General features: G+C 40.6%; 1 protein-coding gene and 1 pseudogene across 2 annotated transcripts; one reads left to right on the top strand and one right to left on the bottom strand.

The window, feature by feature from the left end:
- Nucleotides 1–63,564: 63,564 nt before the first annotated feature.
- Nucleotides 63,565–69,843, bottom strand: LOC124789050 (annotated as a pseudogene).
- A 1,505-nt stretch (nt 69,844–71,348) lies between these two features.
- Nucleotides 71,349–118,882, top strand: LOC124787879 (activating transcription factor of chaperone). 2 transcript variants are annotated; one of them, XM_047254855.1, is made up of 3 exons: nt 71,349–71,505; nt 86,648–86,998; nt 117,266–118,882. In XM_047254855.1, the coding sequence occupies exons 2-3, from the start codon at nt 86,758–86,760 to the stop codon at nt 118,285–118,287; spliced, it is 1,263 nt and encodes a 420-aa protein (XP_047110811.1). In that variant the 5' UTR covers nt 71,349–71,505; nt 86,648–86,757; the 3' UTR covers nt 118,288–118,882. The 2 variants fall into 2 exon arrangements, with proteins under 2 accessions (XP_047110811.1, XP_047110812.1); XM_047254856.1 differs by lacking the exons at nt 71,349–71,505; nt 86,648–86,998 and adding an exon at nt 115,980–116,310.
- The last annotated feature ends 25,297 nt before the right edge of the window (nt 118,883–144,179 follow it).

The following is a 144,179-nucleotide window of genomic DNA, read 5'->3' as shown; positions in this document are numbered from 1 at the left end:
CCACGTATACAGTCTTCTTTTATGTTAATTAAACCGAGTGTTAGTGATGATTAAATGATGCTGTTCTGGCGTAACTACAAGCGCCGGTACGAAGACGAGGAACGGAACACCAGAGAAGGCGGTGAGGAAACGTCAGACAACAGTCTGCTGACAAGGACCGAGCCACGCCAGGAGCCCCCCCCCCCCCCCCCCCTGCAAGAAGTGAATATGAGCGCCGCTCCTGCCAGCCTCGGCAGCTCAGATCGACTCCGTATACGGACAATAGTCAACAGGATTCGCCAAGCAGTATTAGTGACGGGTGTAAACTTCCAGGAACATTACACATAACCAAGGACTCTAAATGATATTGCATGGCGTCCCTCGTACTAAATTGGGCATCCCTTGATGTCTCAGAATGTGTCCTACCAACCGATCCCTTCCTCTAGTCAAGTTGTGCCACAAATTGCTCTTCTCCCCAATTCTATTCAATACCTCCTCATTAGTTATGTGATCTACCCATCTAATCTTCAGCATTCTTCTGTAGCACCTCATTTCGAAAGCTTTTATTCTCTTCTTGTCTAAACTATTTATCGTCCACGTTTCACTTTCATACATGGCTACACACAACACAAATGCTTTCAGAAACGACTTCCTGACACTTAAATCTATACTCGATATTAAGAAATTTGTCTTCTTCAGAAACGCTTTCCTTGCCGTAACTAGTCTACATTTTATATTCTCTACTTCGACCATCAACAGCAAATAGCAAAACTCATTTACTACTTTAAGCGTCTCATTTCATAATCTAATTCCCTCAGCATCATCCGATTTAATTCGACTACATTCCATTGTCCTCGTTTTGCTTTTGTTGACGTTCATCTTGTATCCTCCTTTCATGACACTGTCCATTCCGTTCCACTGCTCTTTCAAGTCCCTTGCTGTCTCTGACAGAATTACAATGTCATCGGCGAACCTCAAAGTTTTTATTTCTTCTCCATGGATTTTAATACCTACTCAGAATTTTTCTTTTGTTTCCTTACTGCTTGCTCAATATACAGATTGAATAACATCGGGGATAGGCTACAACCCTGTCTCACTCACTTCCCAACCACTGCTTCCCTTTCATGCCCCTCGACTCTTATAACTGCCATTTGGATTCTGTACAAATTGTAAATAGCATTTCGCTCCCTGTATTTTACCCATGGCACCTTCAGAATTTGAAAGAGAGTGTACCAGTCAACATTGTCAAAAGCTTTCTCTAAGTCTACAGATACTAGAAACGTAGGTTTGCCTTTCCGTAATCTACTTTCTAAGATAAGTCGTAGGATTAGTATTGGCTCACGTGTTGCAACGTTTCTACGGAATCCAAACTGATCTTCCCCGAGGCCGGCTTCTATTAGTTTTTCCAGTCGTCTGTAAAGAATTCGTGTTAGTATTTTGCAGCCGAGGCTTATTAAACTGGTAGTTGGGTAATTTTCAAACCTGTCAAGACCTGCTATTTTTGGGATTGGAATTATTATGTTCGTCTTGAAGTCTGAGTGTATTTCGCCTGTCTCATACATCTTGCTCACCAGATGGTAGAGTTTTGTCAGGGCTGGCTCTCCCAAGGCTGTCAGTAGTTCTAATGGAATGTTATCTACTCTCGGGGCCTTATTTCGACTTAGATCTTTCAGTGCTCTGTCAAACTCTTCACGCAGTATCATGTCTCCCATTTCATCTTCATCTACATCCTCTTCCATTTCCATAATATTGTCCTCAACAACATCGCCCGTGTATAGACCCTCTATATCCTCCTTCCACCTGTCTGCTTTCCCTTCTTTACTTCTTACTAATGTCATTTGTTTGAATTGTTGTATAGCATTCCGAGAACGCAGCATCCTTTAGTCATCCTATAAGCGACGAGTGGGCAAGATCCAACAGATGCTCTGTGCAAAATTCTACCAGGCAGCTTCCTGTTTCATTCCTTTCCCCCAGTCCATATTCAGCTACTATTTTTCCTACTCTTCCCTGTCCTACTATTGATTTCCATGCCCTCATCGCAATTAAATTTTCGTCTCCTTTAACAATCTGAGTAATTTCTTTCGCCCCATCATACATTTCTTTAGTCTCTTCATCGTCTGCGAAGCTAGTTGGCATTTAATCATGTACTTCTGTGGTAAGCGATGGTCTTCGTGTCTATCTTAGATGTGATAATGCTTTCACTTCCAAAAGTATACCAACGATCTCACAGTGATGGCATGGCATTGGCATCAGAACAACATCACACCAGCACCACAACAGCATCACACTGATACATATGGTGCATGCATGGTATTGTAAAAGGGTCATCATGTCATCATCACCAGTGTCCCTCAGGCGTCACTGGTGTCACGCCAGTGTGCTGTCAGCATTGTGTCAGCATCACGCTGGCACCAAGTTGGTGTCACACATGCGGCACCCGCCTGCGGAACATCCTGTCAATGGCCATAATTAATTTTGTGCTCAAAAAACTTTTAACCACTGAAACATGCACTGGGTGCTAAGATAACAATGAACACTATATTTAGTCTCAAAAACAATAACATTATTTACTGCACTGAAAAACATATATTTACAGTTATCGATAAACTGGTCAACCATTTATGTGAACATGTCAAGGTGTATGGTGGCAAGGCAGTCATCATGTAAGTATTAGTACCGATGATGAAAAAAAAATATGCTGACAGTAATATAGACATACATAATATGCCTAAACAATTTTTTCTTCTTTCAGACAAAGCGCCACCATCATAGCAGCAGCAGTTGCCCGACATAGAAATAATGTTGTATAACCATATCCGAATTTTAAATGAATAGGGTATTAAATGTATCAGTGTCGGTACGAAGTTAGATTGTGAGCTCTATCCAGTGGTAGTACTTGAAAAACTACGATTTAGTGATGTCAAAGTAACATTATTGCTAGATTTGCCCGTGGGTGCTTCAGTGCAGATCTTTGCTTTGTTCCACAGAAACGTGCTACTCCCCATGTGATACTGTGTGAACATACAATCTCTGCAGGGGACTTCCCATGGACAGATAAAATATTTGATGACAGAATGCACATATCTACAAAAGTACAACAAAAAATATAATGCTTACTAGCAAACGCAGTACAGTATGCTCTACCAGTTCTGTTATGAACTGGGAACCATTCTGCTTGATAATACATGCAAAACTTAACGACCATCAGAATAAAACACATACGACTCTATGATCCATGCTGCGCAGTAGTCGACATTCGTCTGCAATGTACCGGAAACCAGGGGAAAAAGAGAAATAGTTCACTGTTCCCTGATAAAGTACGTGCTTTGATTGTCAGGACAACTGATTGTGGGAAGACTAATCTTATTCTTTTACTTCCAACACAACCTGAAGTGATTCGTTTTGAACATATACATATATTTTCAAAAGCCACATTTCAACCTGAATATCAAGTATTATGGGAAATTTTGCGTGGCCTTGATAGAGGAAGTAAAACCAAACAGTGTACTCTTATGTGATGATGTAAGAGTGGAAAACCAGGATCCGATATTATGCAAATATTTTTATTTCGGTCATCATATGAAAGTCAATGTGTTTTATGTTTATTCAGCATCTGGAGGCTGTGGATCCTCACAAATACAAAATTCCGATGTGTTTTATTTGCATGAGACATACTCAAGGGCACAAAGGCCAGTGGTGGGGGCTAATGAAAACTTTATTATCGATTCAAACAGGACAATATAAATTTAAAACACATTTACCAAGTGCATGTAAGAACATGATGTTCAATGACTTTGTTAGCATAAGCACTGATTCTGGAATCACGCACAATATGGCTTTCTGGTGATTAATCAAAAGAGGAAACTGAATGGTGATCGATATAAATGAAACTTCCATGAGTTTCTGCATAAAAGTTAGTATACCAATATGCGACTGAATCAATATAGTGTAGACTATGGACAAATTTGCATGTGTGCTGACCACTCGTTCCAAGCATGTGGAGTACACATATGTATGTTGATAGAGGAATCGAGATTATCAGCGCAAAAATAATAGAACTGGAAAATCTTACTGAGGCGCTAGCTAAAAATGGTGAGATGGAGCGGTTGAATGCTAGAATATAGCAGTATGAAGTACATTTCAATCAGAAAATTGTAAAAGATAACACAAAGCTAAAAGTATGCATGGGTACATCAATGCAACAGCTAAGGTACTTGACTCCCATACCACCAGTATTATCAGAGTATATATAAGTTGTATACCAACACAAAACTGGCTTAATATACAACAGCACGTCGGCAACGAAGTGTAAAGTTACTGAATTGCGGAAGGCTATTTAACTGTAATTACGATTGATAAAATTAGGACAGCTGCAACGAGAATAGTCTCTCTCAGAAACGTTTAAACCTGTAACAGAAAATATGAAAAGGTTCTAGCGAACTATAGATGGAGGTAGAAGTGCAGAAGAGGAAGAAGAGGAAAGAAACACTATTACTGCTTACATTAACAAACATCATGATGGAGAATTATACAGCACATATGGGGACAGCAAGGATGAGCCATATAGGCTAGGTACTCATCCTATACATTTGATCAACGATGCTGTAGAGATTGGGAATACGAAATTTGAGAGAACACCTAGTTTTTTAGAGCTAATATTCTTCATAACTTCAAGTCCTGGCAAGTATCTACCGGAAGAGAAACAAGCATATGGCGAAATATTACTTACCACAAACGTTCATAGGCAAGGCTACAGCACAAAGGGGCGAATAAAAGCCCAAAAAAGTAATAAATACAATAATATTACTAAATCCACTCTAAATGGCATATATGGCACAAGCAAAGGCATTGACATTCAACATAAATAGAGCATGCTATGATGACATTATTTTTTGTACTGTCAATATATCCTTTTGTGGTGACAGTTTCTGACTACGCTTGTCCACATGTGAACAAAAAACAGTATTTCCAGTGTGCCCACCCTACTCTGTACTGGTCACCTCCATGTTGTACTGTAAATCATAACGCCGACTCCAGCAAAGATCGATAGAAGTAGAGGCAGCAGTCACGTCAGCACCTCAATAAATGATTAAAGAAAGTACTTTCATAAAATGCAAGTTTGTATCTTGCTACTAGTATCAGAATAGCTGGATAGGACATGGGAGAAATAAAAATATCGTTTTTATGGTAGGGAATGTATTTCTTTGGTTTGTTTACATGTATACATTTATTTACAATCATTACATATTAGCATAGTACTTCACCAAAAGCTGTGTTCTACGAGCCTTAAATTCATCCTGTATTGCATTGTGTCGAATGCATACGTTAGAATGCCGTTTGTGAACTCAGCTTCTACCGAATTGATAGGTTCGACACATGCACTTTCGTACAGGGGGTGTGAAGGCATTTATGCACTGCTACACTTCATCCATATTTATGCTGTTGTTGTGCAAATACTCAACATATTCGAAGTACGCCCTTCTTACATGTGGACACCAATGGCACAATACGTCCATTGCAATTGATAATCCACAACAAATATCTTTAAGTTTAACAGCAGTTCAGTGTTCTACATATACACTCCTGGAAATTGAAATAAGAACACCGTGAATTCATTGTCCCAGGAAGGGGAAACTTTATTGACACATTCCTGGGGTCAGATACATCACATGATCACACTGACAGAACCACAGGCACATAGACACAGGCAACAGAGCATGCACAATGTCGGCACTAGTACAGTGTATATCCACCTTTCGCAGCAATGCAGGCTGCTATTCTCCCATGGAGACGATCGTAGAGATGCTGGATGTAGTCCTGTGGAACGGCTTGCCATGCCATTTCCACCTGGCGCCTCAGTTGGACCAGCGTTCGTGCTGGACGTGCAGACCGCGTGAGACGACGCTTCATCCAGTCCCAAACATGCTCAATGGGGGACAGATCCGGAGATCTTGCTGGCCAGGGTAGTTGACTTACACCTTCTAGAGCACGGGATACATGCGGACGTGCATTGTCCTGTTGGAACAGCAAGTTCCCTTGTCGGTCTAGGAATAGTAGAACGATGGGTTCGATGACGGTTTGGATGTACCGTGCACTATTCAGTGTCCCCTCGACGATCACCAGTGGTGTACGGCCAGTGTAGGAGATCGCTCCCCACACCAGGATGCCGGGTGTTGGCCCTGTGTGCCTCGGTCGTATGCAGTCCTGATTGTGGCGCTCACCTGCACGGCGCCAAACACGCATACGACCATCATTGGCACCAAGGCAGAAGCGACTCTCATCGCTGAAGACGACACGTCTCCATTCGTCCCTCCATTCAGGCCTGTCGCGACACCACTGGAGGCGGGCTGCACGATGTTGAGGCGTGAGCGGAAGACGGCCTAACGGTGTGCGGGACCGTAGCCCAGCTTCATGGAGACGGTTGCGAATGGTCCTCGCCGATACCCCAGGAGCAACAGTGTCCCTAATTTGCTGGGAAGTGGCGGTGCGGTCCCCTACGGCACTGCGTAGGATCCTACGGTCTTGGCGTGCATCCGTGCGTCGCTGCGGTCCGGTCCCAGGTCGACGGGCACGTGCACCTTCCGCCGACCACTGGCGACAACATCGATGTACTGTGGAGACCTCACGCCCCACGTGTTGAGCAATTCGGCGGTACGTCCACCCGTCCTCCCGCATGCCCACTATATGCCCTCGCTCAAAGTCCGTCAACTGCACATACGGTTCACGTCCACGCTGTCGCGGCATGCTACCAGTGTTAAAGACTGCGATGGAGCTCCGTATGCCACGGCAAACTGGCTGACACTGACGGCGGCGGTGCACAAATGCTGCGCAGCTAGCGCCATTCGACGGCCAACACTGCGTTTCCTGGTGTGTCCGCTGTGCCGTGCGTGTGATCATTGCTTGTACAGCCCTCTCGCAGTGTCCGGAGCAAGTATGGTGGGTCTGACACACCGGTATCAATGTGTTCTTTTTTCCATTTCCAGGAGTGTATATTCATGAGCCATGAAGTTAATTCTAACATTGCCTAACCAAACATTTCTACTACACACATCTTACGACCAAGCATATGTATGTCAATTGGAGTCTGCAGTCATCGTCTCTACATCTTCTATCATACCACAAATGTAGTTCCACGTGTGCCATGAATACTGAACTTAAGCACCAACTCGTTGTGTGATTTCTACTACTATTACTATTTCGAAGTCACATCCTGGTGATACATTCACATGCTCAGGTCCACTTGCTGTCAGGTCTTTTAGAATACCGCTGCGCGATGTGGGATCCGTATGAGGTAGGACTGACGGAGTACATCGAAAAAGTTCAAAGAAAGGCATCACCTTTTGTATTATCGCGAAATATGGGAGAGAGTGTCACAGAAATGATACAGGATTTGGGTTGGAAATCATTAAAAGAAAGGCGTTTTTCGTTGCGCGGAATCTTGTCACGAAATTCTAGTCACCAACTTTCTCCTCCGAATGCGAAAATGTTTTGTTGACACCAACCTACATAGGGCGGAACGATCACTTCGATAAAATAAGGGAAATCAGAGGTCGCACGGAAAGATATAGGTGATCATTCTTTCCGTGTGCTATACGATATTGGAGTAATAGAGAATTGTGAATGTGGTTCGATGAACCCTCCGCCAGGCACTTAAATGTGATTTGCAGAGTAGCCATATAGATGTAGATGTAGATTTAGATAAGTGTTGGCAAAGAGCAGTATTCTTGTGCAGCTTGCCTGCAGCTCGAGTTCCGGCTGCGGCTGTGTTACGACATACGCAAACAAAAGCAGTTCTGCAGGCACCTTTTGTACAATGACCGCTGCTGCTGTGGTTCATGCAGGAACTTCCGCGCGTCCTCATCTCTAATAATAACAACAAAAGGCCTAAGTATGAACGTTACTAGTCTATGATAGCATCTGTGAAATACACACGCACTGGAACAATGTAACTCTATCGCCACAATGAAGTGACGTGATGCGTGCCTGCAAAACTGGTAATAACCCTGTATCCAAGGTTCTCGGGTGTCCAGCCGGATCGGATCATCGAAGTTCCACGATATTTAGGCGAATAACCGTTCCGCCATCATCAGGTGGTGCTGATAACCCTGTTTTTGTAGTAAAACGAGGGCTGACGAGTACTGAACGATAGACTTCTTCAGAAGTGTTATGGAATGCAAAGGGGTCGCCAACAAAAGGGTTGAACTAGCCGTGTTCATAGAGGGTAAGGGAGTCTGGACCACTCTCGTGAACGAAACCAAACTCCAGCCACACAGACAGCTACGCTTTCCAGACTATTGCGTCTACCAAACCGACCGACCGATCTGCGCGGCTGCGGCTGGAACAGCATACACCAAGACATAGAACACACAAACATCGAGCTCCCTGCACTTGAAAGATTAGAGGCCACGGCTGTCACGGTCAAGCTCAACGGAGCGAACACTACGCTGATATCGGAGTACAATCCTCCTGGCAACTTTGTAACACGCCATATCAGCACATTACTCAACACAGCACCGCGAGTAATAGGCGCTGGCTATCTCGACGCTAAACACCCTGGCTGGAACTCAGCATACGAAACGCGAGCGGCAGAGATCTATACGAACAAGCACTAAGCCGAAACTACATTAGACTAGGCCGCCCGGTTAGCCGAGCGGTCTAACGCACGGCTTTCCGGAGTGGGAAGGAGAGCGCCTGGTTCCCAGCACGAATCCGCCCGGCGGACTTGTGTCGAGGTCCGGTGAGCCGGCCAGTATGTGGATGGTTTTTAGGCGGTTTTTCATCTGCATTGGCGAATGCGGGCTGGTTCCCCTTATTCCGCCTCAGCTACACTATGTCGGCGATTGCTGCGCAACCAAGTTCTCCACGTACGCGTGCACCACCATTACTCTACCATGCAAACATAGGGGTTACATTTGTCTGGTGTCAACGTTCCCTAAGGTGGGGGGGGGGGGGGGGGGGACCGCACAATAACCCTGGGTTCGGTGTGGGGCGGCGGAGGGGTGAAGTGGACTGCGGTAGTCGTCGTGGGGTTGTGGACCACTGCAGCTGCGGCGGGGACGTAGCCTCTCCATCGTTTCTAGGTCCCCGGTTAACATACAACAACATTAGACTAGCGGCGGCCGAGCCTACGCTCATATTCAATCACAGGGATCACAGGCCAGGCGTTACAGACATAGCCCCCATCAAGGGCGTCATAGTCACACTCAACGATGAAGTTGTAAACGCGCTATCCTCAAACGTCACCCCTGTTGTACTTCACACGAAAGAGACATTGCAGTACAATGAACCACGCAGGATACTGAACTGCAATTGCGCGAACTGGGCACTGTTCAAGGAAACGCCTGATAGTCGTATCCCAGAGACTCACGAAATAACGCAGACCGCACAGACTGATGAAGCTGTCGAAGCCCTCACCGTCGCGGTTCAGGGCTCCATTGCCGACATCGTTCCAGCAATCACACCACAACACTCAGCAGCACTGCCCACTGAAATCCAGGGGCTGATCTCAATGAGAAAGCGTCTCAGGAGATTTTGGCAGCCCATCAGGCACCTGTTGTACAAAAAGCACATTAGCAGTTTCCAGGGTACCATACAGGGAAAGATACAAACATTTAAAACCACACAATGGGTCAATACACTCGGAGAGCTACATCCCACACAACCTGATGTGTCGAAACTAGCCCGTCACCTCACCAAGGAGAAAAACTACGTAAAAACTCTACAAGGGTCTGACGGACCAGCATATTCAGCTGAGGAGAAAGCTGAATTGATGGCCAGAACACTATCAACGTCTTTCACAGCGAACCTGGTTCCCTCCGACGCAGCTTTCGCACTTGAAACGGACCAGGAGATCACACGACTTCTTTCACAGCCCACACACGACGAAATAAGACGTACTAGCATACATGAAATCTCAAGGGTCATCAAGCATACGATAGCTGGAAAAGCTGCTGGTCCCGATGGCATTCAAAACCGTGTCCTCCAGGAGTTCACGGATAAAGCTATCGAGTACCTAACACACACTGCGAATGCCATCCTGCAGCACTAACGCTTCCCTCAATATTGGAAGGCATCCAAGGCCCCGATGTTCAGGAAGCCCGAGAAAGACCACTTCCTATCACAAAATTACCATCCCATCAGTCTGCTGTGCTCGCTCAGCAAGATTGTTGAGAAGGTAATTCTTAAACGTTCCACTAGGCACTACATTACCAATAACACCCCGAGGCCGAGGCAGTTCGGATTCAGGAATCAGCACTCAACAACACAACAACTCCTCGTGTAGCGTAACATATCACAGACGGCTAAAATCCAACAAAGCAGCTGGGGCTGAGTTCCTGGACATTGAAAAGGACTTCGATCGTCTATGGCACAACGGTCTCATTCGAAAATTCAGTGATGCTGGTTTCCCTGGTGGACTCATACGTCTCATACACACATATCTCACCAATAGATGCTTCTGTGCTGACGTTCAAGGCAAACAGTAAACACATCACGGTATTCAAGCGAGAGTACCCCAAGACATAATTCTGGGTCCTCTTGTTCAACCTGTACATCAATGACTTCCCAGCTGCAATAAACAGGACGGTAGCCATATAAGCGGATGACACGGCCATCCTAGTGCAAGACTGGAAAGCGTCAAACATTAATTCATGTGTACAGACAGCTCTCAGAACTGCGGAGCCTTGAGTGGAATCATGGTGTGTTGAAGTAAACAATCGACAAGTGCGAGGCTGTGCTGTTCACACGAAAACTGAAACACCTGCACAAACACCAAAACTGCAGAAAATAACACTACAAACAGGCCCTATATGTTTCTGTATGAAAGTGAGATATCTCGGTATCTGGCTGGAGCAGAAACCAGAGATGGGGAACCACAATGAATACGTCACCAAACGAGCAAACGCCAGGCTCAAACAGCTTTACACCATGCTCAACAGGCAAAACGCATCTAATAGGAGGGTGTCGAGGTCCATGTACACAGCACTAATTACACAAGTGATGTCGTATGCAGCTCCAGTTTGGGGATATGCAGTTCCAACGCATCTGCTCCGCCTGCAGAACAAAGTGATACGTATCGTAAGCAACACTCCACGGTACACACGGACCGCGGACCTTCACAGAGAATACCGCCTTGAGACTCTCACTGAGATATACAAAAATCTTGCCACGCAACTGAATAGCAAAACGAGACACTCAAACAATCCTGTCATCCTTAACCTGGGTTACTACGATCACAACCACAGGTGGAAACACAACTGCCCAAAAACACTACTACTTAGGGACAATTAACCACCTATGGATAACATCAAGACACAAATATGGCAAATTTTGGTGAACCCCTGCAGCACAGCTAAATTAGCTGGCACCGCGAGGTGTAAACTAGCCAATCAACCGGCAACGCAGCTAAGTCGTATTGCACACAAACAGCAAACAAACCCAACCAAAACTCTTAAACAGTGATCGATTTATGACCAATCGTGACCAACAGACCATTTATGTAACAATCTTGGCGGTACAGACGCTGCAGCTGGCCCAGGAGACTTCGCAGGTGCCCAGCCCAGCAGTACCCCTCCTCGATACGACTGAGACTCTTTATGACGACCTAAGCTATGACAACAATTGCACTATACCCAAGACTAATAACCACCCTACTCTTGCATGATATGTTGCAGACAGCAAGAAATCGCTGCTGTTCTTACTACTCGAACAGACTATCGCAGTTTTTTCCCTTGGCACTTGACTTATCACTTTTTTCCTCTGTCCTTGAAACTGCTACCCTTCGTTCGCTTTTCGTTCACTACCTATCTCCTCGATGCGACCATGTTAGTGGGTAATCCAATTCAAAATGGTTCAAATGGCTCTGAGCACTATGGGACTTAACTGCTGAGGTCATCAGTCCCCTAGAACTTAGAACTACTTAAACCTAACTAACCTAAGGACACCACACACATCGATGCCCGAGGCAGGATTCGAACCTGCGACCGTAACGGTCGCGCAGTTCCACACTGTAGCGCCTGGAACCGCTCGGCCACTCCGGCCGGCTAATCCAATTCAGACGCACGGATAACATAATGGCCCCACATCCCATGAAATCCTCGATTAGTAACTAACAATACGGAGGTGACAGTATATCTTTCGAGATGGTCACCACGTCGGTGTGGGCGTGGAGGGGCTCCACCCTTTAAAAAAATGTCCCAGCTGACAGCTGCTGTTGCTGCTACTGTTGTGTTAAAGGCAGTAACTTTTCTGTGTCCTCATCTGTAACGCTCACAGCAAAAAAACTAAGGACAAACGTTATTAATTTATTAAAATAGGTCCGAGTATCTGTAAAATAGAACTGCACGGAAGACGTGTAACTTTAGCGTCGCATTGGAGTGCGGCACACAGGTAGACACAAAAGTGGCGGATTTCTTACTAATAATAACCACACTGTTAAAGCAAAAAAAAAAATTGGCTAATACTTATTGGTAGGCTTCTGATTTCCAGTGCTGCGCTGCTGCTGTTGGTGGTGCGTCAACTGGATGGACTTACGTACGGTAAATTATGGTGCTTGTGCAATAAACCCGCAGAAGTTAAAATTGCTCAAGGAGTGGGGGGTGGAGCTTGCACGCCATTGGTTACTCAGTATTTTCGTAAAATGGGTGACGCCATTGGTTACAGGTGGAGGGAGAAGCGGGATGCCAGGAATAATGTCACTCTCCCAGCGCCGGATGCTGGCGTGGGAAAAAAGTTGATGTTGATGTCATCACTTTCGGGAATGCTGATGTTGACGTCAGCGATTTCGGCACAGAGCCTGCAGTGGCCCTCAACTTATGTTGTCATTGTAGCAGCGTGTGCATAAAATGGGGCTAAATGCAGAAATCCGGACGCTTGCTAGATTCTACAAGATCAGCACTTACGGCATGCCGGCAGTTCTGCAATCATAACCCAGGCACTGTGCCAATAACCGGCTTTTCGAGACATTTCGACAGGCCTTGTCTTGAACAAAAGAAGGCCAGCTGGGTTACAAATCGGCGTCCACTGTGTGTTGGCTTCTGCCAATGTCTCTCCACCATCTCATTGGGACCTCCTGCTGGGGTCCAGCTGTAGCCTGAGTGGGTTGGGGGTCACCAGTCTGCTGACACCTTGGACTCACCAGTCCCGATTCTGGCTCTAGGCCATGGCCGTCTGCTGCTAAGGCAGCATGCCAGCTATTTCCGACTGCACTTACGAGAGCGGTAGCATTCCCCCTGACAATGAACACGACAGAAATGTGTACTGCAAGCAAGGTCGCCATTCTGCAGTATTTACAGGAACGATGACACACTGGCGCCTCCATGTCTGTTACCCGATCAGAGTCGTTGACTTCTGCCGCCATCCACTTCCTGTGGACACTGTAATATGTCTATCCAGCCAGGAAGTCAGTAAATTATTTGTCTCCATCGGCTGCCTACATCTTCTGTGTCAATGCTCCTCATTCACCAGAGAAACACTTGTCAGAAAAACTGTTGGAGGGTTGGAATGATGACAGTGACATTGGAGATCCCGCAGTAGCATTCTACAAAGACGTACAAGTAAGTGCTGCCTTTCAGTTTATTTTTATATGGGCCTGCTCGTTAATTTCCTGTCTTTCTTTTGTATCCGTTTTGGAGTATATTTTACGCTTCTGGTGGTGATAGATGACTAAGATGGCAGTAAGTGAAAAATCATCAACTCGGGAAACGAATCAGAAACTGTTGAATCAGGTATCTTAAATTCGAGTTGCCAGTGAGGACTTGCTTAGGGAGGCAGACAGTCTAGAAGCCCCCATATTGACTACATTCTTGAGTAAATCTGGGGAGGCTCGTGATCCTTTTTATCAAAACTGCCATTATCAGACCTCATTAAATTGGTAAACCTAGATAATCTAAATTAATTTCCATCTAGAAATGGAAGTACAGGTATTGATAAAGTTAATGTCAGTTATTTCCATATCTAACTACTTAAATTCCACACTAATTTCTTCTCTTGGAGGGCTACTTAAATGAATAGGCGAGAGTCCTGTTGAATTCATGTTGAACGAGACCTCACAGAACGGATACAGGAGGGCCAATGTCGAACTATTAGTCCCACCAATGTCGAACTATTAGTCCCGAGCAGCTACTAATTCTTTTCAAAGTGCATGTAGCGCCGCCACCGAGGGAGGTGGGATGCCAGGTGGGAAGCTGCTAGACCCGCGGGACAGGCGTCTTCTGTGCTAACTCGAATGGCAATGGTGCGCGTGTCCTAAGCGACGGAAGACTATTCAGTAATAAAATACTGTTTTAATGTGGCATGTCCACCTGCGTCAGGGGTATCTTCTGACTTTACCCACAAGTTAACAGCGACAGGACATGCGTAATTTTAAATAACTGGATTCTGAAGGAGCTGTGCATTCTGGGAAACTCTGGGCAGGGGCCGGTTCAGAGATAGGCTGTAAGAGGTAGATTGAGAAAAGGTCAACCTGCACCTTTGTGCTTGGTAACATGGCACTAGCAACCAAGCTAATTAAGGTTATTGATTTTTGATAAGAAACTATAGGAGCAGCTACCATTGGTTAACATAAATAAATTTTGGAGTGGAAGAATGGATTTCGCCTTTGTGTGTATGGAGGAGTCCTCATTGGCTGGAAAATGGAAATAAGCGTACGGCATTGTGCTCCGGGAGCCCTCATTTGGGGAAGTTCGGCCGCCGAGGACAAGTACTTATTGCATACGACGCCACATTGGGTGACTTGCGCGTTGGAGATGGGGATGAAATGATGATGAGGACAACACAACAGCCGGTCACTGAGCGGTGAAAATCTCCTGCCCCAGCCGCGAATCGAACCTGGAACCCTTGGCGTGGCATTCCGCCGCGCTGACCACTTTTTTATCTTATTTTGTTTGTTATTGGTCGTTATATTTGTTCGGAGCGGACGTCTCATGGAGCTTGTTCAAGTTCACGCTTTATCCATTCACTCAGATTTTTATTACAGAGGGCAGCTAACCCTCTGACTGAACACGCTGAGCTACCGTGCCGGCTTACTCAGCTAACGGGGGCGGGCATTGGCTGGAACACGAAATAAGACAGATAGTGAGAGTCAGATGCTAATTGGTTCTGATACCCAGCACTAAAAACCCCAATAAAGGGTAATTATATTAAAATTGAGAATGGAAGGAAGACTGTTGACTTATTAGAATGTATCTGATTGGTTGGCACTCGGAAGAAACACACACTGTCATTGGCGATCGAAACCATGCACAATGTTCATACTCAAAAAGAGAGTAAAAGTTCACTTCTTGTTGGGAGTGCTCTGTAGAACGTTTCCATCTGAGACTTGACACGTGGCACTTCATCCGAGAGAGGAACTTCGATTGTGGGCTCTGATGCAGAGCAGCCTTTGATACAAGACGAATGACTTACGATTTTCAGCAGCCACAGCAGCCATTCACAGCCTCCGGTAACTGTAAGTACGATGAGCAACAGCAGAATAGGCAGACCAAGCTGTAGGATGTACGTGAAGATCACCAACCAACGTTAGGATTTTGACATTTCAGAAATGATGTATGCTTGTTAATAACCACAGGCTCCACATGTGCTCTATCGAGGCAGCAGGTGGTTGCATGGTCCTTTCTGTTGTTCTTTCCTTCCTCCTTGATTATCAATCAGCAGTCACTGTTTGCATTTTGTGAAATTAACTGCTTTCCTTAATGTGTGCTGATTTATTTATTCCAGATCCATTATCTGCACTTCGCCAAGATGCTGATTCCTTAATTCAGTTGTACCTTCTATTAATATTTCATGAACGTAGCTGTTCAATGTCATTTGTGCACTTTGTGTTTAATTTAAAGTTTGCAAGAACTTCTATTAAATAGGGCTTTATAGTCACCATTTTTTTCATTCGGTTTGATGACTCCCCCATTTTTATCATCTTTGAGAGTTACAGCAACTGTGTTTCATGAATCTAAGGGCCACATTTGTGTAATTAATTCATTTCGTTAAGTTACCCATTGCGAAACACCTGTAAATAAATTCACATGAGCCTAAGGGAAGCGATCTGTTTATCAGTACAGTCACACAATACAATTCATTCTGTCACTCACAGGGGTATGCCGATTGTTCAGCCACGATCTCTCAATAGCTTCCTTATGTAATCTTCTTACAGCTGCAAAATAAGGGAACTGGAATGACGAGCACTTATTAAGTACTTATTAAGTACGGTTCGACTGAAACTGGTAGTTGATGACAGACCATACATGATGTGTCACAAACAAAAGCGGAATGTCAATCCATCCAGGTTTTGCAGGAGTAGTGGAACGTTGTAGAAGAAAAAACCGATACTGATACTATCGAGAACACCTTAATCGGATAACTTAGAGACAGGGAGACCCTGCGATGAGTTATGTGGATCATAAGAAAGATAAACATTAATGAATACAACTGACAATAGATGACAACACCAGTAAGACTATTCCGCGGGAAGTAGAGCCAAGATCACCGTCTTTGTGTGCCTTTGTCTATGTTGCCTATTTAGATGTAGCATATATGGAGCATAAATGGAATTTCCTCAAACAGTAAATGATGCTGTAACGGCCACAGCAGCTTTAGCAGAGATTGATGCACTTACGAAGCTTAGGGAGAGGAAAGTGGTTTTTAACACTGAAGTCATGTGTTATGGACGTTTTCAGCCAGGATTCTGTGTTACTGTAGGAAGTCGCAAGCAAAAAGTGTAAACAGGCCGGACACTCTGTATGTAATAGTGAGCGCTGGGATACCCGAACACAGGGTTCGAGGCTGCAGGATAGATCTCGCACCCAAACATTAAACATAACAGAGAACGCTGCAGCCACATTGCTGCATTCCAATTGAAGGTTAGTCGAGGCACCCAATGCAGAAATAATGGCAGACTATTGGTTACTTGACTTTATACGAGGAAGAGTCTGCCAATTTGTACTGGGTTTAGGATCACAGTCTTGCAAGACCGTGCTTAATGTAAAGAAACTGAACCCACCTCAGTGCAGGTTGAGTGGTATGGGTGTAGGTATTATTCACCTAGTCAGATTGGTAGAGTCAGAATTATGTATGCGAGAAAAGACTTTCAGGCCTGCTTAGAGGTTCCCCCTGGCGTAGGCTACGTAGTCTGATTCAACATCATGTCAAAGTCAATCTGAAGAAACACCTAGTGGCGCTGGCTGGGGTGTTGTTCCTTCTCTGTTCTACTCCCGAAAGAACCAAAAAGAGGTAAGGCAAACCGCATGCACAGGGCAGGTCAGCTAAACTGTGTTCTATGTCTCTTAGACTCGACTCATAGGATAATAATGAGAGGTGCAGAAAAGATAGTCTGCGTTCATGCAGGAGCCGACGCGCCAGTTTATAATGCATGTCTAGTTGAGACGTTTCTGGAAAATGAAGAATTGGATAAGGCGCAGTGTTTTATTAACTGCACTCTATCCTATATATAAAGCACAGCCACAGCGAAGTAGTGCTCAACAGGTTGGACAATTTCAGTTCACCAGAAGTGGGGCTCCACGAACTCTACCGGTACCTAACTTGAAAGTTTTGGGAGAGGAAGAATTAGGTAGAGATTGTACGAAAGAATATTAGAAGTCTTTACACTCCGTCAGCTAAACCACATCGTCAGGACCAAGGCGTCGCATTTGGTATTGAGAATATGGATAGATCATTAGAAAAATATGCAGAGTTGTTCAACATTCTTGGACCACTGTAGTACACCGTTCATGCAATACAAGATCCCCAATGGGAATCAATCACCAGTGTAAAAGAAACCATATCGAATCCACATCATCTACCATTAAAAACTCCATTTGGTTATTATCAAAGAGAGTGCCAGTCCATGGTCAGTACCAACAATAACTGTACCGAAAACGAGCCCAGACAGGTGTGAGGCTCTGTTGAGAGTTGTTGTTGTTGTTGTGGTCTTCAGTCCTGAGACTGGTTTTATGCAGCTCTCCATGCTACTCTATCCTGTGCAAGCTTCTTCATCTCCCAGTACCTGCTGCAACCTACATCCTTCTGAATCTGTATAGTGTATTCATCTCGTGGTCTCCCTCTACGATTTTTACCCTCCACCCTGCCCTCCAATACTAAATTGGTGATCCCTTGATGCCTCAGAACATGTCCTACCAACCGATCCCTTCTTCTAGTCAAGTTGTGCCACAAACTTCTCTTCTCCCCAATTCTATTCAATACTTCCTCATTAGTTATGTGATCTACCCATCTAATCTTCAGCATTCTTCTTTAGCACCACATTTCGAAAGCTTCTATTCTCTTCTTGTCCAAACTATTTATCGTCCATGTTTCACTTCCATACATGCCTACACTCCATACAAATACTTTCAGAAATGACTTCCTGACACTTAAATCAATACTGGATGTTAACAAATTTCTCTTCTTCAGAAACGCTTTCCTTGCCATTGCCAGCCTACATTTTATATCCTCTCTACTTCGACCATCATCAGTTATTTTGCTCCCCAAATAGCAAAACTCCTTTACTACTTTAAGTGTCTCATTTCCTAATCTGCATCACCCGACTTAATTCGACTACATTCCTCGTTTTGCTTTTGTTGATGTTCGTCTTATATCCTCTTTTCAAGACACTATCCATTCCGTTCAACAGCTCTTCCAAGTCCTTTGCTGTCTCTGACAGAATTACAATGTCATCGGCGAACCTCAAAGTTTTTATTTCTTCTCCATGGATTTTAATACCTACTCCGAATTTTTCTTTTGTTTCCTCACTGCTTGCTCAATATAGAGATTGAATAACATCGGGGAGAGGCTACAACCCTGTCTCACTCGCTTCCCAACCACCGCTTCCCTTTGATGTCCCTCGACTCTTATAACTGCCATCCGGTTTCTGTACAAATTGTAAATAGCTTTTCGCTCCCTGTATTTTACCCCTGCCACCTTTAGAATTTGAAAGAGAGTATTCCAGTCAACATTGTCAAAATATTTCTCTAAGTCTACAAATGCTAGAAATGTAGGTTTGCCTTTCCTTAATCTAGCTTCTAAGATAAGTCATAGGGTCAGTATTGCCTCGCGTGTTCCGATATTTCTACGGAATCCAAACTGATCTCCCCGAGGTCGGCTTCTACCAGTTTTTCCATTCGTCTGTAAAGAATTCGCGTTATTATTTTGCAGCCGTGACTTATTAAACTGATAGTTCGGTAATTTTCACATCTGTGAACACCTGCTTTCTTTGGGATTGGAATTATTATATTCTTCTTGAAGTCTGAGGATATTTCGCCTGTCTCATACATCTAGCTTACCAGATGGTAGAGTTTTGTCAGGACTGGCTCTCCCAAGGCTGTCAGTAGTTCTAATGGAATGTTGTCTACTCCCGGGGCCTTGTTTCAACTCAGGTCTTTCAGTGCTCTGTCAAACTTCACGCACTATCATATCTCCCATTTCATCTTCATCTACATCCTCTTCCATTTCCATAATATTGTCCTCAACAACATCGCCCTTGTATAGACCCTCTATATACTCCTTCCACCTTTCTGCTTTCCCTTCTTTGGTTAGAACTGGGTTTCCATTTGAGCTCTTGATATTCATACAAGTGGTTCTCTTTTCTCCAAAGGTCTCTTTAATTTTCCTGTAGGCAGTATCTATCTTACCCCTAGTGAGATAAGCCTCTACATCCTTACATTTGTCCTCTAGCCATCCCTGCTTAGCCATTTTGCACTTTCTGTCGATCTCATTTTTGAGACGTTTGTATTCTATTTTCTGTTGAGAGTACAGGTATTAAAATCAAAACCTAATCACGTACATTTACCCAACACCTAACATCACAGAAACAGAAGATAACCTGGGGCAATACCATTACTTTATGACCACATATATGTGGAGTAGGTAGAATATGCTAGAGGTTGCCGCAAAGGATTGACCGAAGACAAACATTTACCCTCGTGTCTCGTCATTTTAAGTAACAGCGAATCCCATCGGCACTGAAGAATGTGTCGGCAACATTCCAGTGCCTATTGGACACTATACCACGTGGTTTGTAATGTGTTCTGCCCACTCGTCTAATATAGAGTGCCTAGGATGCTGTTTTCTAGGATCGCTAGACAACAATTCAAGCAAATCGTATTAATGCAGTTTATTATGGTAGATTAAACTATCAATACTTAACTTTGCGTATTAACAAAGGTATGTCGCAAGCCAATGGCGACATGCAAATAATCAATGTGCTTCGATATATACAATTTCATTGCAAGCAAAACAATACAATCCCTAAGTCACTCCTGTAGTATTTGTATAACGGCTCGTCTTCCACTCCGGCCTTGGCTAGGCGGCGTGGCGCTTATATTCTCTTTGCGTAGAGGCCGCTCCTGTCTTGGTGTCGTCTTAGAAAGGGATTCGTCAGCGTACTATTGGCTGATGTCATCTCACAGCCGTCTCTACTCTTCTGTTCTTAATCGTCGTGCCAGCGTTTGTCATTATGCCGGAACAGTTTGAAAGCAAAGCACTGCATGATGTACCCGGATGATACTGCAGTCTTCTGTACAGACATTCAGTGACTCATGGTATGTTTCCGTTCCTTTGCTGTACGACTAACGCTAATTTAACAAAGTGTCACTTTGTGCTAAAAGGGATTCACTATTTGGGCCGTATTATCAGCCAGCATGGTGCGTGAACTGATGCTCAGCTTGTGAAAGCCATGCTGGATTAACTACATCTAGAACAGTGAAACAGTGGAAGGTAACTCTGGTGGGACTATTTAATTGACTGAGATGTTGGCAAAATTTAGTGTACTAACAACATTTATTTTTTTCAAATAAGACATAAACTACACTAAACAAGTTTTAGATTGAATACCCTAAACAACTAACAGCTTATTTACAACTTCACTGGGTGGATCCTGATTGGCAAAGACAGTTTACCTAGGTCATCGGTGAGTCAAATACTCTGGCCCTACAAATGTGGATAATGCAAGCTGAATTGATCTGATGCTGAGCAGACTTTATTTGATCAAACCTACTAAGGTCCCATCCCACATGACAGCACAAACTCATGTCGAACCAGAGCAAGCGTTAACAACTCTGCGTCTCTGAAAAAAAAAGAAGCTGCCAATTACTGGCTTTTTAAAGTTTTCGCAGACGGGGAAGACATGATTTTTTTTAAAGTAATTTCTCTTCCGAAGGCAACAAGCAAACAGATACAATCTCAAAGATCTTTATGTAAATTTCCAGTGCCTTGGAGTTTGTTCCTAACTATCAGGTGTAATAAAGATTCTATCTCTAAACGTTTCTCAGATGCCAGAGTTTTATTATACAAATGAGGCAGCTGAGGGAAGTGGTTCACTGGCCTATTTGCACTATCAGCGAACACGAGAACATGTGAATTTTTATAACAAGTGGCTCTGCACGTTTACGGCTCTATGGTGTAGATGCATTCCTTTAGAGCATCGCCCCAGCCCAGGCTTCTGCTGGCGCTGTGGCAGGTATCATGGCACTGTTCTGCTGGAGGCCTGTCACGATGAGGGGCTGCCCTGTCTGCCCTGTACGGCTGCAGCCCTGTCCAGTAAGATTTACTAAGGGATGGGTTCGCCGCCAATTGCTTTCAACTCCCAACAAGCCGTTTCTACTAGCTAAGAATCATAAAAATACCTAATGCTTTTAGTGCCTTACCAGGTTCCATCAATGACTGCTCAGGCCGTTAACTTTCTAGAGTCTCACTCAAGGTGCATCAGGTTGTAATGAAATTATTAATAATTTCCCGTATGCAAAAAGTAGGTGAGAGAGTAACTTGTCCTCTCTCAACAGTTATGGCCCTATCTTAGGATAGTTAATTATTATAGAAAATTTGTGCTGAAATTTACAGAAATAGCAAGACCACCTGACACACTTGCTGAAGGAGGGTTACGTTTCAGTGGATACCAAAAAAGATTAAAGGTTTTATTGACCACTGGTCTCAACTTCACGTCCCTCATTTGTGAGAAAGAATTTATATCATCGTGTGATTCAAGCAACCATGCCTTGGGTGTTTTCTTGAGTCAATAAACTGATGGAGCAAAGCATCTGGTACTTTATTCCTCTAGCCAGTTAAATAAGCCAGAGGAAACCTACTCAGCCACTGCTTTTTCTGATTTATGGAATCACTTATTTCCATTACCATTTTAAAGATACAACACATCATGCAGCACTGAAATGACTTCTGGACATTAATGATCCGTCTACCTGCCTGACATGGTGGGCTTTACAGTTAAGTGAGTTCAACACTGAGGCCATAAACTGTCCTGGAAACAATCTAGTAATACAGAAAGTCTAAGTTGGAAGATACACTCTGTAGAATGTGTTGGTATATCTGTGGATGAGTGGTGAAAGACTCAGGTCATGGACAAATACTGTCAACAATTCATGATGCACATTCAGTTCAGAACTGATTATCAAGTATTATACAAACAAAGTGTGGTCGATGCACAGTCACGCTGACAATTTTATGTGACAAAGTATTAACGGAGGGTCATGACTCTATTTTAGTAAAATGTGGATGCTGACAAGCTATGAAATGATGTGTTTCACAGTATTTTTGGGGGAAATCGGGAAACAAGATGTGGTACACTTTGTAAGAAAATGCCTTCCATGTGCACAAAGAGCTTAACTTATCCGACAGCAGATTCCACTGGCAATGTTACCTGAGGCTAGTAGACGATTCCAAATGATCGTTACATTCTTGGCCCATTTGCACCAGCAGGGAATCTGTATGTGTTGACTACATTTGATCATTTTTCACATTTTATGTCCATAACTGCAGTATTGAATCAGAAAGTGGAAGCAGAAGTTTACACAATGGATAACCACTAATTATTAAAATCTGTGACACTGGAGACGTCATAATGGATCGGTACACTTCTGATGAAGCAATTTTGTCGAATTTAGCGAATTAGGAAGCTGCAGATATGTGCACTACATCCGTAAGCCAATGGGAGAGCAGAAAAAGATCATAGAATGACAGGGAAAATGTTAACTTATTATGTGTGAATAGTCATCATAGTGATTGGGATAATTTACGACAGTATATTGTAAGAGGTCCATGATTAAGGAATTTGTTGCTAGCGCACTCGAGCAGATGTAGTTTCGATGGATTGCTCACGCGCTGCCTGCGATATGTAAGCTGTAAGAGAATCCCAGACCAGAGAGCAGTGTTGTCAGCAGTAGGAACTGTGTAGCAGATGTAGTAGTAGTAGCGTGCAGTCTGTTGTATGGAGTTGGCTGAGCCGGTCGTGGGGAGCGATGGCGGAACCTAAGCGTTGTAGTATAAGGTAAAAGCAGCCTCGTGCATATATACTATTGTTATATCAAGTCCCATGTAAATGTTTTAAAAAATCTCTTAATAATAATCTTTCTTATAAAAATTAACTTTTGTCAATCATTCATCTCAATATAAAGATTTTAATAATTCCTCTAATCCATGGTCACCCCGATTATTGTAAAGAAAAATCAGTTGTTTCTTTTATACATGACAAATCTATCAGCCAGCATTGCACTGGGCTGTGCCAGAAAAAAATTCTTATAGGAGCAGATATATATGCGTTATCCGGTGACTTCATTGAGGTAAGATTTTTCAATTTATTCAGAATGAATTTTCAGGGCCATGACGCAGCACTGCTGACGTCCAAAATTTACCAGTTTCAATCCACAGTCAATTCTTGAAAGGTTATAAGTGAGCCACAATTTTACTGAGAGATTAGTCACATTTTTATTATTAGTAGGTTATGGAATTCATTTATCTGTTGGTAGGTTACGCATAATGTGAATGATATAATTATATTTTTAACTTTTGGGAGGTTGCAAAATATTGTAGTGACCTATAATTCGAAGGTACATGAGGGTAAGGGATTATCAACACATCAGGTTGTTTCTGGGCAAAGGATTCCATCCCATTTCAAGGTGTGTAAACCATCCTCTGGAGAACTTGTATTTTCCATACAGAATTCTGCTAAGAGACTGAAGGGTAAGTGCCAGATTCACAAGATGAATGTGAAGGCCTTGGTGGGTGATGCTGACAAACCCCTAACTACCAAAAGAGAAAACTAAGAAGTCTGTTATATGGTACCAGGAGCCTTATCAAGTAATTGAAATAATTTCTCCTGTTAGTGTAAAACTGCAACTACCAACTTGCATCACCGATGTTCATGCACGGAGAGACCATGTGTTTGAGGGTACCCCAGAAGCACTACCTCTTTTACCAGTAGTTCCTTCGCAAGAGGGAGGGAAAGATGGAAGGAGGGTAATATCAAGTGGAAGTAACAGGATACTCCTGTGGTTACTGTGACATATCCATATGCACTAACGCCACCCCACAAGGATGACCACTCCTTGACGTACAATGAAATTGTAACAGTAGCATATTATTTGTCTTTGGAAAAAGAAAACTCATGATGGCTAGCTAATTCAACATGATGGCTAGCTAATTCAACATTCAGTTAAACACAACATAGCTATTGTAGTCCACTCAGAAGAATACAACCACGCCATATTGTACATGTGTACATCCATACTCAATCCTGAATACCTCAGACAAAAAAATAAAACATCATGTTCTTCGCTAGAAGAGAAAGAAAATGTGCAAAAACATCAAAGTCTAAGAAATGTGCACTCCAGGATTGAGTCCTTCTCATAATCTACAGATGCAGCACATCCCCACATGGTCACAGAGCTACGGATTCCGAGTTCAGGTGCTGCGCTGCACTTTGCCTAATGAACTCAAAAAAATGTAGCTTTCAAAATACATTTTGTTCAGCTTCAGTTATGATAGTCAGTACCAAAAACAGAATCTTGAAAGTAATGTAATAAATCGATGACTATGAACAAATGTGAAGTTGTAAAACAAAGTATTACAGATATGATCAAAGTTGAATAAGAGATTTTTTTATTCTCTGCAGCTTTACTTCATAACTGTTTCGATGGCCTCGATTTAATGGTATGAGGATGTAATTTCAGATCGTCGAATCAAAAAAGGTGGCATCCATAGTCATGAAAGTAATATAAGAAGATGTACTTTGCATATACCGTTGAATTATATATACCATTTTGTACCAAAGTGATCTATTTTAATAATACAAAGTAGATAATTGTCAATACATCTACATCTACATTGATACTCCGCAAGCCACCCAACGGTGTGTGGCGGAGGGCACTTTACGTGCCACTGTCATTACCTCCCTTTCCTGTTCCAGTCGCGTATGGTTCGCGGGAAGAACGACTGTCTGAAAGCCTCCGTGCGCGCTCTAATCTCTCTAATTTTACATTCGTGATCTCCTCGGGAAGTATAAGTAGGGGGAAGCAATATATTCGATACCTCATCCAGAAACGCACCCTCTCGAAACCTGGCGAGCAATCTACACCGCGATGCAGAGCGCCTCTCTTGCAGAGTCTGCCACTTGAGTTTATTAAACATCTCCGTATAATGTGAGATACAGTAAGCTTTCTGTACATAACTGTCAAATTGGTTCTTCAGGCATGACACATTTTCAAATTTATGGAATCAGATACATCAAAACAGGCATTTTTGAATCATGTCCCTCCTGGGAAAATTCACACTGACGCTCATGATATCAGTGACTATGATAGTGCCCTCAACAGCAAAGAGATTGTTCCCCACGACTAATACAATTGGGAAAGTCACTCATGAATGAAGGTAAAAAATAGTACCTCTGAAATGTTTATGTGAAAACTCTTAAAGCTTTTAAAACGAAACAAACTTTATTAACATTCTCCATCTTTATTCTTTGTGTCTACAAACTTATTTCTCAATATAGTCACCCTGACGATGAACACATTTCTCTGAACGAGAGACCAGTTTCTGTTACCATTATTGTAGAGTGGCTGACTTTGTTGGCGGAGCCATAACCTCACCTCTGCTTGCACTACTTCATCACTATCAAAGGTGATCTCCTCAGGGGTGTTCTTCTGGTTTTGGAAAGTGATGGCAGTCGTGTTGGCCAAGTCTGGACTGTATGGAGAATGGCCAATGACAGTGAACCCAATATGGCGGATTGTTGCGGATGTTGCAGCACTTATGTGTGGTCTGGCATTGTTATGCTGAAAGAGAGGGTGCTCCTTAAGTGGACGAAGTTTTCTGTAGTTAGAAACTCGATTACAGCACGCTGTTTATCACGCACCAACGTAGTTATGTTACAAAACAATGATACATGCTACACTTCGGATCCCCCTGGTGGTAGAGGCTTACAACCTGCTTCATTGAAGTGAGAAAGTCGACTGAGTAATATGCATGACATGTAATATCTCAATTGATATTGAGAACAGAGTAACAGATACGGAGGCATTACTCTTCAGCACGCTCTCGTACATCAGGAACAATACTGGTCCTGATATGCTACCACAAGAAACTCCTGTACTGATGTATTGAGGTTCTCATAAGTGTTTCACTAAGAGCTTAATTTGGTGTTTGTGTTATAGATACTCTTTGGAACCTATCTGCTAAGTATGACCGAGAAACAGTAATTAGCTATAACACGAGTACCATACGAATATGGAATCGAAAGGTTCAGGTGGGCTGCACTCAATGCCATTCAGTATCCCAATTTACCATCATGACTAGTCCTGGGAAAACAGATATATTGTTCATTCAGCCATAAAGAATCATACAGTGATATATGTGTCCTGAATAGTAAAAGACGTATTTGCAGCTAGATAGCTATCCACACTGATGCCATCTGGAGCATCATGGGGACCTCTGTTGTAGCTTCCTTGACCCAGCTGCAGAGAGAAACGTACCAACAGTAGTGCACCCGATGACAACACAGGACTGGCATCATGTCATCTCTTCACTTCTGATTTGGCGTACAGCTCCACAATAGATGTGTCAATGTATGGAGACGCCAAGGACAGCGAATGTTGTTATGCAACATTCGTCATTGTTATACAGACCCAGCACCTGATATGATGCAGTGGGATGCCATTGAGTACACAACACGATCACCTCTGGTTCATATAGCTGGTAATTTGCACATTTACGTTTCTGAGTCGTCAAGGCAGGTGGTTATGCTCTATCTTCCTTGTGCCACCATACCTCGGTACAGAGGATGCTCCACTGTTGCCCTGGTCAATATATTCTCCAACTTAGTTCGACTCGTTGGACAGCCGGATTAGAGCCGTTGTTGATGCCAGAGGCGGTAGCTCTGTGTACTAAGTTTCACTCCTTGTGTACCCCCAACTCGCCTACGAATTTAATAATGTATTCTTCCCCGTGCTTTTTATGCCCAGTAACTAAAATTTCCTTATTTGCCCTTCTTCTGTGTTGCAAATTTCAATGTCAAGCTTTGGCCACAGGTTAAAACAGTCACATGTGCGATCAGCTTCTGTTTTCGTAACATCTCAGTACATTATTGATTACTGCTACTGCTGATGCACTAAATAAGTGATAAATAAAACAGCTATTATATCTTTAAATGTTTTGTTATAATCAAATAGAGCAATACCACAAGATGACCTCGTGTACCATTAGAACTGAAACTTAGGAAAAAGGCTCTGATTGATTTTGTGAGTGATTTTCAAGGGGAGAATTTTAACGTTTTAAATTGCGTACCAGCATACCATTTCAACATGCGATTTCTCGTTATCCAGAGTTACATCACTAAAAGATGTTAGTGATATAAACTGTCTCTGTTATTACAATGATTTTCTTGCAAATTATCTTATTATTACAAGTGACCATATCAAAAGAAAGGGCATTAATTTTTTAAGTGAATTAATGCAGCGCTAATTTAACGTTGATTGTAAACCATTCTGGGTGACAAATGTTTTATCTTCGTTGGATCTTTAGTTTATTCACAGACCATACCGCTGAGAAAAAATTATTATTTATCAAGACAATATGTAACGATGCAATGGAAAAGTGTATCGAAAGTACAGTCGCACTAATGTTTGAAATACTCATGGCTGTATGGGTTCCATACTAGGAATATTAGAGAATGGCATTGACTTTTCTGTTACAGCACAAATACTGTGAAGTTTTCCATTGAAATTGTACTCTTAAGTTATTTCTCATTACATATGGCGTATTTCAATGACCTATTTGCAGTTTAAAAAATAATTCTCACCTAGTGGGACTTATGGATTAGTAAGAGAGTAGTGCAAGTAAGCAGCTAGAAGCACAGAGGTAATTTAGCCAGGCAACCCACACTATAAGTTACGGAATAACTGTATTATAGGGGAAACTACTAAATATAGAATGGCTGGAAATTCAAACAGTAGTGTGGCTGGCAAACTGTTCTCATTATGTAAACAAACCAGCCACATGGCCTAGCCTGATTTATGTCCATTATGTAAACAAACTGATCATTTCTACTCTAAATAAGTGTTGGCTCTGAGCACTATGGGACTTAACATCTGTGGTCATCAGTCCCCTAGAACTTAGAACTACTTAAACCTAACTAACCAAAGGACGTCACACACATCCATGCCCGAGGCAGGATTCGAACCTGCAACCGTAGCGGTCACACGGTTCCAGACTGAAGCGCCTAGAACCGCACGGCCACACCGGCTGGCTAAATAAGTGTTAATTCAAGTCAAATGTATTACCTTAATTATTATAATTTATGACCCACTTTATCTTAATAACTATTACATATAGCCCAAGATAGCCAGCCCCCTTTCACCATCCTCAGTCACTTTCAATGTCAACCCCTCATCCCTCCCTCTTCCCTCCTTCCACTAGGTCAACTAGGTGGTGGGTAATTGAAAGGGGCATTGTACTCTTGGTTGGAGGAGCCAATTAACTTAATTACTGTAATTTATAAGCTAAAAGTGACATCACAGTCAAACATGATTGCCCAGACACTTTGGAAGTACAGTGAAAGTCTTTAAAAAGTCACATTAAAAAACCAGCACTGGGCTATTGCACAATTATAACTTTTTAAAGAAAATACAGAACTTGTTCTTGCATATATCAGTGTGTTAAAATACACTGTACTGCACTCATACCATGTGTAGTATGGTAGGACTGGAAGGTGTATTCACTTACGTTCATTAAACATTCCCATTTCCAAAAAATGGCTCTGAGCACTATGGGACTTAACATCGGTGGTCATCAGTCCCCTAGAACTTAGAACTACTTAAACCTAACTAACCTAAGGACATCACACACATCCATGCCCGAGGCAGGATTCGAACCTGCAACCGTAGCAGTCGCGCGGTTCCGGACTGAGCGCCTAGAACCGCTAGACCACCGCGGCCGGCTTCCCATTTCCAGATCATGCGCTGTGGCACATCAGAAGCCATCTGCTTGGGATGCAAAACTTCTCACACCAGGCAGCAGCTGCTGTCACTGACACTTGGCTTCCAGTTCTGCCTCACAGTCACTCACGGCTGTCACCACTTATCATGGCTAAGACTCTCACATTGTAAGCTATGCTAATGCTGTTGGAGTATGAGTGATGGCACGACCATCCCCTGTGGAATGAATGACTCCAGCACTGTGCTAGGCTGCCGTAGAAGGCACTCATGCACTTACATAAACATATAAATCACCCACCAACCCACCCAGTAACAGGAGATAAAGCACATCTCTTCGCTCCACACGCCAGAGGCAGCATCTAATCTGAATGCTGATACTATGAACGATCTATAACGCTTAACAAAAACATGTCTTATTACAAAACTTGTTCAAGAAGTGCGCATATGCGCATTGCTTCCATCTTAGCAATGAGCGATCTAAATTGTGCATACACTATCTTAACAGAGGTATCTGAACACCTACTAGTTGACATTAATGTTGGGTGTATCTACTGGTCAAATGGCACATCGTACCGAAGAAGAAAATCGAGACTGGTGAAGTTGAGATATGTGCCTGGAATTTCTGATACATATTATGTGTTTCATTTCGAGATATAGTAGCATAATATTCTTGGTGATTCACTTGGAATCCCATCATGAAGTAACAGTACCATTAGATTTCGAAATTACTTAGTGTGTGTCCAGGTCTCAAAACTCCATTACTTACACCTCATTCCGAATATGGAACCGAATTCCAGCTTACAGCTCTAGGAGACATGCTTGTGCAAGAGATGGTCTGCATTACAACTGTCAGTTCCTTCTAAGGCCTGATACTGCCTTTCCCTATATTATGTGGTACAAATAGATGGTAATAGCCCTCCAACACTTTTATTTAAACTGGTGTGGTAAAATACTTGGGCAATTATTACTGACACAAATAACTGTAATTATGAAGCGAACATCTGTAGCAGAGAGTGGTGGCGAAGTATTTTGTTGGTAAAACTTAGCGGTCAGTAACATTGCATTTTAATTAGCCCATACTAAATATATATAATCAGAAGATGTTGGATGAGTTGACAATCCACTTTATCTTTAACCCTTTCTACTCCAACATAGAGTGGGGAATACATATATGTATATATAAGTAAAGGATAGTAGGTACTTCTTTTTTGCATAATTCATTGTAATGTATTTAAGAATTATTTCATTCCTATATAATGTGCCGCACAGTACTGGATGAACCATGGGCTACCCTTATGCCACACACGCAAACCAATAACTCGAGAATTAAGACAGATATCACTTTACGGTAAATTCTAAAAAAAACTTTGATATGTTAGCTAATTGTTCAAAGGCAATAATGTATGACCTAACGTAAATCAAAAGTAAACTAGTAGCAACATGAAAAATTCTCTGTAAGCACATGCAATGGTTCACTTTATTTCAAAGATGAACAATAAAAGTAACAAATTATGGAAGGCTTGTCAGTTCATTATCAAGATAATATATTTGAATATGAGATGTTTAAAATTTCAGTTTTTTATATTGAATAGTTTCTTTAAAAACTGATGAGAAGTATTTATGAGAGACTGTCATTTTTGCGCTAGCGAAGTTCCTACTGTAAAAATATCACACCATGAAAAGTTTTTACTGTAATGGTTCTGTAAATAAATTTGAATGAAAGCGAGCTTCCTCTTTTAATATATACCCTAACTGTGAGTCAGTGACCTCAATGTTTCCACAGAGACATCTGCACAGTTCTCTGCAGCACACTGCCGCCCAGGCAGCGGCGATTTAAACAAGAGTGCGAGTTGCCGCCCTGTGTCTGCATTACGGAGTTCAAAGGGTGTAATATAATTTTGTCTATGTGATCTACAAAGAGGAAACTGGTCTCATCTCAAAATAAAAAGCTGCCATCGTAAAACATATGTCATAGTGACACACTTATTTTGTTGCTATGAAAAGAGTTTACCACTATAGTAAACTTCACTTAAAAATCTCGAAGGCAAAAATTGAGGGAAGTCACGTTATGTACGGTATATCATGAAGATTGTAGTTGCGATGGAACATTTATTAATGGTAAGAACACAGTATGTCTCAAACCTTTTGGGTCACATTGAAACAGGTAACACTGGATCCACAATCAATTATACTGACATAGGGAACCAATGGTAGGAAATGCATATTTATTGTGTTATGGGCATACACAGCATACACCAACTAACAACAATGTAGCTCATAGTAACTGTTTAGTGACGACCGCCAGTATCAATAAATGTACTGCAAAAGTGCTTGCAGTTTGTTGCACTCTTGCAAAGATCTCATGTGTCTATTGTACACTGGAACAGGCAGCGGGTGATGCACAGCGTAAAACACTGACCACCAGACATACGTACTGTACACAACTTAACTCACAGAACGTGTGTCATGTGATGACCAAATGCTGCACACACCAACACATTTACCTATATACACAGCCACTATTCCCAGTATCAGTTGTCCACTGTTTCAGACAGATTGTGATATGTCTACGACGAGGTATGTTACTGTTTACAGTGTATGGCACATAGCCAATGATAGAATGTTAATTGTCACAAGATTTGGCAGACAGCCATTTAATGTACAGTGTGGTAATATGTTGTGCCCATAAAGCAGCATGAATGAACAGAGAATGTTTTCCCAACAGGCATCATCCTAACTGGAAGAAGTTTATCTCTGTGGGTACAAGCTTACGAGAGATGGAGTCATTCAAGCCACAGAGGACTTGGGAAGATTTCCTCCAAAGGTATGTCTGAACATTAGACTTTGAGGGGATGGTATTGGAGCATGCGACCAACACCCATCAATAAGCACTCATCATCTTGCCCATGAAACACACACTTTGAAGGCTACAGTGTGGAGAGTGCTGGTGGAACAGGTGTTTATCATAGCAGAAGTGTGCAAACTCTGGGACCAAAGAATTCTGAGCACCACATTCACTTCTGTCTGTGGATCATCCACCACAGTGCTGTAGTGCTAAACTTCATATTGTTTACAGTGTTCATGGATGAAGCCTCATTCACCCAACGATGGTGTTTTCAAGAACTGTAATAGCTATGTCTGGAGTGAGGACAATCCCCACGCCACCCACATAGGTGGCCTCCAGCAACGATTCTCTGTTAATGTTTGGGTAGGCATTGTCCAAGATCACCTATATGATCTTATTTTCTGCTTCCCCTTTCGACTGATTCACACTATCTGGTGTTCCTGCGAGACATACTTCCATGCATGGAGGCTGTACTCAACGCCAATGTCCACACGCATCTGAAGAGCATGTAACCTAATTGTTGGGTTGGAAGTGGAGGTCATGTCCCATGGCCAGTACAATTGCTGGCTCTCACACCTCTAGAGGTTTTCCTACGGGGTTATGTCAATATATTGGTGTATGAAACTCCTTAGAAACAGATGAAGATCTGCTTGCTACATCCAAGCTGCCTGTTCCCTGGTACAGCAGACACCAGAGATCTTTGAGAGAGTGTAGCAGAACTTCATGCCTCATTGTCATGCATACACTGACAGTGGCGATTGTCACTTTGAGCAACTACTTGTCACTAGGCTGTGTATGCTGTGTATGTTGATAACAAAATAAATATGTGTCTCTGACTATTGGTTCCCTATCTCAATATAATCTGTTGTGGACTCAATATTGCCTGTTTTAGTTTGATCCAAACGGTCCGAGACACCTGTATGGAGAAAGGCAGATTAACTGTTCTTCAAAGTAATGATCAAAGAAGCCTTGCTTCTATACCTTTGATTATTAATTTCTTAGTAAAACATCTGCAGACCAGTATTATTCTTACAACAGTATCTTTCCATGAAATGGTAACACACATTGTAGAGCTACTTTAAGAGTATGGAAAGATTTAGGGGTCTAGTACATGCATTGTTCAGTTTACCCTCATGCTGTTCCAGAGTGGAATGAACTTTGATGTCACTTTTGGCTAGAGTAGCGTATGTCTCACCCCACATGGACTGTAGACATGTGTGCAGTGGTAGTTTGAAATAAACACATCACTTAAACTGCTTCCCACAGATAAAGTCACACTATAGTTTAGTCCCTCTAGATGTCATGTAAGTGCATCTATGTGCTATAAATGGATTTTGTGCATTTTAATAGTTTTGTGTGGTGTTACATTCTTGGAAACCAATCATGATGTAATAGATCCATTTCATTAGATAGTACACTGTTTGACCGGCAATCTGTGTGGACTGATATCACAAGTGGTCGGTGCACAGTGTGATAGGTATGCAATACTTATTTAGACTGAGTCTCTGTACCAATCATTGATCCGCTACAATTCACTACTGTCTTCTGGTGCTGCTATCTGCTTGTAGAAAATGGTATCATCTGCGAACACACTACATCTGTGTGTATATATGGAATTCAAAAATCTTAGCAGTTATCCACACGCTTTCAAATCTAAAGAGTTTCCTCATGGGTCACTCCTTCTATACTGTTGAGGAGTTCCTTGAAAAAATTATCTGATTCTTATGTTATATTGTTTACTGCGTTTACTGAAGCTTACGGTTTGACTGTTTTTGGATTCATAAACATTTTATTTTTACCTGTTATTACTTTATTTTGTAATTTCATGCACTGACACGTTCCATGACCTTGGAGATTTGCTCTTCAATTTGGATCTACGGAACTTGACGTATAAATAAAATAAATAAAACGTCTGCATTTAAACACATACTGTGCAAGCCACTGTACAGTGCGTGGTGGAGGGTACATCATAACAATATTTTCGATTTTTTCTCCTATTACACTCTCACATACTGACAGAGGAAAAAATGTATGTCTGTATGCCTCTGTATATTGTGAAGAAAGCAGCTCTCATAGATCGACTCTGAGTGATTTTGAGTGCGAAATTTGATTATTTAGACTCGAAAACAACCCATTTACTTTCAAAGTTAATCAAAGAAACCGAATCATAGTTTGGTAATAAACTGCAAAAGAACATAAAACACAAAAAATCCCGGAAATAACTTCGTAAACAATGGGTTGTAACTTGGATCAGTTGTAAATGAACGACCAAACAGACTCGCACTTGGTCATGAGTATGTGGTATTATGGCATCCCACTAATGTAAAGATAGTTTACAGAGCTGATAGCTCTCAGATTTAAAAGATCTGCCGTTAGCGTTCTGTGCACCAATTACAAACGAGCAGCCTTGCTATGATTGGTCGGCACTCGGAAGTCCAATGGCGAACCCCACATGTCACACGGCCCCAATCCATCCCAAGCCATTCGCCCGACGTGAGCAGGTATTATTTTACTAGGCGCTGTCATTTGTTCCAAGCTGTCTTTGTTTGCTTTGCCTGTTGTGGCAGGCCAACGACATCCAACCGCAAAAGTTTTAGACGCCTTGTTACTAGTTTCCCAGCATACAAGCGGTTGTTGATGGTCGTCGCCGATTAGGATCAGTCTGGAATAGCCAGACTCTAGGTTGCTACCTAGGGTGTTCGAGTGCCAGGATTCTCTTCAAGTGGACCAGCTCACATACACACAGTCAAAGGCCAGATAAGGACTATTCAGTTCACTCAAAACTTTCTTTCTCCGACAAATTTCATTTCTGTAGTAGTACCGCTCGGGTTTTCCGTGACCAGCAGTGCCGACTCTGACCCTCACTATCACCTCTCGCATTCCCATTGCCACAATATGTTTGTTCGTGATATTGCACAACACAACACATAACACACATGAGGCACACACACGTGGAAGGATGACGGGGAAGTCCCACCCCAAGACAAAAAAGAAGGCGTCAAGACCGCAATCACAAGATGCGGAATGTGCCCGTACTTCCGAAAACACATCCGCCCCAAAGCGAAAAGTAACGGACGTTCCACTAGATTCAAACTCAGATAGGGAAGTTACTGTATTTCTCCCAGCAGAAATAACCATAGAAGTAGAGATGGTACTGAACTTCCCAACGTAAAAAGATGTGATGTACTTCCACAAAATGCAATAGGTGATTAATTCGGACGGCACCAAACGCGCAAAACCACTTGTACCTCCAGAAGTTGTGCACAACATCAAGGACTACATCAAAATACTTAAGACAACAGGGCCCATCATGGAGGGAAACCTGAGAACAAAATCCATAAAGAACAAAATTACGTACAACTTCTCAGAACTGGATCACTTTCAAACTCTTTGCAAGCTCTTTGACAGTGAAATGATATTCTACTTTACACATGAACTCAGTCACGTAAAACCACTGAAAGTTGTGATATGTGGGTTACTAATCAATTTGACTCCAGAAATGATTCGTGAGTGCCCTGTAGCTCTCAACCTCCCACTCACCAGAGTAGTTCAAATGGCTGAACCAAAAGAGAACGGCCCAGTGACCATTTCATGATTGAATTCGAAAGTACGACAGCTATGCACTCTGTTTCACCTCAGCGTCACTTTCTATTCCTGCCGTGCTCCAAAAGCGCCCATACAGTGTCAAACTGTCCAAATACCTGTTCAAACATCTACCATGGCTCACGTCACTGAGATCTTCCCCCTCAATGCGTATAATGTGGCGCAAATCCTAAAATTGCAAAGTGCACCAGACCATACAAGATAATTCCAACCGCTGCAAACTGTGGCATCGAACACACTGCCAACTGCAGAAAGTGTCCCAAATACCTAGAAATCCTAAATGGTTGGAATTGAAGCTGGACGACCCAGCATGCCCCACCATCACAGCCAGAATTTCGGGCTACAATGGCCCAATTCCTAGCTAGTCCGAAGCAATCCGGAAATGTACTAAATTTTGCTCCATCCACACAGACAACCGCAGTACCCCACGACAGAATCCCTTAGCGTCCTCAATTCCAACAGCAGCCTCATTCAGTTTCCCAACTAAACATCCGAAAAGTTGTCACCACAGTGAAAGAAACAGTCCAACAACTCTGACAAGCATCAGACCTATTTTTAAAATTCAACATTATTTATTCAGCAGTCATGAAATTCTTTGATGCATCATATTAATAATAGCAAACCATTAATACTCACGAATTGGAATGCCAATGGCATTCATTATGAACGTTAGATTTTAGAAGAATTCCTCGACACACTTAGAGTAGATGTGGCGCCCACAGAGACGCATCTCCAGCCACAATAAAGGTTCAAAATACTGAAATACATAATGCTCAGAACCTACCAACGCGACAGAGAATACAGACTGGGAATACTCGTAACAAACCGGATTCCACATAGACATATAGTGATGCCAACACTGATAAAAGCGGAGTACAACCATAGAGCTGCAAATAGAAAATACCACAGTGACATTAATGGCGAAGGACAGTTCACCAAAATTACCCAGTATCGAAGGAGCTGACCTTAAAGCTCTGACAGACCTAGCATGAAACATCTCAGTCGGTGGGGACTTGAACTCAGAACACCTCAAATGGCACTGTATGGCAAGAAACAGAAATGAACGGATCCTACATGTCTTCCTCCGTGGTAGGAGGGGCGGATTTGTTGCGGCTGCCGATATTCCTATCCACTTCCCACGAAATCACCAACATAGAGCCGATAGCCTCGATTTTTTATCCTTAAAAACATCTGCTGGAATATTAACACATTGTCATAAACAACCTTGATTCCGACCACAACCCTGTCCTCCTCACACTGGGAGGAAATGTCCATCATTCTGCTGACTGGCGAACAATAAAAACATCCCACACAAACTAGGACCTATTCAACACGTTTGTGACAAATAACGTCCCAGATATTCCTGGCGTAACAACCAATGGATCAATAAATCGAGCTATCCAGTCACTTACGGATACCATCACAGAAAGAAGCAAGGAAGCCACCACACCAATAACCTGTCATACCAAATCATCCCTCCCGCAGCAATTACAGAACCTCCCAGCTGAAAAGAAGTACTACACATGTCGACAGTAGGCATATAGGGACCCAGCCGACCACCAACACACTGACTGTCTGGGCAGACTAATAAGATCAGAACTGCAGGAACATAGGAAAAACTGCTGGGAGGTGACCTACAGAAAGCCGAACGAAACCCTGAAAAATTCTGTACAGTAACAAGAGCCATAAAAAACCAACCAATCTGTACCAAACCACTACATGGCCCAAGTGGGCTGGTATATGACCCAGACAGCAAGTTACAAGTTAAGACCGACACCTTCAAGTTCCAGTTCATCGACCTCGTCCCTTCGTCTAAAATCCCAACACTCCGACACAAGGAAAGAGGCTGAATTGTCTCGGGCCTTGAAAGACAGGGGTCCAGTACCCGTCCGATGCATTAACGACGATCTTACACGGACTGCCACCTACCACAACAAAACACGTAAATTTACATAACAGATGCACTGCACACGTGGACAAAAACACTCATCACTCCAAAATATACGTTAAAACACATGCAATAACAGCCGAAATAAAATAAAAAAGAAATTTAGAAGTTGGTAACTCAAATATGTCAACATAGAAATACTCTTTGTCCAAACTACATTTATTTTGAAGAAAATATATATTAAGAAAAGTTTGTCATATAAGAGAAAGAAATTACAATTGATTCCATATACAATGCTTTGGTAAGTCTTTACAGGGGGATAGCGCTTGGCGTTGTAGCTTATTTGTGTGTGTGATCTTTGCATATTGACGTCGACGACCGCTCGTTGATGCTGGTGGCGTAATTATTGTTTCTCCATTAACCATAAATTTCCATGGATACATCCTCTTGCTTAGTATATAATTCTCCTGGCGAAAATATTATAATCCGTGGCATGTCTTTTGTCATGAGCCAGTCGAACGTAGTCGTTGTTGTGTAGATCCAGTTTTCTACGTGCACGACAAAAACGGCTCTTACACACGATTCCGTTATCGGTGACCCGTACACAGTTTTCACAGTTTTAAAACAGTATAAAATTCACCTTGACACGCCGATCGCGAAAGTACAGTCCAGGCGCTTTTAGCAGTCACAATCTAGAGATCACAGCTCTGGCGAAAACGGTACCACAAGTCATAAACAGCTTGCAAGTTCAAATGGCTCTGAGGTCATCAGTCCCCTAGAACTCAGAACTACTTAAACCTAACTAAACTAAGGACATCACACACATCCATGCCCGAGGCAGAATTTGAACCTGCGACCGTAGCGGACCCGCGGTTCCAGACTGAAGCGCCTAGAACCGCTCGGCCACTCCGGCCGTCCAGCTTGCAAGTCTCCACGACGGCAGAAAATTTTTAATTCGAGCGGCAGTTCATTGACTTGCAAGCAGGACAAAAAGTTTAATGCATATTAGTTTAAGCAACTCCGTTATACGCTAACAGTGCGGTTGTAACAATGGCAATCACTGTCCGTTCGCGCGTACTTGTCACTACTATTAAAAGAGCTGAACGAAGCTCACAGTATTCACAAAGTCTCACATTTTGTTTCATAACGTCCACTGTCGAAATTTAGTTTAGTGGCCGAACAATAAGAACGTGGCCACAAATTTGCGTGGGTTTCTATCTAGCATGATTACACAACACGTACGTCCACGCGGCAATTTACATGAATGATTGCCTGTCGAACGCGCGGACTCCTAACGATATACACTCATCAACCAGAACATTATGACCACCGACCTACTATCGATATAAACCCGTCCAAGCGATAGCAGCGTCAGCTGGCGAAGAATGACTGGTCAGACACAATCACAGCGCGTGTTGTATCAGTGAGTGTGCTGTCCGAGCGTAGACTGGCGAAGGCGCGGTGTTGCTGCCCATGCTAAATGCTGACAAAGTTTCGCTCTCAGAGTGTAAATTAAAATAGACTGTGTCAAAGCATGTGAAGTGATATACCAACTGACCATCAAAATGGAAAGTAAACAGATGGACACTAACGAAAAAAGCCGCCCATACTGTCGCAAGCCAGCACCCAGCATTATGCTAAAAATAATGATGGAACCTCGAGAAACCATCTGAAGATGAACCTGGAAAGGTTCGAAAACCGGTCCATGGAATAAAACATAATTATTCAAAAAAAGTGACTGTTTGCAGTTTTATGTAACTTATTTAAATTCAATTAACAGTCACGGGTTCTAAAATATCCGTAATGGATAAGCTTAACATTTGTCTACGTAACATATTTCAGTGATTAACATTGCTAGATCACAGGTTAATGCAAGCGCGAGATACGCCATTGTAAATGTGAGATTCTAGTGCTTTAATAACCTGTGAAACCACCAGTGTGTTGACTGCAAGCATGCAAACGTACATCTATTGTGTTTTACAGGTGCCGGATATGAGTTTGGTTACAATACAGGGCTGGTTAGTGCTGGTTGTGGATAACGCTGGTGTTGTTTTGTGATTATGTCCCTTACGTGCTCGAATGCAGATAGATCTGGTGATCGAGTAGACGAAGACAACATGTCGACTCTCTGCAGAGCATGTTGGGTTACAACAGTGGTATGTGGACGAGCGTTATCCTGTTGGAAAACACCCTCTGGAATGCCATTCATGAACGGCAGTGCAACAGGTTGAATCACCAGACTGACGTACAAATTTGCTGTCAGGCTACCTGGGATAACCACGTGAATCCTACTGGTGTCATATGAAATCACACCCCGGACTATAACTCCAGATGTAGGTACTGAGTATCCAGCAAGAAGACAGGTTGGTTGCAGGCCGTCAACTGGCCTTCTTATAATCGACGCTCGGTCGTCAGTGGCACCGAGGCAGAAGCAGCTTTCGTCACAGACCTCCACCTTGCCCCCCAAGGAGCACTCGCTTGATACCACTGAAGTCGCAAATGGCGGTGGTTTGGGCCAGTGGAATGCACGCTATGGGGGTTCTAGCTCGGAGCTGTCCTCGAAGATTTGTAACAGTTCGTTGTCTCACTGTAGTGCCAAATGCTGCTCAAATTGCTGCTGCCGGTGCAGTACAACGCGCCAGAACCATACGCGAACATGATAGTCTTCTCTCTCGGTAGCGCCACATGGCTGGCCGGAGCCAGGGTTTCTTGCGACCGTACATTCCCGTGACCACCGCTGTAAGCAGTCATGTACAGGGGCTACATTGCTGCCACGTCTTTCTGCAACATCGCAGAATGAACATCCAGCTCGTGGCAGCCCTATTTCACGAACTTGTTCAATCTCAGTGAGGTGTTGATAATGGCCTCTTTGTCGCTTAAAGGCGTTCTTGACTAACATCAGCTCACCACGTCCAGTCTCAAAGTAACTAACGCTCTCGATCGTTACAGCGTGTATTTAAATAAAACCTGATTAGCCTCCTATGCGACTGGTGGGAACACATGGTAGTTGACCGGCGTGCAAGTAAACTTTCCAGACAATCAAGAATATTGTTTTAATTCTTTTCCTATACTGTCCATGGAGATAGCTGACTTAGTCTCCAAAAAGTCGCTATAAGTATATACAGAAGTGCTATGTTAAAGCTGGAAGAACATATTTTTTTACAATACAGAACACTGTTCTCCACAATACTGTCGAATATAAACATTACCGAATTAGGATTGGTTCGTACAATCAGTGTTATCCCACAGGTGTTAATAAAAAGAACCAATGAGAGATTTAGGGTACAAAACACATGTGTAACACTACTGTGAAACTTAATTGTTCTACAGAAGCAGAACACATGGTTCACGTATTGCCACTCCAGGGGTAGCGGGTGTCAGATCATACACGATGGTACTACTGTGACGATACTGTGGCGATATGCATTAGCTTACATGATGCTTCAGACATGACATACTTACATAGAAATTTAAGCAGATAAACCCCAGTACACGTCTATCTAACTAAAGAGCGAGGTGTTAAGCAAGGCATGGAATACAGCATGCACCTAAGGCTGGAAAGAAGTTTGCAAAGTTTTTAAAAACTGTGTAATAACTGAAGACCAAGCTGTGTTTTCTGCCATGTCTACTAAGCCCACAGTACCATGGTATGCATCTAGAAGACGGAAAGAAGTTTGCCAAGTTTTTAAAAACTATGTAATAACTGAAGACCACTTGTTTTTCTGAAGTGGTTAACTTCTATATAAATTATGTGGAACACAGTTACACATAGACTCCAACACCATTAAAAATTCGGTAGCCACCTTACCAAATTTATAAAGTGTCCTGACTAGAGAACAAGGTAGTATTAAGCTATGCTTTATAACTACAGTGTTTAGCTTCGTTTAATCGGATTGGCGAAGTTGCTATTTTAATTTCTATTGCTTGAAAGTAACACTAGCTGAGTTGAAGGAACTGTTGGACACAAATTCTATGAATCACTGATGTGGAATCGAAAACTGAGGCATGTCTTAGCCACAGTCTAACACTTGACACAGTTGCCTACACTGTTGCGGCTGGAAGCTATTAATAGCTATGTGTCAGTGTGATATGTATGCGGACGTCGCAGAACTAATGTAGACCTGCCGTATAATTTTCTTGAAATGGCGGTCACCTGGTGTTGGAACGTGAATATGGTGCACGTTTTGTGTGGTACATGACGCAGGAGTATCTGTCGTGTCGGTGGTGAGGGTGTCTCTGTAGGCTTGCAAATGGTTCAAGTGGCTCTGAGCACTATGGGACTTTTGAGGCAACCAGTCCCCTAGACTTGGAACTACTTAAACCTGACTAACCTAAGGACATCACACACATCCATGCCCGAGGCAGGAAGGATTCGAACCTGCGACCGTAGCAGCAGCGCAGTTCCAGACTGATGCGCATAGAACCGCTCTGCCACAGTGGCCGGCTGTAGGCTTGCAGTTTGTGCTGGCAGTCACTCTCGAATCACAACTTTGCAACTGTGCGTCGGTGGACATTCCGAAAGTATTTTTGCCTTCACCAGGACGACGGTTTCCAGTTGCTTACCGTAATACATAAGTATGATTGGGATTAGACGATGAAAATACTCTCCACCTTATGGTGGCATCTGATTTTCGGTACAGCATACGTTAGCATTTCTGGCAAGAGGTTTGTGGAATTACCTATAATGTAATCTATTGTAAACGGTGTAGGGAGTGGGAGTATGGGTTAGGTAAGGCCGTGATTCTTTAAGGAGCCATTAGAACACTTTACTTGCCAGTCATAGAACCCTGTGTGGGATCAAAACCATTGAATATGTCGCAAAGAGATCGGGGTTTTGGTGTATGTGTCGTTTTACTGTGCAATGACGCAATATAGCTGTGAAGCTACAATATAAGTGTCACTTTAGTACATGTAGACTGCTAAATTTACTACTTAACAATATGTTTCGGGGCAAAGAGTAGTGATATGTGTATAAAACACATGTGTGTTGTATATTGTAAAATGCAAAGGCTGGTGATAGATGAAGTGGTTGTCTATGAAAAGAAGATAGCAGTGCCTGTAGACAGTAGCGAACTGAAAAGCATCAAAGACTGGTACAGAAAGTGACTGTAAATGAGTATAAAGTATTGTTCATGCATAGGAGAAGAAATTCAGTCTATTTTATTACACTATTACTTGATATAGTAACTACTGTAAAATACATAGGAGCAATCATCTGGAGCTACCCGATTTGGAATGACTACATAAATCAAAAGCAGATGCCGGTCTGAGAGAAATTTTAAGGAAATTCTAATTCATCCACGAAACAAGTTTACAAAATATTACTACTGTTCAAATCGCGTTAAGTGATTGGCTGTGGCCGACCTGCGAAACAGCTGCATTAACGTGAATGGTCCAGTGGGTAGTATTGGAAGTTCCATGATGCTGCTATTACAGTATCAGGTTCGTATACCTCATTCAGAAACACGTAATAGAAAGCTCGGGAAGGAGGCGTCATATTTCTGGTTTAACACCCTGGGCAAATTTAAAGAAACTGCATTTAAGGAAGAGTATCGTATACCCCATTCAAAAACACGTAACAGAAAGCTCGGGAAGCAGGCGTCATATTTCTGGTGTAACATTCTGGGCATATTTAAAGAAACTGCATTTAAGGAAGAGTATGATACCGTTGTACTACCTCCATCATATGTCCATCGTAGCGACCATAAAAATAAAATAAGAGAGATTAGAGTATGCACAGAGGTGTATAGACAGTCATTTCTTCCGCTATCAGTATGTGAGAAAGGAAGAGGGGAGAAAACCAATAATACTTTTACGATGTACTCTCCACCATGAAGTGTATAGGGGCTTGTAGAGTATCTGTTTAGATGTAGATGTAGGCTGTAGGACGATTGCCTTGTCTATACGAAGATAGCAGTACCAGAAGGTAGTATTGAACTGAAGAGGATCAACGATTGGTACAGAGACTGGATCTAATTAAATATCGCCTACTGTTCACACAAAGGAGAAGAAGTATTGTTACACTAATGGCGAAAAGAGTAACAGCCATATAATACCAAGGTCTAACCGTTTCTGTGATCGAAAGTTGAATGATTACATAAAGCAAAAGCATGTGTTTTTTTGGGGATGGGGGAATACATTCAGTTGGAAGAATATTAATGGAATGTAGCCCATTCACGAAAGAGGCACTCTGCAAAAAACTTATTCAACTGATTTATTTGTGAATATTGCTTGTCAGCTTGGGACCCATATCAGGATGAATTAATAGAAGATCCAACGCAGATTGACAACTTTGTGACTAATGGAATGGTATTGTTCCACTGTGGCCGGATTCTGAGAATTTTGCTGTAATATCTATAATTCTTCATTGACAACGACACATTAGTTCCAATGGCGGTGAGCTGAGTACTGGAATTACACAAGCAAGAGAGAACATTTGAAACGTCTCCTTTGAACAATTCTACAGGACTGTGCTTAAACTGACACACAATATTTTGTTAGCGCAACGCAATCTGACTTTCAAATTTCCCTACAAAAGAATGGCCCTGACTAACATTAAACTATACCTTTCACAAATCACTTACCTCACAAAAATCTTCGCTGCTCAAGCTACTGCAATACAGCGAGCGCCACTACTGCCAGCTAAATAAAAGATTCAAACTATGGAAGGCACTAACTACTGATAGGGATAGTTAGCAAATGAAAGATATTAATAGAGAACAAACAATGTATTTACCTTGATATCATCATATATAAATATAGCAGTTCATGACAAATTACAAATCTCCGCCATCTCTCTCCCCACATCCACCACTGCTGGCGGCTCACCTCCAACTGCGCAACGCTACGCGCTGTTAACATCCAGCTGCCCCTCTACAATGGCAGACAACAATGCAAACTAGCCACAGACTGCACACAGCACAGCCAGTGATTTCATTTTCATACAGAGAGCGCTACGTGGCGGCGGCGTTACCAATATAAGAACCTAAACAGCCTACTTACATAAGAACCTAAACAGCCTACTTACATAAAGAAAACATAAACAGCCTACTTACATAGAGAAAACATAAACAGCCTATTTACATAGCCCCCATGCTCCCCACAAAAAATTTTACAAATTTTTTTTGGGCAGTGGCCAATAATGATTTGATAAAATTTTTCATAATTACAATAACAAAGAAATCAAATGCACACACTTATTGATACAATGTTGGTCAAAAGCTAACCTTTTCTCACAGTCCATAAAGACAGTCCTCATCATTCGTCACAGTAAAATTGCAGTGTTTTTCTCAAAGTCTGAGCAGTAAAAGAAAATGCACACATAAGTAGTGGATTTCCATGCTGTCTTGAAGAAGTAGTGTTGTCCTTCCAATGGAAAGACAGTGCTGATTCTTGACATGCAGACATATGAAACGTCCCCTTTGAACAATTCTACAAGACTGTGCTTAAACTGACACACAATATTTTGTTACCGCAACGCAATCTGACTTTCAAAATTCCCTACAAAAGAATGGCCCTGACTAACATTAAACTATACCTTTCACAAATCACTTACCTCACAAAAATCTTCGCTGCTCAAGCTACTGCAATACAGCGAGCGCCACTACTGCCAGCTAAATAAAAGATTCAAACTATGGAAGGCACTAACTACTGATAGGGATAGTTAGCAAATGAAAGATATTAATAGAGAACAAACAATGTATTTACCTTGATATCATCATATATAAATATAGCAGTTCATGACAAATTACAAATCTCCGCCATCTCTCTCCCCACATCCACCACTGCTGGCGGCTCACCTCCAACTGCGCAACGCTACGCGCTGTTAACATCCAGCTGCCCCTCTACAATGGCAGACAACAATGCAAACTAGCCGCAGACTGCACACAGCACAGCCAGTGATTTCATTTTCATACAGAGAGCGCTACGTGGCGGCGGTGTTACCAATATAAGAACCTAAACAGCCTACTTACATAAGAACCTAAACAGCCTACTTACATAAAGAAAACATAAACAGCCTACTTACATAGAGAAAACATAAACAGCCTACTTACACATTAACTGCAGAACACAAGTCCAGGTAAGACTGATGACCTCAGACGTTAAGTCCCATAGTGCTCAGAGCCATTTGAAACAAGTCCAAGTAGAGTTGGATCACATGCTACGCCGTCCTATAGTGACACGTAACTGTCCAGTCTTTGAGCTGAACGTTCACCTAGCACTGGTGATGCACTGGAGAGCACTCGCTGTGGCACTGCCGTCGAATGAAGCAGGCGCCCTCGTATTGCCTTCTCATGAAATGAAATTGCGTTTGGCATTTGTGGCCGGGATCCCCTTTTCGGGGATCCCGGCCGCGTAGTGAAAGTCTGTAGAGTTGACGCCACTTTGGCAACTTGGGCGTCGATGCTAGTGAAGTAATTATGAGGACGACACATACACGCCCAGTTCCTAGCGACGAAATTCCTCGACCCGACGGGGAATCGAACCCAAAGCCCCTATATCGAGAGTCAGCAACGCTAACAGCAAGACGAGCTACTGACACCTTCTCATGAGCGGCACCGTATACGAACGTTGCGGTCGTGGTAGCAGCATAATTATGTAGGCACACCACCACAGTTACGCTAAGCAAAACAGGTAAAACGCACAGAATACCATTTATAATGCATAGATGAGAAACCAACACTGGAATTCCATATGTGTATGTCAGAACAACTCTCAGGTCGGCTTTTGTGTACCAGGCAAATAGTCGTAAATCCAATCTGCATGTCACCTAGAGGCCTTAACTACAGTTCGATTCCATCTTTGGAAATAAGTGTGGGTAATGGGGTTGTTTCTAAAATAACTGCCTCTAGACTCTTGTGTACTGCCCACGGCAGGAGAAACACGCTACGCTGCCGTAAATATGATATCGAAGCCATTCCACTCTCGAATAGCATGTGGCGAAAATGAACAACGTATGTATTAAGCCCCTAAACCTTTCCATACTCTTAAAGTAGCTCTATATGGTGTGTTAGCATCTCACGGGAAGATACTGTTGTAAGAAATAACGCTGGTCTGTGCATGCTGTACTAAGCAATGTGTAACTGAAAGTGCAGAAGCAAGGTTTATTTTATCATTTCTCAGGAGAACAGTTAATCTAATAGATATGTACTGATGACAATTAGCAGACACGATTTCAAAATCAGGAAGACGACAGTTGTGGGAGGTCACATGCTGTACATCTTGAAGACTGTAGTTTTAACCTAACATTTATTATTGGTAAGAACATAGGAAAAGGAAGATTAACTGTTACACGAATAATTAGGGTGAAAGAAATGGAAAGGAAATGGACATGCCTGACAGAACAGAAGCCACTCATATCCGTAATTCCATGGGTGTGACGGCTCTTTTAGGTAAAAGTCTCAGTATGGATGCACAGCCAACGTCCGAAGTCCTATGGGAATCAGAAATCTGTGAGTAAGGGATTAATGGGTGGCTGTCCTTGTGGTGCAGCAAGCGGGAAGTTGGGAATTTGGGTCTGACAGAAAGCACGTCCGGATGGATGAGACAGCGAAGGCAACTGTCCTAAAGAAGTAGAGTAACTGGGATAAACACCTGATCCAGCATAAATTTTGAACTCTCGCCGTTGCATTGCAGCTATGTCCTGTGTGGCTGGAAGTCATTATTTTCTTCTGTTGGATATGCGCGACAGAACAGACGCCACTCTTACCTGTAAATCTGTGGACATTATGGCAGTCTGATGAGACAGTTTCTGTGCGGATGCACAGCCTACGTCCGAACCCCTACGGTAATCAGAAATGTGCAGTATGGGGTTAATGGGCGGGGGTCGTTGCACTGCGGCAAGCAGGAAGTTCGGAATTTGGGTTTGAAAGCCAGTATATCTGCATAGTCGAGGCGATTCTGTAATAAAAAACTGCGTAAAGTAATCAACGATCACCTTGAAGGGATGTCTCGTGACGTCCGCCCAGACCAAACGCAACGAACAATACCGGAAAAAAAGGCGGTTGAGCAGCCATGGTAAAGAAGTGGAGCATCTGAGTTCGATTCCAGGCCTGGCACAAATTTTCAACTTTTGCTGTTGCATTGCTGCAATGTCGTATGCAGTTGAAAATCGTTGTTTCCTTCCTTTCTCTTTCCCGTGCCATTTCCTTTCCATTTCTTTCACCCCAATTATTTGTGAACGGTTAATTTGCCTTTTCCTATATTCTCACCACCAATAAATGTTCCATTAAAACTACAGTCTCCAAGGTTTACAGCATGTGGCTTCCTGCAACTGTCTTCTTCCTGTTTTTTAAATGGTTTTTGCTTATTGTTATCAGCGCATATTTTCCTGTAATTGTTACATCACTTTTTCGCCGTCGTCCAATAGTGTACACATCCTCTATTATTTCAATAGAAGTAAACTCCTTCCACAGCTACAAAGTAGGAGGGCCCCTATAACTTCGGCATGACAATGGCAGCGCTTCATTTTGAGACGAGACCAGTTACCTCTTTCTTATACAGGGTGTTTCAAAAAGAAAGAGCAGATTTCAAACATTTATTTCTCAAAAACTACAAATGATAGAAACACAATTCCAACGGTCCTTCACTCAATATGAGTACCAAATGTTACACAACAAATATCAAAACTGTACCTCAATATGAGCACCATTTGTTACACGACAAATATCAAACCGGTATCTCATTTCTTGCCACACACGACGCAACTGGTCTTTAGTTACCGAATTCACGGCCGCAACAATTCGATGTCGTACCTCTTGAAGAGTAGCGGGCATAGGTGGGACATAAACACAGTCCTTTATGTACCCCCACAAATAAAAATCGCAGGGAGTAAGGTCTGGTGACCTGGGAGGCCACAGACGATGACATTGATCTTGTGCTCCTGCTCTTCCAATCCACCGTCCTGGAATGGTGTTATTTAGGTACCGTCGTACAGGTTCAGAGAAGTGTGGTGGGGCGCCATCTTGCATGAAGATGAAGTGATTTGAATCTTCCTGAAGTTGAGGAAATAGCCAGTTTTCTAACATGTCCAGGTAAATGGTTCCTGTGATAGTTTTCTCCATGAAAAAGAAAGGTCCATAAACTTTGTTTACCGAAATTGCACAAAAGACGTTAACCTTTGGTGAGTCTCTTTCATGTTGAATAACGTCCCTCGGAGTTTCACTCGCCCAAATTCGTACGTTATGCCGATTAACTTTACCAGAAATGTGAAACGTTGATTCATCTGAAAAAATTAATCGTTCGGCAAAATTGTCCTCTTCCATGTCCTGTAGAATTGCAGTTGAAAATTCGAACCTTTTGTTGTGGTCGTCAGGACGCAATGCTTGCAATAACTGCAGTTTGTACGGCTTCATGTGCAGACGGTTACTCAGAACGCGCCATACCGTTGTTTTAGACATGTTTAGTTCGTGACTTGCCCGTGTCGTGGATTTTCTAGGGCTCCTTTCGTAAGCTGCACGGACACGCTCGACATTTTCATCCGATGTGCGTGGACGACCCGTGCTTTTTCGCTTGCAGATGCAACCATCTTCTACGAATCTGTGATGCCACTCATAAATTTGCTTATGACGAGGCGGCTGTTTGTTGAATTGACGGCGGAATGCACGTTGCACACCAACAATGGACTCTAACTTTGCAAATTGCAGCACACAAAATGATCGTTCCTGTGGTGTCGTCGCCATTTTCCTACAAACAAACGCCAGCGCCACTGCGGATTTGCATGGAACTTCTGCGCGGACCATTGAAAAACTTTGAACCTTTCTCTGACAAGAAACGTTTGAATTGTGTTTCTATCATTTGTAGTTTTTGAGAAATAAATGTTTGAAATCTGCTCTTTCTTTTTGAAACGCCCTGTATAGGATGGTCGGAAATTCCCGTTACAGACTTCTAGGACTTGTAGAGGGGAATGAGTACATCGTATTTTGAATAGGAACCCATGTCCGGAAACGTCATCCAACGAGACTACAGAGGGTCAAAGTTATAGGCGCGGGCGTCTGTAAATGTACGTATAGATGGGGTGATTCCGTGATGATGTTACAGACTTTCTAGGATGATGGAGAACGATAAATGTATTAATTTGAAGTAAGGATCCCTGTACCGGAAACGAACGAGTCGAGAGTTATAAACGAAAACCGTTCTGATACCTCTGACAGTTGAATACGTGTACCGGTTCTTGCGTTGCGAAGACTGTAGGGTTGGTAACTTTCAGTGGTGGTAGTTTGGACAAAAACGAGAAAAAATGTCCAGTAAACGTGGGCTCTAAATTGCATACCTAAGGAGCTATGACCATTCGTTAATCTTCGCTAATGTGAAACACATCTCCTCTACTGAGCAAGTGTTCATAGCTGTTAAGGTACGCACTTTAGAGCCCACGTTTATTGGACATTTTTTTTAGTTTTTGTCCACACTGCCACCACTGAAACTTACCAACCCTACACTCTTCGCAACATAATAACCGGTACACGTATTCAACTGTCAGAGGTATCAGAACGGTTTTCGTTTATAACTCTCGACTCGCTCGTTTCCGATACAGGGATCCTTACTTCAAATTAATAATTTATCGTTCTCCATCATCCTAAAAAGTCTGTAACATCATCACGGAATCACCCCGTGTATACGTACATTTACAGACGCCCGCGCCTATAACTTTGTAACTTTGACCGTCTGTAGCCTCGTTGGATGACGTTTCCGGACATGGGTTCCTATTCAAAATACGATGTATTCATTCCCCTCTACAAGTACTAGAAGTCTGTAACGAGAATTTCCAACCACCCTATTAACCCCAAGTTTTCTGAAAAAATACTACGTTGTCACTATTTGCTGCACATTCGCTTCCTAACTACGGTTACGTCTCAATAATAGCCGCACGTTTAGTCTGTCACACCAGTTGCTTAAATAACTACCTAATTTTACCAGAGGTTATGGGGAAAAGTAGTACCATTCGTCAGTACTCTGGAAGGGGACTGACAGGTGTATTGTAGGCGATGTCTTCTGTGCACCTCATCTAGAGGCCGTAACCTGCAATTCGGTTCCTTCTTGGGAATGAGGTGAAAGTATTGGGCTTTTTAGAAAACGAAACACACTAAGCAGTTTCGAAGTGGGAAGAAAGAAAACTGGCGTTCTACGGATCGGAGCGTGGAATGTCAGATCCCTTAATCGGGCAGGTAGGTTAGAAAATTTAAAAAGGGAAATGGATAGGTTGAAGTTAGATATAGTGGGAATTAGTGAAGTTCGGTGGCAGGAGGAACAAGACTTCTGGTCAGGTGACTACAGGGTTATAAACACAAAATCAAATAGGGGTAATGCAGGAGTAGGTTTAATAATGAATAGGAAAATAGGAATGCGGGTAAGCTACTACAAACAGCATAGTGAACGCATTATTGTGGCCAAGATAGATACGAAGCCCACACCTACTACAGTAGTACAAGTTTATATGCCAACCAGCTCTGCAGATGACGAAGAAATTGAAGAAATGTATGATGAAATAAAAGAAATTATTCAGATTGTGAAGGGAGACGAAAATTTAATAGTCATGGGTGACTGGAATTCGAGTGTAGGAAAAGGGAGAGAAGGAAACATAGTAGGTGAATATGGATTGGGGGACAGAAATGAAAGAGGAAGCCGCCTGGTAGAATTTTGCACAGAGCACAACATAATCATAACTAACACTTGGTTTAAGAATCATGAAAGAAGGTTGTATACATGGAAGAACCCTGGAGATACTAAAAGGTATCAGATAGATTATATAATGGTAAGACAGAGATTTAGGAACCAGGTTTTAAATTGTAAGACATTTCCAGGGGCAGATGTGGACTCTGACCACAATCTATTGGTTATGACCTGTAGATTAAAACTGAAGAAACTGCAAAAAGGTGGGAATTTAAGGAGATGGGACCTGGATAAACTGAAAGAACCAGAGGTTGTACAGAGATTCAGGGAGAGCATAAGGGAGCAATTGACAGGAATGGGGGAAATAAATACAGTAGAAGAAGAATGGGTAGCTTTGAGGGATGAAGTAGTGAAGGCAGCAGAGGATCAAGTAGGTAAAAAGACGAGGGCTAGTAGAAATCCTTGGGTAACAGAAGAAATATTGAATTTAATTGATGAAAGGAGAAAATATAAAAATGCAGTAAGTGAAACAGGCAAAAAGGAATACAAACGTCTCAAAAATGAGATCGACAGGAAGTGCAAAATGGCTAAGCAGGGATGGCTAGAGGACAAATGTAAGGATGTAGAGGCCTATCTCACTAGGGGTAAGATAGATACCGCCTACAGGAAAATTAAAGAGACCTTTGGAGATAAGAGAACGACTGGTATGAATATCAAGAGCTCAGATGGAAACCCAGTTCTAAGCAAAGAAGGGAAAGCAGAAAGGTGGAAGGAGTATATAGAGGGTCTATACAAGGGCGATGTACTTGAGGACAATATTATGGAAATGGAAGAGGATGTAGATGAAGATGAAATGGGAGATACGATACTGCGTGAAGAGTTTGACAGAGCACTGAAAGACCTGAGTCGAAACAAGGCCCCCGGAGTAGACAATATTCCATTGGAACTACTGATGGCCGTGGGAGAGCCAGTCCTGACAAAACTCTACCATCTGGTGAGCAAGATGTATGAAACAGGCGAAATACCCTCAGACTTCAAGAAGAATATAATAATTCCAATCCCAAAGAAAGCAGGTGTTGACAGATGTGAAAATTACCGAACTATCAGCTTAATAAGTCACAGCTGCAAAATACTAACACGAATTCTTTACAGACGAATGGAAAAACTAGTAGAAGCTAACCTCGGCGAAGATCAGTTTGGATTCCGTAGAAACACTGGAACACGTGAGGCAATACTGACCTTACGACTTATCTTAGAAGAAAGATTAAGGAAAGGCAAACCTACGTTTCTAGCATTTGTAGACTTAGAGAAAGCTTTTGACAATGTTGACTGGAATACTCTCTTTCAAATTCTGAAGGTGGCAGGGGTAAAATACAGGGAGCGAAAGGCTATTTACAATTTGTACAGAAACCAGATGGCAGTTATAAGAGTCGAGGGACATGAAAGGGAAGCAGTGGTTGGGAAGGGAGTAAGACAGGGTTGTAGCCTCTCCCTGATGTTGTTCAATCTGTATATTGAGCAAGCAGTAAAGGGAACAAAAGAAAAATACGGGGTAGGTATTAAAATTCATGGAGAAGAAATAAAAACTTTGAGGTTCGCCGATGACATTGTAATTCTGTCAGAGACAGCAAAGGACTTGGAAGAGCAGTTGAATGGAATGGACAGTGTCTTGAAAGGAGGATATAAGATGAACATCAACAAAAGCAAAACAAGGCTAATGGAATGTAGTCTAATTAAGTCGGGTGATGCTGAGGGAATTAGATTAGGAAATGAGGCACTTAAAGTAGTAAAGGAGTTTTGCTATTTGGGGAGCAAAATAACTGATGATGGTCGAAGTAGAGAGGATATAAAATGTAGGCTGGCAATGGCAAGGAAAGCGTTTCTGAAGAAGAGAAATTTGTTAACATCCAGTATTGATTTAAGTGTCAGGAAGTCATTTCTGAAAGTATTTGTATGGAGTGTAGCCATGTATGGAAGTGAAACATGGACGATAAATAGTTTGGACAAGAAGAGAATAGAAGCTTTCGAAATGTGGTGCTACAGAAGAATGCTGAAGATTAGATGGGTAGATCACATAACTAATGAGGAAGTATTGAATAGGATTGGGGAGAAGAGAAGTTTGTGGCACAACTTGACCAGAAGAAGGGATCGGTTGGTAGGACATGTTCTGAGGCATTAAGGGATCACCAATTTAGTATTGGAGGGCAGCGTGGAGGGTAAAAATCGTAGAGGGAGACCGAGAGATGAATACACTAAGCAGATTCAGAAGGATGTAGGTTGCAGTAGGTACTGGGAGATGAAAAATCTTGCACAGGATCGAGTGGCATGGAGAGCTGCATCAAACCAGTCTCAGGACTGAAGACCACAACAACAACAACAACCTCGAAACAAAACGCTGAGGGTGCAGTACAAATACCGCGCACAGTCCCAGAGCTGCCAGTCACGATTTTCTTTTTAATGGTATGCATTTCGACCGGTAGGTGCACCCACATTAACCCATTAATAAGAGGAATGCGCCGGCACGCTCCTCCAATCCCTAGTCAGCGATGGGGGGCGTACCAGCGCGCTTGCCCAGACTCTCTCTCAATGGCAGAGCATGCCGCCCCGGTCGCGACCATTCACTTATACGTTTACTTCGCTCCGAGACAGTCCCCTGCTAAAATACATGTGATATGTCAGCTTTCTGAAAGACTTAGAGGACCACGAGTACGTCCTCGTTTCCCAGTATCAATTGCAATTCGCCAGCAGTTACTCTGCAACCTCAAGCTGCATAGCACCCGCATTTTACGAATTTTACCCGATTTTTATGTTGAATCCGAAAATAAATCATTCTTTCTTTGGTATCTAATCAAGATACGATAGCATATTATAGAAGGTTATTGGAAAAAATAGCTTTTTTTAGTAACACACACGTTATTCTGATTGACTTAACATTTGGCAGTAATATTGTTCATAAATATTTTTCCGTCCTACTAAGTAAACTTATGTTCCAGTCAGAATGGTTCGCACTGGAGAAGGTGAAAGAAGGTTTGGCGGTCCTGAACCTATCCCACCAACTTCCTTAGATTCCATGCCTTCGGCGTTAGCACCCACGCTGTAGACTTTCACTGTTCCCCCTACTTCTTGGCTGTTTCCTGTAGCAACCAGGTTTGTGAACGTGCAATTTTCAAAGATTATTATTACTTTTTTGTATTCTGGCTGGCGGTTTATGATCAGAGTGAACCAAATACTCGGATGGACAAACAGACAATATTGCAGTTGTCACAAAACCACATCCTAAGTGTTCTATTCCTATTTGTACTCTACTCTTATTAGTGTCTTTTATTGTAGGCATTTTACTTGAAAAATATTAATTTGTTTTGTAAATATTGCTGGAAGACCAGTATTTGTTTAGATTCCTTACTTTGGATCCGATTTTGCAGGCTATTACCTGGAATAAACAACTCTGAATTTCCAGATGGGCTTTAACGTATGTTCATTTATTTTTGTTTCGTTCCAAACAAAGTGTAAGAGGTATGCGCTATATGCGCTGCCTGCAATAGGCAAGGCATAGGAGAGTCTCTGACCAGAGAGCAGTATGTAGTTAGTTGTTGCTTGTCACTAGTCGGCAGTAGTCGGCAGTAGTCTGCGTGAGTCGGCAGTAGTCGGCGCGTGTCTGCGCTTGTCTGCAGTCTGCTCTGGTCGGGATTCTGGAGGATGAGTATTATTGTAGAAGGATGTAATTAATTCCATACCAAATGAATCTACTATGCTATCTCCGACTGTTATACTGAAAAATGTTGAAACTCCTAACAAAATTAAAGAATTAGTAACCTTTCCTACATCTCGTCGACTACGACACCATGAAATAATTGACATTGCGCTGAACAACATCAAACGTGCCTTAGAGCGCCGGAGAAGACAGCAAAAACAGGTTTGTACACGTCGTGACTTTCACATTGGACAGAAGATATTAGTACGCACACATTATTTATCTAATAGAGGAAAAAATAGATGTAGTAAATTTGAGCTTCTATATGCAGGTCCATATCGAATTCGCAGCATTCCTCACCCCAATGTAGTACACGTCGAAACTCTGAGTACCAGAAAGACCAAAGAGAATCACCATATCTCCAACATCAAACCCTTTATTGAATGAACATACTTTATGATTTATCACACTGTAATGCCATTTCCTGTTTTTATGACCTCTTATGCAATTACATTCACATGAAGACTTACTAAAGATTATCGTATTTTTTCTTGGCAAGTGCACGGCAAGGTAAGGTTAGCAGGTCGCTCTTCTTGTCGTTACACATCAGACCGTGCACATTTTTCCAGATGAACTTACACATTTTATGACCACTTATGCAATTTTATTTTTGTGAATACTTACTGCTGATTATCGTATTTTTTGTTTTTGGCAAGTGCCCGGCAAGGTAAGGTTAGCAGGTCGCTTTTCTTGTCGTTACACATAAGACCGTGCACATTTTCCATTTTTCATGTATGTATGATTGTTTTACTATTTTGTTCGTATGCACTATAAAATATTTAAGATGTAACAAACACCAGTTGACTTTGACATTTTGCCTTATGATATCTCAATATCGTGACTATTTTACATTTTTTTTTCTTTTTTTTTTTTGCTGCTACATTGTGATACTCTGTGTACATTTTTGCACCTGCACACTGTCTATGTTTTTGACATATTACGTTTTCTGTCATGCTATGCTGTATGCTTAATTATATCACTAGAAACCAGTTTTTATTTAATGGGTATATGATTTAAATGCAAAACATTAATCATTGTTCATCATTTTCAGAAAGAAATAACGTGTAAAAGAAATAAATTATGGGAATTTCACCTTCGGAATGAACGAAAGAAGATGCAATACCTCGTTACGAAGAGTAAATGGATCAGAATTAACAAGAATATACTATACCATCGTATGATAGCAGTCTTAACTAATTTTTTCTTTCAGAATACGAGGCGATTGATGCAGACTGTCAGAAAGAACTACACATCTTAGTTTTAGTGATGAAATATGCTAGAAATAAGGAACTTTATACTATGAATAGTTATATTATGAAGTGACTTTTTTTTTCAGATGATAATGAATGATGATGAATAGTGATGAAGAATATGCTAATATGGAAGTTTTTCTTTACAGGTGATGATAATAATGGAGTTATGATGATATGGATAATGAAGTTTTTCTTTGCAGGTGATGATAGTAATGATAATGAAGTTTTTCTTTGCAGATGATGATAATGTTGAAGTTTATGTATTTATGCTATGTAGTTATTTAAGTATTTATTGCAGTTCTTCTTGACAGTAAGTCTTATGTCGCATGGTTTAATGACTGAAGGTTTTGGAAAGGACAGCTAGAGAACATATATATTTAATACACATTTCATTACCTGTTAATTCGAAGTTCACTACTTTTCAGCATAATATGCGTTTCTTCTTTCAACTTAATAATCCATTTTGTATATTTTGCAGGAGAAATTATTCATGAAATTAATGTGCTATAAGCAGTTGGTCATTAAACCTGTGTCATTCATGAATGTGATCACATATACTCTAATTGTTTCATTACCTTGCTACAGCTGACTCATGACAAATGACGTTACACATCTTCATTTGCAGCAATAAGTCAAAAGCAAATATTGTTATGCCCCAGCAATTAATTATCGATCCCAATGCAATGCATTGCTAGCACAAAAAAAATGTATTACCAGTCCCAGATAATGATACCAATTTAAAAGAGTTATGAGTAATACTGAATGATGTTTTCCAACTACAGACTTGAGTAATAGTTACAGAGTGTTACATTTTTTAAATATGTCATATGTCACTTGAATGATGAGTTCTGAGTAATAGTGAATGATATTTTGTAATAATGCATGCATGCTCTACACTCTTTAACTCCTGTTTTGAATGATGACTTCTGATGATTTGTAACTGGCCAATGTGTGCCAATAATTATTTGTAAATATGTCATATGTCACTTGAATGATGAAAAATGTTTTGTAATATTCAGTACTTGCTGGCCAACGAATGCCACTGTTTCTTATATTTTAAATTTGTATTATGCCACTTTTATGCCATATATATGAATACCAGTAGCTTGATGCTACCCTCATTACTCCTGTTTTGAATGATGACTTCTGATGATTTGTAACTGGCCAATGAGTGCCAATAACTATTTGTAAATATGTCACATGTCACTTGAATGATGAAAAATGTTTTGTGATATTCAATACTTGCTGGCCAACAAATGCCACTGTTTCTTATATTTTTGTATTATGTCACTTTCATGCTATATATATGAATACCAGTAGCTTGATGCTACACTCATTAGCTCCTGTTTTGAATGATGACTTCTGATGGTTTGTAACTGGTCAATGAGTGCCAATGTTCTCTGTAAATATTTGACTTATGAACATTATTCTGTAATACTTCATACATGGTACAGAAATGTTCAGTAACTGGGCAATGAGTGCCACGAATTAGTCAAATCAGTTGATAGACTAGTGTAAATATCAATGATGACTGCCATAAGACTTAATGTCCTTCGCCTTCTGATCTAATTACCAGAAATTACTGCAATATCCGTTTGTCCTGTCTATCCTCATGATCATGGAGCACTATAATTGGTTTTTGCACTAATTCTACGTTGGTGTACCTTACAAGAACGTGGTGTTGACACGACATGCTGTCCACCACCTTGAGCGATGGAGATGTTGTTATGGTCCCACTGTTTGGTGTACCTAATGTACTACCAAAATGATAACATGGAATATTAATACGACATTTCAGTGTCTTGGCTATACTGATTAATACTTCACAGAAAAGAACTTCAGATTGTCTCACTTGGTGTTGTGCTTCTGTAGAAAGATATGGACTTTCAGTGCAGCTGCGTGCAATCTAATGTGCTACAACCATGATGCAATCCTTCCCTTTCCTATCCTAGTTCTTGCAAAATAGTAAAAAAAAAGGAACTCCAGTGCGTGTGCACTTTTGTCATTTGTTAATATGATTTGTACTCATTGCCTATACATTTTGTGATTTGCTGATATGTTCTGAACTACAGTGCGTGTGCACTTTTGTCATTTGTTAATATGATTTGTATTCATTGCCTATACATTTTGTGATTTGCTGATATGTTCTGAACTATAGTGAGTGTGCACTTTTGTCATTTGTTAGTATGATTTGTATTCATTGCGTATACATTTTGTGATTTGCTGATATGTTCTGAACTACAGTGCGTGTGGACTTTTGTCATTTGTTAATATGTTTTGTGTGGTGTCACCGCCAGACACCACACTTGCTAGGTGGTAGCCTTTAAATCGGCCGCGGTCCGGTAGTATACGTTGGACCCGCGTGTCGCCACTATCAGTGATTGCTGTACAGCCGACTTTGCTAGCGATGGTTCACTGACAAATTACGCTCTCATTTTCCGAGACGATAGTTAGCATAGCCTTCAGCTACGCCATTTGCTACGACCTAGCAAGGCGCCATTATCATTTGCTATTTATCTTGTGATGCATGTACCGTCAGACCGATGTTCACCAATTATAGATTAAAGTTAAGTATTCCAGAAGCTACGTACTTTTTTACTAGACTCAACTCCTTTAACTGTTCCAGACCTCACGCCAGCCTGCGTGAGCTTAAACGCGTGCCTTTCGGCTTCCTCCTAGTGGCTTGGCTGTCTTGCCAAGTCACAACATTTTGTACTCATTGCGTATACATTTTGTTATTGCTTGATATGTTCTGTACTCAGTACTCAGTGCATGTGCACTATATTTTATATCATGTTATACACTTATATATATGTATATATTCTGTGATTGTAAACTTAGTTAATTAAGAAAAATTTGTTGCTCATGGCAAGTCCAATTGACTCACCATCATTGCCAAATTTTTGCCCCCCCCCCCCCCCCCAAGTGGAGGGTTATGTAAGAGGTATGCGCTATATGCGCTGCCTGCAATAGGCAAGACACAGGAGAGTCTCTCACCAGAGAGCAGTATGTAGTTAGTTGTTGCTTGTCACTAGTCGGCAGTAGTCGTCAGCAGTCTGCAGTAGTCTGCGTGAGTTGGCAGTAGTCGGCAGTAGTCGGCGCGTATCTGCGCTTGTCTGCAGTCTGCTCTGGTCGGGATTCTGGACGTTGAGTATTATTGTATGAGGTAAAGAAGCAGCCTTGCGCATATCTAGTAATGCATGTGAATTGTCATTCCAATTTTTTTTAAAAAAAAAGCCACAATAATAATTTTTATAATATAAAGTAATTTTTTTTAAATAAAAAAAGCATTCATTTCAATTTAAAGATTTTATCCAATGGATGATCATTCCTTTCATGAATCACAAAGCATAGGCCAGCATTGCACAGAGCTGTGCCGAAATTTTTTTAGGTAAGAGCAGATATATTCGCAGTTTTTACTGAGGTAAGAATTTTTGCTTTTTTTATTCAGAATACAGGGCCGTGGCGCAGCGCTGCTGTCGTCATAAAATTTACCAGGTTACTGAATTTTTTTAATTTTGTGGTTTAGGAATTTTTCTGTTTCGAACTTAACATTAAATGAGAAAAGAATTTTGTGGGTACATTAAATGTGAATGCATTTCTGCACAGAGATTATGAATGGGAACCAATTTTGTTCAGAGGTTACAATATTTAAAATTCATTTAATTATTATTTCTGTGTGGAGGTTATACTTGGTTCATCTTTAAATTATTTTGTGGGGAGGTTACACTTGGATCATTTTATTATTTCCGTGGGGAGGTTACATTTGGGTCATATTTTTTTAAATATTTTTGTGGGGAGGTTAGAAAAGAAGAGTGAAAATTGAGGACCACACTGTGACGAAAATCCTCACTGACAACAAACTTCTGAGGATCGTGGGAGAAGACAATAAAGAGAACCTCCAGGGAAACATCAGTGACGACGATGATGAGAAGTTCCTGGAGGAGGAAAATTTTGTTTTACTTCCTGAAGGGGGCGAGGAATCCGATGAAGACGACGAATCACGCTTATCTGACTCGGCATCTCAGGTAAGCGTCCTTTCAGCCTCCCCAAACCGATCCCCTAGACAAAAGACCAGGCAAGCCACTAACACCATTGACGTAAAATCCTTGACTAACTGTAGACATTACTCATCTAGATACTCATTAGAATTGCTGAACCTCTTACGAATGGACGAACTCCTTGACTGTATTGTGACACAAACAAATCTTTCTGCCCAATATTTAGGTGGAATGGCCACAAATTCTAAAGCATCAGTCTCTGGGTGTGGAAGAATTGATGATGTTTCTTGGTATACTATACCACATGGAAACCATTCCATAGAGCAGAATGTGTGATTATTGGACCACTGACCCTGGACTCTTTGGATTACCATGCTTTTGTTGAGTTATGAGCAGGGAAAGATTTTTAGGACTCTCGGAAACTTTGTATTTTGCAAAAAATCCAGAATCCAATGAACCTCTTCCTGATGACAGGCTGTACAAAATTCGATCCTTGAGGTATTTTTTTATAGGACAATAGATGGATCCATGGTTGTGCAGAGAGGCAGACTCAAGCTCCGACGGTATATAAAGAATAGGGCTCACCTTTATGGAATTCAACTTTATATGTTGAATATGTCGTCTAGGTTAGTCGTGAGGGTTATTGTATATACAGGTGCCTCATATCAAGAGGTTGGTGGAAGAGGACATGCTAGTTCAGCTGTCCATAAATTAATAAATGGAAAATTGGAGGTTGGACATTCATTATTTACAGATAATTTTGTAATGGTATCAAGAACTTCCTTGGAGGAACGCGTATGTTACAACAACTCTCAACAAAAACTGTAGAGATATTCTGTTAGAAGTGGTTACTTCAAACCCAAAAAAGGAGGAAATATTGGATGTTTATAATGAAGAGGGAATTCGTGTACTCAAATGGAAAGACAAAAAGGAATGCTGATCGTCAGCTCAGATTTTACTGGGAATATAGTTGATACCACGACTTATCGAGGCGTTGTAATTCAAAAATCTGAGATGGTTCTGAAGCACAACGAACCAAAGGACGGTGTCGGCCATTTCTATCAAACGATAGCGTATTACCCGATTCAAAGAAAGAGTCTCAAAGGGACGAAAAAACTTGGAGTACATTTTCTCCATTTATTATATAATGCATATGCAATATATGACAAATACAGGTTGAAAAGAAACCTTTACAACTTTCGTAATTCAGTAATAAAATCTCCACTTCCCCGGTTACACAAACGCCAACAATGAGTCGACATTTAAAAGGAATTGGATGAAAGGACTCTCAGATCATTTCCACACAGAGTTTGTCTACACAATAAGAAAAGGCAGGAAACTCACTATTATTGGCCTATCTGCACAGATATGCCAGCGTTATGCATGACAACCTGTTTACAGTATTATGATAAAGATAGGACACTTTAATATTTTATGTGTGAGTTTTTCAAAATGCAGAATATATATTTGTTTAGATTTGATTATGACTGAAGTAAATTACAATTATTGAAATATGAATTGCGCTTTTTCAAGAAAATCCTAATTTCAGCTTCTAGAAGACGTATGTAAAAACTGCCTCAGTGATACTTTTTAATTGATAAATTTGTACATTTTAGTTGGATTACGTATTTTTGATAAAGAGTCAAACATAAAGCCCTAGTATGCAGGACCGCAATGCAGGTCACAGTCCCTCTCAGGTATGGTGAGAGCGCGGGAATGCTGTGTCATTCACTGTGTGTGTGTGTGTGTGTGTGTGTGTGTGTGTGTGTGTATGTATGTGTGTGTGTGTGTGTGTGTCAACCAGTTGACGTCTGGATGCTTTTGATCCGATAGTGTGTAATGTTATTGCATTAAGTTGTTCTGAAAGCGGTGCTGATATTCAAGACAATAAAAGCGGGTTAAAAGCTGTGAGCTATCTGGGGATGTTATCCTTGCATTACTGAGCAACTGTTTCACCAGGGAGCAGTCTAGCTTTCCAAATTCCCAACCAGACTAACATTAATTATAAACCTTTAATAGTCGTCTTAGGACAATCAGTGATATATACATATAAATAGAATTTAAATAAAAAGAAATAAATCAGTTTATATTTAGACATTAATTTTAACATTGATCATTGTACCGTTAAAATTTCAGCATATTAAACTTGATTCATAACTAAACTGGTGCCTTATTTAGGATTGTGAAAATGTGAGTTTGTAATCTTACGGAACACATCAAATATGGAGCCAAGATTGGAAGACAGTATACAACACTGCATTCATAAAATAACACACGAAGAACGTTGAAACATATGCAAGAGGAAATTAACCACAACCAACCGATTCAATTTTCACCCAAAGAAGTTACTTTCGTAGCACAATCCTATCCGTCATGAAATTACCACACACTGGTATACTAAATTCATACTAACTCTCTGTGAAATCTTCCCAAAAAGAATAGCTGAGGGCTACTTTGATGATTACACTACATGCTTCACGTGGTCAACTTGGTTTACACAAAGAGTGTAACTCCACAATAATTTTGATAATTAAAATAAATTACATCGAAACACAAACTACAAAAGAAAAACATCGAACTGGTTACTATCGTCATGCTATTAACCTGATGGGTCAAACAATTGTATAAGCATGTGGTACTGGTCGCACAAAGTATACCCCACGTGGGTTGAACATGAAGAAAAGTTGCTATATTGAAAAATATTGTCAAGACGAGACGTTATAATCTCACGCACATTCGCATTTAAGTTACGGATCATCCACTCGTGGTTCCACTTTACTCACAAAGTAGTGACAAAGCAGCTACTGGAAGATATTCTGAACTTCACACTTGAATTACACTGCTTTGCAATTTAAAATAACATTAGATATTTTAGATCAAAACCTGAAATAAAGGTGATTAAATTTTCAGTTAGGCTGAACTTAAGAAATCCATTGTCCTACGGACTGAGCAGAGACGCGCTTAGCCGGAGATCTTACCACTTCAGACGCTCGCCGCGGACAGACTGCCTGGGCCCCTACCGAGGGTGCTTAACAGATACAAACGGAAGTGACCAGAGAGGCAGCTTCCTATACCAACATGACAAGGGACAGACAGGACCATACTAAGAATAGAAACCTCTCTGCTTTTAGAAAGCGTAGCTACCTGTTCCGACGTTGGTCCTGTTGTTCTCTAGCAGACAGGCTTGTCTGCTACCATCAAGCATGCAACTAGAAATACATTTGCTCATTCATCCTCTCACACAGAAGGGAAGGGGGATGACAGTATCTTATCTACATCTACATCTACATTTATACTCCGCAAGCCACCCAACGGTTTGTGGCGGAGGGCACTTTACGTGCCACTGTCATTACCTCCCTTTCCTGTTCCAGTCGCATATGGTTCGCGGGAAGAACGACTGTCTGAAAGCCTCCGTGCGCGCTCTAATCTCTCTTTTTTTCAACTTGACATATCCATGGATTCTCCATGATCAATAACATTTACAGACAATTCTTCAATTTCAATGGGAAATAATGCAGCAGACAGAACAGCAGTAGTTCCTTTCTTGAAATCGTATGTTGCTTGCCTCTTTCCCTTAATGTTGGCTTCATCATACGGACGTAAGTAGTCAACACTGCCTTTTCGAATGACGCACAAGTCAACATTGCTTCCCGATCCTAGATCATTGAATATACCTGCTGCAATTGCATCTCTCACAAGCTGTTTGCCTTCTTCTTCCGTAATATCTGGTTTCCATCTGGATTCAAAAACTGACATTGCTGCCAGTGATCCGGAGCCCATTGTAGCATATGGAAGCTTATCTGATGACCCATGAGGATATATGCAATACAAATGTGGGCCTGTATTGTCTACTCATCCAAGTACAAGAGCTGCACCAATGTAGCCCTGGTATCTAAACAACATCTGCTTAAGCATGCGGTTCACTGTAACAACTGGAACAACTCGTCCAGTATTCAAACGATGAAGTTCTAATATAAAAGAAAGCGGATGTAGGTTCCGTATGAGACTGTGTGACATGAATTACATATAAACTGTGTTTTAAAGTATAGTAGTGTGACAGATCGTTCTTGTTTATGAGTAAAAGTAACACGTTCCACTGCTCAGTCTCCTCTCAGATACTCAGAAACACCACAGTAAATTTAGAAGAGGAATTTATGCCGTAAATGACAACAGATTTAAGAAATTAACATGAAAGGAATCCAACAGAGACCTTTCAAGTGTACGCACATTGTAGACTGCACATCACTTAGATGTAAGCAACCTCACGTATCCACGTTTCTCAGACAAGTTTTATAATTAGATGAGGTTTTGCTAAGCGGTATACATCTTCCTCAGAGTATCTGCGTTCGTTTTAGATGCCGCCTCGGGCATGTGGAGCAAAGAGACGAGTTACATCTGCTACAGCAGGTGACTGAGGTGGTGGGCTGTTATTGTGTTTATGCCCATGCGCTGGTGGCTTCTCCCTTAGCCTCACACTGCACTGGAATCATTCATTCTACAGTGGATGGGGGCGCTATCTCTCACATTGCAGTAGCGTAACTGAGCTTGTAGCCGGAGTACCTTGTTCATGATGAGCGGAGGCGGCAGCGAGCGGTGGCAGGGCGTCGCTGGAGGCTGTCGGTGGTGGTGGCTGCGACCTAGCTTGAGAAGCGTTGTGTACTCACATGTCTCTTGACGTGTATGGCGATGCATGTTTTGCGGATTGCAGTGTTTAATAAACGCAAGTGCATCCCTCTCACATTCCTGTCGTCCTGCTACACAATATAATGATAATGCAAGAACAAGTTCTACAGGGTGAAAAGTATTTATACCGACAAAATCTGGAAGGTTGTAGGGGACATCAAAACAAATATTTTTCCCTAATGTCATTTTTTCCTATGAGGATTTTTTTTCCGCCCTTTGAGTGTGTACTCAATTTAGCCATCGGCAACACATAGTGACAATGTACAGATAATTGAATAAACAAATGCAGAAATGCATATTTACAAGAATAAAAAGCTTAACTGTTACAGGTTTGTACATAATGTTTTAAAAATTGAATTGAATTGAATTGGAAAATAATTAAAAGTGCCTTGGCTTACCATTCACACCAGTTCTGAAATATCTTCATCAGCAAGGCATATTTATAATTTACATACACCATTAAAACCTACAGATTGTGACCAGTACTCTTGATGAAATTAACTATATATAGACGAACGTCTTTAGTACATAAAAGAGAAGAAGCTGATTGAGGAAGATGGTAGCCCATACTCAGCAATGTCTTCAGAAAGAGCAACCGTTCACAGTCAAATTTGGGGCACATAAATAAGATGTGGTTGACATCAGCTTCCGACTCAGGATCACACTCACATGCTGGTGAACTGTAAACGTTGATCCGATGTAGATGTTGTGGGAAAGAGGCATGATTGAAGCGGAATCTTATGATGGTAGAAATCGTGGATCGGTCCAGATGTTCCTCATGAACCACGGCTGTGAAGGAATCCGAGGTTGTAGCACTGCGTAATAACTGCCTTTTGTCTGTTGAGAAACGTTCCACATTTCCTGCCATTGTTGTCTTGCGTGATCCTTGACTTCACGTAAGTAGTCTGTATAAGGAAGGTGCAGATCCAGGACGGTGCCTAAGGTTGCCGCTTGTTTGGCTAATGCATCAACTTCATCATTATAGAGGATACCAGAGTGGGAAGGTACCCACAACAAATGGATCGTCCGGCCCGTGCGTGTGCTGCGAATATATTCAGATATCACATCCAAGCTATAACTGTTGGTTGTTTTGTTCCATCGACTGTACTGAATGTTTTTAAGAACGCTTTGCGAATCAGATACTATCAATATCTTGGGGAAGTAAGTGCTAGAGACAAACTTAAGTGCTTCCAAGACTGCCACTGTCTCCGCCGTAAAAATAGAATTGCTCGTAGGCAGTTTGAAGGTTTTGCGGATCTGGATCTGAGGGCAGAAAAACGTGCATCCTGTACACTCTTCTTGCGGAATTTTGGAGCCATCGGTATATACACAGAGAAAACCCGGCCATTGTGCTTGAACGAGACGATTGAAGCCAACGTTGCCATTAGTACTGTCCAGCCAGATCGTACTTAAATAATGGACTGGGATCTGGGAGCAGAGCGTTTGAAGATCATATTCAAAAACAGGTAGATGGGAGGCCATATTACGCTCTTCGGTTGTTAGAGTTCGTATTACGATCTTCAGTTGTTAGAGGGCGTATTACGCGCTTCAGTTGCAGGCAACTGCTGTCCACCAGTGTAGCAGTGCATTGTCTCTGTTTACTAATGGAGCGATACACCTGGAGTGAATACACTGATATGGTTGGTGCGTACTACGTAGCGCACCACAACGGACGAGCTGCACAGTGGGTTTATCAACAACAATATCCTAATTGCCGTATACCGCATCATGCGACCTTTCCTGCTGTGTACCAATGTCTGCGTGAGACCGGGTCATTTAGCAGATTACCTGGACAGGGACGCCGTCGCACGGTAAGAACGCTGCAATTTGAGGAAGCTGTCTTGCAGCATGTGGAGCGGGATCCTTCAATCAGCACTCGTGCAATTGCACGAAACATGGTGACGAATCAGACGAATGTAAGAACAGTCCTTCGAGAGCAACTGTTACGTCCATTTCACTTACAGCGTATCCACAACCTGGAACCAGTTGATTATCCACCCAGAGCACAGTTTTCGCAGTGGTACCTGGAACAGTGTGAAATGCATCCTACATTTCCATCCTCTGAGGTGTTTACCAATGAAGCAACGTTCGGGCGTGATGGAGTCTTCAACATGCACAATTCGCATGTTTGGAGTGAGGATAACCCACATGCCACAGTTACTAGCGCTCATCAAGTGCGGTTCTTCGTTAATGTGTGGGTCGTATCTGCTACCTAGGTCATTAAATGGCAGGCACTATTACAATTTTCTTGCCAGAGCATTGCCATAATTGCTGAAAGATGTCCCACTCCCTACAAGACAAAGCATGTAGTTCCAACATGACGGGGTGCCGGAACCTTTCAGTCGTCGTGTGCGTCGATTCCTGGACCGACGGTTTCCAGAAATGTGGGTTGACAGAGGTGGTCCTGTACCATGGCCTGCTCGAGCCCCAGATATATCCTCTCTGGACTTCTTTGTGTGGGGAGAGATGCACAACCTTGTTTACGTAGCTCCGGTTGCATCAGAAGAAAATCTGGTTGCCCAGATAGTAGCAGCAGCGGGAACAATTCAGGATACTCCTGGGGTTTTTGCCCGTGTCAGACAGAACATGAATCGACAGTGTAACCTTTGTTTACGTGTCAATGGAGGCATTTTTGACAATCTACTGTAACTGAAATTGGGTTGTGTTAGTGTGTTGTCTCTTGGTCATAAAAAAATGGAAAAGTGTTTCTTTGTTTAATTAATTTGCCGCCAGAGAAACCTTCCTCTACTGGTTTAAATACTCCTCATAGGACAAAATGACATTAGGGAAAAATATTTGTTTTGATGTCCTCTACAACCTCCCCGAGTTTGTCGGTTTAAATACTTTTCACCCTGTATACCTTCTGTACTAGCAATGTGCTGGTGTGTTTTTTTTAACACAATACTGGTAGATGCATGCTATATCACTTGAATTTTTTGAATTTCCCGCCATTATCTCACATACACTGTAATGCCATAACGTACGGAGAGCCATGTTTAACTGTGATGTCATTTTAAGTTACAAATTATAATAATTAAGCTAACTGGCTCCCACACAGTCAGTAGGATACCGCACATTTGAATTTCCTGCCACCCAGTTGTTCTAGAAGGAAGAGGAAGGGAGGATGGGGTGGGGAGGGGAGGGGAGGGGTGGGGAGGGGAGGGGAGGGAAGGGGAGCGAAGGAGAATGACCTTGAATGTGAGGCGGCCATTTTGGTCCAAATGACTCTGAGCACTATGGGACTTAACATCTGAGGTCATCAGTCGCCTGAACTTGAACTACTTAAACCTAACTAACCTAAGGACATCACACACACCCTTGCCCGAGGCGGGATTCGAACCTAAGACCTTAGCGGTTGTGCGGTTCCTAGAACCGCTTGGCCACACTGGCCGGCTGCGGCCATTGTGCGTCATAGATTATAGTAACTAGGATAATACATTCAACTTAAATAAACACTGGATAAAGATGTAAGTGGTCGGTTTGTTTACATAAGGATTGTAATTAGGCCTTTCCATGGCTGGTTTGTTTACGTAAGGGGAACAATGAGCCCATATTTCTGAAACCTGCTCAGCCACACGACTGTTTGAATTTCTTGCCTTTTTACATTTATTAGATGCCCGTACTGTACAGTTACCTCTTAGCTTAAACAGTATGTTGCCTATCTACATTACCACTCAGTGAGGTGGCACAGTGGTTAGCACAATGGACTCGCATTTGGGAGGACGACGGTTGAAACACCGGCCACTGTGGCCGAGCGGTTCTAGGCGCTTCAGTCCAGAACCGCACTGCTGCTACGGTTGCAGGTTCGAATCCTGCCTTGGGCATGGATGTGTGTGATGTCCTTAGGTTAGTTAGGTTTAAGTAGTTCTAAGTCTAGGGGCCTGATGACCTCAGGTGTTAAGTCCCATAGTGCTTAGAGCCATTTGAACCATTTTGAACCGTTCAAACCTGTCTGTCCATCCTAATTTAGGTTTTCCACTATTTCCCTAAATCGCTTCAGGCTAATGCCGGGATGGTTCCTTTTAAAAGGGCACAGCCGACTTCCTTCCCCACCCTTCCCTAATGCGATGGGACCAGTGACCTCGCAGTTTGGTCCCCTCCCCAAAACCAACCACTGTACTCATACACACTTATTCAAGTGCACCATGAGTTACAATGAGTTCATAATTTGGGCTAGTCAATAATGACAAGAATTAATGTACTAGTAAACATATATTTTTCTTCAGTCCAGTTCAGGTTGATTTTCCCAAACACTCCTCCACCTTTCTCTCCGACATTACTTGGACTCTTTGGAAAAGAACTTTCATTACAATCTTAATCTAGTAATTGTGGAAGTGCGTTTAAAAAATATTTAATCTTATTCCAGTGCTAAATATTAGAAGGAGGAACAATTCCTGTTTAAGTTAAATTTGTTAAAGTGGATGTAAAAAATGAAAGTATAAAATCTGTTTTTTTTATTGAACAGTGAAAATTTTCAGTTACATAACTTACAAATTATATCACTTCTCATTGGAAAAGGTGGGACATAAATACGAAAAGTAGCATCTAATTTTACAGTGGTGTTTTAAATAACTGAAATTGTTTAACTGCGCAAGTTTTAAGTTACGTGAGAACAACAAGTATTTCAGAAAATTTTCCACGGAAGTGGTTGAAACCTGTTCAAGATGTTAAAAATTTTAATTTATGCTACTGAAAAGGAAAACACAAATTTATGCGCGGTACAATAGAGAAATATTGTGTTAATAAAATGTTGTGTAGTCGACCACTGAATGCTCCTTTAACAAGTACACATGTAGGGCCTATAAATTATGACATGTATTGTTCTCATATACTCTATGAACTTGCTGAAGTAGTATTGTATTTATTATTAAGTAAGTCTTGGACGAAATTGAGGCCCATTAGATGGAGACGTTAATCGGCAGTTTTTACTGTATTTCAAATACCTTTATAATGACTATGAGAATATTTGATGCTGGAGTCAGTGGTGGCTGGTAACCACACATTACAACGTGTATCTCACTCTTCCAAAACCATTACGGCTCATTTAACAATACGTGAGGAACGCCATTAACCATCATCACTTTTATGAACTCCCAATGTTGCTTATTATCTCACAGACGGCTTGTTTGCACACGCATATTTATTGGAACGTTTTTGCTTCTGATATCATATAAGTATACATGTGTCAGTTTCTGCTACTAGTTATGAAACACCCTGCGCAAAAATTTTGCACCGGTGTGCGTCTCAGTATGGCACCCCCAGTAACGGCTCCTGACGCTTGCGTCTTGGGGCTTAGACCAGCCCTGATTATCTGTACACTCACTTCCCTCTAGCTTGCTAACTTCAGCGGAACTTCGCAAACCATGACGTGAAGTAACACGACCACTGTTGACCGCGTAAGATGTTATCCAGGAAAGAGTTTCTTACTCGATGCACTCGGTACCATAACAATTAACCAAGCAGTATTGTGTCCTGGAAATTTATGTTGTATTTTGTGCCCCGTAGGTATACCAGCAGAAATTACTTGTGCATTAATCTGAGATGCCTCCAAAATATCCATTTTTCACGTCAAAAACAGTGGTCTTGTGCAGCAAATCGAAAAAAAGGCGCTTTTAATTGTCTAGTACATTTTCGTCAGAAATGTCTTGAACACTCTGCAAACTGGAACTATGAGATCGAAAGTTGGGGATTATACTGCCTCAGTCTTACGTTACGTACAGACAAACGTTTTGCATACCGACACCTCATTTTTTCGTCTAGTTTTGAACGATGCGTGGGCCCGAGTATTTAAGTTATTTGAAGCTCAGACTGTTGGAAGAGTTAAAAGTTGTAATAAGGGCCATTGCAAAACAAACTGGAACATGGTTGAGTGCCCCATAAAGCTGTATGTGTTGGAAGTTCATAAACCTACCAAAACTACATTGGTTACACGAACATGGTTGCATAGACAACGCTTTACGTTGCTTTTGTTGCACTATAAACAGCGCTAGGGCATGAAAGTTGCACCTGACCTGTTTTGATACCGTGGTGATATTGCTGTTAATTACAAAAAGTATTTCTGATCGATGATCAAGTCAATACGACAGAAACGTTCTACAAAATATTTGGCTTTCAGACATTTGCGGAGGCTGTAAGTTTTCGATTAAACGTCCACACCATATGACGAATAAAGAAAAGGACGCTGTCATAAAAATAGACACAGGTAGCTTTTAAATTTCAGATGGATGTACTTTTTAGAGATTTACCGAGAAATTGGTACTGTCTTCAACATATGTATTAAAGGAACCCAAATACAAAACATCAATGACGTCATATAAGTTTCTGATGCAACATTGTGACAGGTGGAAGCAATGACATTCGCACAAAAAAGTAGTCCCATATAACAAGCGAAATTTGTATTTTTTTCAATCAGCTAAGTGTTTCATATAATTTACTGTAATAATTACACACTTTAATCCGATCAATTTTGATTTTGGAAAGCTGGTAAAGTAGTATTTGTTACGAATACTGAAGTAGCACGCGGAGGAGGATAACTACATATGAGCGCTCTAGTATTCATCCACCCATTCGTCCCCATGACACGATACAAGAAGCACGTGAAAAATTTCTCTCGTTCTATATCGCCGTAAAAATGGGGAACTAGTCGCTCAAAAGCGTCGCGCACCTAGTGTGCAGGAGAAAGTTTACGAAAATGGAGTAAGTATTGCCATTCCACGAATTTTAGTGCTAACATTACTACTGTGCATATTGGTGCGTCCTTCCGCGTATGCCATTACCACGAAGGGTGCCCTCTGTAAGTATGTGTACTTTCGAGAAATTTGATGTGACGGAGGTAAGCATTTCATAAAAAAGTGAATATTTTCATTATACTAACAGGTTACTACATTTATGTTCGTCATTCCCATACACACATCTTTGTTTGCAGCTTACAGTAGATGCCTCTTGTGTTTGTGATACTACGGTCGCTGATTCGTACCCTATGATTTGACAATATTTCGTTTTAGGCGAGAACATGTTATAGTGTGTCGTAATGTGTTCGCTTTTGTCGCTCTCCGAAAAAAAAGTATGCAGGCCTACACAGATTTCGTTCGGCCTGTTGAATTAAATATAAACAAACCTATAGGCATGTCTTTGTATTAAATTTTCATTGCATTTATCTTAAGTATACGAAACTGAATGGTACATAAATATGTTAATTGATAGTTGGGTTACTGATACAAATTGGAAAGGGATTAAGAGTGATTTTATAGGATTCTATAGGTCATATTATTCTTGTTGGGTATTAAAAGGTGCCAAGCAACGCTAGTAAATATTTAGAACATAAGGCCATTACTTGTAACAGAATCTAGCCGAAAAACTGAAGTGCATTTGATGATAATGCATGGCATGTGACACACATTCTTGATAATTGATGTACTGACATACGAAATAATCCCGTTCTCAACCTTCTACTGATATGTGACAGGTGAAAACTGTGTACTTCATTGGGTTTGAAACATGTATTTCTGCCCTCCATGTGCAGAACAGTAAGTTACACTACTAAAGCACAACCCAGATTGATCAAAGGCTGCAGCTTGTCAAGGACATGTCCCCTTGCTTTACAGACTCAGCAGAGGTTCACAGAACAACTGTTAACAATTTCACAGTTGTGTGGGATGCATGTTGTGATGGCACACTTGCTAACACATTACCTGCAAATGAAAATGATCTTGCTTCTGTACACATTCTTCTCACATACTTTGAGTGTAGCATATACTTTGCTTAGGGTAACTGGTGTCTTTTTAAATTCTTTTTACTGTTGAGATGATGTAGATTGCTGCAATTTCTTGTTCAGAGGAGTGAAATTTCATCCAGTTGGTGTTTGGCCAATTGGTTGTTTGTTCCGCTAGTTGTACTGTTAGTTGTTCATTTTAGTGTCATTCCATTGTAACTGTTCTGTTATTTTAGGATGATAATGTTATGAGCAATCATTTAATGTGAAGCCCTTAGTGTAAAAGAGAGAAAATGGTTCAGTTACCATACATTAAAGCGTGGCATAATTATGTACTTCCTTCAGTGGGTATTTTGAAGATGACCATGTGTGTGCTTCAAACTATCCAAATTTCAGTTGTTGTTTGAGTACCCTCAAATAGTGCTACATTCAAGATGTGCGGGAACAAATGTAAACATCATTGTTTTTGTTTACAAGCTACCAGATCTAAAATATAAAATCCTGGGCACATGGTGTGGAATACACAACATACATGCATAACTTTGAATAGAATTCAAAGGCATTCCTTTACTTTTCAGATGTGGAGGACATGATAGTTAGATGCTCTCCTACTTTATACACTGAAATTGGGGCTTCTAATTGTCACAGCAAAAATTAAATGAGGGAAATTAACTAACCCCTGGGATGCCTCATGCAGAGATTAAAATGCGAACTGCTGTCTCAGTTAATGGGGGCTAAATCTAAGAATAGCAACAGTGCCTATCAGGATGCCCATATATTTACAATGTGGTACTTTTATATAGCAAATTGCATGGTTTCAATATGGTTTGGAGTTTATTCCCCCGCAGTTTACCATTTCTTGGGATATACAGGGATATTACAAATTATTGAAGTGATTTCATAAATTCACTGTAGCTCCATTCATTGACATGTGGTCACGACACACTACAGATACATAGAAAAACTCATAAAGTTTTGTTCGGCTGAAGCCGCACTTCAGGTTTCTGCCGCCAGAGCGCTCGAGAGCGCAGTGAGACAAAATGGTGACAAGAGCCGAGAAAGCGTATGTTGTGCTTGAAATGCACTCACATCAGTCAGTCATAACAGTGCAACGACACTTCAGGACGAAGTTCAACAACGATCCACCAACTTTCCATTTGGCGATGGTATGCGCAGTTTAAAGCTTCTGGATGCCTGTGTAAGGGGGAAATCAATGGGTCGGCCGGCAGTGAGCGAAGAAACGGTTGAACGCGTGCGGGCAAGTTTCACGCGTAGCCTGCGGAAGTCGACGAATAAAGCAAGCAGGGAGCTAAACGTACCACAGCCAATGGTTTGGAAAATCTTACGGAAAAAGCTAAAGCAGAAGCCTTACTGTTTACAATTGCTACAAGCCCTGACACCTGATGACAAAGTCAAACGCTTTGAATTTTCGGCGCGGTTGCAACAGCTCATTGAAGAGGATGCGTTCAGTGCGAAACTTGTTTTCAGTGATGAAGCAACATTTTTTCTTAATGGTGAAGTGAACAGACACAATGTGCGAATCTGGGCGGTAGAGAATCCTCACGCATTCGTGCAGCAAATTCGCAATTCACCAAAAGTTAACGTGTTTTGTGCAATCTCACGGTTTAAAGTTTACAGCCCCTTTTTCTTCTGCGAAAAAAATGTTATAGGACACGTGTATCTGGACATGCTGGAAAATTGGCTCATGCCACAACGGGAGACCGACAGCGCCGACTTCATCTTTCAACAGGATGGTGCTCAACCGCACTTCCATCATGATGTTCGGCATTTCTTAAACAGGAGATTGGAAAACCGATGGATCGGTCGTGGTGGAGATCATGATCAGCAATTCATGTCATGGCCTCCACGCTCTCCCTATGCGATTTCTTTCTGTGGGGTTATGTGAAAGATTCAGTGTTTAAAACTCATCTACCAAGAAACATGCCAGAACTGCGAGCTCGCATCAACGATGCTTTCGAACTCATTGATGGGGACATGCTGCGCCGAGTGTGGGAGGAACTTGATTATCGGCTTGATGTCTGCCGAATCACTAAAGGGGCACAAATCGAACATTTGTGAATGCCTAAAAAAACTTTTGAGTTTTTGTATGTGTGTGAAAATATCTCAAATGATAAAGTTATTGTAGAGCTGTGAAATCGCTTCAATCATTTGTAATAAGGGAAACTAGGACAGAATATAAATTTGTTTTTGATGTTGCACATCGCAAAGTTACTGCACAATTGAGACATGTTGTTTTCAATTTGCTGCTCTGTAATATGTCATCTACCTAATACTCTCTGTGTGGCTGTTGAAGTATTTACATGCTTCACACCATATGCCAAGTGCTACGAAGATTGCTCTGCCAGCATGTAATAAATAGAACTGTCTGTATTCTCCACTTTTACCAGCTGGAATGTCGTGGAAAGGAAATGTGAGGAGTATCATGAAGTGTCATACCCACATTACAAAGTTTGGGACTAGTGTAGCAGGGGATACAACCCGTCGGCTTTGGACAATGACGTCACAAGTGGCCAATTGAGAAGCGATTCTTCTTAGTGTTGTAGCTCCCTTCAGTGGCTGATAAGTGTTTTTTGGCTTTTTTTTTTTAAAAAAAAAATCTCACGAGATAGAATAAACAGATCCACTTTATTAAGCAATCAGTAAAAGAACGAAACTGATACATAACAGCAAAAGCGAAAATGGTAAACTGCTCTCTGGCGACTTGTGACGTCATCGTCCAAAGCCGACGGGTTGTATCCCCTGCTACACTAGACCCCAAAGTTTCACACCCAATACAAATTTGTAGTGTCATCATACTGTTTAGGTATATGCAGTATAGAAAGAGATTATGGATTTCTGAGAACATATGTGACACCTGGCCTGTGATTAATGGGCAAGCTAGATCTAAATAACATGGGGACAGTTATTACACATGTGTAAACAACAAGTGTGGATTAAATTATCGATGAGTGAAGATTTCAACCTTACAATTTCTAGATTGCTCTGTGGCTGTATTACAATTTATGGTATCTTCAGAAGAAGCTGTAATGTGAAGAATTGCAGATTTTATTCCTCAGAATGTTTTTTAAGTTGCTAGGTCTATGTGAAAGAGTAGTAATCCATAATAATGAAGAATTTATCAGTTCAGTGATTTGGTTGTCTGGAAAGTTGATTGGTATTGGTAAATAAAATTTGTTCTTCTTTGTGTAAGGTTTTATAATGGCTAAAAGAGAACAAGAGGCAGTTGGAATCTACACTGATTTAACAAAAGTGTTTGATTATATTTTATATTCTTGTGTAGGCAGAAAAATATGGTACTAACAAGGGAACCTCCCCATCGCACCCCCCTCAGATTTAGTTATAAGTTGGCACAGTGCATAGGCCTTGAAAAACTGAACACAGATCAATTGAAAAACTGAACACAGATCAATCGAGAAAACAGGAAGAAGTTGTGTGGAACTATGAAAAAAATAAGCAAAATATACAAACTGAGTAGTTCATGCACAAGATAGGCAACATCAAGGATAGTGTGAGCTCAGGAGTGCCGTGGTCCCGTGGTTAGCGTGAGCAGCTGCAGAATGAGAGGTTCTTAGTTCAGGTCTTCCCTCGAGTGAAAATTTTACTTTCTTTATTTTCGCAAAATTTTGATCTGTCCGTTCATTCATTGACATCTCTGTTCACCGTAATAAGTTTAGTGTCTCTGTTTTGCAACCGCACCGCAAAACCGTGCGATTAGTAGACGAAAGGACGTGCCTCTCCAATGGGAACCGAAAACATTTGATCGCAATGTCGTAGGTCAAACCGATTCCTCCACAGTAAAACACGTCTGATATATTCTATACGACACTGGTGACGGCATGTGCGTCACATGACAGGAATATGTTGTTGACTTACCTAACTTAGCTTGTACACTTGCCGAATGGGTAAAAAGGTTCTTCTCCCTTGCCCGATTTAGGTTTTGTTGTGGATGTGATAACCAGTCCCAAAAAAGTGATGAAAACATAAGTTTGTCACATAAACTTCAGCAAATGAATGCAACGGTTTCACAGTCGCACAGTTTTCCCTGTGCTCGGTCAAAACATGTGTTTTTAATGCTTTCAAATTTTTCCGTGTGTAGACTGTCAAATCCTGCATATGTCCAAGCAAATCTGAACATGTCCTGGAATTTTGGAGAGCGAAGTTGATTATGTGTGACTGCCTGAACTTTCATAATTGACACACGATCACATAAACAATACTGCTCTGTGTACCTTTGCAGCTTCGCAAAATCATAGAATCTTTTCACAAAGTATTTCACTTGCCGAAAACCACACACATCTAACGGTTGCACAAGAGGTGTACAACCTGGAGGAGTGGTAATCATGGATGGACGGGCAGATAATAATTGTCTGAAAATAAAAAATTAAACTTTTCACTCGAGGGAAGACTTGAACCAAGGACCTCTCATTCCGCAGCTGCTCACGCTAACCACGGCGCTCCTGAGCTCACACTATCCTAGATGTTGCCTATCTTGCACATGGACTACTCAGTTTGTGTATTTTGCTTATTTTTTTCATAGTTCCACACAACTTCTTCCTGTTTTCTTGATTGATCTGTGTTCAGTTTTTCGAGGCCTATCCACTGTGCCAACTTATAACTAAATCTGAGGGGGGTGCGATGGGGTGGTTCCCTTGTAAGGACAAGGCCCAGAAATTACAAAGTTTTTCATTGGCATCAAACATGGAACAAATATGAAGATTATTGACATAATTGTATTTGAGACAGTGGAAACTGGATTTTGAAAAAATAGAAATGTTTTGTGAACGATTTAGTTAGGGTAGGAGCATTAGCACATGAGGTGCAGAAAATGTTATGTTCGCATACTATTTCTGATGAAGTGTTAGGTTTGTGAGGTGTTATCACAACTAGCTGATCAAATAAGTGAAGGCACATTTTGAATTCCTGGCACTATACCTAAATTGTATAACAAAAGTTATTGACAGTTTGTTGTTTATGGTACAACTATCACTGCACAAGTCTGCCCTATTGTCAGTGTGACAGAATGTCAATCCTAAGGGCCTGAGTTCGATTCCTGGCTGGGCCGGAGATTTTCTCCGCTCAGGAACTGGGTGTTGTGTTGTTCTAATCATCATCATTTCATCCACATCGACACGCAAGTCTCTGAAGTGGCGTCAAATCGAAAGACTTGGACCCAACAAACAGTTTACCCTTCGGGAGGCCCCAGTCACGTGACATTTACATTTAGTTACCAGTCAGCTGCAGCCAGTAATTGTGGCCTTTAATGTAATTGTTGTGTTTGTTTCTTGTGTATTTTACGTTTCTTTGGATGGTACATGTTTCTTTTAAGGAATGTATGATGTTAACCATCAAATAGTGAAGAAAGTCTTAAGACAGTTATAATCCTGCAGTGCGAACTTAATGATGCATGTTAACGGAAACATACGACCTTATTCTTGTTATATTTGTGATAATTGAAAATGGTCATAATGGCTAAACACGTTCAGTTCAGAAAGTAAATACAGGCAGTATAGTGTGAAATTCATTCTTCCTTCTGGTGAGGATTTTCTTTCAGGGTTTACTCCCTTAGTCTTTGAAGATCCCTCTTCTCCACAAGGCAGGGGTGTCCTCTTTTAATTACCCTCAGGGAAGATGGGTTGCCTCATCTGCCATCTCTGCCATTCCTAAGGTCTCCTCCTCTTCCAAAAATGTCATTAAGGTCTTTGTCCTCAACCCAGGACAGGCATCCACATTACACCCCATGAAGCTGTGTCCTGCCATACCTTAGCCATCCTTTCACACCGGCCTACTGATGCAGAGGATGCCCACTCCACAGCATGATGGATGCGCCAGGCAAGAGTTACTCAAGTGAATGATAGGGAAGGTGGCTCTATCTCCTTTGAGCTGGGTTAATGGTTGTGTATGATGCCACAACCAAGGCAGAACAGAGGAGAACACTGTCTTTATGGGTGATCTGAATGCTCAAGGTGGTAAAGAAAGACAGAGACCCGGAAGGAGAGAAGCTAATTGATTTCTGTGTGAGAAACAACTTAGTCATACAGAACACACAATATCAAAAGAGGGAAAGTCATAAGATAATGAGATACAGCTTGGATGGCAAGCTCAAGATTATGACAGACTTCATCATCACTGATAGAAAAGCTGGTCAGTATGTTACAAATGTTAAAGTTGTACCCAGTGAGTGTCTAAGTAGCAACCATTGGGTATTAATTGCTGACCTAAGATGTTCAGATGCCAAATCTGAAACAAAACAGAATGCCAAAGATTAAGACTTGGTTATTAAAGGACATGGAAAAGTAAAGAAACTATAAAGCACGAATAATAGCAAAATTATCCAAAACAGAAATGGGAAGTAGTGGAAGAACAGTATTCAAAGAAACCCTTGTTAAAGAAAGCCATGGACATCTGTGGAAAAACGAGTGCCACACCAAAATAGAAGAAACACCTTGGTGGAATGATCGGGTAAAGGCATCAATTAAAGATAGGAACATACTGAAAAGAAATGGAGACCATGAAAGACAGAAAGTAGAAGATAGACAAAATGAATTAGCAATTGAACATCTAGCTCAGGAATAAAGGGGAAAGAAACTAGCTGTAAAAAGACTTATCCGGGAAGAAGAGGAAAAGTGCTGGGAAGATTTTATCACAAGGATAGCGGACAACTGTCAGGGAATTAGGAAATTACTGTAAAAGTACCAAAAATTAAATGCAGTGGAAATAGATGATGGTAACTTATATGAACAGAGGGAGGGATTAGGGGTGAAATGGAAAAAGTGCTTCAACATGCTGCTGAATGGAGATGAGGTCACCACAACTATCAGAGACTGTAGACTATTTAATGAAGTCCAGACCAATGGATGCCCAGTAACATGATGTGAGGCAGAAACAGCATTAAAGAGCATTCAGAATGGAAAGTCAGCAGGCTTTGATGATCTCAGTTCAGACATGATAAAGATAGCTGGAATATTAGGCGTATGTTGGCTATATAGTGTGTTATCACTGGTTTTTAAGGGAGTCATCATGCTGCTGTCACACACCCTGAAGCTGTTAGAAAAGATCATAGAAATTAGCCTTAAAAAGATAGTAGAACCTTTGCTTGAGGAAGAACAACATGGGTCCAGGAAAGACCGAGGTACTATTGATCTAATTTTTACAATAAGAATGCTGACAGAATTGTACTGGGAATATGGAAAAAATCTTGTGATTGGATTTGTAGACACCGGAAAAGAGCATGAGAGTGTTCCTTTAAACAAAATATGGAAATGTTTGGAAGAACTATAGGTGCCAAAGTACCTAATTGATAAACTCAAGGTGCTGTACAAAAAGTATTACAGCTGTGTCTAGATAGGCAACGGATGATCAAAATGGTTTGAAACAAGAGAGGTTTCCAACAATGAAGTGGCCTATCACTGCTCCTGTTTGTAATAGTAATGGAAAAGATCATAAAATCCATAAAGAAAATAGGTGATGAATCAAATTCCCTGGTATTTGCAGATAATTTGATAGTATGGGCAGAAGCTGAAGCACGGAGGAAACTTAATGATTAGAACAACATATTCAGAAATTTCTGACAAAAAATAAGTAAAACAGAGACAGTAGAAACAACCATCAATAGTCAAGGAACGACGGCAAGTATGTTTCTGGAAGGAGTCAAAGTAGAATCTGTTTCCCATTTCAAGTACCTAGGAAGCATGATCTCAAGAGGCAACTCCAGTAAGCAGGAAATACTCAGCAAGACACAGAAAGCATCCAATTTTTTCGGTCAAAACAGAAATCTTCTTCTGAAAAAGAAAAGTGTCGATGTACTACACATATTTCATACCAATCCTAACATATGGTGCAGAAACATGTACCCTACTAAGTAAAGACCTTAGTAGAATTCAGGCAACAGAAATGAGATTAATTAGCACTATGAACCAAACAACTAGAAAGGACACAATCAGGAATGAGGTAATAGAAAAATAGCTGGTATTAAGGTTCATGTCAGCAGTGTCATAAAGAAACGCAGGCTTCAGCGGTCTGGGCACATAATGAGAATGAACAGCGAAGGACCTGCGAAAAGGTATTTCAACGCAAACCTCATAGTAAGAAGACCACAGGAAAGACCGGGAAAACGCTGGATAGAGAATGTAAGGCAAGAGGTTGAGGAGGAGGGACACAAATGGGAAGCTGTCCTGGAATAGGTGATGTATGAAGACAGAAGGCAATGGCGAGCGCTTGTACACAACACCCGGGAAACTGGAATTGTAAAACGATGATGATGGTGTGAAATTTTAAGTATGTGCAAGGCATGACTGTAAAACACACTACAGAACAAGATATGAGTCTCGTCTGAATTATCACTATAATTCAATTAAAATAACTTTGTGATTGACATGTGTTTTGGGTTGGAGTTGCCAGCTCGTACATAACATGCCAATTCCTCATCTGATCAACAGTTGTGTGCACACCAGAAATTTGCTTACCGAATTTTGTCGCTGTCTTTGTTGGTGGTGGGGAGAGCAGTCGTGGTGGCTGCAGCAGTGATGTATGTATTTGGGTCTCCTTCCCTTCCCCTCCTACCGTGTGTAGACAACTGCAATTGGTCCACTACCATTCAACCTACTGCACATGACCCACAAAGTTAGTGTAATTGAAGTGTAATGGTGCTTTTATGCTACAACCACTTATAAAGGTGGGTTGTGTAAACCTCTAGCTTTGGTGCAGATAGTTACAGGAGTGCCATTAATTTCTGAGGAGTTAATTGCTTAAGCAGTATCCTTTCTGGTTGTAGAGGCAATACAGACTGATCTATGGGATTATTTTGTTTTGTTACGGATACTGATTCTGATTTTAAATCATCTTCTGTGCCATTTGACAAGTAAATTACCATTGAAAATATATGGGAAAATTGTATAAAATATGCAGCATTCTATTTAGATATATCATTCGTGTTGATTTAAATTGTAAAATGGTATGCTTGCATCTAGGTGAATTTAATTTACTTTTGTGTAATGGCTTCAAAGGAGTCCAGCACCAGTTCACAATAATGTTTCACAAGGTACGTTGACTTTATTTATCTACAAGCTACGAACATTAATTATGAATCAATGATTACACCATAACATGCTTCTCTAAGTCGTAAAGTGTGTATAAGCATTACAAAGAAAGCTGCGCATTTCAGTATTGGAGATGGTATTCTGATGTAACAGCAGTTACCATTTCTGGTTCATAATAGTTATACAGATCAATACCAATACATATAAATGACCTAGTAGATAGTGTCAGAAGTTCCATGCGGCTTTTCGCAGATGATGCTGTAGTATACAGAAAAGTTGCAGCATTAGAAAATTGTAGCGAAATGCAGGAAGATCTGCAGCAGATAGCCACTTGGTGCAGGGAGTGGCAACTGACCCTTAAATAGACAAATGTAATGTATTGCGAATACATAGAAAGAAGGATACTTTACTGTATGATTATATGATTGCAGAACAAACACTGGTAGCAGTTACTTCTGTAAAATATCTGGGAGTATGCGTGCGGAACAGTTTGAAGTGGAATGATCATATAAAATTAATTGTTGGTAAGGCGGGTACCAGGTTGAGATTCATTGGGAGAGTCCTTAGAAAATGTAGTCGATCAACAAAGGAGGTGGCTTACAAAACACTCGTTGGACCTATACTTGAGTATTGCTCTATCAGTGTGGGATCCGAACCAGATCGGGTAGACGGAGGAGATAGAGAAGATCCAAAGAGGAGCAGTGCGTTTCATCACAGGGTTATTTGGTAACCGTGATAGTGTTACGGAGATGTTTAGCAAACTCAAGTGGCAGACTCTGCAAAAGAGGCGCTCTGCATCGTGGTGTAGCCAGGTTTCGAGAGGGTGCGTTTCTAGATGAGGTATCGAATATATTGCTTCCCCCTACTTATAACTCCCGAGGAGATTACAAATGTAAAATTAGAGAGATTCGAGCGCACACGGAGGCTTTCAGACAGTCGTTCTTCCCGCGAACCATACGCGACTGGAACAGAAAAGGGAAGTAATGACAGTGGCACGTAAAGTGCCCTCCTCCACACACCGTTGGGTGGCTTGCGGAGTATAAATGTAGATGTACCGACATTTGCCAAGCAGGACTCTGTATTATATTTGAAAAACACCGGTGTAATCAATCAAATATTAAGCGAGCAAAATAAGACTAACAGCAGCTGTTTTGTCTGAGGATTCTACAGCTTACTGTGTAATTTATTCAGTTTAAATTTATCTGTTTTGTGCATGAACATAAAGCAGTATAGTGATAGTTTATTGTTGGATTAAGTTCCAACAATTTGCTTCTCTTTTGTTAATGTAGGTGTATACTCCGATTTGTTCCACACCGCCACAGTTTCTTCCTCTTGTTGTATGAAACACTATGTATGAGTGCATGGGTTAGGATTACATCTGAAATTATACTGATAGTGTATGATTTGGCCCAAATGTCTTAATGTGTGTGTAGTGTATGCCTATCTTTTAATGTAATATAAGAATGGTAAACAGTTAAATGTTGGGTGTCTGTATGTACCAGTTCATCAATCCATTTCACTGATCACTGTTAGCTCTGAGATGTAGACCATAGCAGCAGACCAAAGTTAATTTACTGTTGCTTGATTGAGGGAGACACAAAATATTTGGTTTTATTAAAATAAATGCCACTTACAATTCTCATCAGTGAGTTTAATAAAATATTTAATGCTGTAGTTACATTGAAGATTTTTACAATAAAAGTCTAAGAATAGGGCTGTGGCTACCTACGTGTTTCATGCAGCAGTGTTGTTAGTGCTTACTGTGAGATGTCGTGGGAAAGAGAAGGGTGTGTCAGCTACTTGTTCTGTGCAGCCAGTGTGAGAGCATCAGACAGATGATGTGTTTTGAAACAGGAGACAAAGAAATATCATCACCTTTTCATGTGAATGTACCACTACCTCAGAAATAACAACACATGCAGAAGAAATGATCAAATATTTTTGTCGACCTCGATTATAAATTTAATTGCTCTTTGTTTCACTCACAGCAATTTAAAGTGTGCTATTATCTCCCAACATGACAACAGGCTCATAATTCGTAGTGTGTCCAGAAAGAAAATGTGAAATATGTGATAAAACAGTGTGTATTAATGTAATTACTACTCATTTCGCCTGCAGCAGTGTAAGCTGTTTTATGAGCTCCCAGTCTAACCACACATTCATAATTTGTGACATGTTTGGGAAAAACAAATGTAATATTTGTGACGATGAATATTATTAATTTAATGTTTTCGAGTCAAGCTGTCACATTTCAACCTAACTGCTTTCTTGTAATTAGTAATGTAATTACAGAAACAGTCAAATATTTGTGGAAACATAGTGCCAATAAAATTGCTGCTTATGGTCGGAATGAGAATTGTGAACAGAAAAATGCAAAAATTAAACTGAAAGAAATTTTATTCATGTGAACTGTAGATCAAAGCAGCAGCACACAAAAAACATAAAAATAGATCTGAGTCATTTTGGTTCTGCTTCTTCCACATGTGTTTGAACAAGAAGCTTTAAAAATGTCTTCCAATTCCTTGTGCTGCACAAGGACCATTTAATGGCAGCTAATATGCCCTCTGTGGTATGAGTATGTGCTCCTGTCACTGCATTCTTAAAGGTCAATTTGTTGTTGACAGTGAGGTGCTTAAAATCCTTATTTTTCAGGCACTTATTCATTGAAAAAAAGTCAGAAATTATTGTTCTGTGTAATGATTTCCAGCTCAGCAGCTTTTGGCCACACGGCACAACACGAAAGGAACTTTTGTAAGATCCTCTGTGTATGCCTCCAAACACTCAGCAACCTTTCTGTGTGTCCCCCATCCCGAACTTTTTTTGCAGGACTGAGACTTGTCAATCTCAACTTTGTTCACCACCAAGTTTGTCATTCTGTCTCAGGCACATTTCAACACAAACATCCCCATAAATTGCCTCCAATCAACAACAGTTTGCTTAACCAACTCCAGTTAGTGGAATATAAACCTGGATCTGCACTTACACATAACACAAATACGTCAGCTGCAGAATTGTACTAATTTTTGTTTCCTGTAAACCAGGACTACTTACAGATGGAACACTTTATAAAGTGGCTACTTCTGCTACATATCCACACTACACCATTGATAGCAACTGTAGACTCTTTTTAGAGCTATTTTTCCACATTTCTTCCACAATGATACTATGAGACATACACCACTGCATCATGTCGCCATGGAGCACCAAGTTACTGACATCATTCCATTCCCAGCAATAATCAGAAGAGATACAGGAACAAAACTACAAATAAACTATGAAAAACAGTGAAAGAGAGAATGGTTTCAATTTTGGTGTAAGAAATACATTTCCTGTTTCTTTCATCTCTGATTGGGTATGTGGAAGTATCATCCAGTTGGCTGCATGGAATGGATGCATTACCAACTTATGTGCAGCAGCTAAAACACTGCCATAACTGCTACTGGCCCTGATCTAGACTTCAGCAGATTTTCACAGAAAATATGTGTCGTGATGGTGTAGAATTTATTTGTAGTTGTTAATGAATGAGTTATGTATTTGAGTGCTCAGCGTCCTAATGTTAAATATGTGCAGTCTGCAAAATGGCGAGCAGGTCACGAGGAAAAAGTCATTCACTGGATGCAAGCTGACTTAATTATTCCAGTATTACACATATCGGACATTACCATTTCATATCTACAGAAAACAATATAAAAATACATAGCTATATATAAAATAAAAATGAGTTACAAAACCAAGATAGTGGACACACAAAAAATATATTATGTCATTAGAAGAAATAATCCTAGATATGAAAGTTGTATGTTGTAGTAGTAACAATCATAAAGAGACAGATAAAAGGTTGATGGTTGCCGTAATAATTTACAGATTTTCAACACCAGGTGGCATCGATGTGGCGAGAGTGGTACTATATAATGCCAAACTGTAAACTACATATAATTCACAAAAATGATCGAATATGCTAACAGATGATAAGTAACAAGCAATATAATACAGGGTAACTGGAAAAGTACAATTCATAACCTATTCCAAATAGAACGTAACATCAACAAATGCTAATGCGGTTATATTAATCAACAGGTGGAAAATAAAGACAATAATGCAATAATTATGTAAGTATTACTCAAGAACATTATGGGCACTGCAGCACTATCTGAGCAGTGCAAACCAGTGATGACATGCATATGTACAAAAGGTACAAAAGAGACAATGAATATGAACGGGATATAGGAGCCTTATAATAGTAATTTTTTGCGTGAAAATAACATACATGAAGTATATTGGAATATTATAATAAAAAAATTATTTTCATAAAAACATTATACAAAGAAAATAGTAAGTGCCGCATTGCTGCCCAGCATTGCAAACAAGAAATAGTCAGTACATACGTTGGAGATATTAAAAAGAATCAAAACAATGCTTTAAAACAGATCCTTGCGAAAAGAATAAAATCACCATTAGGAATATTCCAATTATAAAGAATAAAAGCATCATGAAAAGAAGTAAAACAGATGCAAAAGGATTTGTTTCTAATTTTTTTTTAAATACGTACAAAATAAAATAGGTTATTGTTCAATCACGGGATAGCGCCCTAACAAGAACTACGAGCTTATTGTGGAAGTACACAATTAAATTGTAAAAAATGTGAAGAGAGGGGCTTGGGAGGTGGGCAAGGGGACTGTCAGTTAACAGGCTAACACACTGAAAGGTAGTCACCGACTCATTGTGTACATTATAAATATACATTAGAAAACAAGGTGGGCAGGGGGTGGGAGAAGTGGAAAAGGAGTAAAACAAAAACAAGGGCTGTAGAATATATATATATTAAAAGAAGAGAGAAACACTATGCTATGTATCCAACAAGTCACTAAAGATCTTAAAGAACCATTTGTGGTTCAAGTTGATTTGCTCGTTCAGGATGTTATGCAGACTATCAGCATTTTGCAGGCTACACATATTTTCCAAAATGGTCGCATACCTCCTTTGTGACTTCATGTTGCAGCTATGCTCCTAATATTAAAGTTAGCAAATGATTCAAATAGCAGAAAGTTATAGAAATGCCTTTTGTTTACAGAGCCAATATGGCGTTTTATATTCAACCATCTGTCGTCCAATCGACAAAGGACGCATTTTACGGACCAAGCAGCGGATCAGGTGTAATTGCCCAATACATATCGCAAGAAAATGGAGAACACAATGTCATTGTACAGTCTCGATTGGGAGTTGAAGCAGGAACCCCTGTGGAAGCAGGAGCCCTGTTCGCCATCGTATGTCACCCTTGATGGCAATGACGAGTGCTGGCTGCCCAATGATGATTTAGCAAATACACAAGAAGAGCCTTTCCATCAAAAACAACTTTCACGTGGGGAGGTTGCGGCTAAATTACTAGAAGACCTAGAAGATCTCACTGAGTGGATCAAGTGTGGTGAGTCATTTTCAACATCTTTAGACCAAGCATTTTGGCTAATTTTCAAATAAAATGTTACCAATAAAGTTTTAAAATGTATTACTTCTGCTAAAAAGACATTGTGAATGTTAGTTATTACAGGAAGCATTGACTTGTTTTTGGAACTCGTTCTTCAGTGTGTTGTTCTTCGTGAGATAAACTAGATTTCAGCTGTTAAGGCTTCTTGTGTGTGGAAAAACCACATTTGACTCACCCGAGTGAAAATAGCAGGTAGTAAGTTTGTCTTCCTACTGCATCACAACCAGTTTTGGTATTACTGGATATTCCTTTTTCTGTTAGCATGGTGTGCTGTGGCCCTGATCTAGACTTCAGCAAATTTTTATAGAAAAATATGACTCATGATTGCAGAGAATTTATGTGTAGGTGTTAATAAACAAGTTAAGTGAGATGATAGCTGTGTAATATGATAAGACGTGTTTTTTTAAAATTAAGTACGGTTTTGAAATTAAATAAAGACGTGCTAAGATATGTCAGTAATTTTATTTTTACATGAAAGCCTGTACCTAAATCTACGCATTGACGCCATTACAGTCTGATTCTTCCTTGTTTACGTTGTGTACTGAGTGTTTAAGATGCTTCCGATAATCGTGAGTCCTGCCAACTGTGAAGTACGTACTGTTACAAGATTTCTTAGTGCTAAAGGCCTAAAAGCGGTCAATATTCATCGTGAGATCTGTGCAGTTTACGGAAAAAACATTATGAGTGATGGAATGGTAATGAAGTGGGTGAGAGCATTTAAAGGTGGCCGCACAAATGTTCATGATGAACAATGTAGTGGGCATCCTTCAGTCATTAATGAAAGTTTGGTGCAGGAAGTGGACAATAAGGTGAGAGAAAACAGACGCTTTTACGATTTCCTCCTTGCGGGATGACTTTCCTAATGTTTCTCGTAATGTTTTGTATGGCATTGTGACCGACCACTTGAATTACCAAAAATTGGAGCACATTGGGTACCAAAAATGATGACGGATGTGCACAAAACCAAACATTTAGGCAATGCATTGACTTTCCTTGAGCGGTACCACGACGACGGTGATGATTTCTTAAGCCAAATTGTTATGGGCGATGAAACATGTGGCCTACGTCACACCAGAAACAAAGCAACAGTCCATGGAAGTTGAGCAAGGGCGTTGTTTTGCTGCAAGACAATGCCCGTCCACATGTGACGAATCAGACCAAAGATCTCATCACATCTTTTCGATGGGAAACTCTAGATCGTCCTCCGTACAGCCCCGATCTTGTGCCCAGTGACTACCATCTGTTCCTGCACTTGAAGAAACACTTGGGCGGTCAGCATCTTAAAGACGATGACGAAGTCAAAACAGTGGTGATGCAGTGGTTAACAAGTCAGGTGGCAGACTTCTATGAGGAGGGTATGCAAAAACTGGTAGACATTACGAGAAGTGCCTCAATATTGACGGAAATTATGTAGAAAAGTATATTAAGGTACAGGCTTTCATGTAAAAATAAAATTACTGAGATATTTAGCACGTACTTTTTTAATTTCAAAATGGTACTTACTAAAAAAAAACACGCCTCATATGTACAATATGAGGCAGAGAATATATTTTGCTGTGTGCTAAATGGATAAATAGCCTCACAATACCTACACTAATTCCAATGGTAAATCAATCTGAAATACGCCACTGCAGACACATGTAGCAAAATGACACTATTGGCTGGGAGTGCATTGTACATTGTGCCACCACATGCTTCTGTCGCTTTAAAAGTTGGAAATGGCATCTTTCCAGAAATAACAATATATGTCACTTGTGTTCTACTGGCGTCTGGACTTTCTATGCCTCATCACATTCTATGTGGTAATTATCTTTTCATGTTGCTGCAAATGTGCTTCTGATTATTTTCAGAAATGTTGGTTCAAAAGGAAAATTTGAAATGGAGATTTTAGTGATTTGCTAACATTTTGCATATTCAGGTACAGGGCTTTTTGTGATTTGGAGTGAAAATATTTTGTAAAAGCAAGACAGTGGACTGTGCCTACTTGTCAGTTTACATCTTCTTCCAGTTAATTAGTTTTTTGATGTTGTTTAAAATCGATGAATTGGAAATTATGTTTGATTTATCAGTTCTCTCTCTTCAGCAGTTACACTATTGATTGATTGTCTTACAATTCAAGCATTGTGGTATTTTGTTTCATTATAGTGTAGCTGGTAAAAACAGAAACAGTTTGTTCATTTCAAAACTTGGTGCTTTTCATTTGTTCTAGAAATATGAAACTTGTTCTGGTTTTAATTTGATAACAGGTTAGAATACTGGATATATCAGTAATAAACCACCAAACTACCTGTACATAAAACAATGACTTTTGTTTTGAAGAGGCCTCATGAAATTTTTTGTATATTTAACAACACCTGAATATTTAAATTACAAATTGTGTTACTGATACAGTTGACATACTATTTCTCTAGATTTACAATAAATTTCAACATGCCTTGTTGCAAAACTTTTGTCAGTTACATGTTACCTAGATCATGCAGGCCCGTTACAGATATTGCCTTCATTTGAAAATGTAGTTCTGTTTCTTCCTTCTGCTATGTAACGTCAGCTTCCGAGCCATCCATGGTACTAGGCACAACGGTATGTTTAAATCGTTTCGTTATGAATTCACTTGTAGTAATATTCTGTACTATAAGGACTTACCATCACTTGCATCTTCTTTATGTGGTGGGGAAGCTCTCATTGCATTTCTCTTGCATGTACCACTCAATATAAATCTCAGATTCGTAACACCTTTGCTTCTTAGGTACTCTGAAATTTTTTTTCATTTAGACCTGGAATTTGTTAATGTATTTGTTAACTGATACTAGCTGTAGATGATTCTTTCTTGGGCACGGTTATTTGGGGCTTCTGCTACATGAAACATAATGAATGTGAAGTTTGTATGAAGCATTTGTAAACTGCAAACTTGTAGACCTCAGCAAACTCGTGGACTTAAGCAAAGTCTTAGCTGTATCAAAAGCTAAAATTTACTATCCTACATTGAAAGTGAGTAGACTGATTTGTTGCAGTTGTGATTGATAGCCACAAAATACAAACACTAATGAACTACTGATTATGGACATAAATTTGAAATCAATGGCTAATGACCCTTCATCTGCAAATGTAGGACAGCACTATGTTTCTTTTCTTTAGTGACAAATTTGGAGGCAAGCTTTGTTTCAAGTGCATGTGGTAAATTTCAGAGTATTTGATTATATTGCTATCCCTTCCTAAGATTGTTTCTCGCTGATTCTTCAACTGGCCAGTTAACAGGGGCCAGTGATAAACTTGCAGTTGATTATTTCACTCCGTGTGCTTGTTGGATTATCTGTTTCATAGGTACAGAAGCTGCCTTGTTGTGTGTTATAACTTACACCGAACAGTGAACCAAAACCACATCTGCTCATGAAGTTATATTTTTCTCTTACTTCCTTCAATTTTGTATAAAAATGGGAAAGTCTTGTTTTTGCAATAATTTTATACATGTTTATATTTCTGCAACAACTGACACAACTCACCTGATGTCTGTAAATAATTCTGCGGAGGGGGCATTGACATATGAAGTAACGTTCAACCTCATCTCAGATGTGTTCAATCATGTTCAGATCTGGGGCCTTATTCTATATAGTTCATACCAATTGGTGCAGTAGGTTAGTCTCGGTAGTGACGTCATTTCGGTTCTTTATCCGAATTTCCTATTCAGTAAGCGTCTGAGACCTGTTACCAAACAGTCCTCCTGCCGATTTTACGACAACTGTACCAAGAGGTTTAGGATTTCGGTGTGGCCCTGTCATTCGGTTAGCTGTGTTTTATTTACCCCTATAATTTGTTATTTTAAACATATTGAGTGGTTTTAGCTTTGGGTTTAGTGACTGTGTTACTAAAGAATCACCAGAGGACGCGTCTGGTTGGAAAGTGAGTTCATAATAAACTATTTTCATTTGTTAGAAATGAGGTTCGGTTGTTCTATGAATGATTGCAACATCCAGAAAAGAAAAATGTTTTCGTTCAATATTCTCTCAAAATACCTGTTATTTTTATGCAATTAAAGAGTTTAAAGATCATTGAATATCAAGACATTGGCTCTGCTTATGTATATTACATGAGTGTTAGCTGAAATTACTAGTGACTTCATGTACTCTTTTCCACAAATGATTTATGGTTTACTTATTAATTATTGAAACATATTTAAAACTTTTAAGTAACTATGCAAAGGAATTATATGAAGTCTGATGGAGGAAACCTTCCAAAATTTCATGCATTTATGGCTTACATCCGCATCATTCAGCAACGAAGTCAACATGTGTGTCTCTCTAATGGAATTACGCAAAAAAGTGCTGACAGCATGCAAGTTGTAGTAGCGTAGTTGGTAAGGTGACAAAGTGTCGTGGCGAAGAGCGTAGGTTCGTATGCTGCTGGATGTGAAAATATTTTTTTTTTCCTCTTCCTGTTTGCAACACATCCTGAGACTTGATTAATCATCAAAGTTACACATTTTTCTGAAATATTCGTTGTAATTTACATGTAAGAGCACACTTTCTGAGTAACGAGTATCTCTGATTTTGTGACTTCCATATGTTAAAGAAATGAAAGTTGAAATTACTGTGCAGGAAACAACTGACAGTGACATGTATACTACTTCTTGTCACAAATAATTCACCATTTTTTCAGAATACGTAGCGATTTCCAGGAGTGTGGTCAGACAGGAATCGAAAAGGACAATGTAAATGACTGCAAATGAAACTAGCAGCAATCATTTTTACACTCCCTTGTCATAAGTATTTATCTGTGATCGAATCCTTAACAACAGTAGACAGAGACGAAAGGTTCCTGCCACAATATTTTCAGCCTATACCACCATATATGAAACATTTTGATTCATAAGATGCATGTTATAAAGTAAAACGAACTTCTATATCTGCACTCGTCACACACTCTCAAAAAGGCAATTTTTTAAATTTTGTCCTAATGAACCAAATTGTTGATGTATCATATAGGGAAGTAGTCTACTTCATCATTTGGATCTCTAGGAGCGAGCCGCAACCACATTCTATGCATCTTCTTATTCTTTGACACTCTTCTAAACAATTTTTTGGTTTTGTGAAGAAGTGTTCTTCCTATGCAACTAATTGAGGGAGCTCTGTTTTGAAAAAAAAGTCCGTTAGGTGCGCTCGCGTACCGAAACGATCAGTAAAGTGGCAGAAAGATACAGAATATGGCCCCTAGCAAGTAGAGGGGGGGAGGGGTGCAGGCAGCCATTGTGTTCCTCAAACACCACCATCACACTCCTGGCCTTGTGACATAGCACACATTATCTTGTTGAAAAATGCCACTGCCATTGGGAAGCGTGGTCGTCACGAAGAGGTGTGAGTGGTCTCAACTGACGTACAATGCTCCTTAGACGTCATGGTGACTTGTACGAGCTCCACTAGACGAATGGATGCTCACGTGAATGTTCCCCAGAGCATAATAGAGCTGCTGCTAGCTTTCCTTCATCCCATAGTACAGGTGATAAGGAGCTGTTCGCCTGGAAGACATTGGATTCGCGCCCTCCCATCAGCACGATGAAGAAGGTATCAGGAGTCAGCAGGCCATGCAACATTTTGCTACTGTGCCAACGACCATTGCCAATGGCCACTTGATCATTTCAGTCATAGTCACTAATGTCATGGTGTTAACATTGGGACATGCATGGTTTGTTGGCTGTGGAGATACTTTGTTAAAAGTTTTTGGTGCATTGCATGTTCAGACACAATTGTACTCTGCTGATCATTAGTCTGATAATTCCCCCACAGTTTGCCATCTATCCTTTGTTACCAGTCTGCCCAGCCTAGGATGCTTGATGGCTGTAAAGAGGGTGGCCACCGGGTCGCACGACATCTGGTCATGGTTTCACCATGGGTTCATCATGTGTTGAAGATACCAAAGCACTCCTTGAACACCCATCAAATCGTGTTGTTTCCGAAATGCTGGTCCCTAGCCTCCGGGCCATCACAATCTGCCCATAGTCAAACTCAGACAGATGGCGTGCCTTCCTTATTCTACACGTGGACAGTACATCCACAGATACTGCATCCACAGATACTACAGGCACCATGCTTGTGTTTGACAAGCTATCATTCCTTGCCAGGTGATGCTGCTATTGCGTGGATGGGTTTATATCGATAGTGGGTCAGTGGTCATAATGTTCTGGCTGATCAGTACACTTACTCCAAAAGTCACAATATGGTGCTGCATGATGGAATGTACTCAGTAACACTGCTAGTTATTTCCTTTGCTGTTCCACTTACAAATAGACGAGGGAAAAACGACTGTTTATATGCCTCTGTACAAGTCCTAATCTTCCTGATATCATCTTAGTTCTGATGCGAAATGTGTGTTGGCGGCAGTAGAATCGTTCTGCAATCAGCCTCAATGTGGCTGAACTAAGTTGTTTGAAGAGTTTCAAAATGTGATTTTTCTAGTTTAAGTTCTCATCAATCAACACTTAAGAATTTTTAAGTTTCCACCCTGTTACATTTTCCTCGCCATTGTTACACTTATCATTCGTGTAGTACCCCTACATTGTCTCTATTCGAAATTGATGGTGAGACTGTTTGTAGAAAGCCAGTCAGTGATGCTTCTAAGAACTTTGTTTACCATTTCCTTTGTTTCTCCGTGTGTGCTTGGATTGATTACAACACTAGTGTCAATGCTGGAAAGAACTAATTGTTCCTGTTGTATATTAGACAGAAGGTCATTTACATATCTGGGGAGCAATTTTGGACCTAAGATTGAACCTTGGGGAACCCCATATGTGATTTTACTTAAGTCAAAATTATGTCCACAGACTGTGTTGGTAGAATTAGTAAGTACAACTTTCTGCATTCTTTTGGTTAAATATGAATTATCCATTGGTTGACCATACCAACAGTCCCATAAAATAGCAATTTATTTAGGCGAATACTGTGATTCATGCATTCAAATGCCTTAGGTAGGTCGCAGTCACAGAAAATACCAGTTGTCACTACTTTTATTATTTAATGCTTGTAAAGTGTGGTGAGTGACCATGGAAATGGCATTCTCAGGAGAACAACCCTTCTGAATCTCGAATTGTGATTTGCCGAGGATATTAATTTTTGTTCAGGTAAGATACTGTTCTAGAATACATCACCTTCTCAAAAATCTTGGAAAATGAAGTTAGCAGGGAAACAGGTCAGTAGGTATTGATCACTCTTATCACCTTTCTTAAAGAAGGGTTTAACAACAGCATATATTTGTCTCTGTGGCAAAATGCCTGAGTTAGTGATGCATTACACATTTCAGATAAGACTGGACATTTTATATGGGATCAAATCTCGGGCTTATTGTATGGGAACAGATCAGTGGTACTGTATTGGAAACACCATGAAAACTAAACGAGCTCTTATTTTTGGGAGAACATATAATTCTCTTAATTTCAGAAGGGGAAGTTGGTGATACATCTACTATATTTAAGACTTTATTATTAAATACCTTTGACTCGTCATTTATAGCCCTTCCACACAGTTCAGTAGTGATGGTATCCTGTTTTGCGGCTTTTTGTCCTGTCTCTCATTTCACTACATTCCATATAGCCTTAAGTCTATTGTCAGAATTACCAATTTCAGACATTATGTACATGTTCCTTGGTTTTTTAATTAACTTTAAAGTAATGTTTATTGTAGTCAACAGCTACTGCAGGATACCTACTTGTTCTCGTCAAAAAGATACATTTTCCTTTTCCTTTCGCAAGATACTTTAATCCAAAAGTCAGCTGCACCCTACTGTGACCTACAGCTGGATGAAGTTCTTCCCCTCCACTTTCATGTGACAAGTCAAATGTATTCCGTACTGTTAGATCAAATATAGATGAAGTTGAAAAGGAGTTCCCCTTTCGCCCATTGCTTGTTGCCTTTATCCGGTTCCCAAGATAATCTCCCTCCCCCCTCCCCCCCTCATCATATCTATTTCAAATTGCTTGTGATCTAATTCAGCATGAAGAGCACAAAAATTTGCCTCCTGCTCAGATACATCTATATCTACAAAGATACTCTGCAGTCCACTGTACGACACATGGTGCTGGTGTTCCTGTTCCACTCTCAAATGGAGTGAGGGGAAAAGACTCTGTATGTCTCCATGTAGCCCTAATTTCTCGTATCTTACCCTTGTGGCCCTTATGCGCATCATGTGGTGGAGGCGGTAGAATTATAGTGCTGTCAGTTTCAGATGCTGGTTCTCTAAATTTTCTCAATAGTGTTGTTCGAAAAGAATGTTGCCTTCCCTCAAGGGATTCCCATTTGAGTTCCCATAGCATGTCCATAACACTTGAGATTTCAAACCTGCCAGTAACAAATCTGTTTGGTCACCTCTGAATTGTTTTGATGTCTTCCTTAATCCGACCTCGTATAGATCCCAAACACTTGAGCAATATTCGAGAATAGGTCGCACTAGTGTCCTATATGCGGTCTCCCTTGCAGATGAACCACACTTTCCCCAAACTCGCTCAATAAACCAAAGACAACCATTTGCCTTTCCTACTACAATCCTGCTATACTCATTCCATTTCATATTGCTTTGCAACATTAGAACCAGATATTTAATCAAAGTAACTGTGTCAAGAAGCACATTGCTAATACTGTACTCAGACATTATGGGTTTGTTTTTCATACTCGTCCAATTTAACTTACATTTTCCTGCATTTAGAACTAGCTGCCACTCATTTCACCAACTAGAAATGTTGTTTAAGTGATCTTGTATCCTCTCACAATTACCCAGTGGTGACACCTTCCCATAAACAGCAGCAGCATCAGCAAACAGCCAATGGCTGCTACATACACATAGTGACTTATCTTGCTGCTGCCTCCACCATCACCCTTCCCTCCACAGACAGAGGCAATGACCTGTAATCATAGTGTTGTGTAGAGCAACATTTTTTTATCTGTGAAAGTTTATGCCTGGAAGAAATTAACCAGTTTTTAAAGTTTGTCCTCCTCCTCCTCCTCCTCCTCCACCACCACCACCATCTTGTATGGCAGGATCTGCTTGGAACAAAAGCCTCCTCATATTGTCTGTCTGGGCTTCTCACCACTTTCACTACTCCAGCCCAGTGTTCTCCTCTCGTCTGAGTACTTTCTTCCACTTATTTTAACTGCTTAACCCCTGGCCCTCCCCTTGGTCTCTTTCCCTCCATCTTCATCTTGTGCATCTTCCTGGGCATCCTCTCTTCATCTATTTTCTGCACATGCACATACAATTAAAATGCCTGTTTACTATGTCTTCTCTTCCAGGATTTCCTCATTTGGTTCTCTCATAACACATCTTTCCTGTGTGTGTTAACACCTATCCAACCTCTCAAATCCTCAATTTCATTTGTTTGCACCTTACTTTTTCTCTTCCTTTTATGAACCACATTTTTGGATCAGTCAACAGAATTGGCATATTGTATATTTGATGTATCACTGTCTTACTTTTTTGAGCTGCTGCTTTTTCACTCCCAATGCAGTAATTTAAATGCCAGCACTCTGAGTGTATGTCTTCCTGGTGCACATACTGCTCAATTTGTGAACACCCAATACTGTCTTGTTGCTAGTTTATGTGAGTTCTTTGTGATGCATCACAAAATGTCTTCCTGTTTGCTCTGTGTAATGTTTCTTACAATTATCAATTGTAATATTGTAAACATCAGAACTGGTACTTATTATTTATAGTTTTAATGTCATGTCAGAGACAGAATTCTAAGTTCCACTATTTTTATTTGTATTTGTATTTTTTTTAAGTGCAGCCTTTTAGCCATTCTCAGGGTGAGTCACTTGGAAGATTTTTAATGCACTTTACACTGGGGAGAAATTTTGCATGCATCGAAGGTTTTACTGTTGGTAACAAGAGTATCAGCCATAGATAAAACTTTATGCATCTAAGAATAAAACAAAGCAAGTGCAGAGTCAGCAAATCCACAGTTATTGCAGAGTATTTGGTTCTTTTTTGTGGAGCATATATTTTGTAATGCCAAACACTGAAGACCTAGACTAATGTTTCCTTTGACAGTTGGGAACTTTATCTCAGTTGAGTAGGGTGTCTGCTAATAGTGGGATATTCCATCTGCTGGGAAAATGTCAGGAAACACACATTATTAAATTCTCTGTGGTTTTAAATCCAGTTTTAATTTTTTTTAAACCAGGTTGGAATATCAACAGTTATGGAAAGGATGTATTCCTACTCATCATGAAAGTGACACATTGAGTTACAGACAGGCACAATGAAAACACTATTAAAGATTAAGCTTTCAGATGAAGTCCGCATCAGAAAAGACAAACATATGTACATTCACCCAACGAAGCACATCTCCCATGCACCAGACTGCTACCTTTGGGTGCCCAGGCTAGACTGAAATTGAAAACTTTTCAAAAAGGAGCAGTAGACTGTAGCAGAAGGGGAATCTTGTAATCTCCTCCCAATTCGTGTCCCCATCCTGGACTTCTCAACCGTCTCTGCCAGTTGCTTGAATGACCTGAGAGCCCAGATGACAGGCATCATTTGTTCCAACATGCACCACAGTCTGCAGCTGGTTGCACCGTGTTTCCTCAATAGATGCTCCTTCAACATGTTGTATGAGGCCCCCAAGCATACACAATGAACACCCCTGGTGTCCTTTCCTTTCCATTACTGCTATTTCCCTACAATCATTCGCTGTGTGTTTCAGTTGCTGATGATTAATGGACCGCTACTGTTTTGTGTTTGCCTCCTCCTGACACCAAAACAGACTTCCCCAAAACAGGTAAAGTGACACTGGCTCAGTTTGAGTGAAAGACACCACCTCAGACTTCTTGGTTAGGGGGATGTGGTGAGTCCTCCCTGGTCCCTGTCCATCCTCTACAGCCCACCATGACATAACACTTGCAGTCAAGTGGATGAGTAATGACAGATCCTGAACTTTCTGCATTAGTATTTTCTGCAGAAATAACTAGCGTTTGAACCATGTCAGCGTGCAACATTGATACCGCAGTGCAATACCACCTACCGGTAAATTGTGCGTGTGGCTCTTATTGTCACTAAAAAATGAAGGTAATGGATCAGTGTGACTTGAGCAGACATGCAGAATGCCTCACAGATGTATGCACAAACCGTACTGTGAGTTTGAAAGAGGGCGCATTATTGGCATGAGAGAATGTGATGCATCCATCCAGGAAACTACTGCTCATGTGGGACAGTGTGTTTCGGTATTGCAAAGGTTGTGTGCTGAATGGTTCATGGAAGGCTGTAGAACACAATGAGATACGACAGGTCGCACAACCCATGATTGACACCTCATCCAAATGGCATTACAGGACAGATCTCCAGCATTCTCGGTTCTGGTGCAATGGTGGAGCATTGTAACACACAGTACACTATCGGGGTGACACTCTGTTGCTGTTTATTATGGCATGGGTTACATGCGCGTTGTCCACTTCTCTGTCTATCTTTAATGAATGTGAATGACATGACTAGGGACAGGAATGCCATAAGAGAGTGTTTTCGGATGAACGCGGGTTCTGCTTGTTTGAAAATTTTGTTGCAGCGGCAGCACAGTGACTGCATTCACACAAGAGATACGGCACCAACTCAAGACCTTTTGGTGTTGGGTGCTATTGGGTAAAACAACAAATCACAATTGGTGTGTGTCCAGGGCACAGTGACCAGTGTGACCTATGTGAATGACATCCCGTGACCAGTAACCACATCCCTTCTGCACAACACCCCGGACCATTTTTTCAGAAAGACAGTGCACGAGCACATGTTGCTGCAGGAACACATGCCTTCTTTGTATCATAGGATGTCAGCCTTTTGCATGTCAGCCTTTCGCCCTGGCCTGCCAGATCATCAGATTTGTCTCTGCTAAAAAATCTGTGGGGTATGGTGAAACAATGTGTGCAGCACTGTGACCCAGTGCCAATCTCCATAGATGAACTTTGGAACTAGGTGAATGCAGCATGGGTGGCTGTACTGCAGGACACCATTCCCACTTTATGTGTGTTAATGCCATCACACATGAAACAAATTATCAGGGCCCATGGCGGACCCTGTGCCTACTAGGTAAAAGGACACATGCTGAACCGAGGTGACTGAGATGCTAATCATTTTTTCAGAACATGTTTTTTTCTGATCATGAGTGTACTTCAGGTACCTTTGGTACAGGTATCACAGGTACTCGACTCTTGGAAGCTGTTCCAGCACACTGATTCACAGCAGCTGCCAATAGTTTGGCAGTAGTTAGGAAGATTTCCAGCTGCTTACAAGTGTCAACCAACTCGTCCTGTGTTGCATTTTGGCTGGTGCAGTATATTTCAAGGCAGTGAACAAATAACTTTAAATTAAGCTCACTGACTATTTTTCAATCTGCAGAGCTAAAAAGTCGCCTGTTTTTTATAAGAACTTCTATTTAGGCAACATAAAAACCTGTGGTAAAAATTACTCATTTTCTAAAATGTTTTAATTTTAATTATAGACAGTAGCATACTTGAAAACAGTGTTAATTTATAATAAGTGGAGATAATATATAGGGCTACTCCTCTTTAATGGAAAACTAGATGTAACACAGTATTTTAGTTAGAAAATCTGCTACAGTAACTAAATCACAAAGGCCGATTTGCTACAAATTGCTTGTAGATTGTGCAAAGTACAATGGTAGCTTCTGAAAATTCTCAAAAATGCACATTTATTTGCTTTGGTGTACAGCAAAATTCAGGGGTGATGTACTCTTTGGCTGAACTATGAACCACAAACACTGATTTTCTGTGAAATCAATTTTGTATCCAAAACACCCTTACCAATAGCTTACAAAAATATAGTTTTGTAAACACCAGAAAATAGTCAGAATAACATATTTCTCTTGTAATTTTACAATTAGATTAGAGTATGATTGTTTTGAATGAGGATAGGCTTACTGTTCTCAAAAAATTTCAAAGAGCACAGGTAAGCCTACAATTGACGATAACAGTAAGAGTATATTGTGGCACTCACGAATGTTTGAAATTTCACAGTATATCACTTTACCAACAGTCACAATATATTGCAATACAAATGGTCATTGATACAATCAATGAAAGATTACACAGAACTGATGCGAACAGTAAAATGTAAGAATCTAGAACGGTAAATTGGCACACGATCTTGTACACATGGTCTCACACAAAGGAAAATTACTAAGTTGGCTTTTATATGTAAACAAAACTTGTGTATTGCCCAGATTTTTCACTTAGCTAATTTTGTGCACACTTCTAAACTGCGGTGCCGAAAAAGAACAGTGCAGCGTTAGATTATCTTGATCAAAATTGCTAAAATGTGCAGCATCAACAAAGTATGTCTTCTGCCTGTTGCAGCTAACAATGTAGCTTCAACAGCTGCAACACAGCATGCCACCTTTACGGTGAGTTGCACTCTACCCTTTCCATAATTGTTGATATTCAGCTTTAACCTTTCCTTTTCCTCAAAATATCTACTCAATTTTATTAGATGCGGCTTCATTATATTTCATACTACTTGAGTATTTCAATGGTTTGTTCATGTGACAGTTTTCTCCATAACATCATTATCCGTTAGCACAGTGGCATTCCTGAAAAATGCTCAGCATCATCTTGCCCAATGACTTGTGGGTCTTGTCTATGTTTCTTTTTTTTTGGGGGGTCATAGTGATATGCCTCTCACTTGGACATGGTAATTGGAGAGATGTGGTAGTCGTCAGGATTTGCCTGTCATCCCTGCAACATTCATATTGCTGTTTTGGTCCAGAAAGCTTTTTAAATGGGTGTGAGCAGTCACAGAACCCAGCAAATGATTACTTTTGTCATGTTCAGAATCTGTCCACACTGGAATGGTCTGCAGCACTTATCTACTGTGTAATAGGTTGGTGCATTGTTGTTGTACACTTCAACATCAGATTTTAGCAGATACAGCTAGAGCTGTAGATTCATTTTACTTTTGTTTGTGTAGTAATATGGCGAAAGAAATTTAATTTTCAAATGTTTGGCCTCCTCCTCAAAGGGGAAGTGATCGTTTTTAGCTACCATCTACTCCAGTCGATCAGGCTTTGAGTATTATCAACTTTTTTTCCAACTTTATCCAGTAATTGACCATGTAAAGTTACGAGCTCAGCTGTTTTGTGCCGTAAAGCAGCTACAACAACAACAACAGCAACATGTTAGTGGTCAGTAGTACTTTTTTGGTACTAATGAAAATGCAGTTGCGATTGTGCATCACAGTCAGTTCATGCATGTGCAATCAATTCTTGCTAGAGAATCTTCCCCCCCCCCCCCCATGCTCCCCCACCTCTCTCTCTCTCTCTCTCTCTCTCTCTCTCTCTCTCTCTCTCTCTCTCTTATGCAAAGCCACGATTGTGGAAAAATACCAAAGCCATTTCTTAATGTAATACTGAGATTCCTTTATGCTATCCGTAACAACACTGCAGTTGCTAAGTACTTTCACTGTATTTAAACTGACATAAAAGTAAACACTAAACATTCTGCATGCATCCCAAAGTGCACACTACAAAGGACATTGTAGAACAACTCTCTTAGCTGGAACATCACATGGTACACTGCCTATTGCTACTGCATATCATCCCACCATGTCTCCTTACAGCTTTCTTGCATGCATGCCATTATGTTATTAGACAGTTGTGGCTTAGAGGTTTCTTGGTAATAATATGAGCTTCATAACAAGATAATTCCACTAGTTTTAGGTTAGATGTGCAACTATTGCACAAGGATTCTGTAAATGATTCATTCCTTTTGAATGTTCTACATGTACAAATATGGTTGTTGTGTGAATAGAACGATAAACCCTGCGTTTGCATTGTGGCCCCCACGTAGCAATGAGTGTGCAGTACCTTGACAAAATGACAACAAAGCAAGTAGGAGTTTCTGTCTGTTGGAGAAGACTGTGACAACTACCTCGTACCTTGACATGTTACAGTTGTTGTTGTTTCCACAACTGGCTGCTGACACTGATAATTTCATCTTCCAACAAGACAGGGTATCCCCTCATTGAAGGATTGGTGCTTGTCACCACCTAAACAACAAACTTTCATATCACTGAATTGGGCATAATTGTGAGAATGGTGTGGCTCAGTTCTCTTGGCTCCCCAGGTCACCTGACCTAACGTCTTGTGACTTTTTCCATTGGGGATACGTTAAGGACTGTGTTTGCTTATCCCCACTGCCAAGAACACCAGAACAGCTCAGAGGATGCATCAATCATGCTGTGGTGACTCTTAACAGAATGGTGCTATATAATGTATGGAATGAACCTGGCTAAATGGAACTAAAAAATCATTCACTCTATTTTTTCCAAGTGAAAAAATAGCATATTACAAAACACTTTCATTTTCAACACTACTAATAAAACATTTGACAGAAATGTCGTAGAGAGCAACATACTAAAAATTTACAACAGGTCTACATCCAGACTCTGCAAACCGCTGTGAAATGCATGGCAGAGAGTACGCCCCATTGTAGCATTTCTTATGGTTTCTTCCCTTTTCTTTCACATGCAGTGTGTGGGAGGAATGAATGTCTGAATTCCTCTGTGCATGCTACAAGTAATTATTCTAATCTTGACCTCATGATCCCTACATGAGCAATATGTAGGGGGTTGTTGTATATTCTAGAGCAATCAATTAAAGCTTATTCTTCAAACTTTTGCTAGTTAATACCTATCTTCAAGGGTCTGCCACTTCAATTTCTTCAGTATCTTGGTAATGATCTCTCATGGGTCAAACAAACCTGTGCCCATTTGTGCGCTGGCTGTGGTGGCCGAGCAGTTCTAGGCGCTTCAGTCCGGAACTGCGCGACTGCTACGCTCGCAGGTTTTAATCCTGCCTCGGGCATGGATGTGTGTGATGTCCTTAGGTTAGTTAGGTTTAAGTAGTTCTAAGTTCTAGGGGACTGATGACCTCAGATGTTAAGTCCCATTGTGCTCAGAGCCATTTGAACCATTTGTGCTACCCTTCACTTCACATAAGACAAATAACACAAAGGAATTAAGTGAGAGTGATAAATTCAACAAAAACATAATCTGTGTTGTCATTTTCCATTTCAGTATTGTGCCATTCATAAAGTAGTGGAAATATTGCAGTACTTCCTCGTTGTTCACCAGGTTACTGTGGGTTTTTGATCAGAATGAACTATGTTCTAAGCTGTCAAACTTGTTGACTGTCAAAAGCCCACAGCGTTGTGAAATAAAGTATTGGGCAGCTAAAGTTTTTTTAATAATCTTTCCACCAGTTATTGGAATCTAAAATATTGAGGATTAAAATTTTGGCACCTGAAACTGAGCACATTGTTGTTTGATTATTACTTCATTATATGTGAGAATTTCTGTAGTTGTAATCAAAATCTTAATTATCGGGAAAAAAGGGATGGCCTCTTATGGGAAAGCAGTGTTTTGTTTTTCTCGTTGAAGTGCACACAGTCACTCGAAGCAAGACAAAATCAAATCACTGTGCAGGTTCCAGTTTTATTCTAAATAACCATCAGAAACAATGCAAAGATTATTGAAAGTATAAGGTAGAGATTCATTTGTGAGTTTGAACAACGTAAGAACTCCATTTGCTCCCCCTTTTTCTCTTCTACATTATAACAAAAGGAAATGTTAACCAAAACAGTTAATGCTTAGTTGTTGCAGGTAGCAGAAGGCTGGAACAGAAATTTTTCATGATGGAAGATTCTGTAGAAAGGCACATACGATATTTACTAAGTCATTGTTATGTGAACGTAACTCAGTTATACATTTCAGTTTCCTCATAGAATGTTTTTGCTCTTCATTTGTGAACTACCAGCTCTCCTTCAGGTATTTTGCTCACGGAATGTGACACTGAAATGTGTCCGTATACAGTAGGAGCTCTTCACATTTCATTCAGATATCAAAGTGGGATCAGTCAAACTACAGGTTAAAATTTTCATTTAGAGAATGGAGATAAAACTCATACTTCACATTAGAGCCCATACACAAAAGAAAGAACATTTAATGAGTTTTGTCAAATCTAACCTAGCATCTAAGTAGGCTATGTCCTGGGGAGATAATTACTTGAGGTTCAGTGGAAAATGTTAAGTATGGTCATGAATCTGAAAGCAAACTTGTGAGCTTACTGTTCAGGATTTTTTCCTTACTGTCAGTAGTCTCCCTTGTTTTGTTTCATTATGCGATGAAGTAAACGTGACTTTGTGTGCTTCAATTTTTTGCTGTTGTTGAAAGTATTGTCAAGGGTTACTGAGTGGTATTTTATAGATACACTTTGTGGCTTACTCTCTTTCAGGTCAGATGTTTTGATGAGTTTTTACTGTTGATTAATAGTGTTGGCTTAGGCCAACTTCTCATCAGCATTTAATTTGGAGAAAAACGGCTACGATCCTCAGTCAGGATCAGTTGCTGTTGCTAGAAACATGTCACATTTCTAATGTTCATTTTCTTGCTCTTTATCTTCAGTTATCTATAAAATTCCATCTTTGATCTCAGTTGTTTGGATTTCTCCTCTTTAGTGCACTTTTAACACAACTTTCACTGTAGCTCATTGCAAAATGCACATACTCCCACATCACAGCAACGACAGCGGAATGTCTCAATGTAACAGCATGGTCTTGGAATGTTAATGATAACTTGAACACTTTGTTATGACCACTTCCTTTGTTTACTTTCTAAATATCGTCCCCCAGAGTTGTGATGCCAGTTATTGACTGAAGACGCTGAGTTGCGGATAGGTACAACAAAAAGACTGCCAGAAAGTAAGCTTTCAGCCAACAAGGCCTTCATCATTTGTAAGGCGATAAGAAAATGCAGGAAAGAAGAGAAAGGAGGACAGGCACTGAGTATAGTAATGCATTAGAAAATAGTAAGAAAGGAAAATAGCACTGGGTTATGTGATGGAAGAAAGGCCGTTTCTAATGCATTGCTATAATCTGTGTCCATCCTTCTTTTCTGTGTTTCCTTGTCACCTTACAAACGACAAAGGACTTGTTGGCCAAAAGTTTACTTTCTGACAGTCGTTTCGTTGTGCTTATCTGCAACTTGAGTTGTTGCTATATGGTGAGTAGCAACTATCCTTTTCATAATATTGTTACATGCCTTCCTGGGTTTTCCATTGTTCAGTTACTGACTGGTGTAAAAAATGTGAGTTACTGACTTCGATTGTTCCTCCAGTCATCACAGTTTTCGGTAGATCTATAAGTACCATATGAGATACCTAAATAGTGTCATTTCTACTGGATGACACCAGAAATATCCAGTAATACTCTAAAATGTACAGTAAAACTTGCTCAAAATGGAATTGCATGGGATTGAAAAAATTTGCTAAATTGGACAAGTTCCCGGGTTACAAAAAACTCACTAGGCTACATAAAATTTGTCATGTATTATGCACAGAAGTATAAATTTGTAGTTAGGCAGATATTTACCTTCACTCCTCTTCGTTAGATGTTCATTTATTGTATGTTCTACATTAATTGATAAATAAAAAAGCATATATCTATTTTTACTCTTAACTTTAATTTCACTTCATGTTGTGTGTACATACATATGATCCCTATGTTTATTTGCTTTACATTTCACTTTTGCCATGTATCAAGGAGGGAAACCTCTCTGAATTTCCTGTTCAGAATTGTTTTTTTCTATGCAGTTTTTCGCACTGTACAATAGTTACAACAGCTTGGTAGAATTTGTGTGTGCTGCAGATTGTATAAGGTCATTTATGCACGCATTAGCTTCTTCAGACATGTAAATTTTTCTAGGGACATAATTTTGCTCCTCCGATTCTTCCTTTGGTTTTTTGTGGTCACCTTTTGTGTTTTGAATTTTATATTAAATCTGTTGCTGAAGTAAAAATGAAGTGAGTTGACAGAAAGTTGTCGCTTCGAATGCAGTCATCTGCACTTCATCAAATGTTTCACATTTTAATTAATTCACCGATAGTTGCTGCATTTTGTTTGGCTTTGATGGCCATAGAAGCATCATGTTCGTGACTCTTCCAAATCCCGCTTTGTTGAAGCACAAGGTAACAGTTTTGGGCTTCATTGTTTCTTAAAGTATCACAAATTTGAGTTTTACCACATTTGAAATCAACATTATTTTGTGCGCAGAGAGACTCTCTCTCTCTCTCTCTCTCTCTCTCTCTCTCTCTCTCTCTCTCTCTGTCTTTCACACCCATCTCAATTACCGTAATCGGTTTGTTAAGTGTTAGCGACGTATACTTTTTGTTCGACATCATGTTATCACTTAAAGTGCAACTATTCAACTGAAACTGGCTGAAAATAATGCAGTCCATGGTTAAGAGATTGTCCTTCAGTGTGCTAGCCTATAATCGAAACTTCTGTTTCATGTAATAAGAACATGATACACTTCAGTAGAATCTATATGTACTCATCAATCAGATATATCAGTTATCTGCTCATGTCTGCTGGTGCAAGTTCATGCAAATCCTGAAAGGCTGTGTCTAGTTCTTGGTGAGCAGGTAATAACATTGAGAGACACGGGAGAAACAGATGAACAGCTCATATGCAGTGATGTAATATGGGAAGATGCTTTGCAGCATAACAACACAATAATCGGTCAGTGACAATGGAAAATGAGAAATACTGACAAGCAGAGTGCTCACGAACGAACCATATACTTTGATGTACTGACACTGCATGTAACTTGTCCGTTGTTGCACAGAGCGGAGCGGTTTGATGTCCACACTTGTAGCACCATGCTGTACAGAACCTTGATTCTTGCTTTTTGTGCCACTGAAATACATTGTCAGGGCTGTACACTCTAGAGATGGGGAACTAGTTCACCGGTAATCGCTCTTTTTTTAGAACCATTCATTTGTACTTGTTCGCCGTTCATATGTGCATGGAATATGGTTCTTGTGAAAAATTAGAAATTAGTAGTGTAGGTGATTGAAGATGGAAGGTGCTAATAGGGGGCACTTGCCTCCCCTCTGGAGTACATAGTTCTTATTCATTATAGAATTCTCACACACTTGTAGAAGTAATTTTCGTGATTCTGAAAAATCTCTCGTTTAGCCAACTGTATCATTATGTGGCTGATGGCAGTGAAATAATATAAGGTGGCACATGAAAAATCAGTCCCGCATACAGACTGCTCACCAATTACGCACAATTTGTTGACCACTATGACCAGAATAGATAAACATATAATAATTAGGCAGTAAAGAAATAACAAATAAGCTAATGCAGACAACTACTATGAAACAATAGATGACGATTGTTGGGCAACAGTGAGCAGTGTAGACCTCAGGGCCGATTTTTCGTGCACCCCTTTGTTCCACTGAAATAATATTGTAGAAGTTATCATATACTCTTTACAAAATGTGACACCAGACACTCGATTATGAAGCGTGTGTTTCATTCGATTGTAAGTCGGTTTGCCTTCCATAACAATGAAAATGCTGTTTTACCTTTGATAAAAAAAGGATGGAAAATGGCCACTCGTATGTACCGTGCCGACTTCGTTTGCATGTGTTATAACAAAAAAACTTCCCTTTTCGTAAGTATGTCTTCTGCTGTTGATCAAAATAGTGAAGTAAGCTGATATGGCCTTTTGTTACCTGAAAAGATGTATTTATTACATACCACGTAATTTTTATGTAATTTATGTAGTTATAAAATACATTTTAGTTACCAGTCATGGACGCTGAATAGAATACGAAAAGAACCAGTCAAAAAAGGTTTGAAACAGAGCGAGACTGGGCATGCACAGCGAATGAAACGAACAACAACTCAGTACTGAACTAACTGGGAGCAGTTGGCAGTGGAAGTGCGACAAGTGGCTATGCAAAGAAGGATGAGTCCAGCCGAGGGAGACAGAGATTCTGCAAAACAGACGGGAATGGGACCGAGGCTGGAACCAGACCAGCCGACATGCCGTTGCGGGAATGAGACTGAGCATTTCCCATTCCCAGGAACTACAAGTAGAAAGCTGCGACCGAAGTGAACTGTGAAAGACCATTCATTAGAATTCATTCCTCGCTCCTTCTGTTCATCTTGGTGAACCGTTCCTTTGGACCTGTTAGCTCGCGAACGACCCATCTCTAGTACACTCTTAAGTTAGAAGTAGCCCCCTTGTACAGTTGTGAATAACTAATTTATACTGTAATACAGTAGTACTGTATGATACAATGAATTATTGTCTTAAAATTTGGATTCCATGTCCGTGCTAGGCACATTCAGCTTTATACAAAAAATTAGCATATAAGAGGGTACTGAATGTGTCAGGACTGAATTATTTGTATGATGTGGGTAGATTTCTGAATTATACATGTTTTGCTTTGATCAACTTTACTGTATTCCAAGCTCATGTGGTTATGTGGTTCCTGCAGTCACTAGTTCAATTCTGTTGTGTCCAATGTGTTGTATATTTTCAAAATTATGATTGTGAGTGGCAACTAAATAAACTTTTTGGGTTTTCCTTTTTCTTCTCCTCCTCCTCCTCCTCCTCCTTCTTCTTCTTCTTCTTCTTCTTCTTCCTCTTCCTCTTCCCATATTTAAGCGGTACAAGTTAACGTTTTATTGTGGGCTGCTGCTATAGTTTAGGTATGACACATTGAGCTGCGAGTAACAAATTGACAAATTGTCCTTCAGTGCGCTGGCGTATTATCGAAATCTCTGTTTCATATAACAAGAACATGCTACAGTTCAGTAGAACCTGCTCATGTAAGCTGGCGCATGTTCATGCAAATCCTAATGGTTAGCAGGTAATGATATTGAGAGAAACAGATGAACAGTTCATATCCAGTGATGTAATGTGGGAAGATGCTATGCAGCATAGCAGCACAATAATATGATGGGTGACAAAATTGTTTTCTTTTCGAAGGTACTATACTAAGAGGAAAGATGGTGAAATTGAGTGTAGATGTACACTCGTCTAGCTTGTGACGTAATGTGTGACGACTATGAGGCGACAGCTGTGTAAAGAGACATGGTAGCTCTTACGAATCGTGTACACTTAAAATTAACAGGAACGCCATTTTTTGCAAAGTTTCGATGAAATGTGAGTGAACTTTTAAGACCATTGTGTTACTAAAAAGAACATAGAAACTAATTACTAATGAATATTCCTCACTTTTCCTTTCACCAAATCATTAATACCAATCATCAGTTTTTAATGAAATTAATTCAAATACATAATTTGAAGTCTGTCAAAGACCTCCTTAGAAGTTTCTTCTCGACATTATAGGGAAAAAATTGTACACACTTGTGTGTGTACCAAGAGCATACAAAATTGTGGCTGCAAGCTCCTAAAGCCAATGAAATTTAGGGTTGAGAAAGTGCAGGAAACTGTTACGGGTGCAGATTTTCTCTGTTGAATGGATGTTGTTGTGTGTACTTTATTAGTTAACTTACAGTCCTTAATTAAGCCTAATGTGTTTCCGGCTATCCACATCAATAAACAAGGAAAATGGCGATACGTTTAACATTTTGCGCCATTCAGCATTTGCGGACTGACTTTGTCAGGATGCGTACACCCCAGGACAGCTGGGTAAAATACGGGAATTTTTTTTCATTAGAGAGAAAACTGGAAAAACTTGGGAATTTTTCAGAATTTTTTTCTGGGTATTTTTTTATTGTATTAGTTTTCAGTTAAATTCTTGTAATTTTGAGTTATAAGAACTGATACTCTAACAAGGGATTTCACTTTTTTACAACAAGACTTGGTGCACACACAGCGTCTTCAGACAGCAAAATGTGTCGAACACTTTAGGATGAAAACTGCGCAGTTGCAACATCAAACCGCTTTCGATGAGCATGATGTCAGAACTGTTCTCATTACTTTCATTTGAGGAGTTGCTAGTGGTTTAACACACATGCACAGAGCTGAAGTTACATATGAGCAGCGTCTTTCCCGCTTCTGCCTATTTGAAGTGCGGTTTTAGCTGTATAAGCAGTAGCAGCAAGCAGCCAGATGCAAGCTGTAAAAATTTATCTAGCATGCCCAAACTTCCAGATTCATGCATGTGCCAAGCAATCTGAGTTAGAGGAAGGGGGTAGTCCTCATGTGATCTGTGTTAATTTTTCATAATTTTTGCTGTTTTCTCTCTGTTTTGTCAAATGAAAACAAAACTGATTTCTGTGGCTGGAAGCTATCAAGTGAATGAAAATCCAGTCAGTCATGGAAGACAAAAATGTGATGTTAGTTTGTTTTCTGAATTTATTTTATTTTCACATTACTGGCAGTCAAGCATTACTCATGTCACAGAACGTGAAGTTATTTTTGTTGGTTTGCTGAAGAAATTTTGCTTTTATTAATCTTTTCCACAAAGACAACCAATTTATTTGAAAAACTGTTGGTTGGTTTAAACTGTCTGCTGAATTTTAAGTGCACATTTTCATCTTCTGGCATTTATGGCATAATGTTGTAATAAAGAACCAAACATCAGATAATACAGTTCTGCTACTCAAGTAAATTGGCATGCCGAAACCCACCCTGAAAAGCTGAATACCAGGTAGAGGTCTACTTAATTGTGAATCAGGACATATGAATGCGCACTTTAAGCCAAATTATGCATTTTAGTATTAAATTCTGATGCTCATTTTGTATTTGATGTCCTGTTTCTTTTAACACATCGTTATATACATATGAAAATATTTAAATGTTCACTTGAAGATGGCTACGAAGTCAAGTTTGATTAATAGTATTGAATAAAATGTTTTGTTTGAAACATATTGACAGCTTTAGCAGTATTTTACAAATTGCCTGCCATCAACACAATGTTTTTTGATCACAAGTCATGTCTACACTTCTCTGGTACCTCCTCTAGGCTTGGCATTACATCTTAATTTGTGTTGTTCACATCTTTAAATTTACAGAATGCCATTCTTCGGTAAATTATAGACTGGCAGGACACCGTATTTTATCATAACTTCCCACATGGCTTTACATTTACTCCTGAAGTACAATATTAACGTCAAGTTGTACAGTTTCTTGACTTCACAGAGAAACCTTGTGGCTTTACAGAGAAATCTTGTTAATTTTTTATACTGTTTGAAAACAATGAAAAACTTCTTGTCCGTAGTTGTAGCATTTGTAGCATGTACAAGGAGAGCATTTTTACAAGAAATTTTTATTCATTCTGACTAGCTTTGTGCAGTGCTGCGTTCATATGAACTCGATTGGAAATGCTACATAATAGTATTTCAGTTGTAGAGTCTAGTTTTGAAATGAATGTTCTGCCAAAGATTACTTCCTTATTTTGCAATCCTCAATGGATATGAATTGCTGTAAGTACAGTAACTCCATATGTCCTCTCCGAACAACATACTGTAGTGCTGCACCTGGTCATCTGATGCCCAGATATGCACGAAATTCCAAACAGAAATGCATCAAAAAGCATACAAGCAGACCAAAACCAAGCACAGACCACCTGTGTCGCAATAGTCGCATATGCGCAGTAATGCCTGTTTCCTGACACTCTCTGGCAGTTTTGCAAATTAACCTATTTGTAACAGATCATGAGAAAAATATTGTTAATAGTGGTTTTAGAAATATTACCTTCAAAGTAAATCTCCTTTTATACAAGATGGATTATTTTACCTGTGAGAATGTGTTATGAATTTTTTATATCACAGTGTGTTTGATTCTTGCTCAAAACGTAACACCTTGAGGACCCGCCACTGAGAAAAATTTTGGGTCCAGAGAACCAGCCATTTATGCCATTATTTAAAAATTTTACTGGCATGTTTGTGTTTGATTAATGTTAAAGAGCAACACACAAAAAGGAACCAATGTGACATGTGAAAGCTTAGCTATGCTTGTAACTATACTATATGTACATTAATTTAAACCATTAACTTTTTCTATTTGTGTTTTCGTGCTGCTTAACGGTGGTATTGTTGTTGGCTGTCTATATCATGTATCACATCCTCTGAATATCTGCTGTCATTGGATCGATAGGTTTTACAGCTCCGAGGGAAAGTATACTGTCACTTGACCCAGAAAAGTGTATTTTCACTTTGGAAAAATTGTATTTTCACCCAGGTAAAGGCGTATTTTTAACTGAGAAACCTGTGATTTTCTTTTTTTTTTCTTTTTTTTTCCACGTATACAAATTGAGTATATACAAAAATTTAGGGCATTTAAGAATTCCAGTGCTCCTTGCAAATGCAACAATAGTTACTGAACCCTCTGTATCAACACATTACAATTTTCTGTTAAAATTGTATGTCACTACGCTTCAGTATGTCGTTACCCTGATCTCCCGTTCTGGAAGACTTTCCCAAAATCTAACCCTTTTCCTAGACCTCTTCAGCCCTTCTCCTTCACCCTTCTTGCATTCCCTTCAACCCTTCTGCCTGAAGGAGGAGCCTTGGCTCCAAAAGCTTACCAATCACAACAGTGTGTTCTGCCGCTGCTTGGTGAAAAGATTTTTTATCTATCCAGTTAAATAATTTTACCAGCATACTTTCAGTAATATCAGTATTTTTTGTACCTCTTATTTGGAAATAAGTCCATCAACTGTTGATAAAACTCCATTCAAAATAACATGTTGTGTCATCCTTAGAAAGAAATCCTCAGTAACGTGTAATATAGTTTGTCTGATTCCAGGACCAACAAGGGATGCCTTTTCTTGCATTGCAAATGAATACTCAGCTGTCAAATTATTCCTTCCTCCATCAGTTTAAAACATGATACTCACCCATTCCAATGCTGAAAGAACAAGTCACGCAGTGAGTCTGCCGAAAGTTCATGGGATGAATATGAAGGTCGTCTGAATTTCATAGCTACAGTGTCTCTAGAAACACTCAAGAGATAACAGGGGTTATTACATTTGATGATACGAGGCAAGACTATGAAGTGGTGAACAAGATAAGTTTGGTACTATAAGAAATTTTTGGGAGAAATGGGTAGAGATATTTCCTTACAATTCCAATATATTTGTTACGGTAGATGAACAACTTGTCGCATTAAGGGAAACCACCTTTTCCACCAGTATATGCATAGTAAATTAGCAAAGTGTGGCGTCAGGCTCTCAGTGCTTTCTGACAGTGAAACAAATTACATATGAAATATTCAGTCATATACTGGGAAATGGTAGTATCCCTGAAAAGAACCAAGACCTAACAGATTTAATTGATGTAGAAGGGGATAACATTACCTTTGAGAACTTTTTGACCACTCACGAGCTAGGACAGATGCTAATGAAAAGTGATAACACAACAATTGGAACTGTGCTAAAAAGAAGCCTTCTAGCCCACAAAAACTGTTGCAAACCAGGGAGATTTATAATCTCATACGCATTTGCTTTCACTAAAGACGCAACACTTTTATATACATCCCAAAGGGGGGAAAAAAGTGTTATTCTGCAAAGCACTCTGCACCATAATGCAGAAGGTAGTGATAACAGCAAAGGAAAACTGCTAATTATTTTAAACTTAAAAACATAAAAGGAGCTGTGGATACACTAGGCAAGATGATGGTGAATTATACAGTAAAAAAAAATAAATAAATAAAAAAAATGGCCTAGTGTGTTTTCACGTGTTGTTGACATGTCTGTATGAAATTGCTATTGAAGGCACTTTATCCCCAATGGTAAGCAAACGCACTGCAGAGAAGAAGACTGTTCCTAGAAACTCGTGGCAAGCAGGTAATTAATGGAGAAATAGAGAGACGAGGATGTTGTCCACATCGAAAGAAAATTATACAAGGAGTAAGAAGAGGCAAATGTCATCTACGAGGAAAAACTGACAGCAAAAGTTTAGTGAAGAGAGCTGAGTGTAAAAAAATTCACTTCTGAGAAACATCTTACATATCCATGTAAAAACTGTTAGTAACAATTTGGCATAGGGTTGTAAAGATCAAGTAACACTTCATTTTAATATATCAGTTATTGTGTTATTGTACTATTCTGTATGCAATTGGAAGGTTAGTGCATTATAGTGTCTAAATTATAAATTTAGTTGTGGTTTCAATACACATATGTTAAAAAGTATACCTACAGGAAACAGAAAGAAAATTAGGTCATTTTGACCCAAACACCTAGAAGCATGTACAAAATAAACACAATAGCAGACTTAATGGGATGGTTCCTTTGGCGAGGGAAAGGCTTTGAGCTCGCTCCTTGTGCTACTGCCCAAGCCAACCTTGTGCTCAGTATTTACTGACCTTGTCATCATCATCATTTTTCTTCCTTTGACAAAATAATTTTACGCATAATAAATTTGTCCATATGTTCTGCCTGATGAATTTTGGAAGTCTGTATGTCTCCTTAGATAAGAGATGATGAGTTGTAGAAATGGTATTTATTGGCTGTTTATTCTGGTGTTAGTTATAGGCTTTATTTTGAAATATTACAATATCTTTCTTCTAATCTGTGAGTCCTCATTTTCTGACTGGAAGTCATTCTATTTTGGAAATTGTCTATCTTGTATTTTGATACCAATTGTCAGTATGTTTAATTAAAACTGCACGTATTAATAGCTTGAACCTATGACATCTTGAAGAGTGTAGCGCACTAAATATTTTAGAAATATTTTTTTTAAGCCTCTGGAAGCAACCAATGTTATGGACTACTGTAGTATGCTATAGTGCTTCAGTGGCTGATCCTTTTGAAGTTATGTGGAATACTAGAATGAGGTGGTGAAGGGGGTCTGGGGGGCGGGGAGAGAGAGAGAGAGAGAGAGAGAGAGAGAATGGAAAGAAACTATCCCAAAGGGGATAATAAGATGAAAACAGCTTTTCAGTCACAAGGCATGTTGTCCATATCTCATTTTCATCACATTTGCAAAAGGATTCTTTCTGCATATTGGATTCATGTTAGATCAGAGGAAGCTCATATGAAAAAGCTTCACTTTGAGTTCTGGTGGTGGTATCCACTTTAACACAAGCATATTATAATTAACAAATATATTTGACTTTTTTTCTAGATACCCACAATTCCAATTTTTTTCTTTGTCCCAAATTTAACAGAAGTAATCATTCCAGTTATATTAATGAAAGATGCTTATATTCATTTTAACCAAAAGAATGTATATAAACCCATTTACTTGGAGTTGTTTGGAAAAAAAGTAGTTTCTGTGATTATCCAGGTTGCATCTAACTCATACTGGATACCAATATTTATGTATATTAAAATCAAACTCTGCTAATTGCTGTATGTGAGTCATTCATCCAATCTCTGTGTGCTTGGTTTCTCGTGGAAAACTTCCCCAAAAGTACTTCACACTCTTCCACTCTTATAAGATTAATAAAGTTACAGGCAAAAGTAAAAGGCAGTGCATCCAATAACTGGTTTTGTAAAGTCTAAATAAACATAGGTTTTGATGTAATTTAACAAAACTTTCATTTATTCCAATTCCAGGAGAAGCTTGAGATTCGATTTGCAGAAAACAAACAGTAATTCATCACTCTAGAAATACTTTAATGGCAACAAATACCAAAGACAGGAAAAATAACGTAAAGAAATGTTTTTAATAGGATACACCTGTGTCCAGAAAAATGCAAAAGCCTGTAAAAAAAGACTGAACTCCATTAAGCAGAACAAATTAGGCAAAAAGTAGAGTCAGTCAGACTGCATTTTAAATATGCAGAGAGCCTGGTTGCATTATATACTTTGAACATGGTGTGAAAAAGTAAGGCTTCATTGGAATATGGGGACATGTGATGTTAAGTTTTATTCATTTGTGATTATGATCACTTAAATTCTCATTTTTCCTTGTAAAATTTTAAAGAACAGGCTCAATCAAATAATTGCTTCTTTTGCTTAGTTGCAAAGGTCTGTGCCACTTGAATGATGATGCATAAGGATATTGCGAACATGATAACCTCAATCACTTGACATGTTTACATTGTATCAGGTTCTATTATTGATTGTTGTTGTCAAGTAAGCTGCCTCCCCACTCCTCACCTTGAGGCAGCTCTAGAGGGGGGACACTTATCTCCAGTGGAAGGGAGGAGGCTCAGATAGGGCAGCCAGCAGAGGAGGCAGTCTGCGTCCAGCTGTGTGGCAGGACAGATGTGTTCACTGTGAATAGCCTGTTGCTAGTCGCATGTTGCACTTTTCCCATGTGTTCCTTCATTTACTATAGCATGCAGTACAATTACCTGTACTTGTGGGACCGTGAAATTATTGTAAATTCAGAGAAATTGGTGAACCGAAGGTGAACATTTAATTTCTTGGGTGCAGAGATTTCTTCTCCCCCAAATTGTGAACAAAGTGTTTGCACAAAATTAAGAAAACAGCTGTCAAGATAATTTGTAAAGAAGATTATACTTTGGATAGTTACAAGTTATGGCTGCTGCATTCTTTGGTATGTAATATTGCAATGGCTTTAAAAGTGAAAGTGTGCAGTATATATAATTATATATTTCTTTTGTGATTGATGCAACTATTTTTTGCCTGGTGCTTAAATACTTCTGTACTGAGCATGTAATGTGTAGGTACACAATTGAATTCAGTGGTAGACGACTGAATTGTGTTATGTTTAATTCAAACACTTAAGTTCAGTTTCCTGTTGGTTTCATTTGTTTTGTAATGTGTTAGCACTAGCTTCAGCATTGTTTAGAAAACACTGAAGTCTCAACTGCATAATTACTGATACAGGGGTTTAACATTATAAAGTATTGCCTGATAACTACACACCAGATGTTGGTATGACTATTTAATAGAAACAGCACAAAATGATTGCCATATAATCAGTCAATTTAACTTTGTAAACATTCATTTGAATAGCTGTTCTCCAGTATCTAGTCACTTTACTGAGATGTACTGTATTGCAGCTGTGTGACATCATAATCTTACTGTGTATTCTAAATTATTGAGCATTTTTATGAAATATGAGCAATGTGATGTTAAGTGCTCTGACTGTATTATTACACAATGAGACAAATATGGAGTACATTAGCATCAAGAATTACAACAGTTATTTTTATTTTTTGTGGTAAAATTATGAGATTAACAAAAGTTAAAGAAAGTTGAAAATAAAAAGTGACTTTCAAAGTTTTAACACATTCTTGATAGTAATGGCATGGAGGGGGGGGATAAGGAAAACAGCAGTAATTTTGTACCATGCGGTATTTTAATTTGTGACATTCTTAATTGAAACACAAAAGTCACCAAATGAGTTTAATTCAACTCAGGAAATGTTTTGTCTATTGTAGTTTCATCTGTACTGAAATACACATACAATCATGCAGTTAATTTCATATATGTAATGATTTGTCAGTTGACAGTATTACTGAAATATTTTTACTTTTGTTATGCAGAACCTTTCAACAATTGGTTGGAGGAGAAGACTGATCTACCTATTCTGGAAGATTTACCAGTGGAGCAACCTCGTGATACTTTCTATGGTGTCAGAGCCCCACTACATGAGGCTGTGAAACAACAGTCACTGGTGGCCGATGCCTCTCACATTTCCAAGGAGGTGCTTCAACCATCACTGTCTGCCCCTGTCTCTCAGACAGAGACACTGCTTCAAGAATTTGAGTCTGCATTTAGAGAAGTTGAACTAAACAATGGAACCCTCACACCACCTCAGAGTCCCACAATTGCAAATTCTGTTACTCATTACTCACCAACAGATAGTGTTGTATCTAACGATGCCTTTCTCATTTCGGAGCCACACATTCTCCCCATCCATGCCACTGCAGTTCCAGTAAATGTTACTGCCGTTGGCCCATTCATAGAAGTAATTTCTGAAAAGAAAGATACATTTTTCACCAACCTCGAACAGATGGTCCCTTCTACTCCTGCGCCAGATATTGCAAAAGAATTAGCCGACGTAGATGAGCTGGTACGATCTCGAGCAGAAGACATGGAAGTTAGCAGTAATGCGTGGCAAGACGTTAACTGCAGGTTCACAAGTGATTCTAAAGATGGATACGAGCCTCATGTGTTACCACTGAGCCCTAGTACAAGTTCCAACAGCAGTTTTGAAAGCAGTGAAGAAAGTGCTGATGACCCTGAGTGGGTTCCAGCAGCAGAACAGCTGTCTTCACCTGGGCCACAGAAATCATCAGGAAGGAAGAGAGGTTCTTCATCTAAACCTTATGCTCGTCCAGGGGTGGAAGAAAAGAAATTACGTAAAAAGGAACAAAACAAAAATGCTGCTACCCGCTACCGTCAGAAGAAGAAGGCAGAAATTGAAGAAATCTTGTCAGAAGAGAGAGCCCTGGAACAGAAGAATTCTGAACTTACACAGAAAATAACTGATCTGTCACGTGAAATAAAGTACCTGAAGGGGCTCATGAGGGACGTGTTTCGAGCAAAAGGACTGATAAAGTAATGTATTTAATAATTCAGTGAATGTATCATTTGGTCTGAATTGTTAGCATTAGCTTCATGCCATAAGTTCTGTTGAGTACAAGTACTTAATTATTAGTTAATAATCCTAAGGCGTTTACCCAAGGAAATTTAAACTTTGTGCAAATGGAAAGGCTGTTTTTGTGTGAAGTGTTAATTCATCCTTTGGACAGTATTCTGCAGGGTGGTTACACTGTCTCCGCTGATTCACTATACCATTGTGTGCGTTGTGATTGTAGATAGCTAACTCTCATTGTGATGACGTACAATGTACTGATGCTGAGAATGGCGGTTGTTATCATATCACTACCCACACAGTGGCATGGATGCAATGTATTTGCTTCATTGTTTTAATCTGTCATCAGTCAGGCATTTCTTGTGTGCTGTTAAAATATCAATGGAATATTAACTTAAACTCTTTAATGAGACACGCTGTTAGGTAAGTAAATAATTTTAGAATAGTTTAGTTTTCTTCTACTTGTGTGTGTGTCTCATACTTTATATTTTTTACTTGGAACTTTTAAGCCTTATTACTGTAAACACTGAATGAGTAATAAATGGAGAACCTGGTGGAAAAATGTTTGTTGTCACTTACATGACTTCATGCTTTAGTCGTTTATAGAATTGTCATCATTCATTTAATTTTGGTTTTACACACCTGTCTCACTTCTTAAGCAAGCAAGATGACATTTTAAAATTTATATTTTATCCACCCCCTCTCTCTCTCTCTCTCTCTCTCTCTCTCTCTCTCTCTCTCTGTGTGTGTGTGTGTGTGTGTGTGTGTGTGTGTGTGTGTGTGTGTAATGTAATGTAATGTAATGTAATGTAATTTTAAAAAAGTAAGAGTTCCTGAAGAGCAGTTTTAAAGTTATGTGATACCAGATTACCCTCAATTCTAAATAAGGGAGGGTCACAAAAAGTTTCCAGAGCTACTCTTTTCCTCCTCCAACAGGAAGTGGTTAACATTGCTTCTGATTTTGGTGAAATGGTGTTTGCAAAGCTCTGCACATGCTGTCATAGATTTTTGCCTCAAAACTCATTTCACACTATTTCTGAAATGACAGCATCTATTTGTAATATAATAAGAAAGATTGGGGTGGTCAGCCAACTGAGTAAAGACCTATTTTCTTATGATCACATTGTTTAAGATTATTTATCTCTTGACTCTTCTAAGAACCACGAAGAAAACACAAACCATATTATTTGTGGTACAACTTTAGACCAACTGTATTTATCATATCTAGTAAAGTCAACAACTCTTTGAAACTTCCTGGCAGATTAAAACTGTGTGCTGGACGGAGGCTTGAACATGGAACCCTAAGAACCTGCCAGGAGGTTTCAAATTGGTGCACACTTGGCTGCAGAGTGAAAATTCATGCTGGAATCAGTAACTCTTTGGTTAAATCTACTGTGCAGTTTTGCAGCAGCCAGATTTTGACAAACTGTAATTCTGCTGAAGAAATCACTCTTAAATTAGAGGAATGACCCTTCCATGATAGCATATTACTAAATAATATCAGTTAGTGCACTTCGAAAAAATATTTTTGGGCAAGTTGGTGCTGTGGGAAACATTAAATTTAATTCGGAAGGTGTGGAATTTACATCCCTGTGTGCATCAACTTTGGGTTTTTCTAGCAATTTCCACAACCTTATGCTATTCAAAATTTCTGGTCAATCTCTAATTACCCTATTGTTGCTGGGGTAGTAAACTAAATTTTCCTTCCTTCCAGCCTATTAACCTGTTATGTTGATGAACTGCATTCATGTGAATATGTAAATGGGCACCAAATTTTGCAGAGAGACTTTTCTGGTATTTGAATTTTCTTTTATGGTGTCATGCTAGTCCCTCCAGTACATATGTGGCTTCTACAGCTGACATTTTCCAAAGTGACAGAATAAAATTAAGACACACATTTTACAGTGATTTTGAGTATCCAGTGTATACCTCGTTTACATGTCAACAAATACAGCTGAAGGCAGTTATTTCTGTTGTATAGTATTGTGTGCCTTTATCCGTACAATAGAAGTAACAATGCAGTCGTAGACTAAAGAATAAGTTTTTGAAGCTAAAATTTCTCAAAGTTAAAAAATGCATACTTCTATAGAACAATATAAGGTGAATATATTGTAGATACCTGGCATAGGAGACATGCATTATATCTTTGCAGCACATTTTAAGGTATTAAGTGTTGGAAGTTGCTCAGGCATTATGTTGGTGAATAAATATTTACGTATGTTAGCGTGTAGTTTCTGAACTGTAAGAAGTGTATTGACAGCTTAATAGTTCTGAATAAATGTGTGTGTATTCATTAGGAAGTTGGAGTCAGTGATACATCAAAGTTTCACAGGCACAATAGCAGCTAAATTTCGTGTCAGACAAATGTGATTATTGGGTGAAGTACGTGGCCCATTTAAAAGTGAAGCAGTTTTCTAAGAAAGAATACATTGAACAGAAAAAGGCAAGCAATTTTACAGTACATATTTTTATTTAGTAGTAGGAAGTGAATGAATGATTCAAACAAAGTGTTACCAGTGCTTGTGAAAGACTCATTATTGCTGTATCTAGGTGGTGTACAGAGTTTGAGGGATAGTTTAAGCTCTTGTTCATAGAAGACAGTTCTTCCTAGTATGCACGTAGCAACCAAATAGAACTATTATGTGACAACAGAATGTTAGGCAGTGCTGAGTTGAGTTTTACCTAAGTCAGTTTTGATTTGCAGGATGCCAACTACCAAAAGTATCAGACACTAAATGTTAGGACTTGTCTGTTACCGTCATAGAATTTCAGCATAGTGGTGATTCAATGAAAAAGTTGCATTGACTGACAAGTTGGTGCTGGTACTCCTTTACAATTTTAGGCATGCTCTCAGTGCCTACTTCGTGCAGTGTGACTGCTTTGTTTCACAAATAAAGATTTTACAAATAAATGACCATTTTCTACAGATTAGGTGCACTGATAGGAATAGAGGAGAAAATTTCAGCTGCTAAAAGCAGCTGTATACTTCAGTATACTGGTGAACTTATTTCTGTTTATGTATACAATCTCACATCACAGTTTTACATAGTGGTTTTGCTCAAATGTTTCTGCTGCATGAATGATGTCAGTCACAAAAAATTGTACTGCGTTCAGTTTGTGAGGTATCAAATAAATGGTGTGAGGCAAGATACCTCAATGGACGTTTGTTACAGATAATTTGCTACCCAGATTTATTAGTGGAAGAGATGATATGTGTGACAAAGTGAATTCCTCAAGAAGTCTCTCTGCTGTGTTACAGAAATGACTTTTTTTTATAGTGACACTGCTCACCTTGATATGAATAACACTAAATTCTATATGAAACTCTCCAAAAGTCCTCAAATGCAGTGTTGGTTGGCAGAATTAAGCACTTCTCTAGTCCTTGTGAAAAGGGAAGTTGAAAGTAGACTAGAACTACCTGCAATGAGAAATCAACAGTTAAAATTGTTGAAGATAGAAAACTGTGAAAAGGATAATTGCTGCTCACCGTGTAGATGACGTGGAGCTTCAGACAGGTACAACAAAAATACACGTGGGACCACAGCGCCTGTCCCCTTAGCTCTCAGGGAAAGGAAAAATATATGTTCTAGTCAGGTGCTTTTCTTTCAAGGAAAAGGGTAGGTATTACGCAGGTTTTTAACTGGGATGCAAATGGAACTTTTTATGGCAAGTAACAAGTCACTAGTCTGAAGAAACAATACTGTGTAAGCAGTTGAGAATGTTTATTTTTCTTTCAATTATTTACAATGAAAATGAAGCTGTAAGAATAATCTGTAAGTAAAAAAGGACAGAAATTACACTTAAATGAAAGAAAAACCCTCGTAACTGGACTGTTGGGAGTTCCTGGAGAACGTTTGTGGACGATGCTAAATGTAGGACCGACGCAGTGCAAGCCTACCGGGATACAGGAAGATGGCAGGTGATCGACGGTTGGAGCACTGGCTGGCAGCAGCCTTTGCTCTAAAAAACAAACTTACAGCTCCATACACTATTCGTAACTTAGCAACCATTTATTTCTCAGTGAACAGATAGTTTCTTGAAATGCTGTCCATTGCCCATCAAAAGAAGCCTTGACTCGAGAACTGCTTTGAAATACGGAGAGATACATAACAAACAATAAGTGTGCTGCGGCTTCGCGAGCGTTTGCCTTTATGCAGCAAATCCACACAGTCATTTATGCTGTAAAATATCCATTTGCTTCACGTGATGTGATAAGGGTCATCAGGCCTCCTCTTACATGGGATTTAACTACTACTACTACTGCTGCTGCTGCTGCTGCCGCTGCCGCCGCCGCCGCAACTAATAATATCTCAGAAGGGGAAAAGTCGATGTTGTAGCAATACAATTAGTTTATTTTATTAAAATGAAAGTAAATGTAAACGTATTATTGGTTCTACAGAAAGTGATTTTAAGAAAACACAGAAGGCAATAATTCTGGAAAAGCGTATGCAGTTGGCAAAAACGTTGAGTGTGTTCTTGCGACAGCTGTGCATCACAAGGAGTACCATACGCAGACCACTGATATATCAAATCAGTTGAATTTTCTGAACTTCAAGTGGACGACAGGTTGACGTTTCATCACGTTGACAGCCGCGAGGCGCAGCGAGTCGAGCGCACTGAGAATTCCTCGAGCTTCTAGTTTACTTGAGATTCTCGAAAAGCTCTCGAGAAACGACGCTGTGCTCGTAACTTGTATGTCTGAAGTTCATTCGAATAAAGTTGTGATTCACATCAGTATGGATACACGAAAACGAAAGTCGTGGAACTGGCAATACTTTACATGGGATGGAGGTAACTTTTGCTGCAACATTTGCTGTAAAAAATTCCGTAATGTTTAAAAAATAACTGACGTGACCTTAGATTACACATTTTATCGAGCAATGAAACACTGACGGTCGTGGATGCAACTGTTCATTTTTCTGATAATGCAAGTCCGACAGGATCACAGGTATGTATGTTACCCATCAAAGACACACAAAACAAACAAAAAAAACGAACTCCGTGCAGAAGGCTCAATAGTGTGGTGGACTACCTTGCCGACTACGTCTTTAGGTAATCAACCTGTATCGGTATGTGGATATCCAATAAAGACTGTGAACTATCGTTTGTCATGCAAGAATTTTGTTTATTAACGCTAAATTATGGCCCTACAAACTTTCAAAAGTGTGTTGGAATAGTGACAGTTATAATTTAGGTTTCTGACAATGTGAGATACATAAGTAATGAAAGTCAAAATTGCCATAACTTCTACTGTTTATTATAAACCCTTACAAAAAACAGAGTGCAGTAGCTGCAATTGGAAGTGCAACACGAACACGTTTAATAACATCCTATTCACTGATAAATTACCGCAAGTACATGAAAGAGTTACAAATAACTTAAGGTTGGCGGAGATTCAAGACAAGGAACCGATAGGATATTATGTTATAGCACACTGATTCGTTTTCGCGATATGACGGCAGTGATCGCCAAAATTTGAGTTCGTAAAATTATGCATGCCAGAACTGCGACTTCCTCCCACTCATTAACACAGCAACGTTTACGTTGCAGTTTATACTCACCGAAGCTGATTGTGTTGTCCGCCTGTGCCGCCGTCGGCAGCCACTTTGTCGGATGATGCTGTGAATCCCGAAAAGCTACCTAACGCAAACATCATGGTCCCGTTGGAGCTGCAACGTCAAAGGACTATGAAGTGATTCTCTCACTAGCAGCGGACAATGTGTCACCGTAGTTCCTTCTCTCTTCCGTCATAACATTCGCCCCTTCTTTGAGATCCACTTCTCACAAGCAGTCATCTTACAAGAGTCAATTCTCCTGGAGCGTTCTCCCACTTCTCAGTGATTTTCCAAAGCTGCTGCATCAGACCAGGCTGACCAATAAAATTTTCGCGCCCAGAGCCCTACAGCTAAAGAAAGGAACGTGTTTTGGCTCTGTCCTGTCGGTGCCTCAAAGGAGCGCATGAGCGTTTTATTTCCTACGACCGTCCTAAGATTCCTATCTGCTTTATACACCACAGTGATAAATCGAAACATTGTTACCACTGCCAACCGCGACGTTGGATGGCGCCTGGTAGCGTTGCGATCACGTGACGCGGTAGCAAAAGTATGCATGCGGAGCAGACACAGATCATCCTAGCGTAGGTACGGACAGCAAATGGGGATATCCATTGGGACAAGCGACTTTGACAAAGGGCGGATTATTATTACACAAGGATTGTAAACTAGTATCGAGAAAAGGGCGAAGCTGGTCGAATGCTCACATGCTACTGTCATAAGCATCTACGGAAAGAGGTAGGACTGTGAAACTACCACTGTGCGCTAAATAAACGAACGTCAACGACTCTTCACAGCACATGGGGTTTGGAGGATTGTCTCCTCTGTAAAATAGGATACATGATGATCTGTGGCATCTCTGCCGAAAGAGTACAATGCTGGCGCATGCACAAATGTTCCAGAGCACACCGTTCATCACACATCGTTGAACATGAAGCTCCGCAGCAGAGGTGAACGGCGGCTCGGAACGTGCAGCACGGACGCACGCTGGTGGAAGCAATATTATGCTATGGGACACACGCTTTTGGGCTTGCATGGGACCTGTGGTTGTAATTGAAGATACGCTGATGGCTTTGAACTACCCGTAGCCCTTCGGGCTTGATGTCTTCCCCGAGGGCGACGTCATCTTTCAGTAATGTAAGTGTCCGTGTTTCGGATCCAGAACCGTCCGATAGTGGTTTGAGAAGCATTATAATGAACTCGTGTTGTATATCGGTGACCAAATTCGCCTGATGTAAATCCTATCGAAACCATCTGGGTCATAATTCGGTGCCGTCACTGCACACCCAAATCAGTGGCCCATTATTTACATGAATTACATGACTGTGCGTAGACATCTAATGCCACAAACCTAGCAACAAACTGTCGGATCTCTGATGCGCAGGATCAGTGATGTATTTCATTCCAAAGGCGGACAAACTACGAAGCAGGTGATCACAATGTTTTTAGCTCATCAGTCTATATGAGAGAGAGGCCAGCTACAGATATTTTTGTGGCGAGAAAGTTGCAGTCTCACACTTATAGAATCGTCACACCTTGCCTGCCATATTCGGCCAAGATCATAGAGCCATAAATACCTTTAGCTTTCACAGAGCCTGCATAGCGACCATCGGCGTATTGCTCACCTATTGGCAGACTGGCGCTGTCTTCTCTACATTATCCGCCAAAGTATCATTGTTGCCCTCCTTCTGGGACCTTTACTGTAATTTACAACGTCTCAAAGTAGTAAAACGCTTTAGGAACTAGGCAGCAGCGGTCATCTCGTGCAGAATTCCGACTCCTCTGCGACCGGCCGAAGTGGCCGTGCGATTATAGGCGCTGCAGTCTGGAACCGCAAGACCGCTACGGTCGCAGGTTCGAATCCTGCCTCGGGCATGGATGTTTGTGATGTCCTTAGGTTAATTAGGTTTAACTAGTTCGAAGTTCTAGGGGACTAATGACCTCAGCAATTGAGTCCCATAGTGCTCAGAGCCATTTGAACCGACTCCTCTGCGGCCGTCTGAATGACTGTGGCATTATCTGCTGTCCGCGTTGTGTCGACTCGCAGCGGGTAACCCTTCATCCTGTCTGGCACACACGACAGCCTTTGGCGAATGCTGTCCTACAGGGTGTCGGCGTCCTCTTTTACAATCTACCTTAAATTAATGATGCCCTTCAGGCCACTTTGATCAGCTGTCTGCCTCTTCAGTGAGAAAAAAACCAAACGCACACACTTTATTTCGAAACACTTTTACTTGCAGTTAAATATGAAAAAATAAGAAAAGTAATCAATTGTACAATAACTATACATTATCAATCACAACATCAAAACAATGTTTTATGAAAGTAAATATCAGAAATGAATTCCCAAGTATACTAGTAATTTACAAAGATGTCCAAAAAGTATTGAGTTGAGATTCCTGCCATTACAACGGTTCAAACATATAAATAACTGCAAAATCGTATAATGATAAATTTGCAAGTAAATGATACTGCATAAGACTGAGACCAATTGAATTACATAGTGTTAAAGCAAATAAATGACACAGACGTAAAAGAAAAACTCTACAAAGAATTCCAAAACAGTCTTGCTGAAAAAGAACGAACGTTCGTCAAATAATTTACGAAACTATTTTTCTTGCACTGAATTCGAGGTGACAGACGACACACAGGACAACACACTTTTCCGTATTTCTGAAGACACAGGGTTAATTCCAGCTTATCTGTTTGTTTCTGTGTGTGTGTGTGGAGGGGGGGGGGGGGGTCGAATGTCAAGTTGTGGAAAGGCATGACATTATCCCAGCTTCTTGGCGAGGAGAAATCCGTCCTGTAGTCCACGGTATGGCACAAAGGGTGAGGTTAACACCGATTTACGATTGCGGATTAGTTGCGTTCCATTTCATGTGATACCAGCTCATGCCAATGCTTGTTTTCCACAGCCATTTGCTGAGTCGTTTTTGTCGATGACCAGACTCTGCTGTCGGCGTCAATGTCTGCTAGTAGGTGAGTCCCAGCCCCTACTATTTTCTGGCCGCGAGGAAACCGGTCTGTAGGGATGACACGCCGGACAGGGTGGCGACCCTGCTGTGGTCCCGTACGGCAAAAAGTGGGTCAGTCAGCTCCTACTTTCACTTTCGTAGCTGCTGGACTTCGCACTGTGGTTTCCTTCCTGTCTCGCGAGCATAAGTGAACCCGCTCACCGGTCCTGCGTCATCTGTAGGGTCATCTGCACATTACATAAACTAAATATTAGATTCCTACAAAGACTTTGTACGTAAAAAGTACATAAAGAATTCGCCTGATTAAACCTTAACCGTACGTATTCCTCAGGAAATTATTTATGAAATTGTCTTATACATACAATGGCTCTATGTTGTTGTTGTGGTCTTCAGTCCTGAGACTGGTTTGATGCAGCTCTTCATGCTACTCTATCCTGTGCAAGCTTTTTCATCTCCCAGTACCTACTGCAACCTACATCCTTCTGAATCTGCTTAGTGTATTCATCTCTTGGTCTCCCTCTACGACTTTTACCCTCCACGCTGCCCTCCAATACTAAATTGGTGATCCCTTGATGCCTCAGAACATGTCCTACCAACCGATCCCTTCTTCTGGTCAAATTGTGCCACAAACTTCTCTTCTCCCCAATCCTATTCAATACTTCCTCATTAGTTATGTGATCTACCCATCTAATCTTCAGCATTCTTCTGTAGCACCACATTTCGAAAGCTTCTATTCTCTTCTTGTCCAAATTATTTATCGTCCATGTTTCACTTCCATACATGGCTACACTCCATACGAATACTTTCAGAAATGACTTCCTGACACTTAAATCAATACTGGATGTTAACAAATTTCTCTTCTTCAGAAACGCTTTCCTTGCCATTGCCAGCCTACATTTGATATCCTCTCTACTTCGACCATCATCAGTTATTTTGCTCCCCAAATAGCAAAACTCCTTTACTACTTTAAGTGCCTCATTTCCTAATCTAATTCCCTCAGCATCACCCGACTTAATTAGACTACATTCCATTATCCTTGTTTTGCTTTTGTTGATGTTCATCTTATATCCTCCTTTCAAGACACTGTCCATTCCATTCAACTGCTCTTCCAAGTCCTTTGCTGTCTCTGACAGAATTACAATGTCATCGGCGAACCTCAAAGTTTTTATTTCTTCTCCATGAATTTTAATACCTACTCCGAATTTTTCTTTTGTTTCCTTTACTGCTTGCTCAATATACAGATTGAACAACATCGGGGAGAGGCTAAAACCCTGTCTTACTCCCTTCCCAACCACTGCTTCCCTTTCATGTCCCTCGACTCTTATAACTGCCATCTGGTTTCTGTACAAATTGTGAATAGCCTTTCGCTCCCTGTATTTTACCCCTGCCACCTTTAGAATTTGGAAGAGAGTATTCCAGTCAACATTGTCAAAAGCTTTCTCTAAGTCTACAAATGCTAGAAACGTAGGTTTGCCTTTCCTTAATCTTTCTTCTAAGATAAGTCGTAAGGTCAGTATTGCCTCACGTGTTCCAATATTTCTACGGAATCCAAACTGATCTTCCCCGAGGTTGGCTTCTACTAGTTTTTCCATTCATCTGTAAAGAATTCGTGTTAGTATTTTGCAGCTGTGACTTATTAAACTGATAGTTCGGTAATTTTCACATCTGTCAACACCTGCTTTCTTTGGGATTGGAATTATTATATTCTTCTTGAAGTCTGAGGGTATTTCGCCTGTTTCATACATCTTACTCACCAGATGGTAGTGTTTTGTCAGGACTGGTTCTCCCACGGCCGTCAGTAGTTCCAATGGAATATTGTCTACTCCGGGGGCCTTGTTTCGACTCAGGTCTTTCAGTGCTCTGTCAAACTCTTCACGCAGTATCATATCTCCCATTTCATCTTCATCTACATCCTCATCCATTTCCATAATATTGTCCTCAAGTACATCGCCCTTGTATAGACCCTCTATATACTCCTTCCACCTTTCTGCTTTCCCTTCTTTGCTTAGAACTGGGTTTCCATCTGAGCTCTTGATATTCATACAAGTCGTTCTCTTATCTCCAAAGGTCTCTTTAATTTTCCTGTAGGCGGTATCTATCTTACCCCTAGTGAGATAGGCCTCTACATCCTTACATTTGTCCTCTAGCCATCCCTGCTTAGCCATTTTGCACTTCCTGTCGATCTCATTTTTGAGACGTTTGTATTCCTTTTTGCCTGCTTCACTTACTGCATTTTTATATTTTCTCCTTTCATCAATTAAATTCAATATTTCTTCTGTTACCCAAGAATTTCTACTAGCCCTCGTCTTTTTACCTACTTGATCCTCTGCTGCCTTCACTACTTCATCCCTCAAAGCTACCCATTCTTCTTTTACTGTATTTATTTCCCCCATTCCTGTCAATTGCTCCCTTATGCTCTCCCTGAATCTCTGGACAACCTCTGGTTCTTTTAGTTTATCCAGGTCCCATCTCCTTAAATTCCCACCTTTTTGCAGTTTCTTCAGTTTTAATCTACAGGTCATAACCAATAGATTGTGGTCAGAGTCCACATCTGCCCCTGGAAATGTCTTACAATTTAAAACCTGGTTCCTAAATCTCTGTCTTACCATTATATAATCTATCTGATACCTTTTAGTATCTCCAGGGTTCTTCCATGTATACAACCTTCTTTCATGATTCTTAAACCAAGTGTTAGTTATGATTATGTTGTGCTCTGTGCAAAATTCTACCAGGCAGCTTCCTCTTTCATTTCTTAGCCCCAATCCATATTCACCTACTATGTTTCCTTCTCTCCCTTTTCCTACACTCGAATTCCAGTCACCCATGACTATTAAATTTTCGTCTCCCTTCACAATCTGAATAATTTGTTTTATTTCATCATACATTTCTTCAATTTCTTCGTCATCTGCAGAGCTAGTTGGCATATAAACTTGTACTACTGTAGTAGGTGTGGGTTTCGTATCTATCTTGGCCACAATAATGCGTTCACTATGCTGTTTGTAGTAGCTTACCCGCATTCCTATTTTCCTATTCATTATTAAACCTACTCCTGCATTACCCCTATTTGATTTTGTGTTTATAACCCTGTAGTCACCTGACCAGAAGTCTTGTTCCTCCTGCCACCGAACTTCACTAATTCCCACTATATCTAACTTTAACCTATCCATTTCCCTTTTTAAATTTTCTAACCTACCTGCCCGATTAAGGGATCTGACATTCCACGCTCCGATCCGTAGAACGCCAGTTTTCTTTCTCCTGATAACGACATCCATTTTGTTTTTCTTTTATAGAAACTAAAGTTTTGAGTCAGTGGTCTAAAATTATTCGAAGAGATACAATAAATTCTATATTTATTTAGTACTTGTAATAACAGAAATAGTTTACAAGGTGAATATTTAGTTATTTATCATAACTTATGAATACAATGAAGAATACTGCGCTAGCATTTCCGATAATCTTAACATGCCTTAATCCTTCAACACCAACACGCTAGTATAATCGTAGATGTTTTCATGCCCCCATGTAATTTTAACCTAATACAATTTCACCTTTAGACTAGGAGCTGGATCAAACGAGTTCCTCCCAATCATGCTTTTCAATCTACATCCATTTATCTTCTTCATCTAACTACCTTATTACTCCTCACGTGGTTCTTCTCTCGGAGTGGGTGCCCATTTTGCCTTAAACAAACTCGCAACAAAGAAAACAGAAGCACAACCAAACAAATCCTGATCTCTGAATTATTCAAATGTGGCAGGGATCAAACCTTAGACAGAGTAATTGTAAATATATATTTAAAACATACAGACAGTTTCTCTGTACCTCTGTATGTTCCTTTGTAAACCTTACTTCCTGTAACACGTTCCTCTTCTGCCGCCTGATTTGTCGTCAACCGGTATTTCCTACCCATTTCATTTCTCCTTTTCTCACGTATTCATATGTCTAAGAAAATAAACTCATTGAAACATAAGTTATCCATTGTTCAAATTCGTATACGTATGTTTATGGCATAATTCTTGGTTGATTGACATCCAACTTCTGTTGATCCACGTTGTACAGCCTCTGTTTCTAGCTGTCCTTGACGCTTCACGTCTTCCAGCATCCAAGTGCTCCTAGAAAAATATAAAAATAATGTTCCCAACTTCTTTCCAACCGAATTCCTTTAATATTCAGCCTACATAACTCTTCTTCCCTTCCCTACCTATATTTGGGTGCAAACGCTCCTCGGCATCCCTCTCCTGGTTTTTCCACTCTATTAATCTGTGTCCAGAGGCAGCCTCGGCATGGACCTTAATACCACAAACGTCAACATTACTTCCCTTGATTCCAAGAGCAGCCCTGTGAGACATCAGCCGCGTAGTCGCTCTCGATACTTTGAGTAGCAGAAATCATCCCCCTTTATACCCAATTATCACAAAAGATAATCCACTCTTCTCGCTTTCTGACGCCGTCTACTTACTTCTCCGATCTTCGCATTCATCGTGAAAACGCCATTTTTCTTCCTCAAATAAAAACATGTTACTGATGTCATGTAGTAACGGTTCGATTATTTTACAACACCTCGACACATTTTACAACTCTATAATTTTTTAGTGGCAGTTACCATTTTAATTACTGATAAATGGCAGCCGCGCGGGGTGTCCTTTGACTCCGAAGTAATTTATCCAACCAAAGTTTTCCCCATGAGCTAAATGATACTTACAAAACAAAATGTGACATCGATTTTTGCTCCATTGCGCAAGTCCTATTACCTCCAGTTTGCACCAAAATCCTGCATTTGTTTGTTCCACACAAACTCCTTCTTATTCCGTGAAGGGCTTGACGTTGCTGATATGCTGGACACTAGTTGATTATCCTGTGTTTATAGATTGCAGTTCCACTATGTTCTCGTGCGCAATTCTGCAGATTCGCGTGGGCCCTTCGTAGACTGAAAAGAATTTGTGGTACACCGATTTTTATTTGTTCGAGAGACGCTGAGAATGTCCCAACGCCTTCAGTCCTAATTGGAATTGTCTAATACTTGCTTTCTTGTCTTCTCTTTCCTGCCTTTACATGGCTGCGCCGGCCAGAGTGGCCGTGCGGTTCTAGGCGCTACAGTCTGGAGCCGAGCGACCGCTACGGTCGCAGGTCCGAATCCTGCCTCGGGCATGGATGTGTGTGATGTCCTTAGGTTAGTTAGGTTTAATTAGTTCTAAGTTCTAGGCGACTGATGACCTCAGAAGTTAAGTCGCATAGTGCTCAGAGCCATTTGAACAATTTTTTTACATGGCTGCCGCCCTGAGATGCATTTGCGCTTGTTTGAAGATGTTTTCGTGTCGTTCCTTTTCTCTTGGCGCGTAGCCCACTTCTCTCATGCGATCTCGCGGTTGTCGGTTCTTCGGTAGCGTGATGGGCGGAAGTTTGGCGGAGCTGTGTGGCAACTCATTCGTGACGTCCTGGAAGTTTGGCAAGAAAACGTCCCACGTCGTGTGCTGTTTCGAGCAATAAATCTTACAGAGACTTCCTAAATCGCGCATAATACGTGCTGCAGGGTTGTATGCAGGTCTGTAGCATGAAATAGGTATAATCCTATGCATTTTTAATGTTTCCACCTATCGTTGTTATTGAAACTGTGGACCGTTATCCGAAATAACCCGTTCCACATTATCCACCTGTGTCAAGAAATCCCTATTGATTGCTTTCGAAACCGTCATTATTATTTTGAAGTTAATTCTATAACCACAAAAACAAAAACCTTGTTTTGACCTGGGTGGGGGACCTAGAAGGACACAGGCTGCGAGCTGCTTTAATTTCTTCAGAATAATCGAGAACATAGGTGCGTGAATACCTTGTATCGAGGGTTTACCTCTTTTGTAGTCCTTGCAATTAGCCAACACCTTTCTAATCCTCCATTTCATTTTCTTAAAATGACACAATGACTTTAATTTCAATAAGCATTTACTAGGCGCAAAGCGAGTGTAGCTCAAATGAATGTATCGTATGGTTGATAACATCTTCTGGAAGGCAGAGTAGCCACAGCGACTCGTCTGTGTTCCTTCTATAGAATAATATCCCTTTTCTCAATAAATGGTACTGCCTGATATTCGCTTGGTTCTTGCCTTCCACTCATTCTTGATGGCGAATAGTACTGGGTCGTTATCTTGCCTTTAGTGACGAAACTATGTTTTCTTCGGCTACCTTTTTAAAATAAAACGCACTGAGATTATTTTCTTCTCATTCATATCTTCCGTCAACCCTATTGGAGACTGTGATAATGCATCTGCCACAACATTCGTTGAACCACGAACGATTGTTTCGAAAAATCAAGCTGCTGAAGATATAAGACCTATCTGGTCATACGATCATGGCCCAGTTTTGTGGTAAGCAGAAACTGTAATGCTTTGTGGTGGGTGTAGCCTCTTATTTTTCTCCCGAACATAAAATAGCACACTCACTCCTCGATCCAAATTCCCATTCATGCCTCAATCCATTTCGTATTCCCCCTAAACTCTAACGGCATTGCAGAGGCTCTCCAAATGTGTTGGAATAGCACCTGAACATCGAACGAGATGGGGGACCTGCCTGAAACCCAGGAGTAGGTGCTTCAATCAAATGAAATTATGTGGTTACCTTAACCTTTTCAAGTCTCAAACATCTATGATGTATATGTGCGTACTGCAATGAATGAAAATTTGTAGCAAGGCCACAATTCGAATCTGCAAATCCTGCTCACTAGGCAGATGCACTACCCACTGTGCCACCTTGGCACAGTAATTTTGCACAACTGCGTAGACTACCATAGCACGTTGTTTCGTTCGATACTGAGATGCTATTCCAATACAGCTGGGTAGCCTCTGGAATGCCGTTAGGGCTTAGGAGGAATCCTAAGTGGGCTGAGGTGCGAATGAGAATTTGGATTTAGTGGGGAGACATGCTAGAATAGTCCACGCAGTTGTGCAAAACCACTCTGCCAGGGTGGCGTAGTGGTTAGCACATCTCCCTAATGAGCAAAAGACCCGGGTTCAAATCCTGGCGTTGGTATAAATTTTCATTCGTCGTTTCAGTTTGCTTATGTACATCATAACTGTGACGGTGAATGGAAGCTTTTCAGGTTTGATTGTTTTGCGAGGTAGGTGTCTGATAAACTGGAAACTGAAGAGAACTGTTTCAATAATATGATGAAGACAGTTTGATATCTGTCATTGTACCAATTTTCTATCAGACCCCTATGAACCCACGTTGCCTCCTTCCTACTGATTTATTCAGATGCATATTAGTGACTCAACACAATTTCGTAATGGCAGATAGTACCGAAGTCAAGGCGCTGAAGTTCGTTGAAGGAGCATATGAGGGTAAATCAAATATAAACAGGATTTTATTAAAAATTAGTTATTGAAAGATAAAAGGAAAATATAATGTATTTTTCTACTTAGTTTCCTGTTTTAGAAACACATTTTTCCTAGCGAGAAGGGAGTCTTTTTATTCCAACCATTGTAGAATGGAACTAGTTGCGTCAGGAGTCAATTGTGCACGAATCCCTCCATGCCCTCGTCTCTTCAAATCGTTGCCCTTCTACATCTTTTTCATGCGGCTTATACAAATGAAAGTCGCGAGAAGATAGGTTCGGCTGTAGGGAGGATGATCAAATAGAGTCCAGTGCATTTCTTCAAGTTTTGAATCGTTATAGCTGCAGCGTGGGGCCTCGCGTTGCGAAGGAGGATGGCCTCTCGAATGGGTTGGTCTTCTGTGACAATATGCTGCCCTTACCTCATTCAGCAGCTTGCAGCAAAATATAAATGATCAGAATGCCTCGCCAGTAAAAGAAAACAGTTTAAAGAACCTTGACAGCTGACAGTCGCGTCTTGGCTTTCACTGGGGCTGTCCCCCCTTCCCTTCGTCAATCCATACTTTTTTTTTTTTCTATTTGGGAGTGTAGCGGTGGACCCACGTTTCATCGCAGGTGACTCAGAACTGCATCACATTCTTTCACGAATCTAGTTGTAAGCCTATGACAGACCTCTAAACGTTTCAACGACTGATCTACGGTCCAAAGGCGAGGGACCCGTCTGACAAACAATTAACGAACTTAAGATCGTATACGGTGATCGCTGGACAATTACCATAACCCGACCTGTTCTACGACTTTGGATACAATCACCCGTCAATCGTCTTCAAGGATGTGTCGAACCACGCGAATGTTTTCATCCGTAACGCTGGTCTGAAGATAACTCGTTCTTGTCCTTCCTTGAGCTCCTTATGCCAGAAAAACACAAGAGTCGTGATGTGATTTCTGAAAAATTACCGTCGCTTGAACTCCTTCACGAGCAAGATGTTTTGCAAGTTTTCAGTTCGTAATGGAGGGATGCACTTGTTGCTCCGATATCGTGAGTCTGGGATGGCCGGCTCTCCCCACTCAGAAGGAGTGTACCAAGGATACTAGAAGCACAGGCTCAGTCCTACCAACCATATACTCTCAGGACCCATAATCTGGTTTATGTTTGATTTGTCCTCAAATAAACCAGCGCACACCTGTGGATGTTTCTCACATCCCAGCAGTCATGTCCCTGATTTTTAAGAATAAAAAATGAGGCGCAGTACGTACTACTTTTGGAGTTCTAGTCTTGATTTCGTTGTTGTATTTCGTTTAAAATACCAGTTTCCTCTTAAGCATGTATACAGTATTTTTTTGTATTTTGTGTGTTCTACAATCTAGGACAAAAAAAAGACGCACCACGAAGGAACTATCCGAATGGGACAGAGATAGGTCGATGTGATGTACATGCACTGACCGTGCGGTTCTAGGCGCTTCAGTCTGGAACCACGTGAGCGCTACGGTCGCAGGTTCGAATCCTGCCTCGGGCATGCATGTGTGAAGTTCTTGAAACTTTGTAAATAGACTTTCAAGTGTTAGTGTGTCAAGTGTCTACCAGTTCAACATTTTAACCTCAGTGACCTGTGGGTTAAAGAAGCCTGTGATTATCCTTGCTGCCCATTTTTTGTATACGTTCAATACCCTGTTTGTCCTGTTTGATTCCGGTACAACACACTTGAATAATATTGTAGTGTGGTACACGAGTGGTTTGAAACCAATTTCCTTTGTAGACTGATTGTGTTTTCCAGTATCCTACCAATGAACCCAAGACTACCGCCTGCTGAGCATATGTGATCATTCAATTTCATATCCCTACAAATTATGATTTGACTGATTCCAGTTTTGACTCATTGACATTGCAGTAATAAGGTACTACACTTTTGCTTTTCCCGAAGTGCGAAATTTTACGTTTTTGATTATATGAAGGATGTTGCGAATCTCTTAACATCACTTTTAAATGTTACCAAGATCTGATGCGATAATGAGGCAGCTCTTTTCAGGTAGTTCTTCATCGCAGAATAACTTCAAAAAATGGTTCAAATGGCTCTGAGCACTATGGGACTTAACTGCTGTGGTCATCAGTCCCCTAGAACTTAGAACTACTTAAACCTAACTAACCTAAGGACATCACACACATCCATGCCCGAGGCAGGATTCGAACCTGCGACCGTAGCAGTCACGCGGCCCCGGACTGCGCGCCTAGAACCGCGAGACCACCGCGGCCGGCAGAATAACTTCATTATCAAGAAGTCTGCAGTTATTGTTAATGCTGCTGCCAGATTATTAATATACAGTGTGACCAGCAAGGGTCCCAATCTCTTCTAGTTAAGGTAGTCTTTAGGATGGTAGATGTTAAAGGCAGCCGGCCGAAGTGGCCGTGCGGTTAAAGGCGCTGCAGTCTGGAACCGCAAGACCGCTACGGTCGCAGGTTCGAATCCTGCCTCGGGCATGGATGTGTGTGATGTCCTTAGGTTAGTTAGGTTTAACTAGTTCTAAGTTCTAGGGGACTAATGACCTCAGCAGTTGAGTCCCATAGTGCTCAGAGCCATTTTTTTTGTTAAAGGCATGGTGAGCAACGGCCAGTGTCTTGAGGGTCATTCCAAGACCCGGGCCGCCGCCCACAACCAGGTGACGGGCAATATTATACCTATAACTTCTCTATTCAGTTCTCTTCCTTCCTTCTTTCTAAATATTTAATTTCGTTTTGTTTATTAATATCTTACTTGATTTTGTATTAGTTATAAGTTTTTCTAATGCTGCACAAAAAAAAAGATATCAAATGGATCTAAACAGAGCCCGCCTCCACGTGGCGGGACACGGGCAAAGGTGTGAGTGGGGACGTGAGCCGGTGTGGTGTTACTTTCAGTCACTGCGGACCCCGGACCCAGTCACAGCGGCTAAGTGGCAATATACGACCCACCATAAGAAATTAGACGGTGGGTCTTTAAATATAAGCAGCTAGTGAAAAAAAAGAAAGTGAAAAGTGGTCCCAATATATTTCCTGGGTTGCTTCTAATGTCACGTCTACATCTGTTGATGACTCCCCATCCAAGATACGTTGAACCGTCCCTCCTCAATCCAGCGATCTCCTCAATCCAGTCACGAATTTCGTTTGATACCTCATGTGATCATATTTTCGATATTAATCGTTTCATTTGTGTAGTACTGAATCAAATTATTTTCGGAAGAAAAGAAATCTACCTGACTGTCTTCATTTAAGTCTTTGATATGTCATGTGAGAAAAGCACATGCTAGGCTTCAGGTAACCAAAGTATCAGAAATCTACTTGGCGAGCCCGCTTTTTCAGTAGTCTGCAAAGTCATAGTAGAGACGTATTGTAACTCTAAAACAGCACAGCCCTGTAAATCGGCTTTCCACTCAATTATAGCTTTTGAAACTCTCCCGCTAAGTCAATTATCTTTTCTGCTGAATATTTCCTCAGTCAGCCATCAACTACGTGCAGGTTCTATTAATGACATTGTCTATGTATCGGCCTTTCGTGACAACATACTGCCAATCTTAGTTTCGAGAATTTTATGTGTCTCCAAATAACCACACAAAACCTGCTTGTGAACTCTCGCAAAAGTATTCATAAGACTTACAGATATATGGCCCTTGTTTTCTCGATTTCTGCCGACGTTTCTGTCTTCCATACTATCAGGACTCTTACCAATGCCAGGCAATTATTGAGTTAGGTAGAGGATAATCTCTGAATCTCCTGCTAAATTTCGTCTGTAGCTAAGCCCCTTACAGCTTTTAGTTCAATTAGTGCTTCGACACTTCCCCTTGTATAGATAAGGATTCTAAATACAACCATTCAGATGTGGTTGCACCCTTTGCTATGGAAGCTGAACATGCCTCTCTCCCCTCACAGATGTCATTGTATCATCTCATTTATGTACGGCAGGGAGAACAGTGGCATTACGTTTATCGTAAGTACGCTCTAGGGCATCATTGGAGTCACAGTATACCATACACACACAGTGTCGATGTGCAGCTGTTAAATATTCATTTTGTGGTGCAAGGACTGTGCGTTGGAGAGGCAGCATGAAGCGGTTGTTGACTCTTCAGGTCGAACAAACGTTTCTTTATCATGCCACGCTTAGGCGTACCATGCAGTGTCAACAATTGATGGACTCTGACCACCGTTGAGGCCGTGTGATACGGGAAAGTAGGTTATCCGAGCACCAGAATGGCGCAGCACGAGTTGCGCCGCATAAGAAGACTGCCGAAGTCGTCGTAGTTGACAGTGCGTGGCCACATCTTCACATTAGAAGCCTAAGGAGTCAACAGTTTGATCCACTTCAGAAGTCATCTCTAAAGCCACTGTGTGCTTGTTAAACTGTACTCGAATTAAATCAGGCGATAGCGAGAGAACAGGATTAGGAAATTACACATAAAAGAAGTAAATGAGTTTTGCTAAATGGGCAGATGCATCATTAACGATGGCTGAAAAACTGAGAAAATAAAATGCAGACTAGCAGTAACAAGAAAAGCGTTTCTGAAAAACAGAAATTTATTGACATCGATTGCAAATTTAAGTGCCAGGAAGCCTATTCAAATGGCTCTGAGCACTATGGGACTTAACATCTGAGGTCATCAGTCCCCTAGAACTTAGAACTACTTAAACCTAACTAACCTAAAGACATCATGCACATCCATGCGCGAGGCAGGATTCGAACCTGCGACCGTAGCGGTCGCACGGTTCCAGACTGAAGCGCCTAGAACCGCTTGGCCACACCGGCCGGCGAAGTCTATTCTGACGGTATTTGCCTGCGGCGTAGCCTTGTGCAGAAGTGAAACGGAGACGATAAACAATTCAGAAAAGAAGATAATAGATTCTTATGAAATATAGAGTTAAGGAATAATGCAGGAGATTAGGTGGACAGATCTGGTAACTAATGAAGAGGTACTGAACTGATTTGGGAAGAAAAAACCTTGTGGCACAACTTGACTGAAAGACGGGATCGAGTGGCAGGACGTCTGCTGAGGAATTAAACAGTTGTCAGTTTGACAGTGGAGTGGAGTGTGTGGGGCTAAAATTGGTGGGGGGAGACCACAATAAGAAGGTGCAAATGGGTGTAGGCTGCACTAGTAATGCAGAGATGACACCTGTATAAGATATATGACCGTGGAGAGCTGCATCAAACCAACCTTTGGACTGAACATAACAAAAACAACATACCACAGCCCGAACAGCCCCAGGCACATGCAACATGTTATATGTAGCAGATCAAGTGATAAGTGTGGATATTTCAGAGGAGAGAAGTGAATAGATCGTTTCCGTTGCTCTGCACTCTTACAATTAGTTACATGCCATATAAATCATGTTCACGGTAAACATTACAACGTGGATCGTATCGAATAAAAATTTTATACACTTCACAAAAATATGTGTATACAGAGTGTTTCCGTAAGAGCGTGCAAATAATGTAACAGGACATAGAGACTGCTCCACAGAACAATTCTGAGGTTGGGAACCTAGGCTCGGAGAAGCCAGCTTAAGGAGATATTGAAGTAAACGTGTCTACCGCTTTCTCTAGCATTACTGTTTTCCAGCTTATTTACAACTAACATGCGTACAAGTTTACATGAACTGTGCTGTGTATTTACACGTACATTCTTTACTTCCTGCAAGGAAACAAGGAGGACGAGCCTAATTATTAGGAAGTCATGATGCAGGTTTTGTTTACTTTACTTGTCTATAAGGTGACTCTGTTGTATGGTATTTACATTGTCCCATGACAGGACGTGCTATGAATCAACAACATGACGGTGCACCGCCTCACTTCAGTGTGGACGCCCGCAACCATCTCATTGCTGTATTTCCTGGTCGCTGGATTGGAAGTGGACGTCCCATTCCAGGGCTTGCGAGATCACCTGACCTGAATGCCCTTGATTATTTCTTATGGGGATATCTAAAGTCACTTGTGTACGAGGCCCCAGTGAATGCGGAAATGGACTTAATTGCCAGAATTGTAACTGCCTGTGATGTGGTTCGATGCACATCAGGGACATTTGTGAGGGTACGACAGACCCTTGTTCGCTGATGTTATGTTTGCACTCAGGTTGGTGGCCGTCAGTTACAGTACATTTTGTAAGACACGGTACAAACGATACGTTCACTGTGTCAATGATGGTATTGCAGTTAACTGTAACTAACGTAAATAATAAAGTACACAATAATATGATTTTATTCCTATTATCTCATTAAGATGGCTTCTCTGACCCCAGGTTCCCTACCTCAAATTGTTCAGTGGAGCATCCTCTATTTCCTGTTAAATTTTTGCAGGCTCTTGCAGAAACACCCTGTGTAGCTATTTATGGATTTGTAGTAGACTATTTATTTCGAAAATTCATCTGTGATATAGAAAGAGTTATCAGTGGGGAACCTACACTGACTCTACATTGAAGAACATTGTTGCTGACTGTCAGGCATTTTACTCCCATGATAGACTGTTACAGAATATCATGGGCTCGCATTTCAATTCAGATTTGGCTAAGTCTAGTTGCACTAAAGGGTACTTGAGATAACTGAGATAGTTGTTTTTCCTCCTTCTAGTATTTCTGAATGGTGCTATTATTCTCAAGATACAATAGGTAACTTACGCTAAATGTAATCAGTGAATAAATACACCGTGAAGAGTAGTAAATATGCCCCTACAAGGTTTACATGGATGAACTAGACTTAATACTGGTTGATAGCTTTTGCACAATGAATACGTCTTGCGTGCGCAAGCAGTCACATCAACATTCGGGGTAGCCGAGATAAAACTGTCTCGCGATATTGCACACCAGATACCGATGTTAACGTTATGTAAGGGCTGGTCAGTATACGAATGGCGACTTTTGATGCATAATATCGTGTGTTCTGTGAGTTTACGAATCCAGACGCGTTTACCAGGCATGTTCTGAAGAAACAGAAAGAGAGGATTCAAATCTCTCGGTACAGCTTCATTCAGAAACCACCAACAGAACTGATGACGTGCAGGCTGTTCTGAACGCTTTAAAACACACACACACACACACAAAAGAAGTTTGCGACGTTAAAGGTGCAGACCTTTTTTGATTCTTAGTTATTAGTTACAAAGATGACGATTACTGCACGAAACAACTTTCTGGTTTTAATTCTGACTCTTGCACGTTACGTGCTCGTTTTCAGATTGTCTATACCACCGTTTATTAACAGGATAATTGTGCGACACATCACGTTCCCATGATACCCCTTTTCCTGGCAGTCTAGGCCCACCCTTCACTTCACTCATGTATGTCTCTGTCTTACGCAGTCAACACACATGTTAGTTATGCAACTGTCACTCTGCCTTTTATCTTTTGTGAAACACTCATTTGCCATTTCATCTGTGTCTGTCTCTTAGTTAATCAAAAAGTCCGCCTTTTATATATATTTTTTATGCAACTGAGTCTATGTCTTTTTATTACGTTAAACATTCACTTTTTCAACTAACGTGTCCAATTTTATAATACGTTTTAGACTGTTTACTCTCATATGGTTGAAGAGCGGCGACTTGTATCCGCTGACAGCCCACTCCCGGCCATACGGGGCGAGGGGTGTGAAATGGCGATAAAGGAAAAAAGATACACATCGACATCTGTAAATTTAGTTTTAGGCTGTCCGTTGTAAAACATTATTTTTGTATGTCAGTAAGCAAATCTAATACTTATTGTATCTTTGATCTCTTTCTCTGTAGACAGGACTTGAAAATGATCTGTAAGGCAAATCTTGCAAAAATAATAAACTGCATTTTGTGAAAAGCAGCCGAAGTGGAAACCTTCAAAATGTCCTTTTTTGATATTGTTTTACGTAACACGTAGATTGTTCTGAACGCTATAACACGCACACAAAAGATATTTGTGACGTTAAAGGTGCAGACCGTTTTGGTGCTCGATTATTAGTTATAAAGTTGACCATTATTGCACACAGCATTGCTGGTTTTAATTCTGACTCTTGCACGTTATGTGACGCTTTCAGGTCGGCAACATCGCCTTTTATTAAAGGAATAACTGTATACCGCTTTCACAGTCATTAGAGTTTCTATTTTATAGGACTTATCTACAAGCTATGTTTCACTTGAGCAATGCTTGCTGATATTTGGACTTGTTTCAGATAGTTTCCTGATAACCTCTCTGCTGTTTAGATTACGTTGTCACGAGCTGCAGAAAATGGGCATCAACGAATGAAACATATGTAATGTTTGTTAAGTGATTTCTCCGTAGCCAAGTTTGATAGTTCTATTATTGTACCGCTACCAAAGTTTGTGAAACGCCTTTTTAGCCTGGAATATTTATTGTTTCCTCGTACATATACGTCGCAAGGAAGTATTGAACTCAGCTGGTAGTTAACCAACAGTCGATATTCCCGCGAATCGTTCGCAACTAGGACAGGGAAGGGAGGAAGTAACTGTGGATATACTTCGCTACACATCAGTTGGTGGCTTTCGGAACGCAGATTCATAGGGCTTGGCCAAAAATATGGAACACCGCGACAAATTCATGCTTGAACGTATGAACGTAACTGCATATACTACCAGGCTTGCGGGCTGCGCTGTTGTATTTGACCACGAACGGCACCGGTGTAATGTCCTCAATACCTTGAAAGCGTCAGTTGTGGTCAGAAGTTCTGTGTAGCTGTGAGCGCCTACGCCGGAGCTTGGTGGATTAGAACGTAGGCAAATCATTGGTGTTCATATGGTAGGTGTTTTCGTAATCAAGGAGGTCGAAGTGTTTGGTGTTTCAAGAGGCACAGTATCGAACATTTATACCGCATACAGGGAAAACTGAAAAGCATCATCCACTAAGTCAAAACGCGGACGAAAGTGCATGTTGAGTGACCGTGACAGACAATAGGAAATCGTGCTGCCGAAGCCGTATGCCTGGACTATGGACAAAAGTAACAAAGTTATTTGGTAGGATGAGTCTTGTTTCACGCTGCCTCCAATTTCTGGCTGAATTTACGTCCCAAGAGTGAAACGTGGCGGGGTTTACTGATTTTGGGCAGCCATATAGTGGTATTTCATTGTCCTCGTGGTAATTCTGCAAGGTCATATTATTGTGAAGGATTATGTGATCATTTTGGCTGATCACGTCCACGCCACGGTACAGTGTTTGTTCCCCAACGGTGACGCTCTGTTCCACGACGAGAAAACAGGGCCCCTGTTCTCACAGGTTTCATCGTCCAGGAGTGGATTTGTGAGCACGAGGATGAAGTGTCGCATCTACCCTTGCCACCACAGTCACCAGATCTCAACGTTATTGAACCTTTGTGGTCTACTTTGGAGATAATGATGTGTGATCGTAATCCACCTCCATCATCGTTAACTTGTCACTATTTTGCAGAAATAATGGTATGAAATTCCCTTGAAAACCATACAGGATACGTACAGCTTGCAATGGTCATCTGCATCTCACATAAGGGGGGCGCGAGAGGTGCCCTCCCCTCCCCCCTCCCCGTTGCAGGGCCGACGGCATTGCCACCCACACCGCCCCCGCCTGTCAGCCCGCACGCTATTCGTTCGTTTCTTTCGTGAGTCGACTTGATTGAATCGCGTTACAGAGTAGTTGTACTTTCCTATGTAGCACGCCCGTCCGCATCGTCGTATTTTATACGTTTCTGTCTGGTACGTAGATATCTAACACACACCTACGGGAAAAGTCTTGACCATTCTAATGATCTCGATACGTTGTTCTCTCTGGCATTTGTTCGAGAAAAGTCGCGAATATTCTACTGTTTTCTTGTACAGAGAACCTTCGAGGTCGACAATGAAGGAGGATCGACTTAATGGCCTCATGGCTTGAACACTCACCCTGACAATGATTGTCCTATTGACGATGTAATTAACCAATTTGCCAGGAAGAATAGGCGCATAGAATTCATCATTTAAGGAAGAGAACCACAATTGTAACTTTTTATATCATAAGATGTAGTTGAATTAAGTCGGGTGATGCTGAGGGTATTAGATT

The sequence above is a fragment of the Schistocerca piceifrons genome, chromosome 3 (assembly GCF_021461385.2).
Source record: "Schistocerca piceifrons isolate TAMUIC-IGC-003096 chromosome 3, iqSchPice1.1, whole genome shotgun sequence".
NCBI lineage: Eukaryota > Metazoa > Arthropoda > Insecta > Orthoptera > Acrididae > Schistocerca > Schistocerca piceifrons.
The sequence above is the reverse complement of the archived record's forward strand: the minus strand, read 5'-3'. Positions and strand labels throughout refer to the sequence as shown.

What these genes read in the sequence shown, in the direction of transcription:
- LOC124787879 (XM_047254855.1), top strand. Translation starts at nt 86,758, where the DNA reads ATGGAGAACACAATGTCATTGTACAGTCTCGATTGGGAGTTGAAGCAG. An exon ending in CACTGAGTGGATCAAGTGTG is followed by an intron (nt 86,999 to 117,265) that starts GTGAGTCATTTT and finishes TTTGTTATGCAG; the next exon opens with AACCTTTCAACAATTGGTTG.